A 133,289-nucleotide genomic window follows, 5' to 3' on the forward strand; every position below is an offset into this window, starting at 1 on the left:
CACTGGAAAGTATTGGTATTGGTCAGTGCACAGTCTCTTCTCCATGTAAAGCTCATGGTTGTAATCTCAGTAAGGACATCAACGTAACAGGCCTGCCATGTCAATGTAACGTGCAGTAGAAGCCAGTGATGGAAGTCGCAGTGGCATGGGTTTGTGAGATTGCAGGGTGAAAAGGAAAAATGTTTACCTGACAGTATGCCAGAAGAAGTTAAATATGTATTTTTTGTCCTTTGAGAAGAGAACATTTAACAGCAAAGGTTACAACGCAAGCTATGACTGAAAATACAAAATATTTTCACTGAGTTTATTCCTGTTTAAATGGGTAGACAAACATTGTTTGTCATTGATTGGTGACTCGATAACTGATATTAACTGTTTACACTGACCAGTGCAGGTTAGTGCTGGCCCTGGGCAACAGACCTCCCTGAATAATTGAGCCAGTCAGCTAGGTATTAGTTCTAAACAGAGCTTGCAAAACTTGCTTACTTACACTGCTTTAAGATCACAGCTGAACCTATGTGAACAGATCTATTTCACTAGAAGAATTAGGTGTAATCAAGACATCCATTTCAAGGTTCAGAGATGCTCTGGATAAGTTCCTTTGCTAAGCACAGTAATGCAAAAGGGGAGTTTTGTGAACGGTAGTCTCAACATGCACAGAAGTGAAGTTGCGATGTGAAGTTTTAGAGATGTGGCATGAACATTTACAATCAAAAATATGCCAAGACGTGAATGTGGGAACGCATTGTGTTCACACAGCAGTGAAGATACCAGTTGTGACTTTAAACACCGATTAACCTCATACACGGGCTGTTCTGAAACTAATATAATTACTAAAGAATTACCGGGATGTTAAATGCACAAAGATACCTTAGGTAGCAATGTGGAGTCAAAGTTAGGCAGCACGTAACTGAACATTGAAGATTAGAAGATTAGAGAAATTCTTATTTCTCTTATTTGCAAGAACAAAGCACTCAGCACAGATAACTTAAATAAAACATCCACCTGTCAATATCAACTAGATAACATAAAATTTAAGCTATAGAAGTACCTATCCATAAAGGCCTCTGCTAAATTAACAAATAACGTTAAAATTGATGTTGTAATCTAAAGTGGGTTGGACATGCTACAGTAGTGTTGCCACAAGATATTTTCAATAACTTTGGAGGCAAAGGTAAAACCCAAATGGGTTACTGGGTAGTGTGCTTTCCTGTACCTAAACACAGCATCTCTGGTAGGTGGGTATTAATTCTAAATGTGTCATTAGGGGTGACAGTGTCAGACAGTGTCCCTCTTGTTGGATCAAGGCTAATCACCATGGGAACAGTGATCTTGGAACTTCAGGCTTGGGTATCCTAAACGAGTGAATGATGCACCCTCTGGTAGCAGAGGACCTCTGCATCTGCTCTGACCTCATCACCGTAATCATCCTTAGTGTGTTTGCGGCAACATTATATCTGTGCTCTTTTCTTTTTTCTCAGGGATTATGACCTTAATCTGGGATTAAATGGTCAGTGTTCCCTTTTTGGGTCCCTAATGGTCTGTACTGACCGTTGTACATGAAGCAGTTTCCAAAAGGGTGTTTTTATGGGTCACTGTGGAGGGGGGGGGGGGGGGGGGGGGGGGGGGGTCTGGCTCATAAGCGACAGAAACAGATAGATAGAGACAGACAGATAGGCAGAGAGATAGATAGATTGAATAAACACACATACACATGAGTGTTCATAGTAATGTGTGGTTCATAGTACATGTGTAACAACAGTATAATTACAGAGCCCCGTGGGACCGGATTTTAGAGTTAAAATCAGTTGAAATATGGTTTATATTTTTTCTGTGCTACAACCTTCTTAGTTGTAGCATAGAAAGTGCAAAGTACAACAATTCCCAAATAAAAAGGATAAAGAAAACAAAAAGAATAAAGAAACACTCATGGACGAAATAAATTCTGAGAACCAGGCAACTAGGCTATGGCAAAAAACCTAATTATCCTAAACTACTGAATAAATTCTAGGCTAATTATTTACTCCTACACCTGCCTGTTTTGTATTCTGCATAAACTTCATAAAACTAATCCTTTATATGTAATCTAATGTAGAGGGTACATTAGAACCTCTAATCTCAGTCTGCAGCTATTTGATATGTGTCCATGAAAGAAGAATTTATGTCTAATACAACAGTTTATTTTCAGACCTAATCAGGATGGAGTTTGAATTTGATGTGGGAGTAAATCCGATTTTTTATGTATGCATAAAATTGACTGAAAAATCCCCAAGGTGCCCCTTAGAGGACATGGTGGAAAATTTTCTCCATAATTCTTTCCTCTCCTTTTTTTCCTTCAACATCTCCACTGCCAAGGCCACTTACTACCAGGACAAGCTCAACAGCACTTCAGACAGCTGTAAACTGTTTAGGACATTCACCTCTCTCCTCTGCCCTCCATCGCCTCCCACTCCACACACTCACAGGGAGTGTCCATCTGCGCACAACACTTTACGGTCCACATTCTCCCCTATCTCTGAGGCTGACGTCTCCAAGCTTCTCCTCTCCAACCAACCCACCACCTGCCCTCTGGATCCCATTCTCTTTTTTTTGCCGGTCTTTCTCCTCCCTTTCCTATCTGTTGAATGAGTTGTTTTCACCCAGGCTTCTGCTTTCCTCTCCCAGAATAACCTCTTGGATGCCAATCAATCTGACTTCAAAACCAGACACTCCATGGAGATGGCCCTCCTGGCTGTTGTCGACACCCTGCAGTTGGCAAGAGCTGCCTCCAGCTCATCGGCCCTCATTTTACTAAACCGGACTGCTGCCTTTGACACAGTGAAATCACCAGATCCTTCTGTCCACTCTTGCTGATCTGGGCATCACTGGGACCTTACTGGTGTGAGTCCTACCTGACAGGTAGATCCTTCAAGGTATCTTGGAGGGGTGGCATATCTAAGTTACTTTGGCTAACCACTGGGTTACCTCAGGGATCGGTGCTTGGCCTCCTCCTCTTCTCACTGCACAGAACCTCACTGGGCCCAATCATTCAGGCACATGGCTTCTCCTACCACTGCTATGCTGATTACACCCAGGTGTACTTCACATTCCATCCTGATGACCCCATGGTCTCAGTACAAATCTCCCCCTGCCTCTCAGACATCTCATCTTGGGTGAAGGAACACCACCTTCAACTTAACATATCTAAAACGGAGCTCATCCATTCAGCATGACATCACCGTATAGCTTGGCTCAACTACACTAACTCCATCTAGATCTGCAAGAAACCTGGTGATAGTGTTTGATGACCAGCTATACATTAAGGACCACACTGTTACAACAGCCAGACCATGCAGCTTTTGTTGTAGAACATCAAGAAAATCAGGCCATATGTGCAATTGTTTAATTAACAAGGATGGCATTTATCGATTTAAATTACATTAAATGCTCATGACACATCACAGCTTTTGTGAGGTCTGTGTTCTAAACGTTATTGTTCATTGCACTCAACCTAACCTAGAAGTTTATTCTCAGTAATGTAAATCGATCTAACTAAATTTAGCTCTGTTTTGTAATTTGAATTTTGTAACACAAGAAAGCTATGATGTGAAACATTTAAGAGAAAGCTTTGGGATTACTTGCCACTTAATTGTTCAGATTGCCATCCTTGATAATTAAACAACATCATGCTGTAGCTTTCGCAATAGCGCACAAACTACAGACAATCTGTTTTGCGAGCATAATCATTTACTCTATTTACACATTGGTGTCAATTATTCTGTGAATTATTTGTTTTATTGTTAATCAAGGAGGATAAAGGGGAACAGGATGAAAGTAATGATAGATTTAAAGGTAATGTTTCAGCTTCCCCTGTTTCCAGCTCACCAACCGCCACTGGGTATATGGATATATTTTCAAACAAGATATAGGATGAGACAATACATTTTATATCGCTTTAGTTTGATGTTGCGTTATATAACCCGTTTCTTCCATAAAGCCGTGCCAGTGTTAGCGTCACTCCTCTCTCACGCTAGGCTTCCACACAGTGAAACACCTCGCAAATTTCGCCCAAGTTTGGCTAATGTGGTGGAGAATGTCCTTCAGACTGGGCCAGTTGGACTGGGGTCTCCCTCCACACTTGTTCAGCCACGTATCCAAATTACGTATATACCTTTTTGGTAATAATTACAGAAAATGAATAAGAAGGTAATCCACAGAGTCTGATGGAATTGATTTTGGTATATTGCATGTGGTGATCAATCACATACAGTAAACCGGGTTGGTCCGCGGTGCAACAGGTCACAATGCATTCGCAAGCACTTCCCCAATCACTCTGGCCGCCCCTCTGCCTGCATCCTCTTTTTTGCTGTTTTCCCAACTCCTCCTATAACTGTGGCCTAATTTTGGCTCTTGTTCGATGGGCTCGTGCTCTTGCTCGATTGCTCTAGATTGGACGAGTTCATGCTGTGTTTGTGGAGTGGTCTCTGTGCTATTACATTCAATAGAGTGAAAATAAATATTGGGGCTATTTACCTAGCTATTAAATAAGGTAGGTCTGATCTGCTCCTGAAGTTGAATCTTTTATTGCCATTAGGGGACAGAGAGGGAATTTTCCACTTTTTTCCTCCGTCGAAGTGTTATCCAACAAGTTAGCTCGTTGGCAACGACGAGAGGTTTTTTGTGGTTTTTGCCCTCTCAGGAGCAAATCTTTAAATAATTAAGCAGCACACTTTAGCTAGCTAGTGGGGTAGTTTAGCTAGCTAGCCGGTTCACTTGTTTAATTTTTAAATTCTACTATTTTTCAGCGTCAGATTTTAGGATATTCTGATTCTGGTTGTGTTAGCGCGTCTGCTGAACTGTAAACTTTAGGCTTTAGGCTAAGTGGCATTTCTTGTGCTCGATTTCTGCCTTTGACTGTTCTGAGCCACCTCAGTGCTTTTAGCATGTAATTCTGTCTCGGCCGTAAATCTTTATTTAGGGAAAGTGTTTCAGTTAGGGGAAAAATGTGGCCAAAACTGTGCGAGAGTTGCCGGATGATCGGATTTCTGGAGGGAGACCTCCAGGATGAGTTCATCTGCGACCGTTGCCGACTTGTTGAGCACTTGGAGAACAAGATTCTTGATCTCGAGGCCCAACTAGCTGGACTCCACAGTAATCCTGAATTGATAGAGTTCCAGGAACTGATTAGTACCCCCTATAGAGAGATAGTGTGCTCACCCAAGCTGGATAGGGGGGAAGATACAGACCAGATAGGGCGAGAGAGCTGGGTTACAGTAGGGCGTAGGCGTAGAAAGGGGCACAAAATTCCAAGAGGGGCGGCATCTCCAGAGATTGCGGTGACCAACCGTTTCGTGCCACTGCAGGACGAGTTGGCCCACGATCCTGAGAGTGGGAGGACTGAAGAGCCCCAGGGCACCCAGGTGGCCTCATCCTCCAAGAAAAGGGAGTTAGCGATAGTGGGGGACTCAATCATTAGAGGGGTAGATAGCATAGCGTATTCGTGCAACAAGGAGTCTCGCATGGTCTGTTACCTGCCTGGTGCCCAGGTTGGAGACCTCCTGGAGTGTGCGAACAAGCTCCTGGCCAGAGCGGGGGAGGATCCAATGGTCATGGTCCATGTTGGAACCAATGACATAGGAAAGGGTAGGTTCGGGGTTCTGCAAGAAAAATTTATTGAGCTAGCGGGGAAGATTAGGAGCAGAACCTCCACGGTAGCCTTCTTGCTGGACCAGGTCTCACCTTTCTTTGCCCTGGGCTTTGGCGTAATTAGGAGTTGGTATCATGCCTAGCCCAGCACGGCCTGTTGCCACGGGCCCCACCACCACTCTGTGCCTTAGTCGCGCTTCCGCTTGGTCCACTGCATGTTCGGCGCTCCACTTCCTTCCGGTTCTCACTTCGATCCTTGCCTTCGAGATTTTCGGGTCACTTGACTCCCTGAATAGCAGCACCTCCCTGGCACGAGTCACCATGAACTCCTCACTCAGGCTTTTGAAGGGGAGACTCAGCTTGCTCCTGTGGCCATAAAGGGCAATGCTGCTTAAGCTCCTTGGCAACCCTAACCATCTTCGGAGATGGCTGCTGATCTTTCTCTCCATCCCTTCCAAGGTTGACAGTGGGAACTCATACACCAGCAGTGGCCAGAGGACCCTAGGCAGGATGCCATGCTGGTATATCCAGGTCTTAAACTTTCCTGGTAAACCCAATTTGTCCACGGCTGTCAATCACCCTTCTACCTCTTTAATTGCTGTTGAAATGGCAGTGGTGTCTCTCAGGGTGGAGTCAAAGTATTTCCCAAGGCTCTTCATGGATTTTTCTGGGACTGATGGAATGCAGGTACCTCCAAGTGTGAAGCGGAACCGATCTGACACTTTGTCTTTCCTCAACACCAGAGACCTGGACTTTTCTGGTTTAAAACACATCTGAGCCCATGTGATCAGTCTCTCCAAGCCTTGGAGGATCCATCTAGTTCCTGGAACTGATGAAGTTGTTATAGTAAGATTATCCATGAAGGCTCGAATAGGGGGCTGCCGCACTCCAGATTTGGTTCTTGGGCCTCTGCACTCCACTTCTGCCAACTTGGTTTGCATGTTCATAGCCAGGGAAAAGAGAATCACGGAGATGGTGCACCCTGTAATGATTCCCTTCTCGAGTCTGTGCCACTCAGATGTTACAGTCCCAGAAGAGAACCTCACCCGGAAGTTGTTGTAGTAGTCCATTATGAGGTTCTTGATTTTGCTCGGGAAATGGTGCAGCACCAGAGCCCTTTTCACTAGCTTGTGAGGTATGGAGCCATAAGCGTTGGTGAGGTCCAACCACACTACTGCCAGGTCTCCTCTCCCTTCATGTGCCTCCCTGATCAGCTGTGTCACCACTCCACTGTGTTCAACACAACCTGGAACCCCTGGAATCCCACCCTTCTGTACTGAAGCGTCGATGTACTGGTTCTGAAGGAGGTACTCTGTCAGCCGCTGGGCGACAATACTAAAAAATATCTTGCCCTCCACAATGAGCAGAGAGATGTTTCTGAACTCTTTGATGTTAGTTGAGTTCTCCTCCTTTGGCACCCATACGCCTTCTGCAAATTTCCATTGCCATGCCACCTTTCCCCTCCTCCAGATGGCCTTCAGGATCTTCCACAGTCGGTAGGCAAGCTTGGGGCACCTCTTGTACACTAGATATGGGACTCCGCTGGGTCCAAGGGCGGACCAGCTTCTTGCAGCCTTCACCACCGACTGGAATTCCTTCCAGCTGGGCTCTTTCAAGTTGAAGTCGGTGGTTGGTTCTGGTGGATTAATCAGGATTCCGCACACTCTGAGATCTTCTTCTCACTGTAGGTGCTCTGCAGGTGGCTGTCCATTTCTTCTTTGGAGCAACTGAGGTGGCCACTACGCTTTTGACCCAACAGCTGTTTAGTGAACCCAAAGGAGTTCGCAATAAATGCTGTGCGCTTTCTAGCGCTCTCTTTTGCTCGCCTTCTGTGCCACTCCACCCTATGGAGTGTCAGGGTTGTTATAGTAAGATCATCCATGAAGGCTCAAATAGGGGGTTGCCGCACTCCAGACTTGGTTCTTGGGCCTCTGCACTCCACTTCTGCTGACTTGGCTAATAATATTCTTAATAATAATTTAATCTTAATATTCAGCAAATACCAGGAATGGAGCCCCTTGGTGTTAGTGAAGACATGTGGATTAAGATATTGGGGGGAAATGAAAAAGGTCTGAATGTTGGAGTGTGCTATAGGCCACCAGCCTCAGACAGCAGTGTCAATAGTATGCTCTTTGATAACATTACATACAACATAACAAGCTAGCATGTCAGGAGGGTGAGACAATAGTAATGGGGGACTTCAGTTACCCTTCAATTAATTGGGAAGCTGTGTCAGGTCAAGGTTAATGTGAGGAAGAGTTTTTGGATGTTGTAAATGACTGTTTTTTGATATAGTCTGTTACTCAACCCACGAGAGAGAACACAATCCTAGATCTGGTTCTGTGTAATAATCCTGACAGATTCGGCAGTATTGCGGTAGGGGAACCACTCGGTACAAGTGACCATAGTTCAATTACATTCGAAGTTTTTTGGCAATTTAAGTCTGCATTCTCCAATGCTAGAGTATTCAACTTTAGATGAGCTGACTTTATTAAGATGCGTGATTATACAAGGAATATAAACTGGGTACCTCTTCTAGGTGGTAAAACTGTGAAAGAAATGTGGTGCATATTTAAAACCATTATTCTGGATGTACAGCACAAATTCATTCCGCAAGTGAGAAAAGGAAAGCTGAAAAAGAAGCATCCACAGTGGATAGGTCGCTACGGAACAGTTTGAAACAAAAAAGGAAATTATTTAGAAAATACAAGTTGGAGAGCTCAGATAGTAATAAGATTGAATACAGTAATGTGCGAGCTCAAGTTAAGAAAAAAATAAGGGAAGCTAAAAGGTGTTTTGAAAGAGAGATTGCACTAGATGCAACTCAACGCTTTATTCAATATTAGGGTTGAAAAAGGATAGTTAAGGATGGAGTTATGGTTTACGATAACAAAGCTGATTCAGCTGAATTGCTGATACACTAAACAGTTACTTTGTGGAGAGTTTCACGAGTGAAAAGTGTTTTTGCATATGCCTTCAGGCGCAGTCAGTTCTCAGAGACTTATGGAGGAAATTGATTTAAATGATGCAGAAGTACTAGATAAACTTCAAAAACTTAAAACAAATAAGGCAGCAGGCCCTGATGGAATATATCCAAGAGTTCTCAGAGAAATGGCAGAGGTGGTTTACAAGCCTCTGACAGTTTTTAAGCAATTTTAAGCAAAAACTGGAGAAATGCCAGATGACTGGAAACGTGGCAGTGTAGTACCTATCCACAAGAAAGGAGACCGGACTGATCCAGGAAATTATAGGCCTGTCAGTTTATCTTGTATCACATGCAAAATACTGGAATCCATCATTAGGGATAATTTGGAATTATTCCTGGAATGAAATGGTGTCTTAAATGATAGCCAACACGGTTTTCGCAGAGGGAGGTCGTGCTTAACAAACCTCCTGGACTTCTTTGAGGAAGCTACAGCATGTCTGGACTCAAAGCTTATGATATTATCTATTTGGACTTTCAAAAGGCATTTGACAAAGTTCCGCACAAGAGGCTCATATTGAAAATGAAATCTGCAGGAATTACAGGAGCTATCACTGAGTGGGTTCGAAGTTGGTTGTCTAATAGAAAGCAGACTGTAACTGTGGGAGGAACTGTATCAGAGCAGGGTCCTGTATGAAGTGGAGTCCCGCAGGGATCGGTGTTGGGGCTTTTGCTATTTCTTATATACATAAATGATCTTGATGCAGAGGTTAGTAGTAAAATTTGCAGATGACACAAAACTAGGGGGTCTAGCCAACAGTATAGAATCAACTAAGGTAATACAGGAAGACCTAAACAGCATCCAAAAGTGGGCAGATACCTGGCAGATGACATTCAATTTAGATAAATGTAAAGTCTTGCATGTGGGAAATAAGAACCTTAGACAAGACTACTTCATGGGTGGAAAAAAACTAGAATGTGCTCAATTTGAAAAGGACTTGGGAGAAATAGTTGACCCAAGCTTAATAGGATCTAGGCAGTGGGCTGTAGCAGTTAAAAAGGCCAACAGGATGCTGGGATATATAGCCAAAAAGTATTGAGTATAAATCTAAAGAGGTTATATTGAAATTACACAATGCCTTAGTCAGACCTCACTTGGAATACTGTGTGCAGTTCTGGGCACCGCACTATAAAAAAGTTATCGAAGTTCTTGAAAAGGTTCAAAGAGGGCAACTAAATTAGTTCCTGGCATGATATATAAAAGCTATGAGGAAAGACTCCAGTTACTTAACCTATTTATACTAAGCGAGATGAGGCTTAGGGGTGATTTAATTGAGGTATTTAAATTTATAAAATGAATCAATAACGTTAACTATAATAGATTTTTTAGGGTGAGTTCAGTCTGTAAAACAAGAGGACATAAATGGAAACTAGTTAAGAGTAAGTTCCGCACTGATATAAGGAAATATTATTTTACACAAAGAGTTATCAATACATGGAATAGGTTGCCAGGTCATGTAGTTGAGGCAGAGACCCTTGCTGTGTTCAAGTCTAGACTTGATGCAGTTTTGGATACTCTTTAATTACGAAATGGCGAGCTTAGTTGGGCCAAATGGCCTGTTCTCGTCATCATATGTTCTTGTGTTCTAACTCCTCCCAGGCTTTTCCTTTAAGATCACACCATCTTCACTTGATACACCATTATTTTTTGCCTGGAAGGTCCCATAAACTCCATAGCCATTGATTGTATATTATTTTTTAAAACATAACGCTTCTGGGAATTCCCATTATTTCCAAGTCTGTGCCTGGATGATTTTTAAAAATAATTAAATAATACAGAGTGTCATTTTATTCTCATGTATACACGTTTGGAATTTTACCATTATTTCCAGGCCCTCGTCTGGATGATTTAAAAAAAAAAAAAAAAAAAAAGGTTAAATAACTCAAAGTGCTGGTCTGGAAGTGCTGTACTTCTCCAAGGAAACAGGTTCTGATACTGACTGTCCTATAATAGCCTTCAAATGCTTTTAACCTAGAATAACCCTCAGCCTTGCTTAGACTCATAAATTCATATTAGAATCACATCATATTAGTAATAGTGCTCAATGCTTCTCAGTAGTATTGCTTAATGCATACATTTCTCCACCACACTATCCTGTTAGTAGCAAGTGTAGTTTTGGTGCGGTGACATAGCCAGCTAGCAAACTAGCTAGCTAGTTATTGTAGCAAGCGATTCAGCTAGCTTGTGAAGTCAACCAGTCAACTGTGATGAAATGGTATAATCATTGCGCTGTGTATGCTCTCCACCAATTTCATTACCTCCTGTTTTTTTGCCGTTCATGTTCTGAATACAATGATTTTATTAAGCCAATTAAATTATGTTGTGTACATCGGTATGTTGTAGCCTACAACAACACCGTGAATAAAATTCATGTATGTGCTTTTGCTGTCACTCGCTATAGCCTAACTCCCACTTCAGCCTGAAACATGAAATTTTCTTAGGCCAGGTTCACACTACACGATTTTGGCCCTGATTTTCCACTCGCCGACAGTTTTTGGAAATCGCTGAGAAAAGCCCCAGATCAGAGGCAAATCGGCGTTCGCTCCGGACTCGCAAATCCGCTCTCAATCGCTATGTGTCAATTGTTCAAAGACGCCATCCCAGAGACTCGCTGATGCCTCGCAGACGTCAGAAAACTATCTAGCAGGCTAAATATCTGGACCTGTCGGGGAGTTCAAATCCTGTAGTGTGAAAAGCGTTGTGACCCGTTTGTGACTGGCAGTGAGTGTGGCGACGAGGTACAGCCAATGACAGCGCAAGACATGGAGTGAGGAGAAATCCGGGGGAGGAGTTGTACAACATCAACAAGCATGGCTTCAACCAAAGTTCCGCAGACTGCTTGGACCGAAGAAATGGAGTAAAATTTGGTTGAACTTTGACAGGAGCACCAATGCCGTTTTTATGTTTCCAAAAAAATAATACATTTCTGCAGTACTGTGAATATAAATTCATGACTTAAGACTGTGACTCTTACATTACAATTTCATTACATAAACAATATCAATAAATAATAGCAGTACCCCGTCGAAATACAAATATTTTGAGATGATATTTTGGCCATATTGCTTACAGAGCATACTATCATAAAAAAAAAAAAAAAATCCTTGTCTCGAGCATGGTATCGTGTCATTCCCTTCGTGTCACTTCTCGCATGTGTTTTCGTGACAAAACGTAGTTTGGAGACCAGACAGACTAGTCGGAGATTCCTCCTGGTGTAAGACCTTGTAATGTGTGACCCCCCTGTCGCCGATCAGCAGGGCTGGGAGGGTTACTTTGAAAATGTATTCCGATACAATTACTAATTACCTGTTAAAAAATGTAATCAGTAACCTAATCCAAGTATTATAATATTAAAGTAACGTAACTTGATTACTTTCCGTTACTTTTGGATTGGATGTGCTGGTGAAATAGTTTAGCCTAATATAATGTTTTATGTTCATTGTTAGGCTTATTAATTGTTTGTCCAGGTATTCCTTCCTTTGTTATGCGTGAATGCGTGCTTAGATTAATAGCGGTAACTATGCTCATTACTAACTATAGGCTAAGGTTAATTTGCTTGGTAGCTAGCTAACAGTACTAAAGTTATCAGAACAGGTTGCTTGCAGTGTCTGTAGTAAAATTAACTATTTGGTCAGAAGAGACGTGATGAGGCTGTATTAGTTTGATAGCTAGCTATATAGCTATAAGTAATATCTAGTGAGATAGCTATTAGTAATATGACAGTTGAGGAAAGTGCGTGAAGGCCAAATTAGCTAGCAAGCTGTTTAGCTTTCTACGTTTTTTTTTTAAATTGTAGCTAGCTAGCTATGTGTTTGTTTGCAAGGTGATATTTGTATTTGTCAGTGGAATGTGATAGTAGCTAGCTAGTTACGTTTATTGTTTTGTTTTTATTGTAGCCAGCTAGCTAGATTTGTCTTTGTCAGGTGGTATTTGTAGCCTACTTTTCAGTTGAATGTACAAGTAGCTAACTAGCTAATTTGGCTTTTACGCACTTTACTATCAAACCAATACAGCTTCATCATGTCTCTTCTGATCAAATAGTTAATTTTAACATTAGTACTACGGATGTAACGGTACAGTGGGTCCACGGTTCGGTATGTATGACGGTTTTTGGGTCACGGTAACAGTACGGTTTCGGTATCTTTATATTTAAGAAAAAAATAAAAACACATCACCCTTTAAACAAAGACCTCTTTATTTAGCCTACAGACAAATAAAACTTTCCATTCAGAAAAATGGCAGCATGACTGACTACTAGGGCTGCTCGATTATGGCAAAAGTAATAATCTCAATTATTTTGGTCAATATTGAGATCATGATTATTTAACATGATTACTCATTGACTTTGGAAACATCGTGCATTTATTGAACTTTTAACCCTTTCGCATAGTAACTTATGTTTATGCTATGTAGCGCGACTGTTACCTTATATGATTTGTTATGTTTTCATTAGCGTTATTAAGCTTCTTATTGTTTTCAGTTAGCATTTGCTATATTTTTTATCGTTAAATCGCTGTTCCCACAAAGATAAAATTAGCTAGAATTTTTCCAATCTAGTGTTCTAATCGCACTAGAGATGAAACGGTATGAAAATTTGTACCGTTGAAAAATCTCCGGAGCAAAAGGGAAATTCTGACAGGCTCCAGAGATGTTCTGTGGATCTGAATTTACAACGTGCGTGTAGTCTGCAGCTCAATAAGCAAGTTTTGGAAATTATAGGAAAATAACAGGCATATCGTTTTACCGCGGTTCACGTGTGTGTATTGAACCGTAGGGGTCGTACCGAACGGTTAGACAAAATACCATGTACTGTTGCATCCCTAATTCGTACTGCAAGCCAAGATATTGACTTGTAATCTCAAATACCATTTGCTAGCTTGCTAGCTAGAAACTTAACATTAAGCTTTTTCCAGTCTGGGGCTTGTGTTTTTAACCACACCCCATGCCGTCACCAGCATCACCACCTACAGTCAACCAAATTTTATTCAGTAGTAGTAGTAGTAGTAGTAGGCTAGTAGTACTGACAGGTTAGCTAGCTAACTAATGTTAACTTTAGCTAACTGGATGTCTGTGTAGTTCACGTTAGCGGTTGGTCTTACCTATAGGCCTATATGTTTCTTTAAATTAGATGTTGAGTCCTTGGATGATGACAGCATTTTCACAGTTGTAAGCAGTGGCGTTGTTGGGTGTGATCATTCATCATAGCTCCGAATATTTTAAGCCTAGCCCCAAATATTTTCGACCTGCAAAGGAGGTGTTTATAGCAAAACAATAGACTGTGTAACAGAGCGGAACTTGACTTGCAGCGTCCAAAATGTGATAATATTATAACCTCCCCAACCTACCGATGCTGATCTCCCTTCAAAAAAGAAAAAAAAGACAAGCCCCCGCAAACTTGACTTAGCCCCGGATCTTTTCAGTAGCTAGAAACGTCCCTGGCTGTAAGTCATAACTTGCACTGTAGCCTACTGTGATGTTGGTCCCCTTTTCTGCTTTAAAGACAAACTAATGGCAAAATTTCCACCCAGTGAGAGCATAATAATGAATCGGCAACTGTAAGATTGGCTATGGTTTCACTGGAGACTTGTGAAGTGTTTTAATGTGTGTACATGTGCATGGTAGTATATTGTTCTTTATTTTAAAATGTAGGGCTGCCCCCTAATAGTCGACTAAACGTTAGTTGATGAGAAGAGTCTTAGTCGACAAAGTTTTGAGTAGTCGGTTAGTCGCAGAAAAAAAACCCTTGAAAAAACCCCTCAAACTCCATTCGGGAGCTGTGCTTTGTGGTTAAAAAGTTATTAGACTATGACGGGCAGGAAATCATCCAAAGTGTGGGATCATTTTGAGTGTCTAAAGCCGTGTTTCCCAACCCTGCTCCTGGAGGCACACTGTCCTGCATATCTTCTATGTATCCTTCCTGCTTGACTAAATCAGGTGTGCTCAGCTAATCAAAAGTGCCACTGATGAGTTCAGTCAGGTAGGTAGAGCAGGGATAGATAGAAGATATGCAGGACGGTGTGCCTTCAGGAGCAGGGTTGGGAAACGCTGGTCTAAAGGATGACCCCAAGAAGGTGACATGCAAACTGCATGCAAAGATTTCCCATCATCATCAGATCATTTGTCGACCTCAAACATATCTGAAACATGTAGGGGGGAGCCGGTACAGAACTAACACAGGATGAAAGTAACAGGGTGATTTTCTCAGAGCCCATACAAGTCTGATATGCCCAACTGCATCAACATGTACAGCATGCGACAATTACCAGAACCCTGAAAAATCACGTGGATACATAATACTTTCGCGGAGTTATACCCGAGAAGCTGTTTTTGATCACAGAAAGTAAATTCACTCAAGCGGTAATTTTTTTTTGAATGACAAGTTGTGTCTATTGTTTCATGTGTCATAGTCATGATCATTTGACAGATTTGACAGATTAATTAGTACTTTAACACATCCTGAAGTTTGCCATGTCAGAGTTTCTCAGTTTAGAAGCAAGTCAGGTTTAACTGTCAGGAGTCATTGTCTGGACAATTGTAACAGTTGTTTCTTTCGTCCCTCTACAATAACAAATATACTTATTATGTTATTATACCGAAGTCGTTCCACATTTGTACAAAATAGCACCTTGGTATTGATAGAACATACACGTGAGTTGTTGATTACAATGAAAATGAGTTATTGTCTGTAACGTTATCTGAAAAGTGTTACTTCCATCCCGGCTCTCCATAAGTAGCCTAACGTTATTATCCCTTTCGTACGTAAATTATTTTTATGCAGCTGTTACCATGATTCCTTAGCGTTATTAAGCTTCTCATAGTTTACAGTTAGCATTTGCTGTTATATTTTTAACATTAAATCGCACTGGTTTTAGCATACGCGCTAAATGGCTAATCACACTGGTGTAACTGTAGGCGCGAAAGGGTTATTCCATTACGCTAAATAATTAATGGCCTAATTAACATTAACGAAGTTAAGGCTATATGTAGCTAAAGAAATATATTGTCATATGCGCTATTAGGCTTATCCAAGTGTTCCTGGGGACTGGGGAAGCTAAATTACCTGTTTTACTGCACGTTTAACTTCATGTTCTGTTTTTTATTTATGCTTTCATTTGTTTTATAAGTCATTGCGTTGGTGTTACAAGTTCATAAGTTGTATTATGTTATACTGTGTTGAAATAAATTAACAAAATGACACATCCAGAATCATGACCGCTTTTGCCATTAGCATTGTCATTAACAGATGGCTCGCTTTGCGCGTGCGCTTGTAAAATTTATATTTTAAAGACTCATTATTACGGTTTTGTATTTCTCGGTAACATAGCACAGTTTTAACAATGTTGCTTATAACAGCCCTGGAACTCAAACCATTTTCTGATGTCCCAAAAATATATATTTAAATAATTAAATTAATGTCATAAAGTGCAACGACTAGTTGACTAATGGCTTGAACTAACGACTAATAGTCGACTAGGAAAATCTTTGGTCGGGGGCAGCCCTATTAAAATGTATTTTAAAATCGTAAATCTGCTAATAATCCCCATTTTTACTAAATGTATCAGTAATCTGATTACGTCTTTTTTTCTGTAACTGTAATGGAATACAGTTAGCTTACCTTTTTTGTATCCTTATTAGCCTACGAAATGCCGTTACATGTTATTCCGTTACTCCCCAAGCCTGCTGATCAGTCATGTAGTGTGCAAACCACAACAACTTCAAGATTCCCGATTACAAGACAGCAAGTTGTGTAGTGTGAACAGTACAGCGATCTGACGACTTTGAAAGTCATATAGTGTGAACCTGGCCTAAGACAAATAAATTATACTGTGCACACATCAATATGTTCTAGAACAGTACACTTTACAAGAAGGGCCAGAGTCAGTTTTACTTCCTGCGGAGACTACAATCCTTCAACGTCTGCAACAAGATGCTGCAGATGTTCTACCAGTCTGTGGTTTCCAGTGCCATCTACTACACCGTGGTGTGCTGGGGGTGTGGTCTGAAAGCTGGGGATGCAAACAGACTGAACAAGCTCGTCAGGAAAGCCGGCTCTGTCATAGGTGGCGGAATTGAACTGGACTTACTAGGGGCGGTGGCGGAGAGGAGGATGCTTAACAAGCTGGTGAGCATCCTAAACAACACCCCCATCCTCTCCATGACGGGCTTGTGAAGATGAAGAGCACCTTCAGTGGCAGGCTGATCTCCCCCACATGTTCCACTGAGAGGCACAGAAGGTCTTTTCTGCTTGCAGCCATCAAACTATACAACTCCTCTCCTCTCTGCTGCAACATGGGATTGACTGGAACCTGATGCCCTGTGCTGTCCCCCCCCCCCCCCCCCCCCCATAATCTTTGCACATGGGACAATAACTGTTCTCTAACCATCTGGTCAGGATTTGCATGATACAGTTATCATTGTCATGCACATTGTACAACAATAACTGTTTTTCTACTGCACTTCATACTGTATAATAGCAATAACCTTACTGTTGTTTATTGTTGTTTCATAATTCATTATATAGTATGTATATAATCATAGTACAAGGATGATAACTTCTCCATCTCACTATTCTCATTTATTTACTATATGACAACTACAGTAGTACTGCACAACACATAATTGCACAAACATATTTCTATTTGTTGTATTTTATACCTCTCTATTTATTTTATTCAATTTATTCTTTTGTTGTCTTGATGTATGCGGGACGGTGCAGTTGGGATACTCAAATTTCCTTCGGGATTAATAAAGTATTTCTTATTCTTATTCTTATTCTTACTCCCGAAAGACCATTGTGTACCAAACACATCACACGCTGAACTGATTGGTTCTCATGTGGTTCTTATTTGCATAAAGTTGGGGATTCCATCTCAATTTCTCCCCCACTCTCCTCTACGTCTGCGCACAATTCCTGGCCCCACTCGCTCACACAAGTTAAGTTCTCTTGCAATATGAAGGGAGACACAGCGCCGGTCCACACTGTAGATATAATTTTTCATTTACATGTTTTGCAGCTGTATGTTTTCAAACAGGGAAGTAAACCCTGTCTTTGCATTTTATTTTGATCACAGTCTGTTTTAATAAAAGTGGCTGTGACATCTCACATGTGGGTTTGACTTACAACTGAACATTTATCCCACTTTGTAGAAAATACCGCAATATATATCGTGTACCACCATTCAGCCTAAAAATGAAATGATAAAAGATATGATTCATATCTGGGTCCATATCGCCCAGCCCTAGGCTACATTCTTTACTCAAAATTCCCTCACTGGCCGAGACAGACATCGTTATCTGACCTTGAAAATTAAACGTTTTCTCAGACCTGCTGCTGGAAACAAGGATGGAAGTATCCAGTAAAAGGGTCCTTGTGCTCAAACCACGCTGTTCACCAAATTGCACTGGGCTAATTGGATCTTTTTGAATCAGTATAAGTAGTCTACGCTTGAGCTAAAAAGAGTGTCAGGAGTGGAATGGCTTACCGTGAGGCCATCGGAGGTGTGCCCAGTGTGTGAGCCGTATGAGGGACCCCCTAGGTTAGGTTGACCCTAGAGATGGGTGAAGCACAGTGTGAGGGACCCCAGAGATGGGTGAAGCACTGGTGAGTGGGGCACCCTGGGATGGGAGAAGTACGGCAGGGGAATGTGTGATGGATGCCTCCGTGTGTGAAGTGCATGGGTGCGCTTCCCGAAGGGGAGGGCAGTTTGACAGAATGCTGTTACTACGGTTTAGTACACGTTCTTACCCCCTGGCTCTTTGGCATCATGGTCAAAGCTGCAGTTTTTCTACCCTGTAGACCTGGGTTCGAGGCTGGGTGGGGTGACTGCTCTCGCCCACTTGTAATATGGACTAAGTGCTGCACCTATGCTATAAATTGCATTTAACAAATAGTAATGTATATTTATTCTTTCAAATGAAACATTCAAATTTACCCTAAAGCACAACCCTTATGAATTACAGTCATCATTTAAGCAACCATTCACGAAATTAAACTTCAGCTGGCTTGCGGTTGCACTGTATGTCAGAACCTCGCAGCAAAGCTGAAAATACCCATTTGCTGCTTTGATGTTTCTTCATTTGGCCTCATCATCATCATGGAAGTCGAGTTATTATAAAAAAAAATAAAATAAAAAAAATTGCAGCACACAGTTTGCACTTCACAGTATTTTCGCTAACTTTATCACAGTCCTTCTACACAAGAACTGCGATACATTGTGCGCACCTAATATATGCTACTGCTAAAAATATAAATATAAAATAATATTGCAGGTAGATGAGCAAAATAATATTTAATATTGATTTTAATTCCTATAATAATGTCACGGAAGCACTCTGATTCCTTTTGCATTGTCACAGTCAATGGCGGATGTAGCCCAAGCCTGCTATACTAAGAACTAGTGATTCTGGCAACACATAGGCTAGTCACCAGGTCTTCATAGTCAGTGAATCTTTAGAGTCCGAAAGAACTGGTGAACTGAGGAACTTGTCAACAGTTCATCAGGTCAGTAGGTGGGGTTTAGAGTCTTCGTAGTCACCGGACTTTTGCATTGTCCCACATCGTCAGCTGTGCCGAGATGGCCAGTGGGAGGTGCTTTGAGAGTTTTAGCATTTCAGCCATTGGCTGGTTGTCGTCATGAACGTACTGCTGATACAGTTTCGTGATAGGCTGCGTCGTGGACAGACCGCATATCTAATATCCACTGGAGGGAGAGTTATAGCTGCTATGCCAGCTAATCAGCGTGCATGTTTGCAAAGAAGAAGGAACGAATCTTTTAGACTAGGGATTCAGTACACTCAGTTCACTTCAAAGATTCGTTCATTCACGAACTGCATATCACTACATGCAACATTTCATGAAGACATCCCATAGTATCCTAATGGTCCAGTACGCGGCTTTGAATTTATTAAACAGTGGGTGTGGATTGGATAGCTACAAAGGATTTTGGGAGGAAGTGACAACATCCTTCGTTGTAATACCATAAACACGGACTGTGCTGAGAACTGTAGGCAGATTATTCCATTATTGGCATTTAGCAGATGCTCTTATTCAGAGTGACTTACATCAGTTACAATGATGTTAATTTATACAGCTGGATATTTACTGAGGCAATTGGGGGTTAAGTACTTTGCTTAAAGGTACAACAGCAATGCCCCAGCAGGGAATTGAACTGCCAACCTTTTGGTAACAAGTCCTGCTCCTTAACCACTATGGTGCACTGCCACCCCTGATATTGCTTGCTGATCTGGGACAAAATCTGCTTTTTAGTTTAAAACAGGAGTTAGAATTTTGTTTGGGGAATCTGGTCCTAGATGAATATTTGCGGAGAACCTGTTCCAACTGTCACTGAGTCTACCTACCACGCAGTGGAGGAGCCAGAGGGGTGTCCGGGGTGGCACTGGACACCCCTGATATCTGATTGGCCACCCCGGGTGCCACCCTAAAATTTCATTTGCTATCACTGGCAGTTTGATGCTGATTGCCATCTCATTTCACCCGTGAGCTGTGGAAATATTGGTGGACACCAAAATTATTTTTCTTTTTCAAGTCCATCTCTGCTTGATAATATTTTGTGCAGGCATATCTTGTGTTTTCAGTCAGACAGAAAAAAAAACATATTGTTTGACTTGGGTACATCAGAGAGGTCTGTACAAGTTGGTCATACATGGTATGTCAAATTTCAGTGTGTTTTTTTTTTGTAAATTTCCTTCCATAAGTAAGCTATGCAAATTATGTCACACACAAATGCTATCTTATCTCCTCGGTGCTTGAGCATTATTTTCTGAAAATATTTTGGATGTTCAACACTTATAGACCCAGGTTATATATTCATGAAAACAGGGTGACCCAAGTCTCTCCAGTATGTGAGTACAGTACAGTGTGTGTGTGTGAGAGAGAGAGAGAGAGAAAGAAATTGAGCTGCAGTTCTGAGGTAGAGACACTGGCTATTCATAGTGTGTTAAAGAATTCTAGTGAAGTAACCCTAGGGGATCACACATCTGCCACACTGAAGAACTCCGGTTTAAGTGAATTATCACTTCTACCTCTAATCAGCAATCACAGGATTCATTCATGCTCCTTAGATGCCAGGTTAGGGTTACACACTAATTTTCTGTCATGGTCTATGGACCCCTAAAGTAGCCTTGGCCACCCCTGTATAAAACTCTAGTTCCGCCACTGCTGCCACTAATTCCTAAAGGGTAAGATTTACTGAATAGTAGATACGGATTTGCAAATTGAGGGCACGAATTATTAAACCATGGGTACGGATGGATAAAAGGTACGGATTATGCTATTGGTGAATTTATATTTTTCGACCGCGTCAAAGAGCTGGATAAAATCGTCGTCTGTCTGTAGAGCCGGTTCGCCTCCACCCCGTTGGCAGCCTAAACTGTTGGTTGTATGACGTGTGCTAGCCTGTATATTTCTGCATTTTTTTTCAAATTGTATTGTACCGTATAATTGCTCGCGATCCTTGCGACAAAGTGTCCTGTACCAACACCCGATTGAAGCACAGCCTACATCACCTGCTCGTTTTCAAAGATACTTGCTCCCCCACCACCTTCGCTATGCGAATACAACCGCGCTCATTAAATGATTCTGATTTGCGCATGTGCCAGACCACTAATCTTGAGAAAGGGAATGCGGTTAGTGTGTGCGGACCGATTATTACACTGCTTATGTGCTAAGGTTGTGCATCTCTACATTTTCGTTTCCTAGCCTTACCTTCGTACCTCAAAACTGTCGACATGCTGATTTTCATTCGATCACCAATGTAATGGTCTATTCACGGAAACCAATTCAAGACCCACTCTTCTTACCTTTGCCAACCAAGAGGATAACAACTTTTTTTTCTCAGTAAGCGGACTCCAGCAAGCTGCCATCCGTGCCATAAGTAACTGTCCAGCGGTGTGCCAAGACGGATACATCGGTGGTGAGTTAGGAAGCAACGTTGTTGCCCACATCAGTTTGTGAATCAGTTTGGCTTTTCATCTTTGTGAATAGTGGTAATCAAAAATATAGATACCAGCAATCTATAATTTAATATTACAGTCTGGAGCCATTAGTATTTAACTTGGTACACGGGCTTACGCAGAGCGATTTTATTAGCCAGCTAGCTTTTATTTATCTAGCTGTATAGTAGCTCACTTCATAACGAAAACGGAGCTAGCAACGTTGGATAGTTTGCCTGCTTATGAACTAATTAACATCAGACTTTAAACGTCAATGGATATGTACACTTTATGAGATAGCTTGCTATCTCGGTGAGTAAATTTCAGTGATGTGTGTTTGACAATTTGCTGAAAAGCCGTCGCAGAATAAAAGCAAGGGTTTTCTCACACAACTAACGGTTCTAACTAACCGGATGGGTAGGTAGACCCTCTTCATTGGAAATTCATTCGATTGACTGCAACAGAAACAAAAACTTTGCTACACGAGCAAGCTTGATCGCTAAGAGCAAGGTGTTAATGAGTAGGGCGCATATTTCTTCTTTGCTAATCCATAAACAACAAGATGTGTAGTCGCAAGTAGCCTAATAAAACAGCGCCATTTAAGAGGTGGAGTTTTTATTTTTTGCTAGCTAACAAGCGTGTCTCAACTACCTCGGTACAGCACTTTCACTTGGTTACAATGCTGCTGCAGTCCCACGAGTCTGAAGCTCGCAAAAGTAAAATATTTCTTGAAGAAAGCTTTTTTGGTGAAATGCGACGAACGGGAGTTGAAATCAACAAAGTAATATAAAATTATGCATACAAATATGACACTATGACCCGCGCGAGGAAAGAGGATGTTGAATGTGAGTAGATACTGTCACTCTGTTCTTGCGCCTCAGCAATAGTAGGCCATGTTGTTAATAATTGCAACAGAAAATAGACCGTTTCAACATTTGGTAAAGGTTTAGTCCGTGTAAAAGAGATTATACCCGCATCCCAGTTGAAAAGAAGAAACCTGCGAACCAACAGCATGAAGAAATGGGCGCAGCCGTGTAGAAGTCAATGACGTGCTCAACATGCTCTACTATCTTCTGTCCGATGGACTTTGGTTTTTTTTGAGGAGGGGATCTTCCTTGACATTTGCACACACTCGATGTCATAAATCACATTTAAAAGGGGAAGAGTTCTGATAATGTTGTTTGTTACAGATAGCAAGCACGGTGACAGCTTGTTTGAATATGAGCCAATGGTAGAAATATCATGTAACAGGAAAGATGTTTTATAGTGCAGCTCAGTGTAATCATGGCTGGTAATTTAGGTTTAGGCTACGTGATCGTTTACTTGACCAGGATGATGTGCGTAGGCTACCCTAGACTTTGCTTGGATTCATTTGTTCCTAATACACTCCATCGGTGCTTGTTTTAGGCTATAGCCTTTTACAAGTAGGGTTGCCAAATTTGAAATTAAGAAATTAATTCCTTGATAAAGATTACACATTTATCTAAATAATCTACATATCGGAATTTTGCTTTTTCACAACCTTTAACTGACAGTTTTATTTTACACATAAAGACGAGACGAGCATGCCTCATCAAGAAAGGGTGGCCCTGCTAGTTATAAACGGTGCCCTTGTAGGCCTATATGTGTCCACATATTTTCACGACACATTCTTTGTCGTTTATTCTTCTGTTTCATTGCAGTTGTGTTTTTTGCGCAACACGTCCGAGTGGAAGTGCATACATGTCTGTGAAGCAGAGGTCTCCTACATACTGCTGACAGTGTACGTTGAATACAAACGCACACACCTGTAGCTAGTAACATTATTCAAACAAAATGTAGGCTAAAAACTGTGATTATTGTGGTTAGGTCTTTTTCTGCAAATGAAACAGAGATGTTGGTGTATTATTTGGGTTGCCTGTGCTTGTTTCGTAACCTTTACCGGGGTAGTTATTCCTGTAAAAGAGAAACGAAGTACAGCGCAGCATTGGTTTGCTTTGTTTTATTCAGTAAATAATGAAGTCAACTAATTATTATATTATTCTGTTGTAACCTTGCCTTAAAAGACGTTCCTCAGCGAGGCTCGATTAAACATGACTCGGTAGTTTCGGTAATTTCTTGTTGGTTGAAATCCAAGGAAACACTACAAAAATTCTACAAAAGAGTATCGAAACAAAACATTCCAAAACAGGCCTCTGTTGTCGGTCTGTTGGTGTGCTCCCTGGAAAGTGGTCAGTTTGTACATGAGAGCGGTGTCATTTCACAGCAGGTATATTGCTTCACTGGGAAAGTGCAGAATTGAAAAAGACGTTGATTTAGATGTTAGATTTTTCCAAACCACCCATACGGAAATGAAATATACTGCAATATACGGAGATATATATTAACACAAGAAGGTATTGCACATACAACTGAAGTGTACAAATGCAAATTAGAAGTATATCGCAATATACCAGAACTGCAGTATATTAAATATTATTTTAAATATTCTTACTGAGCTGAAATGTATTCTCAAAAATATTTCTCTACATATACACATAACTGACACACATGAGACGCATAATTGCCTTTCGTCAGGGTTTGCCAGGGCAGCAGCTTTAACTGATTGTAACCACTTTATATTTCACTGGACAAAAATTAAGCAAAGAATCGAAACAAAAGGAGGTGCATTAGGTGCCAGCCCTAATTTTTTGATTATTATCAGACAGCTGATGTCTTGATGCCATGTAAATGTAATTTGCTGCAAGCAGATATAAATGGGAGTTGCGTACCTTTCAAATCAAAGGGTTGCAGTCATACCAGCGGAAGCAGGTGGAACGTCAGTGGGGAGTTGCTTGTGTTGGTTCTGAATTCACAGCGATGGATGTATTGTGCAGTTATGTGTGGATGTATGCAGGGCTGTAGTGGAGGTTAAACGCACGTAAACGGCGTTTACGCACCTCTAAAAAGTGTTTACGCACCTCTAAATAGAGTTTACACAACTTTAAAATTTGCTAGAGTTAGAGTTTCCTATTGTTTTACCAGCGCAAGCCGTAATATATTCAAAATTGCGCTGCATTATCCGCATTTACGGTATCTGTGACAAATCACATCGTCTTTGAGGCAGCCGGGCTCGCGACAGAGCCGTAGAATGGGGCTTGCTAGCCAGCTAGCTATCTATCTAAGGTTGACTAGCCTTACGTGTCTGGATTCATGTCTTTGACAAATGGATATACGGCAGTTTATTAAACGTGAAAAAAGCAAGCCTCCTCCTCGATGCCAATGTAAACTGCTGCTGCTCATACAGTTTTTATACTATATAGACATATGTTACATCAAAATGTTGAGCTTCATCTACTGTCACTCACATTTAAATATCTAATGGATGTGATTTATTGTCTTTAAGCTTTAGCAATTTGTTTGAGAGTCATGCTCCCCATACACATGCATTGCGGAATGTTCAGAATTCCACCCTAGATGCAGTTTGTAATTTCACAGTGTGTACTACTGGTTGCTCTGGGTTGTTTTCAGGTTATTATGGGATGTCCTTTGACTGCTTCATAGTTTCATACACTCTTTATGGTGATTCCTGCACTTCATAGATGTTATATTTTTCTTTCTTTCATAGTTTCACGCTCTCTTTATGGTGATTTGTGCACTTCATAGATGTTATATTTTTCTTGCTTTCATACTGTCTTTCATAGTTTCATACTGGCTGTGTGGTGATTGCTACACTTCATAGAATAACTATATTTCTTTCATACTGTCTCGTATTGTTTCATACTTTCTTTATGGTGATTAATACACTTCATAGACTTCAACTATGTTTATTCCTTCCATAGTCTCGTTTAACAATGAATTTCAGCATCACCTTTTAAATATATGTAGGAACCACACAGTAAGGCCCCAGGGAACACCCAGTGATGCCCAACAACACCCTAGGAACCACCTAATGGTAGCCTATAACAACCTGTATTGTTATACAAGAGCTGTATTGCCGAGAGACGAGATGAGTCTTCATCATCCAGAGAGCCAATGTGCTCGAGCATAACTGAATGGCTCCCATGCCAGGCAAGGTCAGGTTTGCTGTTTAGCGCGTATGCTAAAACCGGTGCTACAGAGCATAAAAAATAAGTTACGTGTGAAAGGGTTAAGAGTGAAATGCTGCCACACTTTTGAGGTGTTTGGTGTTGCCATCTGTATTGTTCACTCCAGTAAAGCAATGCAGCTTAGGCTACATGTCTGAGCATTCCCAGTCTGCACGAAAAACAGACGCAATGACGTCACCAACTAATCGACAATTAAATTTGTTGGCAACTAATTTAGTCATTGATTTTAGTCGACTACGTCGATTATTCGTTGCACCCCTAATTAGCGTTATTAAGCTTTCCATAGTTTTGAACGCCACATACTTTTTAATGTTAAATCGCTATTTCCTCATAGCTAAAATTAGCAAGAATTTTTCCAATCTCATGTTCTAATCGCACCGGTGTTAGCATATGCTCTAAACAGCTCATCACACCGGTGTGACCATACTTGTGAAAGGGTTAAAAAAACTTGTCTTTTTAACAGTGGATTTTCTTGAACTTAATAATTATAAGTATATTGAACTATAATTCAACTGGAAAAGCAAATAAAAAAATAGATGTAAAAAAATGAGATAAATAAATAAAATAGATTATATATAGGCATATATATACACTGAGGAGCCAAAATATTATGACCTGCCTAATTTGCTGTTGGTCCTCCGTGTGCCGCCAAAACAACGCTGACCCGCAGAGCCATGGACTCTACAAGACCCCTGAAGATGTCCTGTGGTATCTGGCACCAAAACATTGGCAGCAGATCCTTTAAGTCCTGTAAATTGTGAGGTGGAGCCGCCGTGGGTCGGACTTGTTGGTCCAGCACATCCCAAAGATGCTCATTTGGATTGAGATCAATTTGGAGGCCAGGGAAACACCTGGAACACTTCATCATGTTCCTCAAAACATTCCCAAACAATGTGTGCAGTGTGGCAGGGCACATTATCCTGCTGAAAGAGGCCACTGCCATCAGGAAATACCATTGCCATGACGGGGTGTACCAGGTCTGCGATGATGTTTAGGTGGGTGGTGCATGTCAAATTGACGTCCATATGAATGGCCGGACCCGGGATTCCCCAGCAGAACATTGCCCAGAGCATCACACTCCCTCCACCGGCTTGTCGTCTTCCCACAGTGCATCCTTTTCCCATCAGTTCCCCAGGTAAAAGGTGCACACGTACACGGCCATCCATGTGATCTAAAAGAAAATGGGACTCATCGGACCAGGCAACCTTCTTCCACTGCTCCAAGGTCCAGTTCCGACGCTCATGTGCCCATTGTAGGCACTTTCGACGGTGGACAGGGGTCATCGTGGGCACTCTGACCGGTCTGCAGCTACGCAGCCCCATATGCAGCAGGGTGCGATGCACTGTGTGTTGTGACACATTCCTTCCGTAACCATCATTAAAATTTACTGTCACTTGTGCCACAGCAGACCTTCTGTTGGTTCGGACCAGACGGGATAGCCTTCATTGCCCTCGAGCATCGCTGAGCCTTGGGCGCTCAACACCCTGTCGCTGGTTTGTGGTTTGTCCCTCCTCGAACCACTGTCGGTGGATACTCACCACTGCTGACCGGGAGCACCCCGCAAGCCTTGCCATTTGCCACTTGCCAGATGCTCTGAGTCAGTTGTCTGGCCATAACAATTTGGCCCTTGTCAAAGTCGCTCTGGTCTTTACTTCTGCCAATTTCTCCTGCATCCAATGTGTTGACTACGAGAACTGATTGTTTGCTTACCATCTAATCTACCCAGACCTTGACCTGCCCTTGTCTGGAGATGATCAACTGTGCAAAAGTTTTAGGCACGTGAAAAAGTGATGTAAATTCAGAATGCTTTCAAAATAATGAAATGAATAGTTTTTAATGTATGTATTAACAACATACAAAGTACACAAAACAGAAAAATCAATAGTTAAATCAATATTTGGTATGACCACCCTTGGCTTTCAAAACATCACCGATTCGCTTAGGTATACTTGTGCACAGTTTTGTAAGGTACTTGGCAGGTATGTTCTTCCAGGCATCTTGGAGAACTTGCCACAGTTCTTCTATGATTTTGGCTGATTCAATTCTTTCTGTCTCTTCATGTAATCCCAGACTGACTCGATGATGTTGAGATCAGCATAGGCGGAGATTAATTTTGGACCTATTTTAGACTAAATGTAGTGACATATTTCAGTGACTGGGCGGGCAATGCCCCCCTTCCTCCCTGCAAACTCCCCAGGGAGTGAAGATAGTTTTTTATCACTCTGGCTGTATGTTTGGGGTCATTGTCATGCTGCAGAATGAATTTAGGACCAATCAGACGCCTCCTTGATGGTAGTGCATGATGGATAAGAATCTGCTTGTATTTCTCAGCATTGAGGAGGCCACTAATTCTGACCAAATCCCCAACTCCATTTGCAGCAATGCAGCCCCAAACCTGCAAGGAACCCTCCACCATGCTTTACTGTTGCCTGCAGACACTCATCCTTGTAGTGTTCTCCAGCCCTTTGACGAACGAACTGCCTTCTTCTAGAGCCAAATATTTCAAATTTAGACTCATCGGTCCAGAGCACCTGCTGCCATTGTGCTGCACCCCAGGTCTTGTGTTTTCGTGCATAGATGAGTCATTTGGCTTTGTTTCCACGTCTGAGGAATGGCTTTTTGGTCCCTGTGGTTGCTGCCAGTGCTGAGCTGATGGCACTGCTTGACAGGTTCCGACTGTGGAGGGACGTCAACTTGATGTGTCTTTCACCTGCTGAACTAAGTTTCCTTGGCCGACCACTGCATTTCTGGTCCTCAACCTTGCCCGTTTCTTTATGCTACTTCAGAAGAGGTTGGATAGCACATCTGGAAACACCTGTCTGCCTCGAAATTTCTGCCTGTGATAGACCTTGCTGATGCAGGATGACCACCTTGTGTCGTGTCTCTATGCTCACCCTTGTCATGGTGTAAGATTAGCAATCTGTTCTCCAACCTCACCTTTTCAGTATGGCTGATCCTCACCCAGTTTTATTCCCTCTACACAGGCGTTTCTGTTTCAGTTAATAACTGTGGTTAAACCTGCTTATGTTGCTAATGATTACCACCTGTTTTGTTTAGTTGTTTGGTATAGCTATTTTATCATGCATTGGAGTATATGCCTACAAAAAAGGTTTGGAGGGTCTGGAAGGTTTTGTGTTAGTTTGCCACTTTCTTTATTTAGTCTTAGTGGCACATTTCACTATTTTCAAAAGAAATGTTCAGAAATCTAAAATATGATATTTGTTATTGACACACTAATGGAGAAGATAGAAAAGAACTGTTTTAAGACAAGTGTTTTGTGAAAAATCTTACATGCCTAAGACTTTTGCACAGTACCGTATATATATACGCTATATGGACAAAAGTATTTGGACGCCTGACCATTACATTGTAATGACATTGTGTTCAAATACATATACTTTAATATGGAGTTGGTCCCCCTTTTGCAGCTATAACAGCTTCCACTCTTCTTGGAAGAGTTGGAAGATTTTGGAGTGTTTCTGTGGGAATTTGTGCCCATTCATTCTGTAGAGCATTTATGAGGTCAGGCACTGATGTTGTATGAGAAGGCCTGGCTCGCAATCTCCGTTCCAGTTCATCCCAAAGGTGCTCGATGGGGTTGAGGTCAGGGCTCTGTGTGGGCCAGTCAAGTTCTTCCACACCGGACTCATCAAACCATGTCTTTGCTCTGTGTCCTTGCTTTGTGCACTGGGGCACAATCATGTTGGAATAGAAAAGGGCCTTCCCCAAACTGTTGCCACAAAGTTGGAAGCATAGCATTGTCCAAAATGTCTTGGTATGCTGAAGCATATATATGTATAATGTGGCACAATAATCACTTTATCTCCATTATCTTGTTTTCATAATCGTTGGAAGCCAAAATTGTAATTGAAAATAAATTTGATGAGTCCTAGTATTCGCCCAGTCCTAGTATGCATGTATGCAGTGATCAGCTAAATCCAATGATGCCATCCAGGAGTGAAATTCATTTTTGAATACAGGCATCTGAATGTCAGCAGGCATCTGTAGATGGACTGGTTTCATAAGGGCATCTTCCACAACCCTCTTTAATGGTTTCTGGATCAGTAGCAGTGTTATTAGAAGAATTATGAGTAATGGGTGCCAGAATAGTTCTGTTGGAGGCTGGTGATATTAACGTATTTCACACAGAGACTGAGCTGGGGTCAGTTACACAGTCAGCTCCAATTAAAATTCCTTCCTTCAGCTCAGCTCAAATGAAGAGCAGTCATATTTTTTATTTCCTCAGTTGAAATTCTAATTCTGTTTCAGTGCTCCTATTTTCAGGTCAGCATAACCCACCCCAGTTCTCCCTGAATTCCAGTCAGTAGGATACATCAAGACATGGTGTAACTGACTGTCTTTAAAAATGCATTTTCTTTCATATATGGTTCTTTTAATTAATTAAACTGAATGTTATGGACTTATTTGGAACCCACAGGGCGGTTTTAAAGCTTTGACATGCAGTTTGTTTTCTTTCTTCAAAGCATGCCATCCCACAACTAACACACCTAAATCCCTTGGAAGCAAACCGAGGCCTTGCCTGTATTTTAAATGATAGGCTTATCTCATAATTCTTGGTATATTACCCATAAAACAACAATCTCCAGTGGGTAGTCAGTATCAACTCAAAGTGACTGCACTGTCATGCTTACAGATTAAGATGAGCATGTACTGGGCATGTAAATGGAACACGTTTCTTACCATTGATTAGTTTATGGCTGGCAAGGAATGATTATTAATTACTCGCTGTTAATGATGAAATGTTAATTAATACTGACAAGTGTTTTTGTGTTATTTTTTCTGCTTTACATATGATTTTGGTGGAAAAAAATGAACCAGTGTACAATCAACAAATATGGTGACAAAACAATAACAAAACAAAGAATTGTAGCCTGCATGATACATGTTTTTTTTTTTCTCAAAATTATCATTGCAGAAGTTCTCATCATGCTTTATCACAGCCCCATCAGCAAAGTAAGAAACTGGCATGGTGGTTAAGGAGCAGGACTCATAACTGAAAGGCTGCTGGTTCAATTCCCTGCTGGGGCACTGCTGCTGTAGCCTTTGGCATGGTACTTAACCCACAATTGCCTCAATAAATATCCAGCTGTATAAATGGATAACATTGTAAAAAGGAAAGGAAAAAACTATAACCACTCTGGATAAGAGCATCTGCAATGAAATGTAATGTTTATTTTTGCCAATACATTTCAACATAATTTCAACCACTGCATTTACTTTATGAAATAATGTGTTTCCAAAGATAATGAATAGGCCTATTTAGTAGCCTAGGCTTTTCTATATGAAACATAATTATCTTAACATGCATTTTTCACAAGTTTCAGAACACTTCACTAACATTCATGTCAGCTATGTAGCTAACAAATTATGCTGGTTGTGTAACCGGCTCAGTTTGTACTCTGCGATGTGTTTTAAAGACGGAGACCCACGACGACGTAGCTGCATTCGTATTTATTGCCAGTCATCTGCATAAGAGTGCATGTAAAAGAAAAGAAGATGATTCACAACGTGGAATGAACGTTTCCACCTCGATCATCAGAGCATACAGTAAAAGGGGAGAAATATGGATGCACAGGAGACTTAACCCTTTGTTAGCCACACCCCCTTTTCAAGTGACCTCCCATGAATCACTAATATCCCAAAATGCCTCAACACAGGAAGAACACCGAAACAATTCAACAAAATAAAAGCAGATAGGCGACCACAGAGAAATGAATAACTAAAAATAGCTAATCCCAGCAACATGGATATGAAATACGAGTGAAATAATAATGTCAATATTAATCCTGCTACAGTTGCACTATTTATACATGTAGCCAACTTGCTGAATGTGATATGGATGCTAAATAGCTATATGGTTTAACCTTCAGTGTTTCAATTTAGCTGTAAGAATTTTAGTAGCTCTAAGAATTTGGCCCAATTACATAACTTGGACCAGACTGCAATGCTATTTTGCACTGTTGTGCTGTGTTGTGGTTCTCCTGTGGATGTACAGATTAAATGGACTTTAAATAATGCTAATCAGTCTACTATAGCAGTAATATATTGATGTAATAAAATACATTAGCCTTACATCATTACACAGAACTGGGTCATTTAACAGAAATGCCTGAATTGAATGCAAGCTGCTTTACTGCCAAAGCACTCATCTGCAGTCACATGCATGCATGTGTAAAACAGTACGCAGTATCTCCTGAGAAAGCTAGTCATCTCTTCAGCTGAAAAGCCTGGGGAAGAGAAAGCCCGCCCCTCCTAGAATATCATCCAGTATCACATTCAATATATTTTTCTGGTGAGATGTGCACTCATAACTGACAGTTGATTGATTGACAGAGTTGTTATATTCCTAGTATGTACTCTTTGTGTCTGTAGAAAGGAGCTTTCTTCCTGCTGTCTTTCTCATTTTATTTGTTCATTTTTGTGCACAACCAGTGGGATAAAACTGACACATATCTGTGGTTGCTTTTTAATTGAAAGGTAAGAAGAATCAGCATTGCTAATTTTTGTATTATTATTATTATTATTATAAGTCCAACTCAGACTGGAATGAATAGAATCAGATTTGGATGCACAATGGAAGCACATTGGGTGCCTGAGTATGAGTAATGTATTTATTTACCATGATTATATTACATTGTTATCACTGTTTTACTATTCTTTCTGGTTATTTACCTTATATTGCTCCATTTATTTGCTTGAAGGACTTGTGCTGTGAAACACTATGGACTGCACTTTCATTGTATGAATAGTGCTGTATAAATAATTTTTTGACATTTGTACATTTTGTTCAGATGTCTCCAGTGCAAGTCCTCCTAGGCCAATAGCATGTTAGCCATCCTGAAATGCAGTGGTAGGTTCACTCTGTGGGCTCCAGGTCATTGATGGCTGATGACACGATTGGGGTCAGACTGACAGAGAGAGCGCCCAGTTCTAGTTTTAAGCACATATTACATTTTATCTAGGAAGTGTTAATGACATACAGTTAATATAGTATGCTGTACATATATTTCACTTTTCCTGTTGGTAGCTATTTAATGAACTCACAGGCTATAGTCTACAGTACTTTACTTGTCTCTGAGGAAAACGGGAATGAAATGAAACAGCCATGTTTGTTCAACTTCATCCTCTTACTACCAGGGAATGGAAACTCTCTTTATCTCGCAACACACCTAATTCCTTGGGAGTAAACCGACCATATACCAGCAGTGTACTCCTCAGTCTTATCTCTCATATTGCTTGCCATATTATCCATCTCAGACCGACTAGGTCCCTGTCATTCTCACAGATTAAGGTGAGCACACACGAGGGATGTAATTGACACACATTTATGACCGTACATTAGTTTCTTTTTCAGTGTCCATTGTTCTTTAGTTATTTTTGTTATTATTAATATAGATCCAGGCTGGAATGAACAGAATCAAACTTTCAGGCCAATGGAGGCACATTGTGTGCCTGAGAATGATAAATGTATTTATTCACTGTGATTATTTTATATCGTTATCCCTGTTTTATTATCACTATTTTCTGTGTTGCTTCCTTTAGTTTTGAAGTCATGCTTGTATGATTTGTGTTGTGAGGCTCTTGGGACTGCAGTTTCATTGTATGAATGGTGCTGTAGAAATATTATTTTGTGTTATTGTTATTTATACTGGTTGAGTGAACAAGTTGTCCTTGATGTAGCTCATTTTGCAGCTGCAGTGTAAGTATGTGACAATAATATAAATGACAGTAATGTAACACAAGTGTCTCTAGTGAGCTGCAGTCTGAGTCTTTTAAAGCTGCTAGTAAGTGTACCACACTGAGGTGCAATGTTTGATGTTTGATGAGGTTTTGAATCTGCTTTGAAGATTCAGGAACTGTGTTGAGGCTTTCTTTAAATGTAATGGTCATGGTCATATTTAAATGGTCACTGAATGAACACACTTTCACAGGACCCCTTTGAATGCTATCATTGATGTCCTGATTGCACTGGCTGTCAAAGCAAATATCAATATTTCATTGCTTCTGCAGCATCCTGACTTCTATCTACTCAGTCTAATGAGGGGTTTACTGAAAGACATGGCAAGTTCATCAAGACATTCGTCATATTAGTGGTGTGGTAGCAGGAGCTAACAATACCCTGTCTGTGTTAATGAAACTCAGACAACTTCCAGGATGTACTTGTTATTCCTGATTTGCACACGATATGTAGATGGGTTTTGAACTAGCCTGTCTGCTCACATGGTGGTATTTTCCACTGAAATATTGTAGCCATAGTTGAAGCCAACATGTCATTCAGCCCAGGTAGGGCTTTCAGTCTGTGGTCTAGTGTGTATCTTGGTACAGGTGTCACGTCTGGTCTTGGCCACTCTGAGGACACTCTTGAACACATTCGGGAGACAAAATCAAAACAGAATAACCCTTTCCAGACTAAGTAATTATCATACACCACATATTAATCTGCTGAGAAGGTTAGTAATATGTATCCCTGAATGATTGAACATACAGAGTGAAATTAATACCTAACACACTCGTGATTTCATAAAATATGTGTAATGTGTACAATAAATCTACAGATGTGAAATATCTTATGTATTATAAATATGCAATGTACAATAAAGTTATGACATTATATCAGCATTAATGTCTTTAATTTACTGTATTTAATGTAGTTTAATTTGAGTGTGCTGGAATTGCTTCCTTGAAGGGATTATCATTTTACAGCCAATGGTGAGGTAACAGATACCACTTCTTGTTTTGAGTTGGGTTTTATGATGATTTAGGTCATCAGATTGGGCCCTCATTGAAACTGGTTAGCAGGAAGAGCTGGCATGGTCTGTTTGGATTCCTCATAGGAGAATGGCCTTTCTAAGCCTGTCGCAATGAGGCTTGTGGAGAGAGGGACAAGTTCTGATGCAAGTGAAGATGTCATGTGAAACTGAGACACTGGGAAACCCGTTCTCTTTTGAAATTGCCCACAGTGGATAGTTTGCTTTCCACCATGCTGAAATGAGATCCGTTAAATTTTACATTTTAAATTGTCACTGTATTATTACAATATTATTTACAGAATGGCTAGATATTATCCTGACAATACAAAACAGAGAATTAATCTCAAAAAATGCTTTTCAAAGTTTTATTGTTAAGTGATATAAATAGCTGTCAGGTGCCAATTATGCCTATTTATTACGTTGTTGAGTTGGCTGCAATTTCAGGTGAAAAAAACAAATAAAAACAACGTTCTTTCTTCCACTGGTTCAGCTTGGTACACAAGCTGATTGTGGAACACCATGTGCCATGATAAATACATGCAGTTAAATGCATCACACAACTTTTATGGATATGCCACTACAATGGATGCTATCGGCCATGATCCCAACCCTAGTAGTCATCACTGAACAGATAATTCTTCAGTACTGACAGCAGATGAATCGTACACAGAGCTTGGGCCAGCTTGTGCCGGCTTGTGTCAGGTGTGGAATGAGACCACTGTTTTCCACAGGTCTGAAATATACTTGTGGTGGTAGCCGGTAGGGCTGGGCGGTATATCGACTTTTAAGGTATATTGATTTATTTTCAAACGCGATATAGGATGAGACAATACCGTTAATATCAATATAGTTTGATGTTGCGTTACTTTCCGTTTCTTCCGTAAAGCCGTGCTAATGTTTGCATCTGTCCTCTCTCACACTCTCCGCGCAACCCCGCCCCCACTCTCCCTCTGTGTCTGTGTGCAAACCCGGCCCCGCTCGCTCTAGGGCTGCTCGATTATGGCAAAAATCATAATCACGATTATTTTGGCCAATATTGAGATCACGATTATTTAACACGATTACTCATTGACTTTGAAACATCATGCATTTATTGAACTTTACTTTGAAAAAAAACTTTGAAACTTGTCTTTGAAACTTTGAAAAAAAACTTTGAAACTTGTCTTTGAAACTTGTGTTGAAACGCGTGTACTGTCACACAGTGTGATTAGCCGTTTAGCGCGTATGCTAAAACCGGTGCGATTAGAACACGAGATTGGAAAAATTCTAGCTAATTTTAGTTTTGAGGGAACAGTGATTTACCATTAAAAATATAGCAAATGCTTACTGAAAACTATGAGAAGCTTAATAACGCTAATGAAAATATAACAAACCGTGTAACATTACAAGCGCGCTACATAGCATAAAAATAAGTTACGTGTGAAAGGGTTAACAATGGATTTTCTTGATCTTTAAATATAATTCAACTGAAAAACAAATTTGAAAAAGTGTAAAAAAATGAGACATATAGCCTATAATTTATTTTATTTATTTTATATAATTTGTAAATATATAAGCCAAAGCCAAAATCGTATTTGAAAGTAAAATTTGATTAATTGCCCAGCCCTACTCGCTCACAAGTTCTCCTGCAACATGGAGGGAGACACAGCGCCGGTGTCACATACAGTTCTTCCCAGTATATCATTTTTCCTGGGCATTTCCGGTTCCATCGCTCGCCACACGATGTGAACACCTGTTTAATGCCTGGGAATTCCAAATAACCAATCACTGCTGACCTGCAACCAGTGGTAACATCCAATTAGTTCAGTGTTGTCCAATCAGAAAAAACTTTACATTAGTTAGGATTTTCCATTTCCTATACAACACATTCTCATAAGTAACACTTGCTACAGGTCCATTAAATCTACGTTTTAAACGGTCTATAGTTACATAGAAAGCTAACTAAATTTTGTAATTACCCAAGGACGAGGTCAACAGACAGTGACAGTATGAGCCGTCATTTACAAAACTGGCTAACTGGCTTAAAATACACTAGCTAACTAGCCAGCTAACGTTGGCTAGCCAGCTACAAAGTCAACAATGTTATTAACATTTTATTAAATGTGCACAAGCATGAAATATACAGACAAAACGGACTTCAGTTTCTTTTATTACAACAGATGTCCAATACCTTTGAACCTAACCTTGCTAACACATACAGCTTCAATACTTTTATTGTTAGCTAGAACACCACTTAGCTAGCTAGCTAACTGCAAAAAGTATTGAAGTATTGAAGTAAAAGTATTGAAGCTGTATGCGTTAGCACTTGGATAAGGTTAATCATGATGCTATCTAGTTGACAAAGTTAGCAATTGATACTGAATTTTAAGTGTTTTTAGATATACACAAGCATTGAATATATGCCAACACAGACAAAACAGACACCGATTTATTTAAATAATGTTTATTCACACGTAAATTATACAAAACACATCAGACATAAATAAACTTGCGTACCACTACACGATTATAGCTAAATTGTGACGTTGGATGAGCGACGGAACCAGAAATGCTCGGGAAAAATTATACGCTGGGAAGAATTGTACATGGCACCAGTCCACACTGTGTTAACACAATTAACCGGTTTAACACAATATTTTGATTTATTGAATATTTCTACTATTTTCACATAATATATTTCACAGATCTAACCCCCCAACCCTCCCCTCCATCCACCCACATGCGAAGACAAAGTAAAAAAATTAAGAATAGGGCCTACAACACTCTTTAGTGTGTACAAAGATGGTTTGTCTGTTTGTCAGAGCACTTAATCTTAATTAATTTACAAAATTAACTGACACATGTAATTATTGAGGCTTATGCATTTATTTATTGCCATTTCACACTAAATGCTAACATTGGCTAAGTTACCTGTGGTGCTGTTTGTCTCTCTTCCTCACGCCGTGTTCTCTTAATTAATTGTGAATACTCATATCTGCTGAGTAAAAGCATGAAAAATTAGTAGTCTAACCTTAGCTAAAGTTAGTTTGTGTCTTTCTAACGTTTTAAGTAGCCCGAAGAGAAAACAAATTATCTTTCTTATATTTAGCCAGGACAACTTTGCTGCATGTTGCACAGTGGTCAAGTTACGTGTGCTGAATACACTCTTGAGTCTTGTAGCTACCAACACAGCATAGGTGCTGCTTTCTTTCATAGAATTCGAAGCTACTACCAAAGTCGCCATATCCACCGTGTTGGTGTCTTCTAACGTAATACAAGAGTATGTCTCTCTCTCTCTTTCTGTTTCTCTGGAGAGCATGTGCGATTATCAGTAGACCCTTCTCGTGATTACGGCTGTGACAGTAATGATTTTTTCTTCCCGTGATAATAAAGCAAAAAATTCCCGCGATTTACCCCCGCACCGCCCTCCAATCCCCACGCAACACAAAAAGCCAACCAACCAACGTTTGCACATGAACAACTTGTTTATTTTTCTGCAAAATTCTCGGGAAGGCTGATTACAGCTTAGAAAGTGATTGCAAACTTACAAATATTTTACATTTTAACATTGTTACATTTAACATTTTAATATTTTATATTTTAATTCAAATAATTCTGTAGGCTATACAATAATGGAATCTGAAGCAGCCTGAACAGGTAGGCTATATGTAGCCGCATTAAAACAGTTTTGATTATTTTTCAAATCAAATGACAAATAAGAAGATGGCAAGGGAACATTAGGCTAATGGTTTTTAAACATACAACATAATTGAACATTCATGATGTCGGTAGGCTATGTACTACAATCACTGCTTGTATAAAGTGCTGCAAAAAAATTGAAATGTACTCATTCTTTATTTTACAGTCTTTTTATTTTACGTGGCAAACGCAGATGTGCTGAGCGGCAAATTTCGTTTTAACCGCTTCGTGCATACGGTCACACCAGTGTGATTAGCCGTTTAGTGCATATGCTAAAACTGGTGCGATTAGAACACTAGATTGGAGAAATTCTAGCTAGTTTTAGCGATTTAACTCTAGAAATATAGCAAATGCTAACTGAAATCTATCAAAAACTTAATAACGCAAATGAAAACATAATGTAACTGCCTCACATGTCAGTTTAATATTTTTTGTGTTTTTTGGTTCCTACCTACCTGTTAAGTTAAGGCGGGGTTCATTATTTTGTTTTACACGGGTCCTTTTTTGTGATACACCACCTGACAAGCATGGCAAGGGAGAAACAACACTGTCCGTTGTCTTCACACAAGTTAAGATAAGACGAGTTAAATTAAACTATCAAACAAAGGAAGAGTTAAGGTAAACTATCAAACCAAAGAAGATGAAGAAAGAGGAAAAGAACAAGATATAGCCCTTATGGTAGTGTGCAGCCTACGAGGTATGTGTATTAATGTAATTATTGTAATTTGTACGTAGCTGCGGGTGTGTATTGTCGCATTTATTTGTCATTTATTTTCTTTTAGTTCTCACGGGTTGGTCGGGAACTATGATGAATAAACCCTGTATTTAAATGATCTCGGGCCTCATGCTTTACTACCAGAGGAGCTACAGTGAGAACTCGTCTGCTTCGCGCGAGTAGCCGAGGAGGACATCACAGAGCACGGTGATACACGGATGGGATAAGCCTCTCCACGTCACGGGTGCTTCATCACCACCATTCCCGCAGCAACTGAGGAAGCAGCCGCGGGAGTTTCACGGTGCTATTAGTGTAACTAAGAGACTTTGAGTGCTTTGCGCAAGAGACTGAGAAATTATACATTTGTTATTATTTACTTACCTTTACTCGCTGAAGTCCGTTGAAGTTCATTTACCCATTACGTTGATTCAGAGATTACGTTCATTGACAGTTACACTGTAAAAAGGTTGTGTTAAAACAATTGGTGGTAATATTAATTTGGATCAGCACCACAGTAGTTGCATTGTAAAGGTGCATTGCTAGTGTTTAATGCATTTGTAACTTACCTGTGTTAGAGGCAACACCTATTTGATTTAATTAGCCGTGATGGTAATAAGGTTATAAGTGAATAAGCCAATTATTGAACAGAAAGGTATTGCCAGCTGTTATATGTTAAAGGAGAGTGTTGATTCAACTACACTAAGGTTATTTGCCCAAGTACTATACCGCTAAGGGTAATATTACATTTACTAACTGAAGCAACATGAGTAAAAAGCCTTTATCTGTTAGAGACATAAATGGTGATGCTGAAGACATCGAAGATGATTACCAAGCCTCTTCTCCAGAGCCACAAACAAGCCAAAGGGCTCGCAAGTTAACTGAAAAGGGCCAAGAATTGCACAAGGAGCAAGTAAGAAAGGCTAAACACCGTTTCAGTGTGAGCTACGAGAAGTGGAAAGCTATCATTAAGGATGCTAAAGGAGCACTGAGTGGCGAGTGCCCTAACAGCCTGCTGCAGGAACACATTACTAAGGTGAACAATGCTGCACAGAACCTGAATGAGGTTTATGAAGAGTTGAGACGCATTGAAATACCAGATCCTGACACACGTCGCAGAATAGATACCTGTGCAGCAGTAACGAAGAAATTAATCAAAACTGCAAAAAGTTATCTAAACACAGAAGGTGATGTAGATCAAAGAACTGAAAAACAAGACAGGAAAGAGTCAGATAAAGAATCTGTATTTACATCTGCAGCATCAGATAGAACAAGCATCACATCTCACCGTACCAAGTCTTCCATGTTGTCAGTTCATACTCGAAACAGCTCAAGGGTGACATCCAGACGTTCAAGCAGGTATTCTGCTCACAGACAGGAGGCTGCTGCTGAAGTTGCCGCCAATGAAGCTGCATTGCAGGTACTGCTGGAGAAAGAATGCCATATTAAAGAGCTTGAACAACTTGAGGCTGAAAATGCAGAGAGGCAAAGGTTGATAGAGGCCAAGCGCAGAGAAGTAGAACGACTAGAGACAATAAGCAAGTTAAAGGCTGCCAAAGCACGACAACAAGTATATGAGCAGAAAGAATGCTCAGATGATGAGATTGATGAGCTGCTCCATCAACATGTCTCTGTTAAGGAGGAGGAAAACATAAAAAGGGAAAATGACTTGCCACACTATCACCCTCCACCTCAAGCTACAACATTGCTAAGTCAAGGAGATAGCACAGCAGCTCTTGTGAGAGTGTTTGCAGAATCCATAAGTGCAAGTCGCCTTCCTATACCTGAACCAACAACTTTCAGCGGTGACCCACTCAGATTTAATGATTGGAAGGTTTCCTTTCAGACACTCATTGACAGGAAAAACATACCAGGTGAAGAAAAGATATATTATCTCCGAAAGTATGTGAGTGGTGCAGCTCGGAAAGCCATAGACAGCTACTTCCTGCTAGGCACAGAGTCAGCTTATCGTGCAGCATGGACTGTGCTAGAAGAAAGATATGGCAATCCATTCCTCATCGCTAAAGCTTTCAGAGACAGGCTTGATGCATGGCCCAAGATAAACCCCAAAGGCAGTATGGAACTTCAAGAACTTGCTGACTTCCTCCGCAGTTGTGAAGCAGCGATGTCTCAAATCAAGGGTCTTGAGGTTCTTAATGACTGCAATGAAAATCAGAAGATCCTTGCTAAACTTCCAGATTGGCTGACCACCAGATGGAATAGGAGAGTCATGGAAGTGCAAGAGCAACGCTGCATGTTTCCAAGCTTCAGTGACTTTGTTGAGTTCCTCACACGTGAAGCCAAAATCGCATGTAACCCAATAACATCTTTGCTTGCTCTAAAGCCAGGTGAAAGCGAGAAGAACAGGGTTTCAAGGAACAGAGGGCTTGGAGCAAAGGTGCTGGCAACAAACTCAGGTGCAAATACTGCTGTCACAAGCTGTGTCTTCTGTGAGAAGACAGGTCACAGTCTACTGAAGTGTCACAAGTTCATGACTGAAACGGTCTCTGCACGGGTGAAGTTTGTTCAGGAAAGGAAGTTGTGCTTCGGCTGTTTGGAATCTGGGCATCGCTCAAAGGAATGTGAAAGGAGGCAAACCTGCAACAAATGCGAGAAAAGACATCCAACTTGTCTCCATGATAACCGCACTAAAGAAAGAAAGACGTTAACAAAGACTAATGGAGCAAATGACTATGACAGACTTAAAGAAGGAAACGCTGAACAGCGACAAGGCATGAGATTCCCCTCTGAGGCAACATCAAACAGAGTCATACAGAATATCAAGGACACTCATACATCCACCATCATCCCACTGTGGGTGTCAGCTATAACTGAGCCTGATTGTGAAATTCTTGTGTATGCCCTTCTAGATACGCAGAGTGACACAACCTTCCTCCTTGAGGAAACTGCAAGGGCTCTGCACACAAAAAATGAACCAGTTCAGTTAAAGCTCTCCACTATGGCCTCAAGAAACACAACTGTGCCCTGTCGTAGAGTAGCTGGACTGCAAGTTAGGGGATTTTACTCAGATAAGGTAATTCCTCTGCCAGTCACCTACACAAGAGACTTCATACCTGCAAACAGAGAGCATATTCCCACACCAGAAACGGCTAAAGCTTGGCCTCACCTTGAACATATCGCAGCTGATATAGCTCCTCCACAAAGTTGCGATGTTAGCTTGTTAATTGGCTACAACTGTCCTCAAGCTCTTGTCCCAAGACAAGTGGTGCCTGGTGAAGGAAATCAGCCATTCGGATTGAGAACAGACTTAGGCTGGAGCATAGTAGGCTATGGCAACCCTTGTCTCGATTATGGAGATGCAGTTGGAGTGAGCCACCAAGTGGTTGTGAAGCAAGTCATTCCAGATTGTCAGTCAGCTTCAGACCACACAAGTGAAGTGCATTATGTCTGTAGAACACAGATCAAGGAAGTGGTCCCACCAGTTGACATCATCAAGGTCCTGGAGTCAGACTTCATTGAAAAGGCTTCAGATGATACTAGCATCTCACAAGAAGACCTTCGATTCCTATCACAGATGCAAGGGAGCATCAGGCTCAATGATGATGGTCACTATGAGATGCCGCTACCTTTCAAGAAAGAGAGACCTAGTTTGCCAAACAACAAAGTATGTGCCATACACCGTCTAAAATGCTTAGGAAGGAAGCTGAAAGGAAATGAACAGTACTACAAGGACTACAAAACCTTCATGGATGACATCATAGCTCGCAGAGATGCAGAAATGGTTCTTGAAGAAGACATCAACAAGGCTCCGGTGTGGTACATTCCCCATCACGGGGTGTATCATCCACAGAAACCCGGAAAGATTCGCGTCGTCTTTGACTGCTCTGCAAGGTTTCAGGAGACTTCCTTGAATGACCATCTACTAACTGGCCCAGAGTTGACAAACAACTTGGTTGGTGTCCTTTGTCGTTTTCGTAGAGGTCATGTGGCGATAATGTGCAACATCGAATGCATGTTTCACCAATTCCATGTGAAGGTAGAAGACCAAGACTACTTACGATTCCTTTGGTGGGAGGGTGGAAATCTGGAAGCTTGACCGTCTACCTACCGAATGAGAGTTCACCTGTTTGGTGCAGCCTCATCCCCTGGCTGCGCCAACTTTGGATTAAGACATCTTGCTGATGAAGGGCGGGGTAAATTCAGTGATGACACCATCCAATTCATCAGAAGAAATTTTTACATTGATGATGGCCTAGCAAGTGTCACATCAGAAAGGCAAGCTATCCAGCTTGTGAAAGAGGCGAGAGAACTCTGCAGTACAGGGAAACTCCGACTACATAAGTTCATCTCAAACAGTGAAGAAGTCATGGCCACAATCCCTAAGGAGGAACGTGTTGAGGCTGCCAAGGATCTGGATATGGCACTTGGTGAACATCATATGGAAAGAGCACTTGGTGTTCAGTGGTGTGTCACCTCAGATGAATTCCAGTTCCGTGTAGTTGTCAAGGGGAACCCACTCACCCGAAGAGGAGTCTTGTCTACGGTCGCCTCAGTATTTGACCCGCTCGGATTTGTGGCGCCGTTCATCCTGGTAGGAAAAAGGATTGTGCAGCAGATGTGTCGTGACAAACTCAGTTGGGATGACACCTTACCTGACGACCTGCGGCCCCTATGGGAATTCTGGCTCTTAGACCTGAAAAACCTGGCTCGTGTGAAGATCCAGAGGTGCTATGTTCCACCAGACTTCAAGGTCCTGCACTACGAGTTGCATCATTTCTCCGACACCAGTGCGTCAGGATACGGAGAATGTTCATATCTCAGGGCGATCAGTACATCAGGTGAAGTGCACTGTAGTCTAGTCACGGGGAGGTCAAGGGTTGCTCCTACTAAGGTAACCACCATACCGAGGCTAGAACTGTCAGCGGCAGTAGTATCGGTGAGAGTCAGTGACATGCTCAAAAGAGAGCTGGAAGTGGAATGCACACAAGAAGTCTTCTGGACAGATTCGAAGATCGTGCTGGGTTACATCAGTAATGAAGCTAGAAGATATCATGTGTTCGTGGCTAATCGTGTGGAACGTATTAAGCAAAGCACAGAGTCTGAGCAATGGAGGTACGTGAGTTCAGAGGAAAATCCAGCTGACCACGCCTCAAGAGGTCTCTCAGCTGACCAGTTGCTAACTTCTAACTGGTTCACAGGCCCAGACATGCTTTGGCAGAAGGATCTACCAAGTGGAGATGTCAAGGTAGAAGAGATTCCAATTAGTGATCCAGAACTCAAGAAGGTCCACGTTTATGAGACGCAGGCAAAGGAGGTGAGGTCACTGTTGGGTCGCCTACACAAGTTCTCCGATTGGTCAAGACTCGTGAAGGCCATTGCTAGACTGAAGCGCCTTGCTAAAGAAGTCAAGGGTCAGAGGTCACGGTCCTGTGAAGTCACCAGTTTAGAGGAAAGGAGTGAAGCACAGCTAGCCATAATCAAGATGGTTCAAGAAATCAACTTCTCTCAAGAAATCCATTATCTCCAGAATAACAAGGAGACACAAAATAAGTCCAAGTTGCATGGATTAAATCGGATGCAGCAAGTTGGTCTCATCCCACATTTACAAATGCACCAAGTGCAGGAAGTCTAGAAGAGGCATGGAGCAGCAAAGGATGGCAGACCTTCCTGTAGACCGAACAGAAGCCACACCTCCATTCACTTATTGTGGCATGGATTGTTTCGGCCCATTTTATATCAAGGAAGGGAGGAAAGAGTTGAAAAGGTATGGACTGTTACTCACCTGCATGTGTTCCAGAGCAATTCACATTGAGATGCTCGATGACCTTACCTCAGATGCCTTCATTAACGCCCTGCGCTCATTCATTGCCATTCGTGGAGCCGTGCGGCAGATCAGATGTGATCAAGGGACAAACTTCGTAGGTGCCAGGCGAGAGTTTGTTGAAACACTAAGAGAGATGGAACAAGAAGAACTCAAGGAGAGAGGATGTGAGTTCATCTTTAATACTCCAGCATCAAGCCACATGGGAGGAGTCTGGGAAAGACAGATTCGCACTGTCAGAAGCGTTTTGATGTCTATCCTAGACCAGTCTGCTAAGCAACTTGACTCCTCCTCTCTACGAACATTCCTATATGAAGTCATGGCAGTGGTGAATAGTAGACCACTGACTACTGATAACCTGAATGATTCATCCAGTCCAGAGCCATTAACACCAAACCATATCCTGACCATGAAGTCCACAATCATATCACCTCCCCCAGGGAAGTTCGTCAGGGAAGATCTTTACCTGCGTAAGCGATGGCGTCGAGTTCAACTCCTGGCCAACAACTTCTGGTTACGTTGGAAGAAGGAATATCTGCTAAATCTCCAACACAGATAGAAGTGGGACAAAGACTGCAGGAATGCGCAGGTGAATGACATCGTTCTTCTGAAGGATGATGGGATGCCACGGAATAAGTGGAAGTTGGCAAGGGTTATGCAAGTTTATCCTGGAAGGGACGGAAAGGTGAGAACACTCAAGTTGTTGCTCAGTGATTCAACATTGGATGGAAGAGGAAGGCGCACCTCAAAACCAGTCTACTTAGAAAGGCCTATTCAGAAGACAGTCCTGCTATTGGAGGCAGACTGAAGACAATAGTGCATCATTCTTCCATTTAGTTTATTATTTGTCTCTACTGATAGATAATTGATATGTCCAATGAAAATATTCTAAATTAATGTTCATACACTTTGTATAGTTCTTATGTGGATCTACGAAATCACATGTGATTTTGGTGGGAGTGTAACTGCCTCACATGTCAGTTTAATATTTTTTGTGTTTTTTGGTTCCTACCTACCTGTTAAGTTAAGGCGGGGTTCATTATTTTGTTTTACACGGGTCCTTTTTTGTGATACACCACCTGACAAGCATGGCAAGGGAGAAACAACACTGTCCATTGTCTCCACACAAGTTAAGGTAAGATGAGTTAAATTAAACTATCAAACAAAGGAAGAGTTAAGGTAAACTATCAAACCAAAGAAGATGAAGAAAGAAGAAAAGAACAAGATATAGCCCTTATGGTAGTGTGCAGCCTACGAGGTATGTGTATTAATGTAATTATTGTAATTTGTACGTAGCTGCGGGTGTGTATTGTCGCATTTATTTGTCATTTATTTTCTTTTAGTTCTCACGGGTTGGTCGGGAACTATGATGAATAAACCCTGTATTTAAAACGATCTCGGGCCTCATGCTTTACTACCAGAGGAGCTACACATAACGAACCATGTAAGGTAACATGCGCGCTACATACCATAACAAATAAGTTACATGCGAAAGGGTTAAAACGAAATTTGCCGTTCAGCACATCTGCGTTTGCCACGCCTTTCAGTAATTTAGCCAGGTAAATATCTGTGCTGGAATTACGGAAGGAAGTTGCGGTCAAACATTAACACGTTAAAGTTTCCAGATTAATTGCGAACAAGCGTTAACGCTTTAACGTTGATAGCCCTAAAATAAATAAATAATTGCGGTGATGCAGTGATGAGCTCAACCCCGCGGTAGGCGTCTCATGACCGCGGTATTGCGGTGATGCAGTTGTCGTCACAGCCCTACTCGTGATAGCACAATGAACAGGTATGGGAGGGGTAGAGGGAGGAGAGATTATCCACTAGATAATTGAACACAGATGGGGTTTTCCTGGACGGATAAAAGAAATAAAAAATGCTAAAATGGGTCGCCAAATATACTTTGGCGGCCGTTAATATACCTGGGCAGCCTGCCCAAGTAAAGTCAATGTGTGGGAAACACTGGAGACCAGTGTAGTGGTTTGGTGGTGATTTACAAAACAGCCAAGATCACGAAGATAACATCTGTCCCCAAGCCATTCTTGCGGATCTGTTTTACCTCATGCTGGATCCATCAGTTGGGATTAGAATGTTCCTGCCCCTGTCAAAACAGGCTTGGGGGGCTTTTGACATGGACACTTTCAGATGTTAGCAGGTGTTAGCTACAAAACCTGATTCTTTTTTTGTCCAATATTATAATTTTCTGTGTATTTTTGAAGGGTTAAATTGTTCATGGAGCTTTGGGGCTGGGCTGTGAAAGACAAGCATGTCTGGAAATACTTCCTCCTGCACATGCTTTTATTGTGCATCACAGCTATTGAAAAGGACAGCCACATTCAGCAGTTAGACAGGCACCCTGTCACATGGGTAGCCATGTGTGCTAGCCCTCCATGTCTCAATCAGCAAGATATTGCCCTTTTCTCTCCAAGTGTTCTGTTCCATCACAAGACTGAGACAATTGGCAGACATGTAGAGTCAGGGGGTCGGGGCAGATATTGCAGGGCAGTGCCTGGTCCTTGTTCTGTCTGTCACACACTGTTTGCCTCTGGGCCAGGGTGTGGAGAGTGAGGAAATGCTAACATTATCCCCTGTGATTGGACCGCCACTCTGAAAGGTAATCCTATTCAAGATAAATTTAGTGAATAAATGTAAAATGTAAATGTAGGGTAAGCAATGCCCCAAGGCAAAATCATGAATATCCAGTTGTAATTCGGTAGGCCTCATTGAAATAGGACGGCCACCCTGAGAGCTAAGCATCCTGCAATATGCGTCTGAAGGACCGTGGAGGAGCACCTGATAGGTCCTGGATTCTGTGTTAATGTGCTACTTGCAGAAGCTTTCTTTGACTGTCTGACCATGTTGTCTTCTGTGAATCACATAGAAGCTCATCTCAGAGGGCTCAAAACGGGTTCACCCAGGGTCTGTGTTCAATAGGGGAAAGATAGTTGGTACATGTCTTTTCAGGAGCTGGCTTTTTCCACATCTCCCTCCGTTTAATTATTACAGAGAACTTCAGCAACCCCAGATTACACTGCCACTTTAAAATGAATGTTTTTCCTCAAAAGATGTCATGTGTTGATGTGTCATGTCTTGTCTGAATGAATTCACCCCTAATTAATTAGGGGGCCGTTGACAGTAATAAGCATGCTCAGTTCTTACAAACAAAATAGCTAAAGCTAAACATTGGTATTGCTACTGCAAATATCGAACCTTGAATCATCATATTGAAATAGTATTTGGTATTCAGTAAAAAGAAAACGTTTATCAAAGACCAAGTTTCTAGAACATCTTCATTTCTTTGCGGTTGTGCATGGGAGACAAATCTTTTAAACAGTAAAGGGTGCCGAGAGCTGAAGTGAACTCTGAGCCTTGACCCATGTGATATAGAGCAGTTCTGATCTGAACGGGTTTCAGCTATTTGTGGCATTGTTTCTTTTTATGGATGTATTTTTTTCTTTTTTTGTAAGCCAAATGCCCAGACATCTGGTCCTGTTTATACATGATGGTGAGCTCCAAGAAGCAGGGTGTTTTCAGAATAAACATTACAGGTTTTTGGGCACGCTCTACTTAGACATTTACATCGCAGATGCTCTTAGCTCTTCAGAGCGACATGCAGAGCACAGTTACATTAGTGCACATAATAAGGCCCCACAGACAGCAGTACATACAGGAAACATCAAACCATGCTTGAGCAGGCAAATACATACCAACTGACCTCTATGTTAAACCTTCACCTTAGGTGTTTTTATAGACCATCATTATAGAATATTATGACAATTTTTTTATTGAAAAACAATCAGTCTGAAATGTACAGTATGTACATTTCATGTCCATGGGCCCGGAAATTTTTGAACTTTGACCCTTTAAAAAAAAATTCTACTCATTGTGAGCTGTATGTGGAGAGGACTCTAGTGTGGCTCTCGCCACCACGTGCCCCCTGGTGTTTGCTCTGTTAGTTTAGAGATGGAGGACCAAGTAGTGGTCAGGACTACGTCCTGGTCAAGCCAGTCCAGACAGGAAGTCTGGCAAGCAACGAGCCCTTTCCCACTCCCAGAACAAACAAGCCTAATCGCTAACCAAGCCTATGTGGGCACATGGATAAAACCATACACCATATGGTCTCTTGGCTTGCGCTGGGATCATGAAGAGCCGGTTTTGAAAAAAACAAAGTAGAATGCAGAAGTAGAATATGCTGTCTCAGGGTGTGGGCATTGCTCAACTGGCAGCATGGAATAAAATCAAGAACTAGACACAGGATGATGCAATTTGAAGGGTTTGTTTGGGGAAGTAACAGAGGAAGGGAGAGTTGGTAAACTTAAAGTCCTGGAGCTCTCTTGAGGGGTTAGGTGTTCTGATTCTGGTGCTTATTGGTATTGATAATTTCTAAAGTCAACTAGGAGTTGTCTGTGATCCTTCCTACCATCGTTTGTTGTTCCAAGGTGAGAAACAAAGCCGGCTTCCTCATTCCTTCCTGGTCAGGGTTGCGCACGGTTCTGTATTTTGCTCTCTTAAGCTTGCGGCTTGCCACACAGCTCCACCAGCATGCACAGTTGAGCCAAGGGCAGGGGCGTAGCTGGCAGGCCAAGGATGTAACAGCCCTCCAGCACCACCCTCCTCACTGTTGCCTGTTCCTGTCATGGTGTACTTTGTATAAATGTATAAAACTATGCTTTAAAAACTTTAAAAACCCAGAACTGAAATGTGTTACTAATATGTTGTGTTCATATATTATTGTTCATTATTTTGATAACTGTTTATTATTAAATGTTTGAGTGTTTTAAGGATGCTTTTGTCTTTGTCTTTACATTTTCTGTATTAACAATAGACAGATCTTCCTATGCAGCTCTCACTCAACATTTATCTGAGTTGTCTGAAAAATGCATCTCCACCTCCTGTTTATGGCAAGGTCCGTATTTTCCATGCCTTATCAAAAAGAGGCTGAACAGGTTAAAGTTGTGATGAGTACGTGTGTGTCTGTTAATGAAATTCTCCTCAGTTTAAAAACACACAAACAAGTTTTCCAGTTAAGCCCCCAAGTTTGGGATGCCGTCGTCCATAATGTTGCAGCCTTCAGAGATGAAGGAGCTCAGTGTTTTGAAAGCTCACTCCTCATAAAACAGCATGGATGCAGATCATTTTTGTAGCATACACGGTAATGGCTTGGGCTCCTAAGCGGAACATTGCCTCCCTGCTGTTCAATCTTGTTGTGTATGCATGCCTACGGTCAACTGTCAATTGTTTTGTTAGCCAATTGGACAGTTTCTCAGGCTCAACAAAACTGGAGTTGAAGACTGAAAAAATGTAGCCTGGTCTGATGAATCTCGATTTCTGCTGAGGCACACAGATGGTAGGGTCAGAATTTGGCGCCAGCAGCATGAATCCATAGACCCAACCTGCCTTGTGCCAATAGTCCAGGCTGGTGGCGGTGGTGTAATGGTGTGGGGGAATGTTTTCTTGGCACACTTTGGGCTCGTTAATACCAATCAATCATCGCTTGAATGCCACAACCTATTTATTGTTGCTGACCATGTACATCCCTTCATGGCCACAATTTACCCATCTTGTAACGCCTGCTTCCAGCATGATAATGCACCATGTCACAAAGCAAAAGTCATCTCAAGCTGGTTTCATGAATATGACAGTGAGTTCAATGTTCTTCAGTGGCCTTCCCAGTCACCAGATCTGAATCCAATAGAACACCTTTGAGATGTGGTAGAGCGGGAGATTTGCAGCATGAATGTGCAACTGACAATTCTGCAGAAATTGCATGATGCAATCCTGTCAACACGGACCACAATCTGAAAGGATCTCCCAAGAATCAATGGATTCTTGTGGAATCCATGCCACGAAGAATTGAGGCTGTTTTGAGAGCAAAGGGAGGCCCTACCCAGTATTAATATAGTGTTCCTAATAAAGTGCTCAGTGAGTGTATGCACATGTGTGTGTGTGTGTGTGTGTGTTGTGCGTGTATGAGTGAAGGAACTGGCTGAACTCTCCCCCATAAGAAAGATTCTTTGTAAGTGAAAACAGAGATACACACAGGGCCCTGTGCACTAATGCCCCTCAGCCAGCCCACAGAACACACTGACAAGCTGCTTATAACAATGACCAACCTCCCCAGTTTTAAGAGTCCTTTAGATGATTAATGACATACACCCTTCCAGACTGTCAGTGCTCCGCCTCCTTAGCTGTTGTGTTTTTGTTTTTCCTTGCCCATGTGCTTTTGTTTTCCTTGTGTTTTTGTCTTGCCCCGCTCCCCGCCCAGTCTCCGCCTGCCTGATTGCCTGCATACCTGCTTCCCATCCCCTCGCCAGCCCTGCCCTATATCTTCCCTGCTTTTCCCTGTCCTGTTGCTAGTTCGTCACTGTGTTTCTCCTGTTTCTTCCCCGCCGTTTGCTTTTTGCCTCTGTCTGCGTGTTCCTCGTTTTTGACCCTGCTCGTACCCTGCCTGCCGCCTTGCCACGTTCGCCTGATTGTCTGCCTGTCCGGTTCCCGACCCTGCCTGCTCCGGGTTCCGATCCTCGTTCTGTCCACGGACTGCCTTCCGGTTTTCGACCCTGCCCGTTTCTGATTAGCGATCTGCCTGACGATTTCATTTAAGACGCTTGGAACCCGAAGCTCCCGTGGTCCGTGCCTGAGTCCTTGCCTGAGCCTTGACGCAGACACATTGCAAGTCTGTGTATAGCCACTGTCCCCAGCTTGTCTATGGTCCACTGCAGACACCTCATCCTCCAGACAACATGAGCCACTGCCTACCAGCTCCCCACCTGCCATGGAGTGCCAAGCTGCCAAGACTGCGCTCCCATACTTAGGTACAGTGCTTCTGGCACTGCAGCCTCCTGTGTCCAAGGCCACAGGCTAACACTCTCCTGCTCTCATTTGCCTGCACCTCACCTGCAATGCACTGATGCAGAAAAACTATTTCATAAACTGTAAAAAACGTAGGTTCATCCCATCTTGGCTAGGGAACCTGCTCCGCCGCCACCCTGTATGAAACAGCTAGCTGTTGAAAATGCAAAATTTATTATAAATAGGTCAAACAGGCACAGGCAATAGTAAAAGAGAGAGACTAGTTAATAGAAGGACTAAAATGTATGAAACAACCCTTCCTAGTTGTGGGGTATCCTTTGAATTTTATCGATTCTGATTCTGCTTATCAATTCCAAGTACCCTACCATCATCAAACTTTTTTTTGACAAACTTTTTTTTTAACCTTGTCTACCTAAATGACGGAAGATGTGGAAGTGGCTAACCATTTAACACAATACAGAAATCATTTATACAAATAAAAACAGGAAGGAGAAATGACCATAGTTAAGATTGCATCTTCACTGTATGTGTGTGTGTGTGTGTGTGTGTGTGTCTATGTGAGTCCATTTGCACTGCCTCACTATTTATCGTGTAAAAGGACACAGAAGGCGGATGTGTCTCCAGTGCAGGGTGTTGCCATGAGTTCAGATATGACTCAGGCCATTGCACTGTTATTGTTTGCGGCCTGACCCTTGGCTTGCCTGAGAACTCCGCGGCTGATCTGGGAGACACTGAACAGAAGCACCAGCATAGGGATTATCTCCCGGTGGGTCATCCAACCCGACTCCAGTGTGGGTGAACATTATAAAAATAGCAATATGCGAAAAACCATGCAGACCGTGGCAGTAATCAGCACAGGGTAGGGTCTGTTTGTACAGTGCCGTGGCTTGGTTGTTTCCTCGTCTTTGACATTTGGAGCCCAAAAAATACATAGTTACCATTTTGACTAAAATGTTATTCAGAAAAGGTACAGCCTTTTCTGTACAGCCATACAGGTCCTTCTCAAAAAATTAGCATATTGTGATAAAGTTCACTATTTTCTGTTATGTAATGATAAACATTAGACTTTCATATATTTTAGATTCATTACACACAACTGAAGTAGTTCAAGCCTTTTATTGTTTTAATATTGATGATTTTGGCAAAAAAGTAAAGAAAAACCAAAAATCCCTATCTCAAAAAATTAGCATATGTCATCCGACCAATAAAAAAAAAGTGTTTTTAATACAAAAAAAGTCAACCTTCAAATAATTATGTTCAGTTATGCACTCAATACTTGGTCGGGAATCCTTTTGCAGAAATGACTGCTTCAATGCGGCGTGGCATGGAGGCAATCAGCCGGTGGCACTGCTGAGGTGTTATGGAGGCCCAGGATGCTTCGATAGCGGCCTTAAGCTCATCCACAGTGTTGGGTCTGGTGTCTCTCAACTTCCTCTTCACAATATCCCACAGATTCTCGATGGGGTTCAGGTCAGGAGAGTTGGCAGGCCAGTTGAGCACAGTAATACCATGGTCAGTAAACCATTTACCAGTGGTTTTGGCACTGTGAGCAGGTGCCAGGTCGTGCTGAAAAATGAAATCTTCATCTCCATAAAGCTTTTCAGCAGATGGAAGCATGAAGTGCTCCAAAATCTCCTGATAACTAGCTGCATTGACCCTGCCCTTGATAAAACACAGTGGACCAACACCAGCAGCTGACATGGCACCCCAGAGCATCACTGACTGTGGGTACTTGACACTGGACTTCAGGCATTTTGGCATTTCCTTCTCACCAGTCTTCCTCCAGACTCTGGCACCTTGATTTCCGAATGACATGCAAAATTTGCTTTCATCCGAAAAAAGTACTTTGGACCACTGAGCAACAGTCCAGTGCTGCTTCTCTGTAGCCCAGGTCAGGCGCTTCTGCCGCTGTTTCTGGTTCAAAAGTGGCTTGACCTGGGGAATGCGGCACCTGTAGCCCATTTCCTGCACACGCCTGTGCACGGTGGCTCTGGATGTTTCTACTCCAGACTCAGTCCACTGCTTCCACAGCTCCCCCAAGGTCTGGAATCGGCCCTTCTCCACAATCTTCCTCAGGGTCCGGTCACCTCTTCTGGTTGTGCAGCGTTTTCTGCCACACTTTTTCCTTCCCACAGACGTCCCACTGAGGTGCCTTGATACAGCACTCTGGGAACAGCCTATTCGATCAGAGATTTCTTTCTGTGTCTTACCCTCTTGCTTGAGGGTGTCAATGATGGCCTTCTGGACAGCAGTCAGGTCAGCAGTCTTACCCATGATTGCGGTTTTGAGTAATGAATCAGGCTGGGAGTCTTTAAAAGCCTCAGGAATCTTTTGCAGGTGTTTAGAGTTAATTCGTTGATTGAGATGATTAGGTTAATAGCGTGTTTAGAGTACCTTTTCATGATATGCTAATTTTCTGAGATAGGAATTTTGGGTTTTCATGAGCTGTATGCCAAAATCATCAGTATTAAAACAATAAAACACCTGAAATATTTCAGTTGGTGTGCAATGAATCTAAAATATATGAAAGTTTAATTTTTATCATTACATTATGGAAAATAGTGAACTTTATCACTATATGCTAATTTTTTGAGAAGGACCTGTATATTCAGAAGGTACAGCCACTTTAATTTTTTCTGTTCAGCTTCTCCTGTTTCCTTATTTATAGAATAACATTGTGGATTGAGCCTTGGGCTTTGATTGATGGCACACTGAATGTGGTGTACATTGTTTGGGCATTTTTGTGGCGGGGGCTGTGAAAGCAGTATTTGAGGTAGTGAGCTCATTTCATCCAATATGTAACTACTGCTGGTGAGACTAACCAAGTAAATTAAAGGCCATCATAATTGGAAAAATGTACCAGGAAAACATTTCCACAAAAATAGTTTTGGATATTTTATCAGTTGATAGAATATGTTTCTTACGTGTTGTTTATTAGTTATATTTTATTTGTGCATTTTTACACTTCCAGACAACTGATTACAAGCAATAAATGTAGCATATTTAAAATAGTTTTGATTGCCTGTTTTTGACATTTTCTTTTTGTAAAAAGCTGATATTTAAGTTTTTGAGAAAGTAAAGGCCTGTTATTTTTTTATTTTTATTTGCATTTTACTGTCAACAGAAAAGTGTACTCCACATCACTGCTATTCTGCAATCTCCTAAATCATTGAGTAATGACATTAAAGCAGGGAGTGCTTTTTAAATGTGTGCATATCATTAAAAGACAGCCATAGAATATTAACAAATACTGTGGAGGAATAAAAAAAATGAGAAACTAAACTTTTAGTTAAAGTAAAATATTGTTTTTTTATTAAGACATTTATTAAGGATAGTTTTAATAACAAAAATAAAGTATAAAACACTGTATTTCAAATGATCTGTTTGCACAAAAAGAAATTCTCAAAGGTTAAAATGAGGTGCTCAGGTAAATGAGAGGAATATGGTCAGCTTTCATTTGTTAGCAGTTGCAGCAGTGACACTGCTGAAATTAATGTGTAATTTGCACAGTCGCTGAACGGTTTGACGTTTACTTTCAGACTGAAGTCTGAGGCACTGAAGATGATCTCTCTTCTTCTCTTCTAATCTGTCTGCTTTTCTTCTGCAGGGAGGATCCTTGTGGCCGGAAAAGAACACCTTCATTTTCATCCAGGTGTGGCAATGATCCAAGGCATAGGTATGCACGAGTTCTCAGAATTCAGACAGTAACAGGCAGAATGAGCATTTGATGAAGGCCAAAACACGCAGACATAGACACACACATACACACACACACACACGCACACGCACACACACACACACACAAACAGATTGTGAACAACCATTTTGACCCGGTTCCAGCTTGAACCCGAATTTGCATTCTCTTTAGTGTGAGGGTATTGGAAACCATCAGTATTTTTGTGGTTAAGTTCGTTTGGGCTGGTTCTTAGTATATGACATCTCTATATGCAGCTCTGTGAAACATAAAGGGAATTGTTTTTTTTGTTGAAGCAGTGATTACAATACTCCGATTCAGAGGACACCAGTACTGTGCCATCGCAGTGAACTGAGGTGGATCATTGTGCTGGATTGTTAACAGCAGAGCTGGACTGAAGCTCATGTAAAGGTCATGGAAAGGTCTGTAGATATAGTATTGTTAATTGGCAAAGCTTTTGTGAATCTCACAAAGAGTAGCGTTTGTGTCAGTTTGATAGCTGTTCAAATGCGGTGTTTTTCAGGTATTTTAGGAGAGATATTGGGATGCAGTCTCAAGGCTTTAGGTACTGGAGGCCAGGGGGTTGTGGGAGAGCCTTTAGCCTAAGATAAAACAGTAAAACATTATCAAAAGCGTGCAATATTCTATTCAGTCATTTCAAATCTGTTTTAAAACCTCTACAGTAAAACTTTGAAGAGCAACCATATACAAACAACCGGGATTATATGTGAACAAATTTGCAGCACACGAAAATGTTCTAAAAAACTTTCTGGATACCACTCTAGTGGTATTTTGGATTATGCTCCTGCATGGGGTTTCAAAACCTGACACACTCAAAATTGCCTTAGAATTGCTTGCCATATTAATAGTTGTGCTCTATGTGCAAGAAAATAATACTTAGACACTTACAGTTATAAATCAGAAGAAAATGTGTGTTGGGCTAGGTTAATGCTGTGGTTTCAGTTCCCTCATAGGGTAGAAACAGTAACTTGAGCAGACAAGTGGATTGGAGTGGGAGATGCTTTGTTTTTGAGTGGAATCTATTTTGATCTGCGCTGGAATCTGCTTTAACGGATCCCATGGCCTGCTCTAAGCCACAGTGTGCACATTAAAGCAGCCACACAAAAGCTCTCCTCTAGTGTGATGGCTATTTAAACATCCAGGCAAAGAATGATTGGTGTGTTCAGATCCTTTGTTGTCCGAAGATGGGTACATAAATAGGTGTAGTCTTGCAGAGGTAAAACATTTTAATATTTTTGACTGTCAGCCAATTACTGTGTTTCCAGCCACACCTCCTTTGTCTAAAGCCCAAACGCTCTCTCTGATGAGGTGTTCTATATGCTGTTTACCACGGTACCAGTCAAATGTTTGGACCTGCTAAGATAATGGGAAGCTCTTTCAGGGTGTCCTGGAACGGTGGGTTGTCTAGACCCCACAAACTGTCTACAATTGTCCCTCAAGTCTCTGTACTCGGCCCCCTCCTTTTCTCTCTTTACATGCAATCTCTTGCCTCTGTCATCTCCTCCCATGGCTTTTTGTACCACTTCTATGGTGACGACAAGCAACTCTTCCTGTCTTTTCTGCCATCTGACACACAGGTTTCTCCATGCACCTCAACTTGCCTGAAAGACATTTCACAGTGGATGGTGGACCACTGCCTAAAGCTTAACCTGGCAAAGACTGTGATGCCTTTCATCCAGGTCCTCCCCATTTCAAGTCCTCTCCCTCAGTCTAGACTCTACAAGCTTTTTCACCAATGCCACTGTTAAAAACTTTGGTGTAATACTTGATAGCAAGCTGTCCTTCTCTTTGGAGGTTGCAGTGGTGAGTTGGGTGTCCAGATTTTTGCCCGTACCTCAAAATGTATTCAGTGCAGCTCCTAGTTCAGGCCGTGGTCTTCTCAAGCCTGCACTACTGTAACTCTCTCTTTGCTTGTCTTCCTGCCTGTTGTTGGGTTTTCTTCTGATTTTAAAAGTAAACGAACCGGACAAAAAGTGCGCTTCGAGAAAATGCTTTATTTGGTGATGGAATCCGATAGCATCTCTGCCTGTGAAGCTTTAACTCAGAGAACTGTTACCGTGATCGGCCTTTTATACCATGAAACAAATGGCAACAAACAATAGGTTTACACTGTTGCAACATTAACCTATGTTCCCAATGAAAAGCGGGATCCTTTGATGCTGACTGCCCCTTTGTGTGGTGATGGTTGCCAATTGCCCACTCCTGGTTGTATGTTACACTTGATGGCTGTTGCCTGCCTTAATCAATTGCTCTTGGCTCCAACCGTAACGTGGCGCCAAGAGGTGTGGAGCTTCGTTTGTAACTATGATAATAAGGCCATCAGGTTAAAAGTTCTCTGATTCTGAACCACGTCTGGTCAGAAGTTAGAAGTACTATAATCTTACACTGTGCAATCAAACCCCTACAACTAATTCAGAGTGCAGCTAAGTGACTTGTCAACAATCTCCCTAAATGTAGCCATGTTACTCCTCTCCTCATTTCATTGGCTTCCTGTTGTTGCTCGCATCAAGATCAAAACCTTGATGCTGAAATGGGACAGCCCCCTCATACCTATGATTGTCTTCAAACCTCATGTTCCATCAAGATTGCTAAGCTCTGCAACTATGGGGCAACTAACCGTCCCATGCCGACGGGGTTGCTCCTCTCAGACACGATCCATAGCTGTACTGGTCCCTCAGTGGTTGAATGTACTGCCGACGGAGGTTTGGACAGCCAAATCACTGGCCATCTTCCAACACAGTCTGAAGACCCACCTCTTTAGACTGCATCTCAGTTCCACCTCAATCCCACCTCCTAACACCTAGTTAGTATTTGATTTCTTTCCAAAAAAAATTTTAATTTTAAAAAATATTTTTTGGCTACTTTGAAGAATCTAAAATAAAAGATTTGTTTTGATTTGTTGTAACACCCCTGGTCGTTGCATAATTTCATTTGTGTTATTTCATAGTTTTGATGTCTTAACTGTTATTCTAAAATGTGGAAAATAGTAAAAATAAGGAAAAGTGTTGAGTCTTTTGACTGGTACTGTACATCTGAATGGGTTTATGTTTGGAGAAAGCCAAAGGAAGCCTTCAACCTACATCTCCTGCTCCCAACTGATAAACATGGTGGATCTGTTATAGTATGGGCAGCCATCTAATGGAAGTCATTGGGTCTGATTATTACTCTGCATGGTAGAATTACAGCTAGAATTACATGAAGCCATTTTAGATGACCAAGTACAACCTATGGTGCAAACATTGTTTGCTCAATATTTCCTCATATTTTCCCTCTGATACACACTGCTAAATGGATTCAAGAGTGGTTTCATAAACACCAAAAATGAAGTCAAACATCTCCCTGACCTCCCCAATTACCAGATCTAAACATTGTTGGCAGCCCAACTCCTTATTATTCAATAAGTATTCATATATTCTTTGGTGTATGCATCTTTTGTTACACCTCCTGTATAAATATGGGGGCTGTCCTGTAAACAAACTGCTTGTTAGTGGTAGGGATGGACGCTGGTCCTGGCCTTGGATGTAAAGGCTGATGAACTACACTGTAATCCATATGTACACTACAGATACGCATGACATCACTGACACCATAATCCATAATTCTAAACTGGGGCCTAAGCATAGCCCTATGGAGCAGACGTCTCTGTGGCACATAGAACTGTACGAAATCAAAATGATCTCCAGCTGGAGACACGTGTCCGCCAGTCACTTCTGTCAGTCTGATTGGTGCACCGTCATTCTAACTGGTCCATTTACCCAATCCCAGCCCAGTGAGGTCACTTCTCGAACAGAAGATTTTCACCATCAGCCCAAGGGTCATTACCCAGAGTGCATCTGGAAATAGGCTTAGATATATAAGATATCTCTTACATCTCTTCCTGTAAAAGTCATTTTGTATCATTAATTGCTGTCTGAATCTGTGAGAGTAAGATGTACAATACCAGTCAAAAGATTGGACGCACTTTTCTTTCTTTATTTTTACTATTTTCCATATTTTAGAATTATAGTAAAGACATCAAAACTATGAAATAACACAAATGGAATTATGCAGTGACCAAAAAAGTTTTAGAAACAAATCAAAACTATCGCATATATACATTCTTCAAAGCAGCCAAAAAATATTTTTTAACATTTTTTTTTTGGAAAGAAATTTATACATAGGCATCAACTTCACTGTTTATATTTGTCTAAGAAACAAATTTCAAGCATTTAAGCATAAGTCTTTAGATCAGAATGTCTTTTAATGCATGTTACCCATCATCTTAATCTGGTGTGTCCAAACTTTTAACTGGTACTGTACATGGAATATTTGTTAGGCAGTTGGATGTGAAGTTAATTTTGTTATCTTTTGAGGCTCTGGGTGTAGTGACAAACATGATGTTGATATTCTTTGTTTTTTTTTAACCAGGATGACATTGAGTGCAGCTCAGAGATGAGAAGGTGAAGGCACATGTGAAGATGTCCCTTAAGATAGTGAAAAGTAAGCTCTCTCACAGGGAGAGTACATGTTCTCTCTCACTCTTTCACATACACACACATGCAGACAGCAAATGAATGGAACTCTTGTAAACAGTGGTGTCCCCATACACACACACACACACACACACACACACAGACAAACACGTGCGTGCACACTTGCACCTACATAATCTCACAAACACACACAACCACAATGACATCTACATGTATAAAATGTGGTGATACTTTCTGTCAATATTTTTCACTTACTTCCATTTTTTCATTTTATCTCTACTAACCCAGTCCCTTTTCCCTGTCTTGATCCGACATTGTAGTGTAGTGGTCAGTGTAATGAGTCTCGATTGGCTGTGAACCGCAGTAGTTAAGGAAAAAGGTTTATGTGACTTTGAGATAATGAGTTACTTCACTGCTTTCGTAGATACCTTCTGTCAAAATGGAGAATCTGTTAAACATCAGAGGTCGAATGTAAGTCTCTCTGGGTAAGGGCTTCCACAGAGCAAATGCACAGGAAGGTTTTATTTACATAACCGTAGGTACAATTACTTCAGCTGAAGTCATTGGCAATTGGCTGATATGAGTTACATTGTGCAGAAGGACACACGCAGATATGACATGTTAATGCTTGTCAAAATATGTGGGCTGTGAATCCTTGGAATTCTCTTTGGATCTCAACCTTTTACAACCCACGTTTTGTGATTATCATTCACAACCACTCTTCAGGGGATGGTATAAGGACATCCCCACAGATTCACTAGACTGACACCACACTGCTGGCTTTAGCAAACCACACTCATATGTCTCATCCCCAACATTCCTGTTCATTCATTCAACTGTTTTATATATAGCTGACATTTGTTGTAATGGACATGTTTGCCAAGAAGGGGAATAAATCGTTGATTGTTGTAGTGGATACTAGGGGTTGTAAAATAACAAGTGGAGGAGAGCTTTGAAGACATTTCAGAGTGTTTCAGCCTAAGTAAGCTGAAAGAGTCAGACCACGTTGTGTTTGGCTGGAATCGCCCTTGTAATCGCATTTGACATTAATACAGGAAGCCACAAACATGTAGAAACCTATGAACTGAGTAATTTCTCATGCTGCGTTTTCATTAGAAGCAAACATTACATTACATTACACTACATCATGTAGCAGATGCTCTTACCTAGAGGGACTTCCAAATAAGTGCACCATGATGCTAAGGGTAGTTATTGAGAAGTACTACAAAAGGTCAGTAAGATACTGAGTTAAATGCTAAACTAGTGTAGAGTGCTTTTTTAAACAGAAAATAGGGATACATAGGACAGAGAGGATGGTAGACTAGAGATACAGCTTGTAGAGATGAGTTATCAGCTTTCTCTTGAAGGCACCCAGGGAGTCTGTTGTACAAATCACAATCAAACAGAACATTGCTGCTGTATCTCAAGAATCAGACTAATCTGAACTGTGGTATTTGTTCTACTATAAAACTGCATTTGTAAAGAGTTGGAAGTACAGAAGCTTTTCTACCAATCACTGCTGTTTTTTTTAATGAAGACAGATTTACAAGTGACTGCCCTTAACCACCATACAGCTCACTGGCTTCAGTTATAATCAATTGCTAAATTTTAATAGTGCAACATTTAACTTGTTGCAGTGCTAAAACTAGAAGATAAATGGGAGTGGGGGTCTCATGTTAGAGTAACGTCATGCTCTTTAAAAATATAGAGATGTTGTTTTTTCATATCTAATGTTACTTCCTGCACATCAGTTTAATGTTACTACGTGCCATCCGTCAATCTCCAAACAGTGCTCGTCAATACTGGCAAAGACGAATGCAGCAAACCCACTTTCAGATTTGTGTTTAACTGCATTAGATTAGCACTTCTAATGCTATGGTTTTAACAGTTTTGTCTGAACCCAATTTCTGCTTCAGCCAATTCTGCCAATTCTCTCAAGTTTTTTTTGTCTTGTTTGAGTTGCTCTTGTTCCATCATGAGTCAAGGTGCTGGAACGATAACAGCAGAGTCTGTCTCGAATGCATTCCCAATAAACGACCCCTGTACCCAGCCCCTGTCAGCAAGTATGCACTTACATGACATCACAAAGGCCTCCCTGTCCTCCACCCCTCCACCTTGTTTGTTCACTGGGACTCAGAAACCGCCAGGCTTTTGCTTTGTTTTCCTTGTCCCAGGAAAGTGCTTACACCCATATTCATTCAGGAAATGTAGAGAAGGATGAAAGGGTTTCTTCTTCACAGGAGGCATTAATTCTCTCAGGAAGGGCACTTCTCAAGTCTTATTTTTACCCTTTTTCAATATTGTTAAGATGTTGTTTTAAATCAGGTTAAAAAATGGCTTTGACTTATCCAGCAGGTCAGTGAATGAAAAATTAGGAAACACCACTTGCAAATGTAACATAAAACAGGGTTATGGTGGATTTTACTTGTCATAAACCAGATTCAGTAGTCGTGCTGAAGAATTCACATTTACACATGGGGTGAAGACCATTTTGGAATGGAAAACCAGCAATAATATGTCCTGTACTCTGAGTTATGTGTCTATAGAGTCTCACTAGCATATTGTATTGGAAGTTTTGTTGTAAACCATAGGAGCAGGCATGGCTGTTAAAAGGAGTATCCATGTATTCAGTTCATGTCTGAAGGTGTGTTGATGAAACTTGCACCATCATTCCCAGCTTCCCCACTGAGGTTGGACTGGCTGCCGTGGCTTGCTGGGAGTTTTACCGTGTGTGGGATAGCTGGTCTGTGGCAGTCTGAGTGAATATAACATGGCCTCTGTCTCTGCCCCTTCCTTCCTCCCACAGTATGGTTCATTAGAGTGGTTCCCGTGGTGCTCTTCTTCATCTCTTACTACTACACTCAGTTCTTCCTCCAGAGGTAAGGGTCCTCCTGTGCCTCTCTATTCCTATCCAGACCCCTGAGGCCTGGGAAGGCTTATCCATCTTACATACAAGTCAAAGTACATTGCAAGTCAAATTTAGGGGCGGTAGCTGCTTGAGTGTGGGGCAGCCAGCTGGGTACCCCCCGTGCTGGGCTGAGCAGGGTGTCTGCTTCTCTTGCAGCAATGCAGGGACTGCCAGGTCTCTCACCTCAAGCAAAACTGTGTGCGACAGCTGGATGAGGTCGAGGAGATGGGAGAGCCTCAACCTGAAGTGAGTAACTATGCACACACCCGCTCAACAGGAAGAGGTGGTGGCAAGCTGAGAGGGAATGTGACCAAGCCGACTTATTTAAATGCTTCAAAGAGAAAGTCACCAGCACACCTTGGCAAGGAAAAAAAAGGCAAGTTCAGCTGCCAAAATAATAAGAATAAGAAATACTTTATTAATCCCGACACTCAAATTTCCTTCGGGATTAATAAAGTATTTCTTATTCTTATTCTTATTATTTTGGCAGCTGAACTTGCCTTTTCTTTTTTTTAGGTTGTATAGCGTCAAGCGTTTTCAGAAGCTGACATTGCATTGTTGCTCGTATTCATCTAAATGACAGTCATCTCGAAAAAATCTCTCCATTTCAGATTCTATTCTAATAGGAGCTGCAACAGCAGGATGTTGTGATAGGTGTCATTTTGTTTTGTTGATACAATATGACCAAACATCTAATTTATGATACATGCTTTTGTGAGAAATTGAATGACAGGATAACCCATTACCTGTTAGCCTGTAGATATGACTGAATAAAGGAGACTTAAAAGCACACCACGCCATGGTCATTTCATGTCAGCACGCTTGACAAAAGTGGATTTGGAATTTTTGACCTCTCTGTACTAGCTCCTGTGTAGAGGTGAACTGTGCAGTGTGGTACAGCAGTAAGGAGCCAGGCTTGCAAACCAGGGGTGCCAGTTTGATTCTCTTGCAGGCCACTATTGTTTTCCCCTTGGGCAAGGCACTGGACATGAATTCTGTAATTATACCTGAATATTCAGTTGTATAAGTGGGTAACATTTTAAAATGCTCTGAATGAGACCATCCACTTAGCAAAATGAAGGTAATGGGTAATGTGAAGTAACCTGGTGGCAAGGACATCACAGAGTCTTTATGAAAGGGACAGACTGTGTCAAAGATGAGGGTAAGTTGTAAGAGGTGTGGGAAAGTGTTAATTTAAATATATATACAGTACCTGTCAGTAGTTTGGACACACCTGATTAAGATAATGGGAAACATGCATTCAAACACATTTTGATCTGAAAACCTATGCTTAAACGCATGAAGAATCTAAAATATAAGTTTTGATTTGTTTAACACTTTCTTTGTCACCGCATAATTCCGTTTGTGTTATTTCATCATTTTGATGTCTTTACTATTATTTAAAAATATTATACTATATATATATATATATATATATATATATATATATATAGAGTGCCTTGAAAAGGTATTCAGCCCCCAACCCTTTTTTCACACAAATAATTTCGACAACCTGATATTTTGACTAATTAGACTGAGATTTTTTTATTTGTGAATCACTCAACTGTGCAACAGTGCAGCCCAAAGAGGAAATAAAATTATGAACCATGAAAGAATTAAAAAAAACTGAAATGAAATGAAATGAACTGAAATGTCAACAATTAATAAGTATTCATCCCCCTTCTTTAGTACTTGGTTGAACCATCTTTCATAGCTATTACAGCCATTTGTCTTTTTGTATAAGTCTATTTATTTTGCGCAACGTTATGGAGCAATATTAGCCCATTTCTCCTTGCAAAATTCCTCAAGCCATATTAGCCAATTCCTCCAGGTTAGTTGGGGAGCGGCAGTGGACAGCAGTTTTGAGGTCTTTCCCCAGATGTTTGATGAGGTTAAGGGCAAGACTCTGACTGGGCCACTCAAGGATGTCAGTTTTCTTCATTTTAAGCCAATCTAATGTTTCTCCAACAGTGTGCTTTGGGTCATTGTCCTGCTGAAACACAAACCTCCTCGCTAGTTTACACTTTCTAGCAGAGGGGAGTAGGTTTTTATCCAGAATCTCCATGTTGTAAGGTGGGAACGGGAGACGCCTGACGACATATGGACTGTGGCACACCAAATAAAGGACTGTCGCTCAAGGAAGCATTCTTTGGCCATAAACGACAGCCACCCACCTGAGGAATGTGTCCCCGCTCCTCTGCACGAAGGAACTGTATGACAGGGTGGGTCACCAGGGGGTAGGGAGAGTCAGAGGGCACGGGATCTTGATGACCCCAAATCCTTCAGAAACCCTTCCTCCTAACCAGTGGTGAAATCCCAATCCTCAGCTATCAACTATTATGTCTGTATATTCTTTTTGGTTCAAGGTACACGTCTTGTTTGGTCTCATTTTGATCCATACAATGCGAGTAGCAAAGGGGTGATAGTTCTATAACAGTAGGGGGTCTCCTAACCATTGTTCTGAAAATTGGCTCAGAAAGCTAAAAGGATGGACATTGCGCATACCCCAGAGAACAGGACAAGAATAAACACCACCACTAATTAATTACCAGATAAGGACAAAACCTATTTTGGACCTTTCCATGACCCCATCTCACTTGCCAATCAACTCTTTGATGTTCAGGTATATAAAGGGAAAGAGTTCTGCAGTCGGGGAGCACCGTCAGCACGGACTCCTGTGCACCAAGCGCATAGCCACGGAGCACTGTCAGCACGGACTCCTGCACACCAAGTGCATAGCCATGGGACTCCGTATAGGGAGCACCATCAGCACGGACTTCTGCGCACTAAGCGTATAGCCACGTGACTCCGTATAGGTAGGCTATGTGTATTTATCATCATTTGCACTATACCATACTGTTTGCTGTAATTGGAGTTTCTAACTGATTGGGACAGTTTTGATTAATAAAGATATTAGCCTTAACCTTTGTTTGTGATTTCTCATTTGACCATTTCTAACAACACACGTAGCAGGATTTGAGGTTTTTCCATAAGTTCTTGCCGTACCACCAGTCTTAAGTATTGCACTATTCTGATGAGTCTGCAGTCCCTAGATGGGCTGCCTAAATGGCAGCGAGTTATATTAAATGTGCTGGTACGGTATCCTAGGTCGTGGACTATGTAGCCTGATCACCTACAAGCCAAAGTGAACTGAGATTCCTGGGTTGCTAAGTAGAATTGGGAATTGAGGAATTAAAACATAGATCGGCATAAAATGGAGTCAGATTTTAGTTATTTGATAGGCGGATTTTAACATCATTACTTCCAAAGACACAATGCACGCATCTGCCTTCAACAGCCACCACTTCCCTCATTGGTTGTGACTGGCTTCCCTACAGTGTATTGTGCAGCATTCATCTTCCCATCAATCTTGACCAGATGGCCACTCCCTGCTTCTGAAAAGCACCCCTATAACTTGATGCTACCGCCAGTGTATTTCACTGTGGGGATGGTGTTGTCTGGCTGATGTGCAGTATTAGCTTGACACCACACATACCACTTAGTGCTTGAGCCAAAAAGTTCCACTTTAGTCTTATCAGACCACAAGACCTTCTGCTTTCTTCTTTGTATTATCTTTCAAGTGATGTTTTGCAATGTCTTTATGGGCAAGCATGTGCTTTTTTCAGCAAGGGCTTCTTCCTTGCCACTCATCCATAAAGGCCATTTTTGTGCAATAGTTTGGAGATTGTTGGACATGGACATCATTTTCGGTTGTAGCCACTGACTTCTCTAGCTTGGTTAAAATGACAGTTGGCCTCACAGTAGCCTCTCTTACAAGTGCCATTCTTGTTTGGCAGCTAAGTTTAGGGGGGGCGCCCTGTACTAGGCAGTGTGGCTGTAGTTCCATATTTCTTCCACTTCTGGATGATGGACTGTACTGAGCTCTGAAGTACAGTATGTTCAGTGCCTTTGAAATGTTCTTCTATCCTTCCCCAGATTTGTGCTTCTCCACAATTATATCTCTCACTTGTTGTCAATGCTCTTTTCTCTTCATTTTGGTTTGCTCAATGGAAAATCCAACCATACTGTTTGACCTCATAGAGAGGGAAGGTTTTTATGCTCATGAAGTGATTCAAAACAGGTGATCCACTAATCTACACAGGTTGAGCCCATCAACAAATGGATAAGTTTATAAAACAATATCTTGCACCTAAGGTTAGCCTTATAATTACAAAGGATATGAATACTTTTTAAATCTCAAAGTTTTAGTTCTTTTTTTTTCTTTTTTGAAAGTTATATTTTAAATTTTGAATCTGAGACAATAAATTGTGAAGACAGTATTGGGGCCTGAATACCTTTTCAAGGCCCTGTATATATATATAGGGTTACTTTTAATATGTATTTCACTACAGATTACAGAATACTTGCCTTAAAATGTAATTTGTAACATATTCTGTTAGATTACTCAAAGTAAGTAACGTAATCTAAATACTTTGGATTAAGTTCTGAACAGTGTGTTTTTAATTTTTTAAAGTATGTAAGTAAAAGTGTGAATGTGGCATATACTGGTTGGGTGATTCTCACGAACTATGTCCAAGTGATGTCAAAATCTAAATAGCTGGGGGGGGGGGGTGTCACGTGATGCAGCCACTGAAGTCGGATGTGTGTCTGTGAGCTCCTGGTGTGCCTCAACAGTTGCCACAATTTTATTGGTATTAACTCAACTCCAAATTTAAAATTAATGTGTTTTACTATAGGGTGAGAAAGTTAATATAACGATATTCAACACTAACCGAGATCTCCCTAATAGCAAAAATGGCGGCAGACCAAGAAAAGCCAACGCTCAAATCTCATGAAAGCAATTCGGGACTCTAATGAGGAATTGACCTGTCACATAAAAAAGAAGACAGCCGACATCCAAACTACACTGGCCAAAATTGAGTTATTATTTTCAACTTTAGCTGAGCAGGTCGACGAGATGTAGACTGGAGTAGGTGCTAACGAGGATAACTTGAGAGACACCTGCACTCGAATTGAAAAGATGGAAAAAGGAGATTGCTTTTCTGAAAGACAAAACAGACGACCTTGAAAACCGGAGCAGGAGATCAAACATAAAGATCATAAACATCCCAGAGAAATCTGAGGGCAAAGACATGGTCAGATACTTGGAACGTCTTATCCCACAACTGCTAGGTAATGACAACTTCGCATTCCCGATTACCCTTAAGAGAGCCCACCACTTGGGAAAACCCTCAGACCAATTAGACCCATCATTACAAAATTCTTAAACTACAGGGAAACAGACAAGGTACTCAGGTTAGCCAGAGAGAAGGGGGAAGTGTACCTTGATAAAAAGCGAATTTTCTTTTACCCAGACTACAGCATTGAGATTCAACGCAGGATGAACAGATTTAACGAAGTTAAGAAGAAACTCTGGGAGAAAAACATTGAATACACTAACCGTTACCCGGCTAAACTGTGGATCCGACATTTACATTTATTTATTTAGCAGACGCTTTTATCAAAAGCGACTTACAAAAGTGCATACAGCAAGTATAGCGACAGTACGGGGACAGGATGTGTGACAGTTGACAATGAGACAGTTCTCAGCTGAGAGCAAGGTCTGTTTGAGGACACAATACTATTAGATTAGTACAATTACAGCCTATAGGGTAACTAATACGATACACTTTCAAACGGTAAACTTCAACAACTTCAAACGGTGCAATGGGCGTCAGGGTAAAGGCGGCAACAAGAAACAAATTTAAAAAGCACAGTTTAAAAAGCACAGCAATTTACGACAGCACTGATTGGGGGGGCAGCAATTGTGTGCTGGGTCAGTCCAGGTGTGTCTTCAGGCCCCGTCTGAAGGAATGGGGTGAAGAAGCTGTCCGTAGCGAGACAGTTCGTTCCACCACTGGGGAGCGATGTAGGTGAAACGCCGATGTCTGGCAGAACGAGCACCTCCTGCCTTGACCATGCAAGGAGCGAGGCGTCCAGTTACTGCTGAGTGCAGGGGTCGGGCTGGTGAGTAGGGCTGGATGAGTTCTTGGAGGTAGGTAGGGGCTGTCCTGTTGATTGCAGAGAAGGTGAGGGTCAGGGTCTTGAATCTGATCCTGGCAGCAACAGGAAGCCAGTGGAGGGATTTCAGCAGGGGAGTAACATGGGAGAATTTGGGGAGGTTGAAGATTAGTTGGGCAGCTGCGTTCTGGATGAGCTGGAGAGGCGAGAGGGAGAACTGTGGCCTGAATAAGGAGCTGCGTCGCGTATGTTGTCAGGAACGGACGAATCCTCCTGATGTTGTGGAGGAGGAATCGGCAGGCCCGTGACGTGTGAGCAATGTACTCCTTGAAGTCCAGGTTGCTGTCGAGGATGACGCCCAAGCTCTTTGCTGACTGAGAGGATGGTATTGTGGTGCCATCGACGGTGATGGAGAGGTCATGCAGGGGGGAAGGGCCGGCTGGGATAAAGAGCAGTTCAGTTTTACTGAGGTTCAGCTTTAGATGGTGGGATGACATCCATTTGGAGATGTCAAGGACGATTCAGGCTCTTCTCGACTCAACTCGAAGTTGAAACTTTCCTTGGCGAGATGGAGAAGGAATAGCTGGGACTTCTCTTACCCGCATGGAATGAACACTTGCTATGGGATTGGCAAGGACTCACTGTGATTTCACACAAGCCGGTAAAGTTAATCCAATATAAACAACATGCCACCTATGGTTAATATATATGGAACATTTATATCTGACTATGCAAAGTTTGCAGGGGGTGTATTTGCTATTGATTGACTGTTAGATTGATAATAACTGCCTCCAAATGTAATACTTTGATTTCTTATTTAAGAGAAAGTCTGTTTTTGTCACAAAGGTATACAAAGTGATTCATTAAGGATTTCTAAATCGATACACTCAAAGCCTACATTATTTAGTTATTTGATAGGCGAAGACAGTATTTGGCTTTCATGTTCTGTTCCCGGTAAACAGAACTTACCTGATTTTTTTTTTTACACCATGTTGTAAAATTGTTCTCTTATGGGGTTTGATAATAATTCTATTCTGTAGCAGCTGTTGAGGCTACCTAACCAGTTTTTAGGTACGGTAACCTACCCTATGTTCTTTGTTTGGGGATTTCTCACAGGGTGGGTTTTTTTTTCTGGGGCTGTTTAATGGTATCCATTTTATATTTGTTTCATCATACCCAATAATCGTAATACTACAATTTATGTCCAGAATTAGTATGTTTTTCTTTTGTTTATTTTCTGAATATGGGATTCATGTTCTCTCTGTACATTTTTATGTAATATAAATATGGCAGGTCAATTGAGCTGTATCTCACTAAATGTGAGAGGAATTAATTCTCCAGTTAAGAGAAGGAAAATCCTAACGTATCTAAAGAAACAATCCGTTGATATTGCTTTCATCCAAGGAACCCATCTCACTGACTTAGAACACATGAAGCTACGTAGACACTGGGTACAATGTTTTTTATTCCTCAGTTTCATCTAAGGCAAGTGGAGTAGCATTGCTTATTAACAAAAACCTGAGATTTAAGTTAAATTCCATTAAAAAAGATAAGGGTGGCAGATTCCTTCTCATAGACTGTGTAATAAATCTGAATAAGATATCACTTCTGTCCTTGTACAGCCCAAACCTAGATGACCCGACATTCTTTAATAACTTAATTATGAAGCTTGCTACAATTGAAGGCTATTGCATTGTTGGAGGTGACTTTAACCTGGTTTTAAACCCATTAATGGACTATTCTTCACCTAAATCACTCTCACCATCCAAATCAGTGATAGCCCTAAATCAAGGAATGAAAAAATTGGGATTAAGTGATATATGGTGATCACACCATCCAAACCAAAAAGATAATTAATTTTATTCTAGTGTTCACAACACCTATTCAAGAATTGATTTGTTTTTGACCTCACAAACTATTTCATCTAGAGTTAAATCTTGCTCCTATTTAGCCTCCACTCTTTCCGATCACAATCCCATAAAGATGGAGATAGAGTTGGGTCCGCCCGAGTCTGCCTCTCATAGATGGAAATTCAGGGGTTATCTGTTGAAAGATCCAGAATTTATTATTTTTATGAATACTCATTTGATATATATCTGGAAACCAACTTGAATTCCTCTTCTCACTCCAATATTTGGGAAGCCCTTAAGGCTTACATGAGAGGGCACATCATGTCATATGGGGCATATAAAAATAAAGTAAGGAGAGAAATACTATCCCAGTTAGAAAATGATGTTAGAATATTGGAACAGGACCACATCATGACAAAAAAACCTGAATCTCTTAATACTCTAACTCAAAAATGGGTCTTTTTTTAAAGACCTCAACAGAGCGATATCCACATTTTTATGGCATAAGAAAACCCCAAGAGTTAAGCTCACCACACTTCAGGCCGATTATGCTAATGGTTATGCTATTTCAGATGTTACTACCTAGCTTCTCAGTTCCGCCCATTGTGGATCTGGTTCCATTCAAAGAACAGTGACGTCAGATGGGTCTCAACAGAGCAACATGAAATGAAAACTACCCCGCTAACAATTATCCCTTTCCTGTGCTCGAGGAAGAAACTTTCTGTGATTACAAAAAATCCGGTTCTTTTGGGTACCTTTGGCACATGGCAGGAATCTCATGCACTCCTGGGTCTAAATACATTGTTACTTGTGAGCACTCCTCTTAAGGACAATCCTAGCATCCCAAATCCTATTTCTGACAGTATTTTGCAAAGTTGGATTAGGAAAGGTATCAAAACGATTGGTGACTTATATATTAATGGCATATTTGCTAGCTTTCTCCAATTATCTGAATTATTTGACTTACCAAGGCATAATCATTTCAAGTACCTACAAATCAGACATAATCAGTGCATTATTACACCACACACACACTCACAGATCAACAAACCTCAGGAAATGGTAGCGACTCTGAGCTTGATTTCAACAGGGCCAACAACGTTTACTGATTTAAAGCAAGTGAGCGCTTAAAGCAACAAACACCAGGTCAAGTCACCCATACAATGCTTTGAAGAAGCCTCTGCTAATAAACACAAGCAACTGGAAATTGAGAATCAGTTTCTACTGAAGAACAGAATCTAACACAGGCAGTGCAACATAGTAGGCTGGCTATTATAAAACTAACAAAACTATTAGTGACATAAACAATAGGCTAACACAATAGGCCTACCCAACAAATATAAGTATCCCTCGACCAACCTAGCACTCCAAAACTTGAAAAAAAAATATTAAATTCTACCTTATTTCAGTACAGTTGAAGCCAGGGGGTGTTTTTAGCTATTGAAAAAATCAGGGGCAAAGTCATGTTTGCCTGGGGCTTGTCTTTTTTTTTTGAAGGGAGATGGGCATCGGTAGGTTGGGGAGGTTATATCTACCTTTATAATAAATAAATATTATCAGACCTTCAGATGCTGTAAGTCAAGTTCCACTCTGTTACACAGTCTGTCTGTTGGTTTGCTATTAACACCTCCTTTAGTGTTAAAGTGGCGAAAATATTCAGGGTTACGCTTAAAATATTCAGGGCTATAGCCCCGAATGATCGGACCTAACAACGCCACTGGTTGAAGCCAAGGTCCCCTGGCTGAAAGTAGCAGGCTGAGCAGCAAAGTTGCTTTTTCTGGCTTGCCTGTGTTGTCTTGAGCGGCTGGTTGGTCAGTGCTGGTTGATACGCTAGTCCCAGGGTCCTCTATCGTGTTTTTTTAAAAATCCGTTTTAGGATGTCCATTTTGTTTGTTAAAAGCTAGATAAACTAAACTAGTTACCTTCTTGAAATACCATGGGAAAGTGGATTTGTGTGGATTTGAAAATGTAGGCTAGAACGTGACTTTGGTTTTAGCTAATTATGGTGGGCTAAATTATGTATTAGTATTTTAAAATGAAAGTGCATTTGCACATTTTATACTTTGTATATTTCCAATAAATATATCTATTAAAAAATCTAAATAGCTAAACTTTAGTGATTTTTTTTTACTTCAATACATAAAATACACTATATTTTTTCATTGTGATAACATTTCACATAAAAAAAAAAACATATAAAGCATTTTATGAAAGTTTTATAAGGATGTGCACCAGTATAATTCTCAGTACCAATATGTTTTATGATAAAGGAAAAAGACTAATTAAAAGGTCTACTTCACTGAACTTTTCACATTTAGACAAACAGGTGCATGAAATAATCACAACATTAAAAAGTAGTTTTCAAAATATTTTAATATACTTTTTAAACAAAATTTCTCTCATTACCGAAATACAGAAGCCATTGATGGAATCCAAAGAACGCTCTTAACGGTTTTTTAAAGAATGCTCATCCGACTAAGGTTCTGACCGGTTATTTTTAGAATGTTCACTTAGCATTGTTGTGACTAACATTTTGGCACCCCCATGTTAAGATTATGGGCATTTCATCGCAGTTTCTTCATACTTGTAAACGATAATTCAAAAACTGTGCATTACACAAAAGCATGAGTTAGAAAAGGCATGAGCCACCCTAAATACATTGTGAGTGAGAAAGAAGTAGCTTAACAATTTAATGTATAATATGCGTAGTGTAAAATTGTTGGAGTAATTGCAGTTTTGAACATGCGCCGAAATCTCACTTATTTTGTCACTGTATCTACTAGCTAGTTAGCTTTAATACTATACCTATTAGCTATACTATAATACTATACCTACATACTAGGTGTCATCAAGGTGTTGCCCTGGCCTCCTAATTCTCCAGATTTCAATCCAGTTGAGCATCTGTGGGATGTGCTGGACCGACAAGTCCGATCCACGGTGGCTCCACCTCACAGCCTTTAGGACTTGAAGGATCTGCTGCTAATGTTTTGGTGCCAGATACCATAGGGCACCTTTAGGGTACCTCCATGCCTTGGCGGGTCAGCGCTGTTTTAGTGGCACACAGAGGACCAACAGCATATTAGGCAGGTGGTCATAATGTTTTGGCTCATTGGCGTATCTATATATTTATATAGTCAAAGTCACCAAGATACCTTAATGAAGAATTTATATATATTCAAGAATTCAAGAATTTATATATTTAAAATTGCCTACCAAGCTTGCGCATCCATTCTTTGAATGGCATATTTGGGATGTGATGTAGCTCACCTTTTGGTCATAATGCGAAGAACATCATAAAATTTTACTTGGTTGTGCAAGCAAGAATGTCCCCTATCAGCTGATCAGAATCCATGCAAGGAATTCTAGGAACCTCTTAACAAAGACACTGCACCCGTACAGTGTATCACAGAAACCATCATTCTGTCACCTGCCCATTGTAAATTAAAGAATCAGAAGGAGCAAACTCATATTATTATTTTATGGTTTGTTACATAAAAGTTACATTAAAGCTGACATATGAATTGTTTTTTTTTTCTCAGAAATGGCTTGTCAGCCAATAACGAAGTGGAGAGTAGATCAGGAAGACTAATGGCTGACTGAGCTGCCTAGCTGTATTTATGGTTCCCCGCAAGCTAGGCCAGTCATAAACAAACAAGGCCCTCAAATCATGACAAAGCCTTAATGACCTTAAGGCCGGGGCCACACCAGTTGCGTCGCGTGTGCGTGATGGCGCGGAACATCTTGATTTTCATTTCGGCTTGAGCCTTGCTGCAGCTGCGAGTCATCTAGACTTTCGGTGTGGAACCTATTTTTCACATCATACCAGCAACATTACATAACTAACGCCTTTCACTGTAGTTTCAATGTCTAGGCTATATGTCACAGACATGAAAAAAACAAAAATATATTTTTTTAACCGTATTAGCAATCGCATGTTATCAGTAGGTGATTTGTTCATTTTTAACAGAGGGGATGGCAGATGCACACTCATCACTCTCTCTACTACTAAATCGGGGATGGACAGGGGGGGATGGCAGGTTTTTTGGTCATTTTGCTAACAAGGGGGATAGCATCCCCCCTCAAATCGCCTACTGCATGTTATTAAAGGGGAAAGTGGAGGCTACATGTGTACTATATAGTCAAGGAAAGAAGATGATCCATTTGCTCAGCGTTCATTCTGAAATACTTCAGGTGTTTGTCCTTATCAAGACGCAGTTCAGCAGCAAGATGGTGAAAAGCTCCAAGTTGCCTCATTCTCTGGTTTTTTTGGGTGAACCCACATTCTTCACCGGTTTCTCCTCTGGAGCATTTGGAGCAAAAAATAAAGCATGATGGCTTTCCTTCTGACTATAACTTGCACTAAAAACCAATGAAAAAATGAATTAACCATGTTAATATTATTTAGGAAATGCGACTAGACAGGTAGCCTAATAAAAAAGTCTAATCTAAAGTAACATTACATATAAAAAAGAAGAAAATAGATAATAACAATTCGTCCTAGGCAGTCTATTTTCGTCATGATCAACATGCTGTTTTACAAAATATTTTTCAATTAAACAAGTAACAGAGGAGCCTACTTTCCCATTTGTAAAGGAAAAAAAATGTCGAACTTGAAGCAAGATATAGTGGCAAGACAAACGTACAGCACTTCTGATTCAACAGAGACAACAGTTTTAGATTTGTTTTGGAGCCTATAATGTAAATTAATGTCCCGCGATAAGCCCACCCCTGGAAACCTGTGGAACAGAACCCCGAAACCCCCCATGGAAATGGCTTTTAAACTGAGCCAGGTTAAGTGAAGAGGGGTTGCTGTATATTTATTTATTTATTGTGTTTTTTTTTTTACAATTGAGCACAAATTAAATCAAACATTCTGCTATTGATGGCCATTGTCAACTCAATGTAGAAAGATAGGGCTGGCAGTAGCAGCGCCACAGCAGCACACGTGCGAGCCACGTAGCTGTCACGAACACGCAACGCAACTGGTATGGCCCTAGCCTGATGTTTCTGAAGGACTTGTTCACTTGCTCAGTTCCATTTCCAATTACTTAGTTTGGTGTCATTTCAAAAAAATGCAAAAAATGCTTTACAGGTAACATGTGTGACATTTATTCCTGATTACAACAACACCCTTGGCAAAGGACTTAATCTGGATTGTTATTGTCTGTAAAAATTCAGCTGTATACTATGGGTTGATAATATGATGGTCAAATGCCCAAATGCCTCACACTTTGCAATAACTGGAGACAACACCATAGCCAAACATATCACCACACCAAGCCGTTACCAAAGCACAAGAAAACACATTTAATTTAGTCTCTTCTTTATGCGAGTGCACATTCTGAAGAAAACATAAAGGCAAAACCAAATAAATTGACCGGTTGCTCCTTGGGCTACCCCCGTTCTGCTTAAAGACAAGTCTTCCAGGCATCCAACTGACGTAATCTGTTTGCCCTAACTAAATAAAGTACAAAAAACACCATCTGTAATGCAAGACAGTATGTACGTGTGTGTGTGTGTGTGTCATTAAATTGTCAAAAAGCAAATTCCCAAAGTAGCAGAACTGTGGTCACGACAGCACAGGGGGGAGCTGGATGGATGAGATAAATTAAGTTTAAGAAAACAAATGAGGGAGCCGTGCTAAAGAGTGTGCTCAGAGAGATGGTTGTTTCAAGAGACATGGGACACAGTGTACACCAATAAATAGAAGTACATAACAAAAGCACATCAAATATTAATACACAATATATAAAATGTGAACTATGTAGATGGCCTGCAATGAAGGAGTTCACTGAGCAGTGAATAGTTATGTAACATAGTAATCCATTTCATGGCTGAGCGTTTAATCCATTGGGATGTCACTGAAATATATTGCTGATTGCTCATGGGGCAGAGGTGGCCACAGCCTGTTTGTGTGGGAGAGGTGGTCATGGTGGAATGTTGATCGGGAGAGCTTGTTTTGACTGTTTCAATGCTTTGCTGTTGACGTAACAATGCTGTTCACCCCCCCCCCCCCCCCCCCCATACACAGTGTCACCAGAAAAACCAGTCTCTTCTTAAAGCTGGCTGACTTCTTCTGGCAGCAACCTCAGTCCACTCTACCATTGCCATATGGAATCAAGGGCAGTGGTGCGTACCCCGCAAAATCATTCACAAACACAGCATTTGGTGGGAATATACACAGGAGAGATCACCATTACCTCAGATGGGAATCTTCTTCTCTGCATAGTGTTTCTTTGTAACATGACGTGATGCTTTGTAGCACTTCATAAGTCTCCGTAGCATATAGGTGAAAGTGGCATAACCGTTGTCAGGGAGACAGCCAATGACTGATATACAAAGGATGTTTTCATTAAAGTTTACTGTTCCCCTAATCATTGGTAGACATTATTTGCATGATACATTACACTGTCCTGACCAAACAATGTGTCAGCCCGTTATTGTTGTAATTATTGCTAGGAAGAGATGTGCTCCTCTGTAGTATCTGTGTGTATAAGGGTGAAACTCAAACAGCAGTGTTTCTCCAAGAGGGTCATCAAGTGTTCAGGAGTACTTGTGAGTCTTGTGTAATCCCTGGTCCAGTTTACAGTGATGAATAGCACCGTGAAAAAAGGAACACATTAAGACTATTGCTGTAAAGGAAGTTTAAAATGTGTAGAAACAATGCTCTTAACCCAGCAATTTTCTTTCCTTTTTCTTTTCTCAGAGCTGTTTCTCCTGAAGGTCTTGGCAGTCACAGCGAGCTATGAAATGCCGACCAGTATTGAGAAGTAAGCGAGCCTGAGCCTCAGCCCAGTATGTTAGAACTTATGGCTGGTATCAGCCGGCAGCCACGTCAGCAACAGATAGAGCTCTGATAAGAGCTGACCAAACTGGGAAGCTCTGGCCTGGCCGGCTATCATCTTGTGACAGTGTCTCTGTTGACCACCAAAGGTCAAAGGGCACACGTTGCGCAGTGTGGTTGTTAGCGGTACCTCTTGTTGTACTCCGCGAATGTTCTGAAAAGCCAATCTCAGCTCTCAAGGTTGTTCCTGGAGGCTGCAGCTGTCTTTGAGGGGTCATTTCCCCTGAGATTTCTTAGTATGTGCAAAAGGTCTCTGCGCAGGAGGGATGGGCTTGAGTACTTGTAACTGTACAGGAAATCTCATGGAAAACTCATCTCCCTGTTCATATCTATGTATATGTATACATGTTACACGTGTGCATTCACTGCTGATGTTGGGTTGAGACGTTTGATTTAGTATTGGCTCTGCTCTTAGCCTGACCCTCTTGTATGAAATTTTGTATGCTCTGGATAAGAGCGTCTGCAAAATTTCCATTTACATTTACGTTTATTTAGCAGACGCCTTTATCCAAAGCAACGTACAAAAGTGCGTACAGTAAGTATAATGACAGTACGGGGACAGGATGTGTACAGTTCCACAATGAGACAGTAGTTCTCAGCTGAGAGCAAAGTCTGTTTGAGGACGCAGTACTAGCTAATTTATATAGTTACAGGGTATAGGGCAACTAACAAGATCCAAATTCAAACAGCGCAGTGAGTGCCAGAGTAAAGGCGGTAACAAAAAATACAAAACACACAGCAATTTTTGACAGCACTGATCCAGATGGGGAGCTGAAAGATGACAGCAGACAGGAGTTGGGAAGTGACTGGTTGGGGGGCAGGGGGTGATTGTGAGATAGGTCAGTCCAAATAGAGTCTGAGGAGATGTGTCTTCAGTCCATGTCTGAAGGATTGGAGTGACGGAGCTGTCCATAGCGAGACAGGGAGTTCATTTCACCACTGGGGAGCGATGTAGGAGAAACGTTGTTGCCTTGGAGAGCGAGAACCTCCTGCTCTGTCAGTGCGAGGGGCAAGATGTCCAGTTGCTGCTGAGTGTAGGGACCGGGCGGGATGAGGTCTTGGAGATAGGTAGGGGCTGTTCTGTTGACTGCAGAGAAATCAAGGGTCAGTGTTTTGAATCTGATCCTGGCTGCGACAGGAAGCCAGTGGAGGGATTTAAGCAGGGGAGTAACATGGGAGAATTTGGGGAGGTTGATGATTAGTCGGGCAGCTGCATTCTGAGTAAGCTGCAGAGGCTGGGTGGTGCAGGCTGGGAAGCCTGTGAGGAGAGTGTTGCAGTAGTCCAGGCGAGAGAGCACTGTGGCCTGGACAAGGAGCTGCGTGGCGTATGTTGTAAGGAACGAACAAATCCTCCTGATGTTGTGGAGAAAGAATCGACAGCCCCGTGATGTGTGAGCAATGTACTCCATGAAGTCTAGTTTGTTGTCGAGGATGACACCCCCGGTTCTTTGCTGATTGAGAGAAATGACTCAGTGTATGTGCATACAGTCTGTAAACTTAATAACCTCCATAAACAGTTACTGTTTTTGAATGCGGGTGGCTTGCCTCCTACAGCCTGGACTGCAGGACCTGTGTTGTCATCGGCAATGGCTTTGCGATCAAGAACAGTTCACTTGGGGCTGCTATCAACAAGTATGATGTTGTGATCAGGTGGGTGATCAACTAACCAACATGGAAAAAAAAATAATTACCAATTAATTCATTACATGAATGAATTTTATTGACATTGTATTTTGTATTGCTTGTCTAAACTGGGTTCCACACACCTCTTGTGAATCATTCATCAATACTCACTGAGCATCAGTAAACATCATTAACGATTAGGTGACTTGTTTTGCAGTTCTAAAGGTGTTTCCAAGGGTTATAGTTGTGTGTACTTTAAAAAATGCATTGTAATAAGTGTTAATAATAATTTATTACCATATGAAAAAGGCTAAACAATCAAGATTTTAATTGAAATATAACAATAACATATATTCAGGGTGGACATAAAATCCCTGTTCCATTTCTGTCAAAGTCCATCTCTTTGAAACATAATTTCAGCACAAAAGTTTCACCTCAAAAAAAATTTAACAAACTGTTTTTGCTCCTCCTTGGTTACTGCTAAAACTACTCCTAAAACTTTCCATTCCATGAAATATGAAGAGTGTTAACACTTTTTAAGAATTTTGATTATGCATGTAATTTTTAGAAGCCATCAGTGTTTAAGTCAAATAAATTGGGACATTATGACCTCCCTGTATGTTTCTGTAATTTTATTCATCACAATTTTAACTATTCATGTGAAAGTGCAGTACAAGAGCAGGTGTGATGCATATAGCCCAAAGAGGAAGTAGTGGTGTAACAGTGAGACCTAAAATCCTCCTGCAAGCAGTCTTTCTCTGGTTACTTCTCTACTGGTTACTGACCGTGAAACACAACACACCCAGAGACTTCCTGTCTGTGCTCCACCTATACTTTCTCACTGTTTCCCTGACAACCTCTGTCCTATTTTCTTCTCTGATGCAGAAATGTGACACCTCATCATGTGGCGTCACCTTGTGCAGCTAGTGGATTGCTGCGGAAACACCATCCCTTTCAAAAAGAGATTTATGTAACCTGGTGTGGGGGGAAAAGGCCCTTGTTTCCACGTATTTAAAGTTCTGGAAGAAACACAAGCGTTCACAAGAGTTTCATAATCCTGTGGGGTGCTGAAAGGAGGCCCAGCCACCTGCCCCCCCAAACAGGAGTTGTCTTCTTAGATCTTCAGAAGATGATGATACTTTTAGTGGGAGTGAGTTTGTGGCATCAGTGTTTGTGTGACTGTGCAGATTTTTGCTGGTCTGAAGCCTGTGGGTCATTGCAGACCTAAGAGCTACAGCGCTGGTAAGCAGCAGAGGGTATCATTTGCTCACAGCTTAAACAGCGCATTAACCAAGAGCCGATGTTTTGGTTCATGGTGGGCTGAATGGCTCATAATTGGCCATGCTTAGGCTATAAAATCCATTTACATTCATCTGGCTGAGGAAAACTTTGCTAACAGCTGTTATTTACCTTCCCAGCATTAAGCAGACGCTCCATTGTAGAATATCTGTTTTCAGTAAGGATGAGACTGAACATCCAAAGGTTCAGAAATTTTAGCACGAGATCCTTGATCAGTGAAGTTGTCAGAGCTTATAAATTCACAAGAAATTTAAGAAGTGAGATTATTCAGTATCCTACCTAAAAGTGTGTGTTCATGCAACAAGTTGTTGTTTAAACAGAAAGAAATGGAGTTTCTTTTGGTGCTCGGGGTGAAAAAAGTGGGGTACAGACAGACCCCTCTTAACACTCAAATTGAAATGTTAATTTTCAATTCATGATGCAGGCTCCCAGCATGTGTGTGTGTATGTGTGTGTTTGAGAGTGTGTGTATGTGTGTGTGTGTGTGTTTGTGTGTGTGTGTCTACCTGCGTGTGTCTACCTGTGTGTGTGTGTGTTTCACTTTTCACTTGTCCTCAATTGCACCATTGGAGCAAGTGTAACTGCATGTACCCTTTCTCGTTTTTCTTTTCTGTGTGGGCACCTCTTTACGAGAGTTCCATTCAGCTGCAGCACCAAGTCCTGATTTTTTAAAAAATGAATGAAGGTTTCTGGCACACAAGGTACAGTATCTTGGAGGGGTGGCCTATCTAAGTCAGATTCACTAACCAATGGGGTACCTCAGGGATCAGTGCTTGGCCCCCTCCTCTTCTCACTGTACACAACTTCGCTGGACCGAAGGCACATGGCTTCTCCTACCACTGCTGTGCCGATGACACCCAGCTCTACTTCTCATTCCACCATGATGACCACACGGTCTCAGCACAAATCTCTGCCTGCATCTTGGACATCTTAGCTTGGATGAAGGAACGCCACCTTCAACTCAACTTTTCTAAGACGGAGCTCCTGGTCATCTCAGATAGACTCTCCATTCAGCATGACATCACCGTACAGATTGGGTTAACAACACTAATTTCATCTAGGTCTGCAGGAAACCTGGGAGTAGTGTTTAATGACCAGCTAAACGTTAACCCTTTTGTAAGTAAGTTCTAAAATGTTTCCAACTGCCACCCAGCGTGACTTATTTCATGCTATATTGCGCACGTGTTATGTTACATGTTTCGTTATGTGTTCATTAGCGTTATTAAGCTTCTCATAGTTTTCACTGCAACATTTGCTATACTTTGTAATGTTAAATCACTGTTTCCTCAAAGCTAACGTTAGCTAGAATTTTTCCAATCTAGTGTTCTAATCACACTGATTTGACCATATGTGTGAAAGAGCAAATCACACAGGTGTGACTGTACGCGCAAAAGGGTTAAGGACCACATTGCAACAACAGCCAGACCATGCAGATTTGCATTGTACAACATCAGGAAAATCAGGCCCTACCTATCTGAGTATGCTGCACAGATCCTTGTCCAGGCTCTTGTCATGTCAAGACTGGACTACTGCAATACTCTCTTGGCTGGCCTTCCTGCATGCACAGCTAAGTCTCTGCAGTTGATACAAAACACCTCTCTTTGTTTTGCGCCACTGGCTCCCTGTGGCTGCCCGCATCAGGTACAAGGCCTTGTTGCTTGCGTTCAGAACAGCCAACAAAGCTGCACCTACCTACCTGAACGCTCTACTAAAAGAGTATGTTCCCTTCCAGCCTTTACGTTTTGCTACTCAACAGTGACTGGTGGTCCCATCACATCATGGCACAATATCACTATCCAGAAATTTAAAAATTATTGGTTCAGTGCCCTTGTGTCTCTACCAGTTAGCTTGTATCTTGTCTGCTCATGCAGCACTTCTAATACTGTTGACTCCTTATATGGCTTTTGCTTGTGTTGGACTCTGCCTCACTTGTCACTTTGGATAAAAGCATCTGCCGAATGAATAAATGTAAATGTGTAATAGAGGTAATATGAGGCTGAATGAAACTGGTGCTTTTTAACTGGAAGTGAAAAGGAAATGTGAAATGATTTTATATTTACATTGACTCATTTGGCAGGTACCCTTGTCCAGAGTGACTAGTGAAAAATTTGTGCCTGGATATCAGGGCTCAAACTGATCTGAATCACTGTGTTATTTATCTGATCATGAAATGGCACTTGGCAAGAGTTCAAAAAACAAGATGGATTTACAAGTGTCCACCTTTTATCATAATGTAGCTAGCCCACTGACTTCAGTTATAAATTATGTGAAATTTAAATTCTGTGCCTTTCTTCTTTAATGGGATCATTTTTCAACTTTACTTCCAAACAGTGCTAATAAAGATGGGAAAGATCAATATGGGAGAGGTTTTTTAAGGTGTTTTGTTGAAAACCGCTTTCAGATTTGTTTTCAATGTTTTGCCATAGCATTATGACTCTTATTTAATTTGCATCTCTTTTGCCTTTTCTGTGGTCTCCTGTAGAATCACATTTTTAGGTTGTCCTTGTTTTGTCATGAGCCAGCAATGATGACAGTGGAATGTATCCCACATGCACTGCCAAGTAAAACCCTTCCCTGCCCTCCTGAAGTATGCTCTTGGGTAATGTTGAGTGAAGTTTGGACTAGTTTACTTGCTTCTTTCACTCACTTGTGGACTTTGACGCAGCCCCAGGCTAACAATAGAGAGAGAGATGCTGGGGAGTATAGCTAAACACACAAAAAAAATGTCAAGTGATGTCAGCTGGTGCTGTGGTTCTTTTCCTGTTCATCTAATGTGGTTGTCTCCAGTTACATTTTTGTCTTCTGGTGGTAATCTGCAAACACATACACAGAAAAAGTCAAACTCTGTGTACTTTCACTAAAAAAACTAAAGTTTTAACAACTGGAAGCTACATTGAAGTGACTTCAGGCCTGTCTTGTTGTACAGGAAGTTACTTCACTGTAATAGAGGAAGTGATGTTATCTCTAATTTTTCTCCTGAAGGTTGAATAATGCCCCTGTGAGGGGTTATGAGGACGATGTGGGCAACAAGACCACCATGCGTCTCTTCTACCCTGAGTCGGCATCTTACAACCCCAGCCTCCACAACGACCCTGATACCATCATGGTGCTGGTGCCTTTCAAGCAGCATGACCTGCGCTGGCTGAAGGAGATCCTTTATGACGAGAAGAGGGTACTATGTCCCTGAAACCCCAAGAGTTTTAAACAGGGGCACTTGGCATGGGAGACAAAATGACTCTGAAGGGAGCCTCTAGAGCTCTCTGAAGTGCTCTCAGAAGGAGTCAGAGAGGCAGTGGGCTGCAATCATGGCTCTAGAGGCTTTTGGGGCATGGGTGATTGGTGGGCTCATCTGGAGGGTTGTTCAGCTCTCACCAGTAGGTCAACTGGGTCACGGTGTAAACAGAGATGTGGGGAGATGGGGAAGGGTTGTAATTTGGTGGATGTGTCAGTGTAATTCCCCTCTATCTTCTCTTTTTCTCCAGGTGAGGAAAGGCTTCTGGAAGCCTCCACCTCAGATCTGGCTGGGGCACACCAGCCAAATCCGGGTTCTGGACCCCTTTTTCCTGAAGCAGACAGCCAGCGCTCTGCTCAGAATCCCTCTGCAGCCAAAGAGAAATCAGGTGATCATGCCAACGTCCCCCATCAAACAATGGGAAGTGTGGTGATCTTAGCCACACCCTCATCTCCTGCAGCCAAAGAGAATCCTGTTGGTCTTAACCAGACCCCTCATCCCCCTGCAACCATTGACAGTCCAGATGATCTTTACAACACCACTCACATCCCCTGCAGACCACACCCCCACTCCTTTCTTGTCTTGGGAAGAGTCTTGGGCACATATCCACAGCGGCCTTGAGAGAGGAACCTCAGACATTTGCACTGAGCAGTTATGCAGCCTGTCTAGTTTTACCAGGATTAAGGAATGTGTTTTGTGAGTGTGATTAGATTTACTGGGGCCCGACCATATTCTGAGCTGATCTGCTGATGACCTGCCTTTCGCTCTGCACTCCAAACCTTGCTGAACTGGTCTTGGAGTTGTTATATACTCTCTCTGGCTTAAAGATGCAGATGCGTGGCCACTGGGTGTACTTTGTCACAGAGGCTTCCCGCTTCAACCTCTTGCATCACCCACTCTGCCTTTCTTGTGGTCAGCACCCCACACTGACCTCACGGCTTTGTAGGACAAGCCAACTCAAGAAGTAGTACCCAGAGCTGATTTGCCGGGTGGCTACCATTTGCTCATGTGTAGATATGTTCAGGAAGGCACTGTTTTCCTAACCAAAGGAGCCATGTTTTACTGTATTTATTTATGTAGTTACTGGTATATTTGAAAGGGCCAAGCACAGTTAACATTCACACCATTGCAACAGCAGCATCTGATGCACTGTACAAGTGAATGTAGCAGAGGCTAATTTCCAACAGTAATCCCTCAATGGGCATTGATTTATCATCTACAGCACATATGTCAAAGACAAGGCCTGCGGTCCAAATCAGGCCCGCCGCACCATTCTATCTGGCCCGTGCAATGATTCGGATTTTCTACTAACTCTGGCCCGCTTCCATATCGTCCACAACACGCTGCACTACAATCCCCAACATACACTGCAACATGCTGCCCTTTAAACACCTGCGTGCCACCCCTCCTCGTCCCACCCCTCCTCCCACCCACAACCAAACACACTCACAAGACAGTCATTGCATATCACAATCCCACACCAGACACGAACGGTTTCAGCAGCAGCCCCGTACGACTGTTGTATCCCACATCAAAAATTACTGGCTAGCCAGCTAGCCAGCCAAAAAAAAGTGGACAGTGAAGGCAGGGGTTTTCAAGACAGGTGGGAGATCGAGTAGGCCTACCTATTTACTTACAATAGGGACAAACCTGTCTGTCATGTTTAGGAAAAATATAATCAATGAATTATTAATATTGTAACGACTAGAGGAAACTCGTGTTAATTTATGTTTTCATTAGCGTTATTAAGGTTCTCATAGTTTTCAGTTAGCATTTGGTGTATTTTTTAACGTTAAATTGCTGTTTCCTCAAAGCTAAAATTAGCTAGAATTTTTCCAATCTAGTGTTCTAATCACACCAGTTTTAGCATATGCGCTAAACGGCAAATCACACAGGTGTGACCATATGCACGAAAGGGTTAAAAAAAACATGTCTTTTTAACAGTGGATTTTCTTGAACTTTAAATATAATTCAAATGAAAAACAAATAACCCTAACCGCTACCCCCTCCCCCCCATCATCCATTGCGATGTTTCACTGTAGACATCGTCATATGCCAATTCGGTAGACATTGCCCAACCCTACTTATAACGATATGGATAGATATATATTGAGAGTTCAAGCAAAGAGGTAGATTTCATGGACCTACAAACCTCCTGAGGGACATTTAAAGAGGTTGGACAATTATTTGTATGTATTGTGATAATTGTTTTTTTTTTAATATTACAAGTACAGCCTGCCTATATTTTGTTGTTGTTATTCTGAAATGCTTATTATATTTTGATATAATAGTATATCAAACAATAACCAGTTTCGGTCATAGCAGAATAAAATAATAAAAAAAAAACTATAGGCCATGTCTGGCCCATGAATACGTGATGATTTTTTAATATGGCCCGTTCAGTGATTGAGTTTGACATCCCTGATCTACAGCAAGAACAGGAAAAGCAATTTAAATTAAAATTTGCAATTTAAAATCAGTTCAAAATAAAAAGGTGACAATGTATCAACAATATAATAAAGTGTTAGTGTGGATCATGACTACAGCTGTGGTTCAGTTTCAGCCAGGTTTTAATTATTGAGCGAAAGGTACCAAAGTCATGAATTTGCTTAGTACTGCCAGTAAAAGAGTTCCAAGTCCTCATACAGAGAAAGCAGTTTGAGGAAAGGAAGTTCTACAGTGTCTGGTGCAGCAGTTGCCATCTTAAATGAGTATACTGGGGCCTAGTTATAAATGAGCTAAAGACAGCTAGGACCAGACTGTACAGACCTTTAAAAGTGAGTCAGAGACTTGAAGCTATCAACGATAAAGATATTTGTATTTGTATAAAGTATTTGTTCAGAGTATTGCAGTAATGGTGTCTTAAAAGCTTCTTTGCCAGGACTTTGATGGCTTCATCACAGAGAGAGGTTTATTGATTGTTGCTGATGCCTGAAACCAAGAGGTTCTACAGAAAGGTGAGAGAGGATCATGACATGCATAAATGTCAGAGCTGTGTGGAAGGGTAAAGCAGTGCCTGATTTGTCTGAAGGTGTGGAGATTACTCCTGACAGTTCTACCTGTTTCCCAACATGTTTGTCAAATTTCAAAGAGGAATCTAAAATAGCTCCTGAGTATTTCAAATTGTGTACTTCCAGTTCATTACCATTTCTCATGACTTTGAAAGTCTGTCACAAGGGGCTTTCTAATAGAAAAATGTTTTTCTTAAAATTCAGCATGAAATAAGAACTTTCAAGCCAGAGTGACGCAGTATGTAAACAATCAAGTTAGTTTAGTGACAGCCATGTTAGTTTTTGCAGGTACAAACAAAACACTGTTGACAGCATACATTTGTTAACCAGCCCCTGGAAAACGCTGGTAAGTCATTAATATATAAACTAAACAGTATCAGCCCAAGGGCAATCCTTGTAATATACCCAATTAACTGTGAGGGCTTTCAGATGTAGCATGATTGATGGCAACCTTTTGAGTTTTATTGCATGAGTATGATTCAAAGCATCAGCAGAAAGGCAGTCTTAGCTTAACCGTGCCCCAGTGGAGCTGACATGCAAATACACTATGCCCCGCTGCATGTGGGGTGATGGCTGCACCCGCATTCTGTGCCGAATAAACAGAAGAGGAGTTTTGTGACCAGGCAACCTGCAGCATGTGAGGGACAGATCTTGCCACTGGAGACTGGCCAGTGCCTGATGGCTCTAGTTTCCTCCAGTGGGTGGATGAATATAACAAACCTGGGTCTTTCCTCTAATGGATAACTGGGCCTTGCTTGTGTTGGGGTGTTCTGACTGAGTAAGGGTCGCAGAGCACTTGCAGACACAGAGCACAGCTGTTTAGAAAGTGCACACAGACAGCCGGTGCAGGGGGTGGTGGGGGGGAATCATGCAGAAGTGACTCTCCTTTTTTCTTCGTGTTGACGTTTGAGCAATCATTGACATGCATGGTGAAGGGTGGGAGGGTTAAGCTGAAACTGGCCAGAAAAAGCTCAATGCCCCCACCCATGGAAAGAGGAAAACCTCCCAGCAAGAGGTGGGCCACAAAAAGTCTCAAGAATGTCCCTCCCTCCCCCTGCCAGCCCAACCCATGTTTAGAGATGTTTAAGAGAAAAGGCTGCATGTGTCAGGTGGAGAGAGTGGTGGTTGAAACGATTACAGGAAGAGAGTATAACCTGTGCAGTAACTGAACCTGAGTCTGAAGTACTGTCTTCAGCTGGCCAACACTGCCTCCTGCTGGTAACATTACAGCTGTTACAAGGCCACAAACTGACCCCTTCAGCTTTCCAGGAGTGACACAGCATTGCCAGAGTATTTTAAGATAGAAACACATTAAAGCACCCTTTCCTCCCCTTCCACTTTTAACATACAGCAACCAAGGACAATTATTAAAAATGAATATGCTTTATTAAAAAAGAACAGTATAATTTTCCACTTTCCCACCATATTTATATATACATACAGAATCCATAAGTATGCATATTGACTTAAAATGTCCCCTCATATCTTTTCATTTCAGATCTAGTAGGAAAGAAATTCTCACACATATGTTAAACTCAGGGTTCTTCTTAGCCAGTATATACTGACCTTTGCCAGGTAAAACATCAAATTGTTCAACAAATAAAGATCATACTGCCATGATGGCAGGCAAAAAATGTCATGAAAACATATTGCATTCTGAAAATTAAAGGAAATAAAAAAGTATTTCTAAACTTTCTAATTTGCCAAATCAAAGACCAGACCAAAGGCTGGTGTAAATAGATTTTGGCATACTCGCATATGGAATCCATGTGTATTAGTTGTGTCTGGGAAATCTTACATTTTACTGGTAAATTGGAATTGCGTCGACTGTGTTGACTGGTACCAAACCTGGGTCAACCACTATCCCTTGGGATTATACAAACTCAAAACACACTTGGCTGGATCTGGCCTGGCCTCTCTGGAGGATGGAAGGGTATCAGATAGTCAAGCAGAAGGATCCGTTTTATCCATGCATGCACCATACAGGTGCACACCCCTAATTTCTCTGTATTTTCCCCACTGCAGAGGCCCGTTCACCCCACCACAGGGATTCTGGCCGTGTACATGGCGCTGAACTACTGTGACGTGGTGCACGTGGCAGGATTCGGGTACCCCAAGTTCAGAGATCAGAAGCAGCCTATTCACTACTATGGACATGAGACTATGAAGTCCATGAAGGTGGGTGGAAGTGCCGGCCGTGAGGCCATCTCCTGTAAGGGCTAACAGTGACTGCAACATCGCTTGGTGGCCACAGAACTGAGCTTGCGGCTCAAAGCAATGATTAGAGAATGGATATTGGTGATTGGTGAGGTTTTGTGCAGCCTTGCTGGACCCTTGAGAAAAGTTCTTTGCTTAAATTTCTTCTGTAAGCATGTGACTAGTTTAATAGAGAATAGGGTGTATTATTGTAGGTTCCCTTTGGTAAGAGTGCCAAAATTATTAAAACTACAGTAAAATAATAGATATAGAATGTTGTAGCATCAGGATTGTTGCTATACTGGGAATCTCAGGCTGTGACTGGCTGAGAAGTCTCAGTCAAGTCAGTTTTGGAAGGGATTACTTGGCTGTTGGAAAGGACTGGGTAATTAGTAATGCCCCTTATGCACTGCAGAGGTGGAACCAGTCTGACCCACTGCATTTGAGGCCCTAGGCTTGACCAACTCTATTTTTGGTTGAGCAGAATGAGAACTGAGTCAGCAATATGGACTGCATGATCACGATCAGCTGTGGGCAGCGCAATGCCAGCTAAGCTTAACTCAACTGTGGTAGATCCCAACATTGCTCGACTGGGATCAGCTCAGCAGGAATGGGACCAGCTAGGCTGGGCTCCCTCATTAAAAGAGGGGTTTGTATGGCTCAGGCCTGCAGTGTTGATGAGGTGTTTGGTCTTCTCTACCCACAGGATTCCAACCATGACCTCCCCCATGAAGCCGAAGCGCTGAAGAGACTGGAGGATGCTGGAGCCATTCTGTACCTCCACCCCCACTCCTGACACCTCCACCCTGAACTACTGCAGCTCTACCCTGAAATACTGCACCTCCACCCTGACTGCACCCCTGCCCCTTTTTTTCACATCCCCTACCTCCACCCTTACTCCAGGCACATGCATGCATTTACACACACACGCCAGTGTAAGCACACAGACACACACACACACACACACACACACAAACACATATACAGTACACATACATGTGCTAAGGTACATACACAGTCACTCAGACTCAGACACACACTGAGCCATGCTGCTTCACCTTGTTTTTTAGAAATTAAATAATTGTATATTTCCGATATTGGCTTTGAAGCCAAATGTTTTTACTTGTTTTAATTTAATTTTTGAAACTGATTTCTTTGAAAAATTTCCACTGGATATATCATAATTTTATGAATGGATGAAATTTTTATTAAAATGAATTGTGAATATAAATCTCACCATGTGACTTGTGATTTTCTCTGGTTCATTTTTAGGGTTGCTATGGTCATTTTCTTCCAATCTGTACTTCTTTTTCTTATACATGTTGACTACTCTGTAGCTGGGCTGTAAACCAGCGTGACACTCTCAGTCCATACTTGATGAAACTCAGACATTGTTACTGAGAAATAAACCAGTGATCTTTACTGGCATTCAGGCATGGTACTTAAAGTTCATTGCCTAGTGGGAATTTGGACTCATTGGAAACTAGGGCTGCAACTAATGACTATTTTGATAGTCGAATAATCTATCGATTATTGAAACGAATAATCGACTATTCAGATTATAAAGCACACATGTACTCAATGGCTCAATCGCCCTTTAAATTTAGCTTGAGGTTGGACTAATTCAGTGAGGAGTACAAGTCTGCTTCCATCCATGGAGATCCCAACAAACCCATAACTCATTCGAATTAAGACCTGATGTCATTGTCAATGTAATGTAATGTAAATGTAATGTCATTGTGTATTTCTGCTTTACAACATAACCGCCACAAATCTCTCTCTCTCTCTCTCTCTCTCTCTCATTGGGCACGCACGCATAGACACGAGTTGTAGAAATCTTTCGCAATTTAGAAAGTATAAAATTCTCCGGTGTTCCCTAAACTTGTGCACTCGGCAGCAACACTATCTCCAGCTATAAAGGTCGCCATGACAACGATGCAACGTTTAAGCAGAGACGGGCTCTGGTTTAACATTGTAAAATTAGGGCACATTTGGAATGTGAACAGGATCGTTGTGAATAAGAGGCTATTATTTGCTACACTGTATGTTCAACGTCATTAATAATTTATTGATCAACAGAACATGTATTTCAAAATAGAAACGTTACAGCTCATAATGAAATAACATGGCTTTTAACATTAACATTGGCTATGCCAGCTAGCTAACTACCTTAACGAGAGGAGTCTTAATCATCCAGAGAGCCAACATGCTCGAGCATAACTGATGTGCTCCCATGCCAGGCAAGGTCAGGTTTGCCGTTTAGCGCATATGCTAAAACCGGTGCGATTGGAAAAATTCTAGCTAATTTTAGCTTTGAGGAAAGAGCGATTTAACATTTAAAAATATAGCAAATGCTAACTGAAAACTATGAGAAGCTTAAAAACGCTAATGAAAACATAACGAACTATGTAACATAACACGGGCTACAGAGCATAAAAAATAAGTTACGTGTGAAAGGGTTAAGAGTGAAATGCTGCCACACTTCTGAGGTCTTTGGTGTTGCCATCTGTATTGTTCACTCTAGTAAAGCAACGCAGCTTAGGCTACATGTCTGAGCATTCCCAGTCCGCACGAAAAACACACGTGATGACGTCACCAACTAATCGACAATTAAATTTGTTGCCAACTAATTTGGTCATCGATTTTAGTCGACTACGTCGATTATTCGTTGCACCCCTATTGGAAACTGATAAAACTTTCTGGTGGCACTTAGTATGAGGTGCAGCACCATCAGTGTCCACCAGAGGATGCTGGTGGGAAGGCCTGAATAACGTTGGTTCTCCTCCAATCCTTGGATGCACAAAAGCCTCATACGTCAGGGCAGGGGGAAGGGTTTTGAAAGAGCATCACATATGTTTAGAAAAATAACATCTGTACTGGAGGACACACGGGCTATTAGCTCAATGTGCTCTCAGTAATACATGCTATTTGCGTGTACTCTCTCTTTTAAAATGCACAAATTGCACTTTCCTCCAATGTATTTCAGCCACAGAAGGTCACTGTGAGCATCCTACTGTTACAGCATGGCAAGAGAAAGACAACTAAGTCAACAGGGTCCCAGCTGGTTTAAAGTCTGGTGCCTCTCAGCTGAAACAGCTTACACACAGTTCTGCCATGGTGACATAAGGACTAAATATTTTAACAGCTCTCTTCTGTTCTTTTACAAGAAAAGCTGAATCCCATCTCCATTTCAATAATGGCATCATTCAGAAATGCTGTGTAGCCACTGGATGGGCAGACAGGCCAACGTTTGTAATTGACATCAGGGCAGCATAGGTGTGTATTAAAATTGTATTTCCCAAAGTATGAGGTCAATTCAATATTCTGTTTTGTGCTGTTTTAGTATATATTGCTATATGATGTAGATGGATCATATAAAGAATTAGGGGTTAGTTCATTTGCATCTGTAGGTTCTGTATCACCAGCATTTTTTTTTCAAGCTGGTCGGTACGATGAAGAGTTATGTGGACCAAAGTTGTAAATCTGTTTTCTTGTTTGATGGGAGAAAGCATCTGAATGTTACGAACCTATGCAGAATCTTAAATGCGTTCTAGAATGTACACCAGGGACCAAAATAAAGCACGAAAAAGAAACAAATTGTCTGTGTACTTGTTGTCAAATTCACAAATTTACAAAATTTGTATAAATTGTCAACGTTTAACCTTCCTGTTTATATGCTTCTCCCAACCCTGTTTGGAATCTGCAGCTGTACACTAGGCACATCACACTGGCAGCTACTGTTTGTGTGGGAGTACTGAAGTGCTCGGGAGGTCTTCCATCTTTTCTTTCAAGGGGTTTAAGCCATGCTGTATGTATTCACAAAACTCTGCAACTGGACCAGGGACTTCTTTCCTGTAGTGGATTTAATGGGGTGGTCAGATTTATGGCAGAGAAGATGACTGGGTCTCATGGTGCTGCTCATAGGTTTAGCAGAGAAGTGGTTCTGACAGGCAGACTCCTCTCCAAGGGCTGTGTTTTTGTGTTATGACTGCAACCAGACCATGGCGACTGGCTCAACAAGACCACCAAAAGGGCTTTGAACCCCAAAGAGGGTGGAGCTATGCTCAATTATCAGGTGCTGTGTGATTTGAACCGATGCTGGTGTTTCATTGCAAGAGAGATCTTCCAATTGCTCCTAGCAAGTAAGAGAATCTGACATCTCCATATAGCCCCACTGTCATTTTTTGTCTGAAATAACATGTAAATACTGTTTTACTAACATATAAGGTAATGAGATCTGCAGTTGTTCACACAAAAAGGTTTGGTCTTTTGGTAAATGTCCTAATTTGTGGGCACATAGTGAACACTCTTGAATGGGTGTGGTCTCAAAAAGAACATCCATAAGCTTGCATAGCAATGCAGTCAAGCTTATGATATTAACCGGAACATCCTAGACAAGAAGGTAGGAAGGATGGTGGAATATAGGAGCCAAACATCTGGTCATGATGTAGCATGTCAGGGATCTGAGAGAAGGATCCAGACACAGAGCAGACTAGTGAAAAGTTTGTGTTTAATGACATTTCGGAGCCAAAATCGAGGTTGCAAACAAGGTCCCAAGGTCCAAGGTCAAAAGCCAAGAGGGTTGGAACACACACAACCAATCCAAAAAACATGAGGCAAAATCAGAATCCTAGTACAGGCAGAGTTAGTGAACAGGGAATCAGATGGGTGCAGGCAGGAATCAAAGTCAAGAACAGGCAGAATGGTCAGCAACAATCAGGCAGAGAATAATCCAAATCAGTAGGCAAAAGGGAAATCCAAAAGGCACACAGATTTACAAAGGCTGGAACAAAACAGGCAAAAAGTCAATCTGACAAAGAACTGAGAAAACAGGGAGGTTTAAATACATAGACTAATAATGACAAAACAGGAAATTGGTGAGTAGAACGAGCTTCAGGTGGTGGATGTGGCAGGAGGGCAGACCCGTGGGATGGGAGGCAGGATGATGGAATACATGGCGTCTGTAAACAAAAGCACACGCAAGACAACAACAAAAACAAAAACAAAGTCACACCCACAAAGACAGACAGGGGAGAACACATAGAACAAGAGGAACTCAGGCAGAGGTCATGACAGTGGAATATCTGTTTTTCCCTTTTTAAAGCATCTCTCTGATTATTGTTTCCTCCCAGCTGTGCATTTAAAGCCCTAGCATTTATGTGAGTATGAGTCTGGTGAGGAATATTTTCTCAATGCCATCAGTAAGAAAATGCCAGGATGCTGGGTACACCGGTTTCACCATCTGCCACGCACAAGTGGTCTCATTCCCTCTTACACAATATGGTTACATAAGCAAATCATGAGTGTAGTGTGCTGTTTACATGAAAACTGGTATTCAGGTCAGACTGTTTCGTTGGGAAGGGGCAGTCCCTAAAGAGCTGTTTGTTTTCATACACTGTAACGTCCGGAACAACGTCCTTCCACCCCCCTTTATAGTTCTCCATCTACGCTGTGCCACAGCATTCCTATCGCCATGTACTTTTCGATGTAAAGGCACCTTCGCCCAGGACTCCACTGAAACACACATCCTTCTTCAAGCAGCTCTTGTGCATTACACCCAAATGTCTTGTCATGATGGAATTGCTGGTCACTCTGCAAACAATACCTGCACAGGGATCTATGTCTAATCTGCATACAATATCAGGTGCGTGGTATAAATATAAAATTATGAGTATGTACATTTTTGTTTTACATTCAATAAAACACGTGACACACAATAATGACAATCAGCATAAAACATCCAAATGTTTTAAGCAGTCAGTGTTAAGAACTGGGATTAACTGAAATGTTAAATTAAATGCTGTTTAAATGGGTTCTGCGGGGTGAGATTAAAGGTATAACAACAATGTCCTACCTTGGAATCAAAGCCACAGCTTTCTGGCCCTAAGTACTGCCCCTTAAACAATTTGCCAGCTCCTGTTACTACAATACTCACAGTTAAAAGCTGAATCCCCACTGAAAGCCAGTCCCAGTTATATATCCATAGTACCATAGTAGACCATGGTCAGCCATGTTTTTGCTTATATGGACCCCATTCGATGCCGAAGCACTTTCTTTTCACTCTGAGGGTGTCCAGATTTAATGCCTGAGGGAACTTAAGTGTAATGATTCTGATAGTGAAAGGCACATGCATGAATGGGAAACCCTACCCCCTGGCCTGTGACGTGGGTCACCCTTTCGTCCAGTGTGGTCATGACATCTCCCCCCTGCTGCCTCACGTCGCAGCCAGTCCCTGCTTCTTCACTCCAATCATAACCCTCAACTGAGGACTTTTAGGGGGTCAGGTGCTGAAGGTGAGGTGTGATGGTTACAAAAGGTAACTGGGCTGCTAGCCATGAGGTTACTGGCCCAAATCCTGGCTGGCCCCCTCCTGTTCACCTTTAGTTAGATTTGCCTTTATATATACACCTTTAGATTTGCTCAGGTGTATATATCAGGCATAATGTCATTTGTGTTCACCTTATTTGATCTCTGTTCAGTTAGGTCTCCTTCACCCTTTATTCCTGATGGCTTGGCTTGTACTGTTGGTGGGGTGATATTAAGACCTGAATTGACTCTCAGTTAAATGCAGGTGTTCTGTTTTTGCTCAGGGGCACAGTTAGATGAGCCCCAAAATTTATGGAAAAGGGGTATTTATATTGGGGCAATTTACAATCTGATCTAAGTACAATCTGCAGATGTCTGCAAAACAGAGGAGTGTGCTTTGATCAAGGGGAAGGAACAGGCACAGAGGTCAAAGGTCAAAGGACTGTCTTTGCCAGTGGGAACCATGGGAACCTCCCATGTGGATTGCTTACAACAGACAGGTGCAGAATCACAGAAATTTTATAAAAACAGATCTGTCAGAGGACACCGTGAGGGGTAAAGGGTGTTTTCCCCTTTCCAATCAACAAATTGATGTTGATCTTGTCACAGACACCATCATCATGCACATTCTTGAGCTGAGGACAGCAAGACAGCAAGCAAAACAGAAATTAGCGGCCATTAGAACAGCCAGTGTCATTTTACAATACCAAACTGGGTATTGTAAAATGACATTACCCGTGTAATGGTGTCCGCCACAAGGGCAATGACTCTATTCTTCCACTTGCCCCTGTCCCATTGGCTGTCCAAGTCACCTTGTCCTTTTTTCCAATGATATTTAGCGTAAAGACAGGAGTACAGTTTCACAGGCATTGCCTTTCCCTGCAAGGTCTTCTCGAATTGTGGGTCACCGCGGTGAGGTTTAAAAAAGGTGATCAATTCATAGTTCCAGGTAGTGGCCCTTTGCAGGCCATATTAGTGTGGAGGTTCACGGCACAAAACAAAAAGCCTGCATAAAACCTTGAAAAGCTTGCCTCTAATGATGGCCTGGGGCACCTCAGGAATGCCACCGCTGATTTATGTAACATCTGATTGCAGCCTGTTGAGGACTCCGGTTTTCCCTGCCTGTGGCTTTCAGGATATTTTGACTGAAAAGCGGTCAAAGGGTGTTTTTTGCTTGTGTCTGTGCATGTATGTGTGTATGCAGATATGTGTGTATGCAAGTGTGTGTTTGTGTGTGTGTCTGTGTGGCACACAGGTTGACAAGAAGGTTAAGATATGATGTGGATGAAGGGTGGTGTCACTTCACAAACCTGGAATAAAGCCCTGTAAGACTTTCCCAGTATATAGACTCAAATGGGAATCTTCAGCCAATCAATACAGCATAAAACAGAAATCTCTTTTTACATGATTTCAAAAGGATATCAATGGCTACAAGCAAACTAAGACATGGCAATAACATCAATAGAATGTATTTGTGTCCTTTTCCCTTTTCCCCGAGTACACTCTTCATTTGCTGTCCCAGTCTTCAGCATGTTGGTGCGGTGTGCCTGCCAAATTAAAGAGCATGTGCACACGGGCTGTGTGAGACCGTGTCCTACCCCAGTCAGGGACATTCAGTGAGGTGCAAGTGTAACGTTTCCTTGATACACATTTGTATGCTTTCATTGAAAAAAAATCAAACCCTGCTGTGCTCTATTTACTGTAAATCCAAACCAAATGCATAGCAAGTCATAAATATCGCAGGACCGTTGTGTCAACAGTGCCAGGTGGCGGTCTAATCAGCTGCCCCCCATATATTTTGCATTCAGAACCATCATGTACGCATGTTATGTAACTATCTTGTACTCACAATGTCTTGTGATGTGATGAGGGTACTGATCTGGAGGGGAATCAATTCAATGATTATCTGCCAAAAAGTGCAACATGAGAAGAGCTCCATATTATTACAATGTACAATGTACAATGTCTATGATCTCTAACAACAGCTGGGTCACAGCTGGTCTTCATAGTTAATCTATAAATTAACGTCTTACTTATGCATTCCCTATGAGTGCTACATGACACCCTCATAACTTCTACATGAATATATATAAATGCCCTTTAAGTCCTGTTGCAGTGATTTGTTTTTCATTTTAGATTCATGTTAGGTTTGATTGCAAAATAAAGATGTGAAAACCAAGCTGTAATAATGGCCTGTATTTCAGGCTAGTGTGGGAAGGCTGCTTGAGGAGACACTGCTGCTGGATAGTCATCACTATTATTCTTATTCACTAGGCAGGCAGTGCAATAATTGGACGTGTCATGATGGCATGCTACTCCATTGGTCCTGCATGAGACACATTTGCCAGTGTAGCCACACCTCCTCACACCTGCTTCACCACAGTACTACAGTGGATTGGTCCACTTCAGAGAAACCTCACCTCTGACCTCAGTCTTCACACATTGAAATTTTTATTTTCTGTCATTAACATCAGTAATGTACAGTTATGTCGGCAAAAACCGAGAAACTGTCATTTTTTATATATTTGAATCTTAGGTTTTTAAGAAAGAAAGACACTCTTAGGATGTTGTTAATGAAAAACATAAAAATATTACCCCTTTGACTGCACAGGAACTTTACTAAACTTCTAAATCATTCATAAAAATACATAGCCATGCATAGCCACTTCACTTCAGACTTATGGTTATGAAACATTGTGAACTCAGTGATTCTGTTCTTATGAAGCAGCTGAAGCATTTACAAAGCATTTATCATAAATTATCATGAAGAAATAATGATTGGTCTTCTAATTCTTTTATGTAGGTATGTACAATGCTTATGCTTTCGAAGAGTGAACTACACCAGTTTATATAGTGTCATTTGGACTCTAAGTCCTCGTGGTTTAACACACAGTGCTCTGGTTGTGTTTCTGTTTCCTGTGTCTTTATCCATCTTTCTGGTGGCTCTGTAGTCTGAAATTCTCAAAAGCAGCACCAAATTTTGGGCCCCAGACACAGTAGTGCAGTGTCCTGGAACTAATAGTGTGTATTTTACAGGTTAGCTGCTAGGCTGAGACTAACTTTGCTGGGTTACGATTGCAAAAACACTGTCTGTTACATTATTAATAAAATGCTTACTAGCTGCACTGAATCAAATCCTGCTTCTTTATCAGCTTGTGCTTGTTATGAATGACTGCTAACTAGCTAATCGCTTGTTAGCAAGCTAGCTTACGTTACTACAATTTGTCAACAGTTTGCCTGCCCTCTTTTAGCTTTGTCTCTCGCTCTCTGCTCTCCTTGCACATCTGAAATCTATATGCTATGCTATGTGATTCCAATCAGATTGCACGACAATTAGAGGCACAAGTTTTCTACCAGTGACCAAACTGTGTGCCCACGTGGACTATAGCTTTTCAAGTGGCTCTATATAAGTGTGGCAAAAGCAGTGTCCCTTGGCTCCCTGGCTCCTTGGCTCCCTTGCTCTTTGTTGCTGATGGCATCACACCTCATCTAACTCTGCTAGGGGACCACTCTTTGCTCTGGGGGGGGGGGGGGGTGAGTCCTTTCCTCCCGAAACAGATGCACTTAATTTTTCTGAAAGCAGCACCCTCTGAAATAGGAAGACTCCTCTGCTGATGCCTCCTGAAATCAATTCGATGCATCCTGAACCCACCAGCAATGCATCGTGAACTCTGGACGGCAAAGCTCTTTGCAGTAAGCCCCGTTATGAATCCATAACTGGCTCTGGAAGCAAGTCCCTTGACAATCAATGATGCAACCTTAGAGACCAAAATGCCCAACATGAAGTTGGAAGCTGTCGGAAAAGACAGCTGTATCATTGAATGTGAAGATGACTGGACAACATTTGTACCTGGCAAGGACGCCAGAAGCCTAGCTGTGGGTAATATGTAGCGCATGTAATTCTTTTACGCATGAGTGCGACCCAACACGAAGTTGGAGGCTGTCAGCGAAAACGGCGCTACTACAGGTGCGAAGAACACCGGATCTCTTTGACATCCCCATGTCGAGGTTGTGCGTCTGGCAAGGAAAGCCAGAAGAAGCGGACCTCCAGCAATGGACCTGGACAACGCATGAGCTCCCCAACGATGGTCGGGCAACGGATCTCTCTTGTGCGTCTCTCTGTCTTCAGTGACAAACCCAGAATCCTCCAGTGGAAAATGGACTGCGGCCTCCCATTAGGCCTACAGCAAATGAGTTTCCATCCCCTCAAGTCTGATGGACTGGCCCTGCTCGATAGCTAGATGAGTATTATTGTTTAATACTGGCATCATTTGTAGCTTAGCTGATTTGATCTTGTACAAGATATGATTAGACGCATCCGTGATTAGTACAATGATGAATTTTTCCCCATTACAGTTACCATTACAAGACTGGTTAGATTGACTTACAAATAGTTGAGCTAAACTTGTCAAGTAAGGTAACTTGCACGGTTATAAACACGTCTAATTAATGTTCTGCCAGCGCATGTCAAACTACGGTTATCACTTCATGATCTCCTGTAGTTTGACTTAGCTGCTGATAACCACTCTGAAACACACAAATCCTTATCATCACGTTTCCCCTTTTCATGTTGTCCTGTATCACAGTAACCTTCTCGCGACTGATTCATTAATTCATTTTCTTTTCTGTTTGTTTAGATATTTCTAGTTTATGTTGTTTCGTCAGTCTTTGTCTGTGTTGTGTTAAAAAGCTTGTTTTATTAATTACATCGTCATCTCTAATTTTGTATTGACAAACTGGGCTCTAATAGGCTTAAAATACCTCATTTTGTTAATTATTATGTTCGCTGAGGAATGTTAACTATCCTCGCCAAATGACCGGTACCTCTGTGGGGATAGGTATGTCCCTTACATAATTAGTATCCCGTGTGAGGAAGACTAACATCCCCTACACCCCTCTCCACTGACTGGCTTGGACTGCTCCCCAACAACAGTGATGGATGGCACCGTTAAAAGGGCCACTGAAAGCAGGTGATCCCCCCACTAACCCCAAACCTTACCACTACCCCCACCCCCCAGCTCCCCCCCAGCTCCCCCCCACCTCCCACCACCAACATCCCCACGCTGGTGTGATGAGAAAAAAGCACATATGCAAGTGCCCCACTGCCGCGGGCTAACTCAATCAATCAATCAATCAAGCAATCAATCAATCAATTTGTCCCGTCAAATTTCATTTGGTATATGGCTCCCAACAAGATTTCTGCAGGCAAATAAAAGTGCCTCTACTGGCAGACTGAGAGGCCCTCTGTGGCATTACCTTACTCCAACTCTCAGTCCTGCCTGGCCACAGTTAAATCTGGAACTCTGAAAGGGGCAGGATTCATCTGAGGCTTTTTTATCACACACTTCAAAGACTGTCTTTGCAAAACAAACACAGTCCTAAGTCTCTCTGTGCTGGAAGTTTCACTGTATGAAAGTGCAGTCAGAGGAAGATGCTTAAGGATTCTATTGAAGTCAGAGCTGACAGGCTGTGTGAACTATGATTGGATAGTGATTGAATGGGAGACCATGGAGGAGTCCTGGATGTAGGGTGAGTTTTGTCTTCCCCCAGCTGTCATGGATGAGGTACTGGATAGCACCAATTCCTGCCCAGCCTTAGGAGGACATCTGGCCATAGCACAGGGTGGATGACTCTAGAGGAGGGCCTGTGGGGCAATGGCAACTCAGAGCGGAGAGAGGGGATGGAGGAGGAGGGAGAAGGAGCGATGGATAAGTGTCGGGGGAGCAGGACAAACAGGCCGTGGCACTGGGGGGTGCAGCTAGCACCCTGACTGTGGGATGAGGGGAGGTGGACCGAAAGGTTTCCGGTTCGATTCCCTGCTGGGGCACTGCTGTTGTACCCTTGGGCAAGGTATTTAACCCCACAATTGCCTCAGTAAATATCCAGCTGCATAAATGGATGACATTGGAAAAATAGTGTAACCTATGTAAGTATCTGCTAAATGCCAATGTAAAGTAATGGTATGGAGAGGGAGGGGGTAGGTGACTGTACAAGACTTCAGTGATCACAGGACTGAATGGGTGGGAGGGCAGGGAGCTGAAGGGAGTTCAGGTCAGCGGGGTGGGGAGTGCATATATAGGACATCTAGCCAAGGAGAGGGGGAGCAGGGGAGGGTGCTGCAAGTAGCTGATGTGGGAAAGCACACTGCATTACATTTACATTTAGTCATTTTGGCAGATGCTCTTATCCAGAGTGACATACAAAAGTGCATTCAGTAGGGTTAGGCAATTACCTGCCAGGTACTAAAACTCTTGTGCCATCCTTGAAATGTAGCGTAATTGTGGGAAACATTGCCAAAATGAGATCAAGTGTTGTCAAAGGACATATACCCTTAAATTACTACTGTACAACCTTAATCTTAAACCACACAGCCTTAAATATCACAGGTTTGCAGCATTACAGCATGTTTACAACTGAGCTTGTGCTGCTAAAAAAGCTTGAGGTGCCACCAGGCTCTTATCTTTTATGCTTAACTCACAGTCTGTTTTACAGCTACTAGCTCGGATTAGTGTTAGGAGGTGTGTTTTAAACAGGGGGTTGGGGGGGGTGGGGTTCCAGAAATCGGACAGTTATCCTGCTGTTCTACCAGTTCTGGGCAGCTCATTCCACTACCTAGGGGCAAGGGATGTGAGAGGGAACGTGAACATGAACGTAGTGAGCACCCATTTCAGGATGGGACTGCTAAGCAACCGGAGTTATTTTAGTGGAGTGATCTGGCATGAAAGTAGGGTGTGATGAGAAATAGTAAATATGTGGGTGAGGTTTGTGTGATCGCTTAGAAGATTAGAACCAGAGTAGAGGTAAGGCTGCGATTGTGGGATGAGAGACTCCAGATTAGTAGCGGTTGAATCATTTTCGGGCACAGGTATGTTTGAAAGCTCATAGCCTGAGCCTTCATATTAAATTGTTTTTACATCACCCTTAACCAGAAAGTCTTTCTATGGAAGTGATGGCAGAAGTATATACGTGGCAATGGGTATACAGACTGAATCAGATTCAACATTAAGGTGAAAAGACCTTGTTCTCTCTCTCACAATGACTACTACTTACCAATACATAAAACAAACAGCACAGGTAAACTGATATTTAAAATACATATGAATGTAGTGAGCAACAACACAAACCTCTCTGAAAATAATCAAGCAATAGAAATAGAGAAACCTGTAATGTAATTTTCTAGCAAAAAAAGTCATTTTCAAAATTGAAATCACTCAAATGCACCATAAAATATATCTTTTATTTCTGGACCCTCAAAACCAACCAAGAGAAAATTAATTTGGGGAAGTATGATAGAATTGCTGTGCAAGTCTTCAGTGTTGATTCAAATGAATCAAACTTTTATTGTTTCCTCAGAAATGACAAATGATCCAAACAGGAGCTGTGTTCTCTAAAACTCAGTTTAAGTGAACCATAGTAAGAAAAAAGACCCCTAAAATTAAAACCCAAGAAGACCGAATGCTGTTGGATTCTGTGTTGATGAATAGCCTATCAACACGGCAGATTATTAAGTGTATTTGAGCCACAGTTGTAATATTTGAAAAACTTAAACAAATTCAGTCAGAATGATATGGACACTGCCTCTCCTATCCATCATAACAATGAGACAGCCCCATCTGTTCTGAGGATTTTAAGATCCCCCCCCATCACAATGATTTTGAGACCCCCCCCCCCCCCCAATCTGTCATAATAATTTTGAGACCCTGCAGGTTGTTTTTGTGCTCTGAAGTCTCTATACCACCTTCAGAGCCTTCAGAGAAAGAGAAACTCTGGGCTCTCTGCATCTCCCACATTGTTGGCTTTGAAAGCACATTGAGTGGCTGTGGGTCCACTGTACATTGACACATCGTGCCACAGTTCACATTTTTTTAATCCTTCTATTTTTTCACACCTTGGCCTGGCTTTGAGGGCTGGTGGTTAAAGCACGCCCCTGAACTGTGCTTAAAATCCACAACAACTGGTCAGAAGAAAAGGTGGTCAGACTGTGGATGTGTGCTGAAAGCACATTACCACGATAAACAAATTAATGGGATTAATGGATTCTTTCTGATTGTTCCACCACTGTAATTCCTTTGGTAGAGAGGTCTTCTTCTTACAAGGACTTAGTCCTGTACTATTGGACATTATACTGAAAAAGGGGGTTAGGTTCAGATGGATAAATGTTCCCAGTCCTCGTAACTGTAATTCTTTTCTCTAGATGAGAGGATTGTAAATGAAGTGCTGAAAGTGTAACAGAAGACAAATGCGGTCTGTGGAGAGCTCTAGCCTGCTACATCTCTGTCACGTGTTCTTATGCTCTCTGAATCGCCCTGGACAATTATGATGTGTGATAATTGATATGTGTTTGATGTGTGCATGATAGGAGACTGCATTGCCGTGGGCCTGTATTCACTGTTACATTTTCACACGTCCTTGCAGCCCATGTAAATTATATTTATATCATTGCAAAAAGGGACTGCTGAGATAGCAAAGGGATGGTTGGTTGGAGACACAGGCCCACTCAGCCACAAAAATGACAAATAATGCAGTGTTGCTGTTTTTTCAACCACTGATGAAAAGCAGCACAACTGTGCTGAAGTGATAAATCCTTGTAAATGACTGAACTGGGTAAAAGAGGAATGTCTCAGTATGACATTGAAGGATGGCTTAATTATGACATTAGGAGTCCTGTCTCCCTAGCTCTTGAGCAGTCTGCATGTACACTGAAACCAGGACAGGGTTTAAATGTCTAGGAATTGGTGTCCATTTAGAAGTGTGCTTTGGGTATAGGGGTAGTCCTTTATTTTTGCCACATGCAAAGAAATTTAAAGAGGAGCTGCTGAACCAAGATTTACCCCTTTCGCTGCCCCATTTGGTCACGTCTGGTCCCTGCACATGAAACACAACAAAAAGACCTCTGACTCTGAACTCTACACTGTTCGTCTCTGCCTGTCAGCACAAAGGCTATATCAATATCCACCTTTTAAACTGCATGGATCCACCCTGTGGTTTGAGGCCTGTGCAGTGAATGAGGTTATACCCTTTGTCCAAGCACAGATTTGTCACTGGGGTGCGGACCGCTCCATTGCAGAGATGGGTTGGACCCTTCACTCCTCTGTTGATCCCTTGTTGAAGATACGGAGGGACCCAGATTGAGGCTTTGTGTGTCCCAGGTGCATCATTGGACACAGGGGTATTGAGGCTCCCTCTGCTCCTGTCCCAGTTTGCGAGGCTGTGAATGACACGTGGTGACCCTGGAGGCTTCATGAAATCTGAGACCACAATCAGAGGGCTCGAAGAGGGTGTGAATGTTAGCTCCCCTGACACCTGCTGAAAGCTACTATGTAATGCTATGCAATAATGCACATTGGCTTTGAATGGGGAAACCCACCACATACTGTGTGTGATTTCCATGTCTTTTGCTTGAGTGCTCCTTATGTATTCTGCTCTTAACATTCCATTTTCCATTCCACTTTGCAGAGGCAGAAAGTCTACTTCAATGGGCTTCAATCAAAAACTCAGTGAATGTTCTAGTCATACATACTACTGTCTAGAGTGGCCAATAGTTCCTGGGGATGATCTTTATCCCCTAAAAACTGACTGAGAAACAATTTACCTAACATAAATCCAAACCACTGGCTATTTTCTGATAAAAGATGAAGTTGATCTGTGATCATTTCAGGCTAATCTAATTTACACTCTAACCATTATGTCAGCATTTCCCAAACCTCTCCTGGAGAACCCCTTGTCCTGCATGTTTTAGATCTCTCCCTGTTCTAACACAGCTGATTTAAATGATCAGTTTGTTATTAAGCAGCTTCAGGAGTTCATAACAAGTTGATCATTTGAATCAGCTGTGTTGGAGCAGGGACACATGCAGGACAAGGGATACTCCAGGAGAGGTTTGGGAAACACTGCACTATGTGAAAAAGCTTAAACTGACAAAAGGTCAGTTCTGAGCAGCAGGCTCTAATATTGCTAGAGGTAACTTGCTAATTGTGCTGGGAACACTCTTGTTCTCTCTCTACACCAGAACACTTGAGGAGGTCATAACAGCACATAGCCTGTCGTATCATTCATATGCAGATGATGTTCATTTCCTTCTCTCTCGAGATGAACATCACTCCTCAAGTCTCACTGATATCTTGGGCTGGATGAATAAGCAACAGCTCAAGCTGAACACTGACAAGACTGACATAGTCTATGTCCCAGCAAATATGTCTCCTCTGAGGAACCTCTCAATTTGCGTTGACAATGCAAAGGTAAGGGCAACCACATCTCTCTGACCTGCCTCTTCTCAGTACTTGCTCCACACTGGTGGAATGAGCTTCCTGCTGAGATTCCTACAACACACTCCCTGGATGCCTTCAAAAGAAAGCTGAAAGCTCAGCTCTTCAAGCTGTATCTCTAGTCTACCTTCCTCTCTATCTATCCTATCTAACCCTGTTTTCTACTCCAAAATGAGCACTCTACACTAGTTTAGCACTTAACTCAGTATCTTACTGACCTCTTGTAATACTTCTCAATAACTATTCTTAGCATAGTGATGCACTTATTTGGAAGTCACTCTGGGTAAGAGCGTCTGCTAAATTACATAATGTAATGTAATGTAATGTCATTGTGGTCCCAGGGTGCAAAGCCACACCTGTGAAATATGAGGCCTGTGGTCACAAGATCAAGACCACCTGAAGGGTGGTATATAGTATATAGGTATATAGTATATAACTCAAGATTCTTTCAGCAGAATAAGAAATTAAGTAAAGAAATATTCTGCTCCCACCAGGAAAAGTGGGAGCAGAAAACCCCAGATTGTTTAAGACCTGGTGTGAGACACACAGATGGCCTGAGCAGTCTGTTCCCATCATTAAACTTCCCATGTTATTATGTCCAGTTTCTTTTTCACTGTTACTCGCTAGTCGTTGGCAGATTTTGCTGTCTGACCTCTAGGACAGCACCAATATTTAAAACCACAACATACAAGGACAGAGGACGCCAAAGAACAGACTGCTACAGTCACACTTCCTCATTTCTGCCACCAGGCCGTTTTGGGCAGTTTTGTGCAAAACAGAGTGTAAATACTCCAAGACATAGGGTTTACAGCTCTGGCTGCTCTGAGATCCTGGGAGGGTTCACCTCCTTTAGTTCCCTGTCCAATGATTTGATTAGTTGTTAATGTCAGCAAAGGTCAGAGATTAATTAGAAAGCAATGTGGGTTTAAAAGGCTGATTTTCCTCCGCTGTCCAAGCCCCTTCAATTTCCAGTCAGCTTCCCATGGACATTTGGCTTGTAATCGCACCCTCTGCACATTCTTATAGAGCTGTAAGTCTGCATTGCGGGGGTAAAGATACAAGCTGTGGATCAGCACAATCTTCACCAGCCAATTCTCGATGCTCTGTCCCTGTCCAAGCTCTTCATGGCAGTGAAGAATCGATAGCACACTGCTGGAAAATAATTTTATCTCTCATTTGGGCCCAACACCACCCCCAGGCCTCGCACCACACATACATAAATACTTACCAACTCCCTCTCCCCTGCCTTATGTTCAAGCTTCCCCTCTATGCAAAACCTCAAAGTTACAGAACAGGACAGAAAGCAACTTTTCTTCAGACTACTGGATTTGTGTGGCACCCTCTGGTGATGGAAATGTTTTGCCTTTGTCTTAGGGTGTACTCACACAAGGCCCGGTTGCCTAGTACCGTGCCCGAGCAGGATTATCCCCCCTCCCCACTCCCCCGCTGGCCTGCGCTCACATTGCGCTTAACGTTCCAGGCCTGAGCACGCTTATGTCATCACAATGCAACTTTCTGTGTGAAAGAAAGGCCCTCTCGCACAGCACAATGGAGTTCATGATTGTACTTACTTTGTGGCTTATTTGGAGTGACGCACGGCCCTCTCACATGCCTTATAGATTTATTGATTATGCAAAGCAACGATTTTCATTTAATTGTGCTGCACATATAAGAAGACTTTTAGGGAGCCAGCTGATGTTGCAGTCATTATGCTAAGGGACAGATCAATATTTTGTGTCAGATTTGTGTCAGATTACAGTAGCCTAATCACAATAATGTTAGCTAATGTTAACCAGGTAGGGCTACTACTTGTGTGCGCACTACTGTCATCATTACAACAACACGCATCTTCTATTACTGCTTGGCTAGTACACTTTTCCACTCATTCGAGAATATTTGGGTTAATAACGGGTCTGGATCTCACCTTATTGATGAATGTGAATTGTAGTTGGTGAGTAAAGCAGCTCCAAATTCCTCCCTCAACGTCAGCTGCTTCCGTAAAAATCTTCGTTTACATGCAGCACAATTAACTGAAAATCGCTGTGTTGCATAATCGATGCTAACTGGCTGGGGAACTAACGTTAGCTATCTAGCGATAGATTTGACAAACATAGCTAGTTAGCTAACAGGCTACCTATCTGAACAATTGTTGAAGACTAGCTACTTAAACAGGTTGGCTGCTCCATTTGTGATACTCTGACTAAGCCCCTGACAACAGCAATGCATACATCGCCATGTAAAGTATGGTTAGAATGGCTTCTCCTGTCACTGTTACACTGACGACATCCAACTCTTTTTCTCTTTCCCTCCCTCTACCCCCCAGGTCAACGAAAGAATTTCCACATGCCTGGATGACATCCCACCGTCTGAAGCTGAGTCTTCAGAAAACAGAACTGCTCTTCACCCCAGCCAGCCCTTCCCCCCTGTGTCAATGGTACCACAATACCATCCTCTCAATCAGCAAAGAGCTTGGGCATCATCCTCGACAGCAACCTGGACTACAAGGAGTACATTTCTCACATGTCACAGGGCTGCCGATTCCTCCTCCACAACATCAAGAGGATTTGTCTGTTCCTGACAACATACGCCACGCAGCTCCTTGTCCAGGCCACAGTGCTCCCTTGCCTGGACTACTACAACACTCTTCTCGCAGGCCTCCCAGCTTGCACCACCCAGCCTCTGCAGCTCATCCAGAACGCAGCTGCCCAACTAATCTTCAACCTCCCCAAATTCTCCCAAGTTACTCCCCTGCTTAAATCCCTCCACTGGCTTCCTGTCGCTGCCAGGATCAGATTCAAGACACTGACCCTCGCCTTCTCTGCAAACAACAGGACAGCCCCTACGTACCTCCAAGACCTCATCCAGCCCTACACACCTGCCTGGCCCCTGTGCTCAGCAGCAACTGGACGTCTTGCTCCTTGCACAGACAAAGTGGGAGGTTCTCGCTCTGCTAGGCAACGGCGTTTCTCCTACATCGCTCCCCAGTGGTGGAACAAACTCCCTGTCCCACTACGGGCAGCTCCGTCACCCCAATCCTTCAGACGTGGTCTGAAGACGCATCTCTTCAGACTGTACTTGGACTGACCTATCACACAATTGCGCCCCCCGGATCAGTGCTGTTATAAATTGCTGTGTGCTTTTTGAGTTTTGTTTTCTTGTTGCTGCCTTTACTCTGGCACTCATTGCACTGTTTGAAGTTGGATCTTATTAGTTGCCCTATACCTTGTAGCTGTATAAATTAGATAGTATTGTGTCCTCAAACAGACCATGCTCTCAGCTGAGAACTACTGTCTCATTGTAGAACTGTACACATCCTGTCCCCGTACTGTCGCTATACTTACTATATGTGTAACGATGGTCAGACTGTCAAAGGACTGAGGAACCACCATGTGCTTTTGTTCTTTTATTCCTGAAGTAGAAGACAAAGCAAACACATAAATGTATTCAGTTCCCCTGGTGTCTGTAATACCGCAGTATCTGCACAAGCAAAACAATAAAATACAATTGCATTTCCATGCAGCAACATTGTCAGAGCTAGCTAGCAAGCAGAATGTGGGGAACGAAACACTCGGAATGCATGGAATGATGCTAGCTAGCAAACGTGACAGCTAATTAGCATGCGGACACGTGGTCTGATGAAACTTTAGGTTCCTCCTTCACAAGCACTTTCTTGCTCAACAGGAACCACATACCAATTATGGAATTGATTGATCTCAAGCGCCAAAACAAAGAAAACAGAAATAAATGGGTTAAATCTATGCAATGAAGATTCTTCCCTCGCTGTCTTGCAAGAAAGGACATAGCCTGTCATGTGGATGAAGAGTAGAAGTGTGGATGAGTGTAATCAACTAGTAAATCACTGTGCATGGTTGCAACAAAATGCACATTTTCAAAATGCTCACTTTTTGATGATGAAATTATGGCATGTAGATGAGATTTATCTATGGTGTATAAAGGGCTCTTTGTAGATAAATGTTAGCGTATAGTGCATAGGAACAGTTGTTGAGCCTGTCTTGGAGTCTCCTAAATAAAGGTCAAGGGTCCAGAGTATGCCAAGTCATGGAGCCACCTTTGAGGTTGTAGAATTTTCCATTCAGGTCCGTGCAAAGCCAAATTCCTACTTGGTCATCAGCCAGTGGAATGTTGCCAAGCTCCCATGTACACATGAGGGTATGTCCCTTTGGTCTCGCAGAGACAATGGTGACTGTCTCAACCAGACCTGCCACCCGCCAGCGTAAGCGTCTGCAGAGAGTGGTAAAGACTGCTGAAAGGATCGTTAAGACACCGTTACCCTCTCTGCAGGACATCTGTCATCGAAGAGTCCACAAAAGAGCCTGCTCCATTGTCAGGGACTACACCCACCCCCAGTGCGAAATGTTCACACTTCTACCCTTTGGCAGGAGGTACAGAATTGTGAAATGCAGAACATCCAGACTAAGGAACAGCTTCTATCCAACAGCAATCAGACTCTTGAATGGGTCAAATACACAAATACACACCTCCCCGGCCTAGCCCATGCATACATTCACACATACACACCCACACCGCAACCAACTGCACACAATATGTATTTTGCACAGAACTGTTAACGGGACTATACACCTGCACCACTGGTTATTGCACCACTTACTCTTGACTGTTGCTGTACATTGTATACTTGGACATCCTATATTGCACATCCTACATTGCACTGATGTCCTTTTTGCACATATAATGTATACATCCTTTAATTAATTTATTTTTCTTACACTCTGTCCTTTTTATATATTTTCTTCCGGAAATTCTTGTATTTTCTTACTTAATTGTACTTCTAACTCTTAACGGCATTCATAAGTGGAAGGCAAAGGAAGAATTTCATTGTACGGGGAACTTGTTTCTTTACTGTGCATATGACAAAGTTTGAACTTGAACTTGAACATTTTCACAACTTAACAAGATATCATTGTATATGCACTGTAAATGCACATTTTTGTCAACATTCTGATCATAGATTGCAAGATTGAATATTCCTGAAGTGCTGCAGGAATTGAGATTTATGTTGCACATCCATAATGCCAGTAACAGTTTTTTGTTTTGTTTTTTAGCGAGGTTCTCTTTGGGTTGTCTTGCTTGGTACCTGAAAACTGAGGGCCAGTCTCTGGATTATATGTGAAAGCATATGTCCTTTGCTATCTTCCACTCTAACTCCAGTATTACAGGGGACTAATCTTTTAATTGCTGCTCCTCTTCTCCTCTGCGCCTCTCTTTCCTTTCCTCCCCCTTTTCCTCTCACCTCTGAGAACTTTCACACCTAAATGTGGATGTGGAGCCCCTGGGGGACCCAGTCCTTCAAGACAGTTTAGACAGTGAGTAAGGGAATACACAGAGCATAGTCGCTAGCCTAGCAATGCCTATCGGTAGCCTAGCAATGTTGTTTGCCTTATGCATTTGTAAGGTTGTGTTGTTGCATTATTATTATGGTCATCGCTATTGTGCCTACAACTCCTTTCATTTTAAAACATCATCAGCTAACAAGCATGCTTTTGTTAAAGTGATGCTTTGTATATTGATGCTACTGAAATGTCAATCTGTACTGGAATTGTAGTCTCAAACCAGCCTTTTCAAAAACCACGAGCAGAAATCGGCTTTATTAAATTGCAGCAGCACTGTCTGGGAAATGCAACTTTGCAATGTCATTGTTGTTGCTGTGTTTTCCCAAATGTTTTGCTAACAAGCTAATTATCTGCATGTTTAAGCGTTTAAGTGACAGATTACTGACATGTTTTCCCCAATTGTCCATGCTAATAAAATGTCGTTCATTAGTAAAAGTTATCTTGATTGGTAATACATTTTGATTAAAATTAGGTTTTAAAGATTTAAATGTTTCCCCCTTTTCTATATAAACACTACTCTGTTCTGTAATGTTTACATTGTGAAATGTGTTGAATGACAAATGTATGATACAGCTGATACAGTGCATAAATACTATTACATTATTTGTTGATTTGTAGTAATCAACTCAACAATTACAGACTCAAGATTCACATTAACAGAAAGTGTTCCCCCATGCAGTTTCCTCTTCACCGCAGACCAATTACCTTTTCAACGTCTGTCACATGGTGTTTCATGAAATTTGCTGTAATGCAGCATTGGTAATAATGAAACATTGTTAAACAAATATGAAACAAAAAAATTAAAACAAACAGAAAAACTAGTCATCTTCAAGTTGACTCTATTCCCATTGGTTTAGGATCAAAGGGACATCTTGCATTGATAGGTCAGAGGGCTAAGAGAGACATGAGCTACCATAGATATAGAAAATAGGACCGACCTCAACACTTTCATTGAGGAAATGACTGACAACCGCAAACTTGTTTTTTGTCACCTTGAAGATGACTAGTTATTCTGTTTGTTTGTTTAAGTTTTTTTTGTTTCAATATATTTGTTTAACAATGTTTCATGTTTAATAAATACTATGACAAAAATGCCTTGTGTTCTCAAAATATCATAATACCATATATTCTTGTTATTTGTGTTATTAATAGTAGTGGTATTACCAATGCTGCATACCAATGCATAAGGCAAGCAACATTGCTAGGCTACCAATAGCCATTGCTAGGCTAGCGACTATGCTCCTTTTCCCCAAATTAACCAATAAAAACACTGGAGACTATCCTTCATGTCTAGCCAGCAACTACATGAGACATAACATGGCTAGTCAGGCTAGCCATGTTATGAAATTAAGCAATAGAATAGAAATTAAGCACAATTACTCTTCATCTCTGATTAAAAACATTGAAAATATCGGCTATTATGAGGCAAACCGACAGTCTCAAGCCTCAGAACACGACTGACCAATGAAAAACACAGAAAACAACGTCACGTTATGTCACTTCCACTTCCATTGACTGCCACCTCCACTGGTAGGACATGCCCCACCAGAGGAGCCTGCAGCCAGACCCTTCTCGATTTTTCACTTTATTTACATCTGTAATATACAACTCCCTCCCTCCCTTTCATCCCTACATCAGGAAGCAATTTTTATCTGCAGAGGAAATGTGCAGACCTTTCAGAGCAGTTTAGGATCTTCTAACACACATAAAATAGTCCATGCCGGGAGCAAAAGCATGTAGGAAATGGCTGCATTTTCATGTTAATAAAAACCAAGATTTAGGATCATGTGCATATCCTTGGACTGTCAGTCAGATTGAAATATTTTATTAGTGTATAGTTTCTTTGCTTAGTGGAAGCCTTTTTCTTGTGCATTTTTCTATATCATCCCATTTGTACAGCTGGATATTTAATGAAGATTGAGGTTACAACAGCAGTGCACCATGGGTATTGTCCTTTAAGGTTACATACTCAGTACTAGATTCTGTCCATACTTGTCCTTTACATTGACAGTCAATGGCAAACATTGAAAAAACTGGAAAAAATCTGCAGTGAAAATCATTGTTTTTACTTCACACAGTTTTTTCATTAATTTTTGTGGCTTTTGTGACTTGAAGAAGTAACACTTGCATTTAATCAATAGTAGAACACTGACTATACTCAGGCCACAGGTCCTCAAGTGCTGCTTCACACTGCTTCCTTCTTGGAAGCTGTGGTGATTGAGGACATGGAGAGAGGGATGATAGATTCTATCTGACCCTGGGGTCGACACGTTGGCCTGATGTGAAACAGACTGTCCCCTTTTGAGTGGCACCATGATACAGCACCATGGTATGTGAAATAAGGGACAGAAGGGGGGAGAATGGAGTAGAGGAAAAGAACAAACGTTCTTCCAACTGTGTGACCAAAAGTGCAGGTGATGCAATGTAGCTTTGTACAGATTATTATAACTTCCATGGTGCAGTGAGCTGCAATCAGCAACTTGATGGTTTTCTTCTTTCTCTTCAGCTGAGTGCTTGTGGCAGTAAACGGTGTCCTAATTACAGAGTTTTCTCCAGAGTGCAGAGGCGTACAAACAGCTGAATCTCGACTGATAGCTCCTGAATGGGCCATCAGAGTCAGGGGACAAGGAAGAGCATTTTGCAGTTGGTTTCACAGTGGCCTGTCTGTAACATTCAGCATCCAGGTTGTAGTACCTGTATTGAAAGTACAGAGTGTCGACAACTGGCATAATTACTGCAGACACAATAGCAATCAATTAATAGATCAATATCTCTCAAAGAGCATGAATTAAATGACAACAACTGCTCTTTGCCATAGAACGGGCATTCAAGTCACATAAAGTATGAAAGAACAGTGGACCAGACAAATGGGGTTAATTTCAAACCGATGCACCTGAACTCTTCCTTTTTTTCGTCTCTTGCACACGGCTGCAACTTAATACTCTCCGGCACATTCAGCGTCCTGCCCCTGCAATCAGGAAACTCAAAACACCTGGTCCTCATTCAAATGCTAGTGAGGGATAATGGCGTTACTCCCAATTGCGTCCGTCCAGAAACTAAAAAAATAGAACAGTGAACACACATACATACAAACAAAAATACATTGCAAAATAAACACAAGCATAAATGGAACACAATTGGTCGCCGTGTGACACATATATATATGTGATATATATATTAAAGTACATTGTACAACTTTAAGACGCTCTCTAATTCTATCTGCCCAGTGCCAGCTAGAAGCAGATGGGCTCCCCCTCTGAGCTGGGTTCTGCTCAAGGTTTCTTCCTGTTAATTGGGGAGTTTTTCCTTGCCACACACACACATATATATATATGTATCCACAATGAGACAGTTCTCAGCTGAGAGCAAGGTCTGTTTCAATTCAATTCAATTCAATTCATTTTTATTTGTATAGTGCTTTTTACAACACAAGTTGTCACAAAGCAGCTTTACATTGTTCCCAGGCCTGAGACCCCCTGAGAATAAGCCTAAGACAACAGTGGCAAGGAAAAACTCCCTATCAGGAAGAAACCTTGAACAGAACCAGGCTCAGAGGGGGGGCCATCTGCTTCTGGCCGGCACTGGGCAGATAGAGTTAAAGACAAGTTATGCAATGTACTTTAAGACATTTACAATTGATAGACAATAGTAGTTAACAGCAGAGTGATTATAAGAATGTCTCCTAGGATGTCCGGTTCTTGGAACGCAGTTGGCTTTGATGGGCAGGGCAGCGAGTTAGCAGGACTGGAAAACGAGATGAGACGCTTGGGCTACAGCTCCGGACAGGAGCCCGGAGCAGGGATAGGAAGCAAACAGAAAACAGTGGTTAGTGGATGATAAGAATGGCAGGGATGTAGAACAGACAGGCAGGAGAGGAGGGGCAGTGAAAAAGGTGCCAGTGTGCAACAAGGAAAAAAACCCTGGCAGGCTAACATTATGGCAGCATACCTAGGGGATGGGAGGCAAGGGACCGGCATAGTCATGAGGGCAACCCTAAGACAGTCAACACCAGATCACGTGTTGGTCACAGATCAGTCCATGAAAGCAATGACCATTTAGTCCACCAGAGACTCTATGATCCACGCCAGCACCAGACCATGTCCCTCAGCTGAAGGATTTATTATATAGATATATTTTGAGCCTAGACTTAAAGGTGGAGAGAGAGTCTGTTCCCTGAATCTCGGAGGGTAAGGGAGAGAGGCTTGATAGGAAAAGGCTCTACCGCCTACAGTAGTTTTGCCCACTCTTGGAATGATGAGAAGCTTGGCATTTTGGGAGCAAAGGGCTCTCTGCGGAAGATATGGGTGAAGAAGGTCCTTAAGATAGGGGGGGGGCAATCCCATTTAAAGTCTTAAATGTGAGTAAGAGTATTTTAAAAAGTATTTAATAGGTAGCCAATGGAGAGAAGCCAGAACTGGGGTAATGTGCTCAAATCGTTTAGTTTTAGTTAAGATTCGAGCAGCTGCATTTTGCACCAGCTGAAGGGGTTTTAATGAGACGTTTGCACATCCTGACAAGAGGGCATTACAGTAGTCTAATCTGGATGTTACAAAGGCGTTTATTAGTTTTTCAGCGCCATTAATTGATACGATTTTCCTGATTTTAGCAATATTTCTCAGATGGAGGAAGGCAGTCCTAGAGGTGTTAGTTATGTGAGTTTCAAAAGAGAGCTCAGGATCAATAACAACACCAAGGTCTTTGATGGCTGCACTCGGGGCAAGGGAGAAACCATCAAGGTCCAGTGTAAAATGAGTGAGTTTGCTCACTTGCTTGTTTGAATTTTGGCCTATGACCAATATTTCGGTTTTGTCCGGGTTAAGGAGGAGAAAGTTTCGGGCCATCCAATTCTTTACATCTGTTAGGCAGGCCTCCATGTTTGATATATTCAGAGGGACATCGGGTTTGACTGATATGTATAACATAGTGTCATCCGCGTAACAGTGGAAATTAATGTCATGTTTACGGATGATATCGCCAAGAGGCAACATGTATAACGAGAAGAGCAGAGGCTCAAGCACAGATCCTTGAGATATACCATATCTTACTCTGGAACGAGCGGAGGATTCGTTGTTAATGGAGACAAACTGATATCGTTCTGATAGATGAGACCTAAACCAAGATAGGGCCTGTCTGCTTATGCCAACCAGGTTTTCGGGGCGGTCAAGGAGGATACGATGATCGATGGTATCAAAGGTTGCACTTAGGTCTAGTAGCACAAGAAGAGAGATACAGCCATTGTCACAGCAGAGTGGAAGGTTGTTGAGCACTTTCAGGAGAGCGGTTTCCGTACTGTGGTGAGGTCTAAACCCGGACTGAAAAACTTCCAAAATATTGTTAGAGTGTAAAAATGCACAGAGTTGCTTTGATACTGCTTTTCCCAGAATTTTTGAGAGGAAAGGAAGGTTTGAGATGAGTCTATAGTTTGACAAGTCATTGGGATCAAGATTGGGCTTTTTCAGAATAGGCTTGATAACTGCTACTTTGAAGGGCTGAGATACATGTCCAGACGTAAGGGAGGCATTGATAAGATTTAATAGCAGTGTGCCAATTGCAGGCAGTAGCTGTTTTAGGAAGCCACTTGGTATGGGGTCAGGTTGGCTGGTAGAGTTATTAGATGAATTGATAAAAGAAGAAAAGTCTCAAAATTCAATGGGTATAAAAGAGTCAAAGCACAAGGTGGGCCTAATAGACATACCTACATAATCTGGAATGGGACTGGCCAGGCAGGAGGCAGAAGTCGATGAGAATTTTTGTATTGTGTCTCTTATCTTTAAGATTTTACTATCAAAGAAGTTCATGAAATCATTGCTACTGTAAATTGCTGGTATGGTAGGGTTAACTGATGCAGGACTCTTGGTTAATCTGGCGATAGCGCTAAACTGGTACCTAGGATTGTCCTTGTTTCTCTCAATAAGGGTAGAGAAATATTTTGATCTGGTAGCTGTGAGGGCATGCTTGTAGGTTAGGAGACTTTCCTTCCACGCCAGGAGAAAAACCTGTAATTTGGTGGAGCACCATTTTCTTTCAATTTTTCACATAGCTTGTTTGAGAGCACGAGTATGGTCGTTATACCAAGGTGCTAGCTTCTTGTCTGTGATTTTCTTCCTTTTGAGGGGAGCAACGGCATCCAGAGTTTAAGTAGAGTCAATACTGTCCGCCAGTAGATTAATTTCAGTTGAGCTAGGGTTTGAACATAAACTAGAGGAGATTTCGTTGTGCAGGTAGTATGAAGTAGAGCACCTCTACCAGTAGGTCAAGGGACCTGGTGATTACAGTAACTGGGAGGAGTTGATTCATTGAGAGCAACAAAGTGATTAGGTTTAAGCCATCTTTCAGTCAGGCATAAGATATCAAATTGGTGATCAGTAATCAATTTGTTTATTAATATAGCTATCAAATTATCAGCACAAATGCCCCTACTGGATGTTTTTAAGAAGTTTGGGATGGAGGGTCGTGGAACAGACACTGTCTCTATGGGATTGACTTTAAGTGGTGGTTCCAGGGAAAAAGCAGACATCTGTGTAGGACAGAAAGTCTGCTGCCTGGCCTTGGCCCTGATAAGTCAAGGTTTAGAGGAATTCAGACTATGATCCATGTGTCTAGAGATGGTAGCTGCACCCTCCCTCGAGGGGTGGATGCCATCTCGTTTTAAAAGACCAGGCCTCCCCCAAAACTTGTGCAAATTATCTATAAAACCCACGTTGTTAGAGGGGCACCATTCAGACAACCAACGATTAAGTGATGTTAATTTGCTATAGATCTTGTCACTGCGCCGCATGGGGATGGTACCAGAGAAAATTACTGAATCCGACATTTGTTTAGCAATCCTGCACACCGATTTAATAGTTAACTTAACCTGACTGGGTCCTAGCCGATTGGCGTCTTGCATCTGGCATTCGGGGAACGAGCAACAGGAAGTCATGTTGTGCTGTTTGAGGACACAGTACTTTCTAATTTATACAGCTACAGGGTATAGGGCAACTAGTAATATCTAACTTCAAACAGCGCAGTAAGTACCAGAGTAAAGGCAGTAACAAGAAAACAAAAGCACACAGCAATTTATAGCAGCACTGATCCGGGGGGGGGGGCAGCAATTGTGTGACAGGTCAGTCCAGGTAGAGTCTGAAGAGATGTGTCTTCAGACCACGTCTGAAGGATTTGAGTGATGGAGCTGTACGTAGTGGGACGAGGAGTTCGTTCCACCACTGGGGAGCGATGTAGGAGAAACGCCGTTGCCTAGCAGAGTGAGAGCCTCCCGCTTTGCCTGTGCAAGGAGCGAGACGTCCAGTTGCTGCTGAGCGCAGGAGCCGGGCAGGCATATAGGGCTGGATGAGGTCATGGAGGTAGGTAGGGGCTGTCCTGTTTATTGCAGAGAAGGCGAGGGTCAGCGTCTTGAATCTGATCCTGGCAGCGACAGGAAGCCAGTGGAGGGATTTAAGCAGGGGAGTAACATGAGAGAATTTGGGGAGGTTGAAGATTAGTCGTGCGGCTGCGTTCTGGATGAGCTGCAGAGGCTGGGTGGTGCAGGCTGGGAGGCCTGCGAGGAGAGCGTTGCAGTAATCCAGGCGAAGGAGCACTGTGGCCTGGTGGCCTGGACAAGGAGCTGCATGGCGTATGCTGTCAGGAACGGTCAAATCCTCCTGATGTTGTGGAGGAGGAATCAGCAGCCCCGTGATGTGCGAGCAATGTGCTCCATGAAGTCCAGGTTGCTGTCTACATATACTGCCCTTCAGATGTAGAATCCTTGGCTAAACGGTTGCCGCTGTCATGTTTGGTATAATCTGAAAGAGGTTCAGGTACCAAATACTTCTAATATAATCTTAAAGGACTTTGCCTTTTGGCCAATCTTAAAGTTACTTCTTGAAACAGTAACATCCAGCTAGACTACAACTGCAGAGGGTTGCCTTCTCCCCCTTCTCCCCTTCCTGAGCACAATCAGCGTGTGTGTGTTTGTTTGTATCTACATGTACGGATCACTTACCCTTGTATACCCCACAGTTAATTGTACCCACATATTATGGGAAAAATGTTGGAAAACCCAATGCCATGTGATATGATGTGTATTTCTCAATATAGCAGCAAAACCACCATTTTACCACTTCCTCTCAGCCAGCTCTCTCCTCTCAACCCATGCCTATTAATGTTTGGTGTCATTGCAATGCTCATGAAGAGCTGAATGCAAAAATTATAATCTCAAAAATATATCCGGTATTTCTAGATGTTGGGATCTGAAGCACAAAATTAAGTTCTGAAGAAACTTCCAGGCACTCCCCCACCATAAAATTAATTATGCGTGGGTCAGGGAGGTGGAGAGAGCTTCTTCTTAAGTCAGGCCTAGAACAGGCCTCTTGGCTCAGTTTTTGTGGTGCAGTTTCTGCTTATGCTCGGTTTTTGCCTATGCTCAGCCTTGACGTTCAGCCTTATGCTCAGATAGACGCTCAGTCATTCGTTCAGTCATCCAGTCCATGGCTCAGTTTCTCCTGCGACTTTGCGGAGTTTCCCTTTTGCAGTTTTGCTGCTATGGTGAATGGTTCCTGTGTTCTTCCTTAGGAGAGGTAAACAATTGGCTTGGGTATTTTCCCTTCATGCATCCATTCATCCATTCTGTGATCCATCCATGTTCTTGTTTTGTTAATATCTTTATGTAATTTAGTGTCTGTTAAGGTAGTGGACCAGGTCTGTAGCCTAGACTGAATTTTGTCTTGCCCAATAAACCTTAATTTATTCCAGTTGTGAGTGTATAATTCTGACAAAGGTTGATCCACCAGACTGCTCATTTCCTATCAACAAATTTGTCAATTTAATTCATAATTAATATCTTTAATGGTAATTATTAAATCAATTCTTTTAATTATTTTACATGTTGGTTAAGTGAGGAGTTTTAGGAATTGGTGTCATTTGTGTTCGGTATTCAGAGTGCCGAATGGACGATAAACAATTCTAATTGTTATTTTAATTCCTGTGAGCTGTATATAAAGCTATTGCATAAAAAATTACACTTTATTTGCTCAATACAAATGAAATCATTTTTTTCATGACCCGCATTTTCTCTGAAATTAGTTAGTTCAGGCCACACGGATTCACAAATCATTGCTAGGTAGCATTAGCTACCTACCTTGGGCATTATTGTTATAAATGGATTGAAAATATGACTGTAAACCCTTTTGTTTGGTAGAAAGGCAGGAATATCCCCTTTAAGGTCAATGGAAAATTGATGTGGTGCGGTGCACTGGACGCCATGGATTCTGCAACTTTGGGAAAGGGAAGCAGTTGCGTTCTTTCCATATCTTAGAGTTCAGTGCTGTGAACTCGTTTATGTAGTTAACGTTAGTTTATGCAACAACAAGCGTAATGAGGTACCGAAAAAAGTATCATTTTGGTACCAGCACCGAATTCCAGGTACTAGTATCGGCACCGATACTGAAAAAATTTAAAAGGATACCCAGCCCTAGTCCAGACTGACAGAATTATTTTCAGATAGATCAGCTAAGCGCCTCAATTCTCTAGCAATCTCCTGACTGGAGGTAGCCATTTCTGTAGTGAGCCTGGCCACCGGTGTGGGAGCAAGGCAGGTATAGTCAATCTATGCACTCTGATGTTGAGCAACCAATAAGCGAAAAGTTTACCCCATGACACACCTTGAATGACAGCCCCCTCCTTTGCATAATAAAGACGTAATGCATGAAGAAATGTAAAAAGACGGAGAAATGCATGAGGAAATGTAAAAAGAAATGCATGAAGAAATGTAAAAAGACAAGGAAATGCATGAAGAAATGTAAAATGAAATGCATAAAAAATGTAAAAAGAAGAAGAAATGCATAAAGAAATGAAAAAAGTAATGTATATTATTTTTCGAGTCATTTTATTTATTTTTTTATTTATGTTTGATTTTGGCAGCTTTCGTCCTCCATACCCTGAAGGGGCAAGTAACAAACAGGGCAGTGCTGCCCCACTTTTCCAACACAGATAAGCTTTATCATGGCATTAGAAACATAAGCCTTTTTTATCCTGCCTCATGCTTTGGTTAATCCTTTGAGAAGGGGGTAGGGTCACTGCGCATTTGTGATGTCCTGGCCTAATTAGAAAAGGTGGTACAGCTGACTACATGGCACAGTTTCCCAGGAGACAGCCCCAGCTGATTGAAGGGCTCTAAAATAATGTTGGTTTATATTTGGCTTTTTCCAAAAATAAAATAAATAAATAAACATGTAGACAATGCAGTCCTGACCACAACAAATCTCCAGACCACATTTGCTAAAATGTTTAAATACTGCATCAGAGAAAAACTCAAAAATAGATACTTACACAAACTTCACACAAAATCATATTAATACACCCAATCAAAAAATTAAAAACATATTAAAATGTACATCATGTATGACAAAAAAATCAATCTCAATTAATGTCACTTCCATGCTAGTAGTTTTTTGTTAGCCACAATGTGTTAGCAATGACAGGAGTGATTGGCATTGATTGCTGTCGTTCCTAATCAACTGACTAAAAATACACTCCTCATATTTCGAACATACTGTGATGTTGTTTGACATATTTCTGCCAGCAGCTATACCACTCTATAACCAGGGTTGGGAGGGTTACTTTTAATATGTATTCTACTACAGACTACAGAATACTTGCCCTAAAATGTTATTTTAACGTATTCTATTAGATTACTCAAGGTATGTAACGTAATATAAATACTTTGGATTACTTTCTGAACACCAGCTGCATTTACATACACACACTTTTTTCATTCAGAATGATATCATTCCGATTGATCACTCAAAACGTACTGTTTACATGAAAGCGATCGTTTGTGCGCTTTTACATGTCACAAGTGTAGAATCGGAATAGATACTACTTCGGGTTGCTTTATAGGTTATTGAATAGAAACAGCAACCTCCGACTTTAACCTGAAAGGCAGATTGAACACAAAAGTCTTGCCTACAACTGTTTTCCTCTGAGACAGAACTCTAAGGGTGTCTTAGGCGACGTGAGCACAACATCAACACCGTGTTGGGCTGCGGTAGCCAGTGGCTGGTGTCCCATAATTTCCTCCATTATGCCAAAAAATGGATAGTAGGGGCTGCACCAGTTTTGTTTTGGTCAGATTTTGCCTTATAATACCCACTCTTCAGCCCCTTCCAGCGGTTCTGAATGGTTATTTTTAGAAAGTTCACTTAGCATTGTTTTGGCTAACATTTTGGCACCCCGATGCTCCATGTTAAGTCTATGGGCATGTCATCGCAGTTTCTTCAGAATTATAAATGTTAATTCAAAAACTGTACCTTACACAAAAACATGAATTAGAAAAGCCACGAGCCACCCTAAATACACTGTGAGTGAGAAAGTAGTAGCTTAACTATTCAATGTATTATATGCGTAGTGTAAAATTGTTGGAGTAATCGCAGTGTTGAACATGTGAAATTTCACTTGTTTGTCACTGTATCTACTCGTTAGCTAGTTAGCTTTAATACTATACCTACTAGCTAGCTGAATAGCTAATCCAGTACAGCCAAACTATGTAATATAGCTATCTAGTGATCAATATTAGCTTAGGTAATGAAAAAGAGAACTTACTTCAAAATGCTTCAGGTTCGAGATCGACTCTTTTGAAGCGGACAGCAGTTTGGTTGCTGGCAAACACAGCTTGCATTGTACTGATATGTTGCAACCAGTGGTGGCTGGTGGTTGTAAAAGTAGAGGAGGAAGGAAGGTGCGCTTGGTGAAGTTTGGCGGTGCTGGTGGTGGGGTTGGTGAGGGCATATGCAGGCATATAAAACCCAGACACATTTAAAGCAGCAGTAAAGAGCTTTGGTCTACAACTCGTGAGCTAACTACCTAAAAGACACAAAATACAACAACAGCACAGTAAGCACTGACAAAAGCTTGCTAGCATTCTGATTGGTGTCTTTTTGGGATATAGTTGGCAATGTTGTGCTGTGAAAGCAGTTCTTACATTTTCAAGGGTGGTCGGCCACAGAACGACATAGTGCATAACCTGGGAGGCTAGTGGGAATGACAGTTGTGTTCTGTCCTTCACATGACCATATATAATAAAAATGAATTTGAAGATGACACCAAGACTAGTTGCCAATAAAAATATACCTAAAAAGTGGTAAATTCCTGCGTTCTGTTGTTTTAAAGCCAAAATGCTAGAATTTAAAAACAGATTGCTATACTGATTGAAACTGATAAATTGTAGTCTTAGAGGGAACGGGACGAGCCAGGTTTAAGCTAATTACTGAGGGTACACGGGCATTCATTTGAAAAAGAAGTCGACAACCTTGAACAACGACTGCGCATCTCGCCCCCTCGGAACATCGAAAAAACCCAGAAAACGTTCCTGAATAGTTCCCTGATGATCTACATATCTGACGATGACTGAGAGCTGTGAATGACATCTTATGTCTGTGGTTTCGTCAATCTGCCAAGAGAAGAATGGAGCCGCGCCTAATTCCTGCTTGATTTCGCCTGTAATTGAGGTGGCTATTGCTGAAATCAAATCGTTTTGGATGGTTTTAGACATGTCGGTAAACACAGATGAAGACTGCAAATGCTCTGCAAGTAAATCGTCATATCGTGCAGTCACCTCTGTTAGCTCTCTATAGTTTCCCTTGTCTGAACTGGCCCCTGAATGCTAATTCTTGCATGCCCAGATAAGCAGTGGCATCAACCAGGCGCTTCACAGTATCTCTATTACGACGCACATTTGCATTGTGCTGCGCTGTTTGCAACCGCACACCCTCATCCACAACTTGACTGATTGGCATCCTGCCCAGCAATTTCAATCTAACTACAGCACCAACGTGGTCTTTACATCTATCGTGGCGTTTTGTTGCCCTGTTCAAATTCTTTCTATCACTAAATCCCTGAATAGACCCTGTTTGAGGGTCTGTTCCCTGTTTGAGATTTCCCCATTAGCAGGCAAGGCCTGCAATACAAACGGTTGTTCGTTAGGCTGCCAGTGAGCCATCGGTATTTCTCATACCATGTGGTGTTGAACACACTGACCTTGCCATTTGGTTTGGTAATCTCCATTTTTGGAACTGGTCTCTCTGCTGCTTTGACCCTAACCTTCTCACTGTAGTCCAACGAGTGAAATGGTGTATTTAATAAAACATGGACAACGTCTGCTGTTTCCATTGGGGCTTTATTAGCAATCAACAAAGCTAGCTTCCAACAGAAAAAAAACTTCTCAACTAAACACGACAGTTGTTATGCTTGCTGTATGACTAATGACACAAGACAAGATTCCTGCATGATATCATTGATAACGCCCTCCCTCAAAACTCTGATTGGGTATTCAGCAGCGCAGTCAGGTCCGCTGATTGGTTCACTGATGTTAGGCGCTAAATCCAGAGCCTCTGGCTAGACCCGCCCAAACGGAGGTTCGTCCTCCCTTACTTCCATTCACCCTCATGTTAAAAGCCAGGACTCACGAGCCGCTGGGGTAACAACCGTTTATAATGGACATCAATGAGAGGCTTGGGGAGGTCGGACCTCCGTACAGTAATTTGTAATTTCAGTAATTTCAATTAAAGTAATTTTCAGTTCAATTTATTTTGACACAGAGAGATGATTTTTGTGGCTTCGAAGTGTTAAAATAGTAATATTACCAGTATTTTAACAGATTAATCTGTTAAATTTACGTGTATTTATTTTTCTTTTGGAAGTTTATTTTCCCCTGAAATTTTAGGGAGAATGGTCCTCCCTTTCCTTCAATGGACGAGCCTCCTCTGGTTGCAACCTTATGTGAAATTGAAAGTAAAATTGTACCGGTATTTCCATGACATAAACGCGTTGCGCTGGTTGCTTTGAGTCAGGCAGGCTGCACGCTTTTTTCTTCTTTTTTTCTGTGAGGGGCATATGGGAGATACATCCCGGAGTTGCCTAAGATTGGATAGATTTTCCAACTGAATAAATATTAAATGAAAAAAAAAGAAATTAAATGAAAAAAAAATCCAATGTAATCTCTTCAGTAATCTAAATATTTTAAAAAAGTAACTGTAATTTGATTACCATCAATTTAAATGGTAACTGTAACGGAATACAGTTACTCATATTTTGTATTTTAAATACTGTATTTATTGTTTGCTAGTGATGTTTGTTAAACATAACGTAGCTAAATGTCTAATTTAAAAATCAGAACTTACTGTTGGCATTGTAGGTCCACTCGACGTTGGCGTGGTCTGACCTTGCAGAGCTGCTTTAACACCAGCAGCTACTGCTTTTTCAATTATTTCCGCCAAATCACCACCACCTGTTGCTACACTCGCCATGTTTCTACATTGCCATAATGCTTGATGTGAATGCCCGAGCTTTTCCATGGGAAAGAACATGCGTCACACAATGGAGGTGTGGTGAATTACCATATTCATTAGATTCAGTCCACATTTGCATATTAGATTTAACATTTACATTTAACATTTATATTTAACATTTACATTTAACATTTACATTTAACACTTATATTTACACAAGTTATTTCATATTTTTCATTAATGAAAAATATTACCATTGAAAAAGACAGATTTGCATCAATTTGTCTGTAAATGTATGAAAAAGTGACAGTTTAAAATTGTACTGCATTTTTTTACATTTGACAATGTTAAATGTGCAGGATAAATCAGTATATACATTTTTACAAACGGCACCCCATACACATTGCGTTTCCCACGCCTTTCAGTAATTCAGCCAGGTAAATATCCGCGCTGGAATTATGGAAGGGAGTTGCGGTCAAACTTGATAATATGATTAATTTGTGTTAAAACATTAACGCATTAAAGTTTCCAGATTAATAGCGAACGAGCGTTAACGCATTTACAAACACAAAAGTTCATCAACCGTCTCTGCTGTGTTGTGTTCTTTGTGCGCTTTTATGATGTCACACTACTTACCTAGCTGACGCAGCAATCGCCATCCAGCATACGCCCCGCCTATTAAGTAGGGTACGGTTGGCAGTGGAGACACAAGCTGTACCAGGGGTTACCGTACCAAACCGTTACGTAACAAACTGAACTGTACTGTACTGCTTGGTGGAAACGCACCATAAATATCTCCATTAAATTTAATGAAAACTTTGCCCAGTTGATTTATAATGGTTTTTGAAATAATGAACTGCTGTGTTAAAGAAAATGGGTTATAGTCAGGGGGCGAAATATGGGGGGTCTCGGGGGGATTGTGATTGACACTTGAGACCCCCTGAAAGCCTCAACAGCTAAATTTTTGGGGGTCACTGGAAAAATCTTTGAAAAATTATTTGTCACTTGCAACTATCACTAAAAATGTCTTTTAACCCTTAAAGCCCAACAGATGCAGCCTGTGTCCAAATTCACATCCCTTCTTCTCGGTTGAATTGCTCACAAAGTATTCATCGTTAACAATGCTAGTTGCTTGTCTATGCAACAAAGTGTTGGTGAGAAAAATGATTTTGAATTTGCATCAAATTTAATCATAGTTACAATCTGCATACAGTTCTTTGTCCATCTCCACACCCATTACTCTTGTTTAAATTACTCATGAACTCGTCATTGCATAGATATCACAAGAAAGAGCGGAACCGGAGGTAATGATGCTAGTCACATATTTGTACATACCGAAGTAATCACGTTATGAAGGCAGATCAAACTTCTGCAAAGTAATATCTTTACTAATTTCTTCACCTATTTTCATACTGCTGCTTCTCGGTTGAATAAGTCACAAAGTCCCTATCGCTTCACAACGCATATCAAAATAAACAGCTGAACTTACTCTTTCCGATGATACTAGCTGTTTCTCTGTTTGCTCAAAGCGTTGACCAGTAATCCGGTTTTGAAATCACAGCAAATATCTGCATTGTCTCCAACATAGGGCTGACATAACATCCCACTTTGCATGAAAAATAAACACAAAATAATGTATTTTCTTTTCATTTCAATGATTCAAAAGTTGTGGTCAAAAGACGTGCGCAAGTTTTCATAAAATAAAGCACATCCACACACAAAAAACCTCCCGTATTTTTAAACCTAAATGTTGGCAGGCATGGGTAGGGGGGACCCCCCAATTGCCACTGGGTATTTCGCCCACTGGTTATAGTGTGTATATATGTAGAGAAGGGCAAGAGCAGTCACCCCACCTGGCCTTGAACCCAGGTGCCAAACCTGCAGCTTGACCGCAACGCCAAAGAGCCAGGCTCGATGGTATGGCAGTTAGAATGCATACTCAACTGTAGTGACAGCACTCTGTCACACTGCCCTCCCCTTCGGTAAGCGTGCCCATGCGCTTCACACACCAAGGTGTCCCTCATGCATTCCTCCACTGTACTTCTCCCACCCCAGGGTGCCCCACTCACTGGGGTCCCTCACACCAGGGTCAACCTAAGCTGGGGGTCCCTCATAGGCCTCATACACTGGGCACACCTCCAATGGCAAGCCATCCCACTACCTAACACCATATGTAGCGAAGGGCGAGAGCAGTCACCCCACCCGGCCTCGAGCCCAGGTCTACGGGGTGCCAAACCTGCAGCTTGCCCGCGCAAGATAGCATGCTTTTTGCAATGTGACTTGTGTGTAACCCTGACTGTTTTTTCTTGCCAGCAATGGTGTAATTATGTGCTTTCCATAAGAGCTTTAGTGAATTGGTCATTAACTTCACACTGACTGCACCCACAATGCCTATCACTTCAGTAAATCTGCCCCCCATGGTATTCTGGAAATTAAAATCACAAAACAGGGATTTAATGTCTTGCATCCATGAAGAAGAGCCTTCCTCAGTCATCCTGTGTCGTCTAAAGTCCTGAAGCTCTGAACCAGTGACACTAGGCCAGGGGTGGCCAACCCTCTCCTGGAGAACCACATGTCTTGCATGTTTTAGATCTCTCCCTGCTCCAACACAGCTGATTCAAATGATCAGTTTGTTATTCAGCAGCTTCAGGAGTTCATAACGAGTTGATCATTTTAAATCAGCTGTGTTGGAGCAGGGAGAGATCTAAAACATGCAGGACATGTGGCTCTCCAGGAGAGGGTTGGCCACCCCTGCACTAGGCCCTATGCTGATATGTGCCTGACAGCTTGTTTACCTTTACAAGAATGGACATTTCTCGTATTGCTTCCCTGCTGGCGGTAATTTGAAACCCCCCTCGAAACTCCCTGCGGCACCTCATAGGTGTACTGCACCTTCAAGGTCTCTGTGAGTGTTTGGCTCTTGAAATGTGTGAAGCAGAATTTCTTCAGTCTCTAGTTTATAGCATGCCATAAACAAAGCAGATCAGCTGAACTGATCAGTGGCCTGGGGGATGTTATTGGGTAAGATAAACAGACAGCAAAAATAACTAATATGAAAAAGAGGCAACTTTTATGCAGAGACTGGGGAAAGCAATTTTTTTCCACACATCCCCTGTATCCTTTCGTTACAACACAGTGTGAGTGGGGAGCTTACTCAATGTCTTGCAGCCTCATTTGCACTCCAGTGTGCTTGGAGCATCTGTGGACACGTGCTGCACCCCACAGAGCTGCGTGTTGCTGTGTGACGTTTCTGATTTTGTGATCCATGGATTCGCATGCGTGGGGTGCAGCAGCACAATTTAAGCATGTGTGGATCCATTTTGGGCGGGTGGTGTTGCTGTACACTAGTGTAAAAACCTGTAATGACAAGTGCGAGGTTATTGGTATCACTGATTTCACACACCGTGTCATACTCATAGGATGACACGGTGTGACACTTGTTCTGAAGGGATCAGGGTCCATGTTCAGGAGTCACCCCACTCTGCTCTTGAAGACACTGCCATGGAAATGGAGGTAATATTCTTCACAGATCTAAGACCATCTGATCTGCTCTAATCCTAACCCCAGCCATAATGTGAAAAAAACTCACATTGATCTTGGAACAGTGGTTGGAAGCAGAATGTATCTAATCCCTCATGGCTTTCCAGTGAATGCCTGATGTCATATTTATTTATTCACAGCTTCAGGTGAGGTTATTCTTAATTGTTTTTCTCCCAGATGGAACCTTACATCTATAGTCTGTTAACATGCACGAGTGCTTTTTCACCATTTAAATTTTGGTCGCAGGTCAGTTCCACCAAAGACACTGAACACCGCACTACAGAGCAGATTGTTTTTGTCTCACAAACCTTATCCGGCCAGAAGAACCCCTTAAGTAACAATAGACCTGCACAGCCTCTTGATGATCTCTAGAAGGCAATGGGTATTGACATGCTTAATCACTCTGAATGTTAAAAAGGTCCTCAGCTGCTCTTTGTGTGCTCGTATTTTATTTAAAAACAGGATCTGCTAACCTTTTCCCTTTGCAGTAAATAAAAGTGCCTTGATTTCATGGAAGAGGGGTTTCACAGCTGGGAAGCCAGGGTAGTCATTGACCTTTGACCCTGATACTAGATGCGAGAAACAGATACCCAATATTCTGTGGGTATAGAAAATTGGGTATCCTCCCCCCACTCTTCAGCGTTTACTCTGGCTTGGTGAGAAACATTTGCAATTCCTTCCTTTCAAATTTCACATTGAATCCAAGGGGCAAGGTATCAAAAAAGGTATCCAAAGAGACATGAGGACATACTGACTCATCACAACATGAGAACATTTGAATGTTTGTGTGGTGAACAGAAGAAGCACTCTTGTCTTTCATATTCCTTCCTAACACATTACATGACCTCTCCCATGTAAGGGTTCTTAATATGTTCTTAATATGAAAACAGTTGCTGTTTCTCAAAGTCAAGGATGTTTCCTTGGTAGGATGGGTCCTCCCAAGTCGGGTCCTTCAGAGGCTAGGCAAGACTCCTTCCTAGCATTTAGAGAACAGATAAAGGAACAGTCTAGCGAGTGTGCAGGTGTGCCTCATTGAAAAGGTCCCGCCTTCAATTCCGCGCCACAGACTCTTGTACGTGCACATAGGATTGTGAGTGCTTTAAGGACGCTGAGAATACACGCTATGCATCCTTGAAAATTCTCTGAACGAAGGACTCAGTCCTTGGTAGAATCGAAGCATCCTTGACATCTGAACAGTCCTTCGGCGGGATCTGATGATGTAGCATCCTTGAAATGCAGCCGTTAAAGATGTTTTTTTATCTGAATTTGCAGACTTTCTTTCCAGCCTGGTTGTCAACACAGAAAAGGTTGTGGTAGTGGGCGATTTCAACATTCATATTGATAGGTTGCCAGTTTTATGTAGCACCATGTATATATATTTTACATGTAGTGTATTGTGTCTCCTGTTCTACTGCTAGTATGTCTGTAATTTGTATGTCTCTGTATAACACCTCTGTAGTGTTTGCAGCAAGGATGTCACACATCCTTGCTGAATGGCTCTGCCAAGGTTCCCATGGCACAAGACCATTTGTCTCCGGCCTGCCACTTAACTCAATCCTTTGATATGTATGACCATGGACTGTATATCAATACACCACACAACTTGATTCTTTAGAGATTCTCTTGGTACATACTGCCCGAATGTCCTGAGTTTGCCTTTCCCTTGCGCATTGAATTACACATCAATTCTCTTAAGAGAAGTCATCAGCTTGTTCTTCATCGTACTGCATTGAGCTCCATGGAGACGGGCAAAATATCCTAACAGTATGGACAATGAACAGGATCCCTTCAGAACAGCATTTTTGTCCATTATTGACTCCATTGGATTCTCTCAGTTTGTGGACAAACCCACACATTGCTGCAACCACACACTGAATCTGGCCCTCACTTATGGCACTGAAATTAACAATGTAGTAACCTTGCCACACAATCCCGTACTGTCTGACCATTACCTGGTGACGTTCAACTTTCCTTTAGGTTCTTACATGAACTCAGACTCCATATTTTCCCTCAGGCGCACCATCTCTTCTGCTACTACCAAAGCCTTTATTGATGAGCTCCCTGCTTCATACAGTCTGAACAATGAAGAATATTTAAAGTTATGCTCGAACCCTAGTTTGGCTAAAATAAATCAACTCACCAAAAATATTGAGTCCACACTGTGTAACACTCTAGACGCCGTTGCACCCCTCAAAAAGAGGAAAGTCCCTGACAAAAGACTAGCACCCTGGTATAATGACCAGACCCGTGCTATGAAACAAACTGCACGGAAACTTGAAAGGAAATGGCGCTCCACCAAATTACAGGTCTTTCTCCTGGCCTGGAAAGAAAGTCTTCTACACTGCAAGCATGCGCTCACAGCTGCCAGATCAGCGTATTTTTCTACCCTAATAGAGAAAAACAAGGACAATCCCAGTTATTTGTTCAGCTCCATCTCCAGACTAGTGAAGAGCCCTGCGTCAGCCAACCCCTGCATCCCAGCAATTCATAGTAGTGATGACTACATGAACTTTTTTGACAGCAAAATCATCAAGATACGTGACACAATTCAAAAAATTTCCTCTAATTCTGCCTCCAGCCTGGCCTGTCCAAACTCAGATAACGTAGAGATGTCCAATAGGCCAGCCACATGCCTTGACTCTTTCACACCCATTGAATTTAGCGACTTCTTCTCCCTAATTAATTCATCTAAAAATGCTACCTGCCTACTAGACCCCATTCCAACTGGACTCTTAAAACAGCTGCTACCTGAAATTGGCACTCTGTTGCTAAATCTCATAAATGCCTCCCTTACGCTCGGACATGTACCTCAGTCCTTCAAGCTAGCAGTCATCAAGCCCATTTTGAAGAAGCCCACTCTAGACCCGAATGACCTGTTGAACTTCAGGCCCATCTCAAATCTCCCATTCCTTTTGAAAATCTTAGAAAAAGTTGTAACAAAGCAACTTTGCTCCTTCTTACAGTCCAATAATATTCTGGAAGTCTTTCAGTCTGGATTTAGACAGCATCACAGCACGGAAACTGCTCTCCTAAAGTAATCAATGACCTACTTCTTTCCTCTGACAATGGCTGTATCTCCCTACTTGTGCTCCTAGACCTAAGTGCAGCCTTCAATACTATTGATCATCTTATTCTATTAGACCGACTTGAGAACCTTATTGGCATAAGTGGAATGGCTCTGTCAAGGTTCAGGTCTTATCTTTCAGAGCGACATCACTTTGTCTTCATCAACAATAAGTCTTCCAAACTCTCCAGAGTAAGACATGGAATACCACATGGATCCGTGCTTGGACCTTTGCTCTTTTTGTTATACATGGTCCCTCTTGGAAATATCATTCGTAAACATGGCATTAATTTCCATTGCTATGCAGATGACACCAAATTATACATATCGGCCAAACCTGATGTCTCCCTGGAAATATCAAACATGGAAGCCTGCCTCAAAGACATAAAGACATGGATGGCCCATAATTTCCTCCTCCTAAATTCGGACAAAACAGAAATATTGGTTATCGGCCCAAAGTCTATCAGGAGCAAACTCACCAATATTACATTAAATTTTGATGGTATCTCACTGGCCTCAAGTGCAACCATCAAAGACCTTGGTGTCACAATTGATCCTGAGCTCTCTTTTGACACCCATATAAAAAACACCTCCAGGACTGCTTTCTTTCATCTGAGGAATATTGCCAAAATCAGGAAAAATCTATCAATACATGACGCCGAAAAGCTAATCCATGCTTTTGTTACATCTGGATTGGACTACTGTAACGCCTTCTTGTCAGAATGTGCATAAGCCTCCCTAAAGCCCCTTCAGCTGGTTCAAAATGCAGCTGCTCATATTCTAACCAGAACAAAGCGCTTTGAGCACATCACCCCAGTATTAGCTTCTCTCCATTGGCTACCTATCAAATACCGCATTGATTTCAAAATACTTCTCCTTACCTTCTTCACCCATATCTTCCACAAAGAGCCCTTCATTCCCAAAATGCCAGGCTTCTCATCATTCCAAGAGCGGGCAAAACTACTATCGGTGGTAGAGCCCTTTCCTATCGAGCCCCTCTCCTGTGGAACAGCTTACCTACTGAGGTTCAGGGAGCAGACTCTCTCTCCACCTTTAAGTCTAGGCTCAAAACATATCTATACAGTAAATCCTTCAGCTGAGGGACATGGCGTGGTGCTGGCATGGATCATAGAGTCGCTGGTGGACTAAGTGGTCATTGCTGTCGTGACATGGACTCTGTGCCGTGAACTGGTGTTGACTGCCTTAGGGTCGCCCTCATGACTATGCCGGGTCCTTGCCTCCTGTCCCCTAGTTATGCTGCCAGAATGTTAGCTTGACAGGGTTTTTCCTTGTTGGACACTGGCACCTTTTTACCTGCCCCTCCTCTCCTGCCTCTCTGCTGTACATTCATATCATTCTTACCATCCACTAATCATTGTTCTCTATTTGTTTCCTGTCCCTGCTCCAGGCTCCTGCCTGAAGCTGTAGTCTAAGCATCACACCCCGATCTCCAGTCCTGCTACTTTGCTGCCCTGCCTATCAAGCCAACTGCATGCCAAGAACCGGCCATTCTCTAGGATACATTCTATAATTACTCTGTTATTTACTACTGTCTATCAAAACTGTAAATCAGGGAGTTTTTCCTTGCCACTGTTGCCTTAGGCTTGCTCTCAGGGGGTCTCTGGCCTGGGAACAATATAAAGCTGCTTTGTGACAACTTGTGTTGTAAAAAGCGCTATACAAATAAAATTGAATTGAATTGAATTGAATTGAATAGCTTCCTCTTAAAGGTCTTCTTTGGTTCCAGCCTGGATTTATCTCTATCCACACCACAAAAGCATTGTAGGACAACACATCTAGGATGTTGGAAAACACCACCATGGGCCATTGTGCTGTCATTCTCTTGCATGACTATGTGCCAGTAACCTGCAAAAAACAATGTAATCAGTCAATGAAACACTGAGTACATACAGTGGATATAAAAAGTCTACACACCCTTATGAAATTGCAGGTTTTTGAAATGTAAAGACAGAAATAACAACTATGTA

At 41.8% G+C, this 133,289-nt stretch overlaps 1 protein-coding gene and 1 pseudogene across 5 annotated transcripts; one reads left to right on the forward strand and one right to left on the reverse strand.

The window, feature by feature from the left end:
- Nucleotides 1–3,064: 3,064 nt before the first annotated feature.
- LOC118782884 lies at nt 3,065–7,507 on the reverse strand (annotated as a pseudogene).
- Nucleotides 7,508–21,237: 13,730 nt separating this feature from the next.
- On the forward strand, nt 21,238–89,459 carry st3gal4 (ST3 beta-galactoside alpha-2,3-sialyltransferase 4). Of its 5 annotated transcripts, XM_036536097.1 has the most exons (13): nt 21,238–21,541; nt 54,991–55,059; nt 55,377–55,499; nt 59,506–59,577; nt 62,377–62,449; nt 62,635–62,724; nt 76,321–76,418; nt 76,996–77,059; nt 78,688–78,783; nt 83,037–83,226; nt 83,537–83,674; nt 88,323–88,475; nt 89,200–89,459. In XM_036536097.1, exons 4-13 carry the CDS (start codon nt 59,556–59,558, stop codon nt 89,287–89,289), a joined length of 1,014 nt encoding a protein of 337 aa, XP_036391990.1. In that variant the 5' UTR covers nt 21,238–21,541; nt 54,991–55,059; nt 55,377–55,499; nt 59,506–59,555; the 3' UTR covers nt 89,290–89,459. The 5 variants fall into 5 exon arrangements, with proteins under 5 accessions (XP_036391990.1, XP_036391989.1, XP_036391992.1 ...); XM_036536096.1 differs by lacking the exon at nt 55,377–55,499; XM_036536099.1 differs by lacking the exon at nt 55,377–55,499 and having other exon boundaries at nt 54,991–55,035.
- Nucleotides 89,460–133,289: the final 43,830 nt, after the last annotated feature.

The sequence above is a fragment of the Megalops cyprinoides genome, chromosome 9 (assembly GCF_013368585.1).
Source record: "Megalops cyprinoides isolate fMegCyp1 chromosome 9, fMegCyp1.pri, whole genome shotgun sequence".
Classification (NCBI taxonomy): domain Eukaryota; kingdom Metazoa; phylum Chordata; class Actinopteri; order Elopiformes; family Megalopidae; genus Megalops; species Megalops cyprinoides.

Coding starts and splice junctions, on each gene's coding strand:
- st3gal4 (XM_036536097.1), top strand. CDS start 59,556: ATGTCCCTTAAGATAGTGAAAA. Junction 78,784..83,036: donor AAGTATGATGTTGTGATCAG/GTGGGTGATCAA, acceptor TTTCTCCTGAAG/GTTGAATAATGCCCCTGTGA. Junction 83,675..88,322: donor TGCAGCCAAAGAGAAATCAG/GTGATCATGCCA, acceptor TCCCCACTGCAG/AGGCCCGTTCACCCCACCAC.